The following is a 144,179-nucleotide window of genomic DNA, read 5'->3' as shown; positions in this document are numbered from 1 at the left end:
TGGCTGCATTTACAGGAGACCAATTTAATTTGGGGAGCTCATTACTCCAGGAGATTGCCAAGGTGAAGACCTTCTAAAGCAGTGGTTCTCAACCTTCCTAATGCTGCAACCCTTTAATAAAGTTTCTCATGTTGTGGTGACCCCAACCCTAACATTATTTTCATCTCGGCTCCTAAAACCATCAGAAATATGTGTTTTCCAATTGTTTTAGATGACCCCTGTGAAAGGGTCATTCAACCCCCCAAAGGGGTTGCAACCCACAGGTTGAGAACCACTGTTCTAAAGGTTTATAAACAACTACCTATTCAAATAAATAGTACCAATGATGCTTGCTGGGGATAACAGAATCAACCTGGGACCATGTCAGTGTTTAGAAGCTGGGAGAATTCAAGTCATACAAGTTAATCAGCATGGAAACATGGCAGATAGATTCTTACTGGAGATGTTTATATCTGTCAAATCTGCATCCATTGACTCCCTTTGCCTTCCTCCACATCTGATCCATATCTGAATTCATTTCTTTCTGTAATTGAACAAAATTCATCCCCTTTCATGTATATTTTTTGAATGTGTGTTCCTTTTTGCAAGTGTTTTTTCCCAAACCTTTCACTTTGTTTGCATTCATTCTCTTCATTAACTAAAGTCTATGGATGCTTTTGTACACATCTATAATGTGTGCATTTTTGTACATCCATGTTTCAAATGTGCATAATTTACTGGAAATTTATGTAACTATTCCGGGACACATGGATTATGGAACACGGAATTTATTCAGTCCACCCTCAGGCCAGGCAAAGTGAACTGAGGGAAGTCCAAATTTAAAATCCAAGGCACACAACAACAACAAAGAATGGATTCCTAACACTTTCCTAACCTTCACCAGTCTATGGCCAACAGCATGGAATTCTTTATACTTGTATTATTTTTTGCAAGACTTCCAAAAGACCTAAAGTAATTATTTATGGTTTCTAGTCTACCAACAGAGGCAATGGAGCTGATACATAGCAGCAAATACTGCTATAAATTTTGGGCTAGATGCTATGTGCTGATGATTCATAGATCAGGGGCAACCCAAGAAATTTTGCTGTCTAAGCAGCAAACAGAAATCCCATTCCAATTTAAGATGCAGACAGGTATTTGGGCAACTGAGGCAGAAAATCTCCCAGACATCTCTCCGTGATCTCTGGGAGATAAAATACAGCAATAATAATTAAAGAATAAACAATTAGCTATCCTTTCAGGATATCCAAAATGAGTTGCCTGAAGTCGCCATCTCACCCTGGCTACTTCAGGTCTCATAGTAGGGCCAGCCCTAGCAAGCAACCACAGTGATGCACTTAAAGTTTCATTTTGGTATGAATGAGTAATCATGTTGAAAACACGCATTGCCCCACATCCTTTAACATATCTCATTCCCAAGAGCAATAGTGCAGAGAGTGCATCTGCTGTATCTCAGTTTACCAGCTGGTGGAAGTGCTCTGATGCTGCATTCCATGGTGGTCAGACTATTTGAGACTCTAGTTTTAATGGACTCACTGGCTGCAATAGAGAACAGAACTCCTGGCCCATTAAATAATAGCACTGATGGCTTTGATGGCTGTAGAGCCACAAATTTGCTCTGGCATTTACTCCAAATTTTAAAGTGTTGTCCAAGGTACTGAATTTTTTTTTTAAATAAGTTCAGAACTTTGATAGTTCCTTTAAAATCCAGAGTAAATCTTTGAGTGTAGTCACTGCTCAACTGACACGCAGATCACCAGCCATCATTGTGTTTAACTGATAATTGTAATTGTGATCATTTAATCATTGGTGCAAAAGAAATAAAATGAGCAGGTACTGTTTCTATTAGAGTTAGTAACCTTGCATGCCTATACGAAACAATTGCTAGTTTGCATGCTGCTTTGTGGGAATTTAGGCACAACAATTATTTATGGTGATTTCACTCAGGGACGTAGCCAAGATTTTAGGAAGGGGGGTGTCCAGACTAAATGCTACCATTATAATGGGGCTTGGATGCGGTGGCGCAGCAGCACACACCATTCGTTTTTCTAATGGAAGGGGGGTCCTGACCCCAAGAACCCCTCCCCCTTGGCTACGTCCCTGTTTCACTGATTGTTTCCTTTTCTGCCCCTTCTCTCTTTTTGCACCATTCTAACCTGATGTCATTTTTCTCACTTTCTCTCTCTCCCCTCCAGTAGATCATCCATTTGATTATCAACACGTAAAGCTATATTTCTTACAAAGATGACTGAGCATGTTTATTTTTTTCTGGCTAGGCCATAGGTGGGTGGACAGGCACAGGACTGCTTGCTGTTCATCTTCAGCCTTGCCAATTCGATTACTCACCTTGAGAGATCTAGTACAATCTCTCACATTTCCCAATGATTTCAGCTGTTCTCACCTCTTGCAACACTATCAGAAAGAAAGTTACCTGACCAAAAATACCATTTTTCTACATAACTGTTAAAACAGAGGAAGTAAACAATTGCTTTTCAGCTTTCATTCAGTTTCAGCTCTCATCAGACCACAGCCACTGGAGTATTTCAACAGTCAAATAGAGGGCCACAAGTTGCCCACCTCTATTTGAAAAGTGCCAGAATGCCATTCTCTATCTGATGCAGCACTCAGTCCGCTGTAACTTCTTATTTTAATGATTTATTTCAACGTTCTTAATCTTGTGGGCAGACTTTACAATTAAGGATGCAAATCTTTGTGGATTTTATTCTTCTATGCAAGAATGAATAATTTCAAATGAGATTTACAAGAATTTTTGAACTTTTTAATGACTTTGGCACTTTGGGACTTAGGGGCAAAATCACTTGTGCAAGGGTAATGCATTTTATATGGGCATAAAGCAACATTTTGTGCTGAAGTGTTTGAGTTTTTTGTTTGTTCGTTGTTTGTTTTTTGATCATAATTTCGTCCTCACCACCCAAAAGTGCAAACTATTTTTTTTTCAGGAAATAGTACTGAAGTGCAAACAATCTTGTGGCTATTCTCCATTTATGTAACCAAGTGTCTCAGTGTGTTGAGCACCATTTCTCACCCAAGACATCCTTACTTTATATCCTTATTTAGAATGCAACTCATACTAGTCATATCAGAAGCCTTAGGAAGCACTCATTATTCTATAGCACAGCACATTCTCCACATGTCTTAACTGACTTTTGAACTATCACATCCTCTTCTAGTTGCTAGTTGCAGAGACTCAGAGGGGAAATGTATATGTCCGCTTTTCTTCTAATTAGTTTCTATTGTACATGTTATTAAAACCAGCTCTCCAAGGGGAAGATTAAATTTATATTCCTATAGTAATTGCCCTTAACACTCATTTTAATTGGAGACAGCAGGAGGTTCTATGGCTGGCCTTTTTCTTCTCACATATTTAGAAATCAGAACACACTCTCGGAGTCTCTACACAGAAGCACAAGGGAGGCAGGACATGCTATTGGCAATCTTACATTGGCTTTACTTTGTGAAACATAGTTTTAGAAGTCAGTAGTGTTTGGGCATAACTTCACAGGAAATTCTCATTGAGAACAAGGTGGGAAATGCTTCACGTCTGGTCACTGAAAAAGGTTTCATCTCATTCAGCCCAGTTTTCTCCAAAGGGGAAGCTGAGTATTTCTTACCTTTGGAGCTTGTCAAATGTTTCATTCTGTAATTGTTCAAAGGTGGCTTGCCTTTGCCATCCTCTGAGGCTGAGAGAGTGCAACTTGCCCAAAGTCACCCAGTGGGTTTTATGGCTGAGAGGGGATTGAAACACTGGTCTCCAGAGTACAGTATTCAAACAACTACAACAGTCTGGCTCTCTGGCATGTACAGAGGGGACATTTAATATGTTTTCATTATTTTTTTCAAAATGTAGATGCTGTTTTTGCTTTAGCCCAGGAGCGGTGGGAATGTATTCTATGGGTTTAACACACCCCAAATCAAATTGGCAATCCCAAGCCCACCCCAAAGTCCTGCCATTAAAACTCAGCAGCAAATTAATAAAATCCACTTAAATCAAGCAAAATATGTTAGGCCATATATTTCACTCTGTAAAAAATAGTTAGTGATGGTGTAAATACAGCTGAAATCTTGAGAACTTTCAGCTTTAAACAGGTATGCTATGTGGACTTTTGACGTGATGCCTCCAAAATAAAGGTGGCAAATCTAGCTTTATTGAATTAACAAGGAATGGTATGTAGCAGTGAAAGCTATGAGGGTCTTAAGCTTCTGAGGTTGCTTAACCTCATACCCCCTCAGGTAGGAAAAGAAGTGCTACTATTGCTTATGCCTCCCTATCACGACTACTACTACTACCACCATTGCTGCCACCCCCACCCCCATTGCATTCTGAGCTTGCAACATAATCTCATTAATATTTGGGTGGATGGAGGGCATTAATCAAATATGTGATATTCTACATGCAGCATGTTACAGTCTCATCAGTGATGTCCCCATGCTCCTTTAGCCGAATGCTGACACAGCCTCAAGTGCAGATGGTTCTCCGATATGCACAGCTAGATGTTAAGTTGTTCTCTAATCCCCAGAAAGGCCTTCATGCTTTTGATAAGGCACCAGCATTCCCCCTTCCCAAGCAAAGGACATAGGAAATATCTTTCAACTAGCAGTTATATACCCTGGCAAGGCTGGCTTTCCAGAGGTGTTGAGATAATACTCAAAGGTTCAGGACAGATTTAGTTCCCGCTTCCTCCTTCCTTCTTGAGACTGAGAGGAGAGGAAGACTCAAGCTCTCTTATCAGCGTTAGGACTAGTATAATCACCCTGGCCACATCTCTGTTTACCTTCACCTTCAAGGAGTCTTTACTGAGTATATGCATGTGTGTGTGTAATAACAAATATGAATGGACAGATGAGATGAGAAAACCACTAAAATCCTTGGCAGTCTTTCACTAACACAATTCAATCCAGGGAGCAGCATACCAAGAGTAGACAAAATCAAAGCCTACCACATAGTGCTATAATTTTTAAAACTTTCCCTTGTCTCACTGTCTCCTTCCTTATTCCCCTTTCTGCCCTTCACCTTAAGCAATAAAATGGCTTAGGCCAGCCTGAAAGTGAGGTATAGGTCCATTACCTGCAAAACCAGAGAGAAAGATAGAAGAAGAGAACTGCAGGAGACCATAAACACAGTTCTGTTTATCTAGCATAAGCATTCATAGAGTGGAGTCGATCTGATGAAATGGAATCTAGTCCACTGAAGGTTATTCTGCAATAGCACCAATGTCCCAAATTTAGTGGACCCATTGACTAAATGGAAACTTAGGCCCCATTCTCACTGGCACTTTTGTGCCAGAAGGAACTGGGGAGCTTCAGTTTCTCCCTCCCTGAATCCCTCTGGAAGCAAGTGCTGACTACCAATCAGGGGTACTTTAACCCAAATGCTCTCTTGGAAAAATCGGGTTTAAAATGAAGGCGCCTGGCTGTCAATCAAATTTCAGTTCCGCGATCGTCATAAGTGACGTTTCCAGTACTCACTGGGGCATCGGAAGTGTGCTTCCCCCCCTCCTTTTTTTTAAAGAACCTGGTGCCAGAATGTGCACATTTTGTCAAATTTTAAAACCTTGTGTGTGTGTGTGTGTGTGTGTGTGTGTGTGTGTGTGTGTGTTTGTGTGTGTGTGTGTGTGTGTGTGTGTGTTGTGGGCATTTGGATCAGTGCAGGTTATGATCTGCCCTTTGCCCCATTTTCAACCCCAAAATGCAAGCTAATACCATCTCTGCACCCTGTATCCCCCCTCCTTGCCACCCCAGAATGCCTCATACGCATGCAATAATAATAATAATTAATTTCTCACCTCGGATTGCCAGAAAAGGATGTGATGCCATGCATTCTTTGCTTTTCTCTTGCTACCCCTGAATTCCTTAGAGACAGTAGCAAAAGTATTCTGTGTGTATCAATTTGCCAATTTGCCAAATTGGAAAGCAAAACATTGTAACATTCGCATTGTAGCATTCATTCGCAAAGGGAAAAAAAGTATTGCAAAGTGCCCTTTGCAGCATTTCCCCTTTGCTTTCCCTAGGCTACCCCTGAATTCCTTAGAGACAGTAGCAAAAGTATTCTGTGTGTATCAATTTGCCAATTTGGCAAATTGGAAAGAGAAACATTGTAACATTCACACTGTAGCATTGGCAAAGGAAAAAAAGTCTTGCAAAGTGCCCTTTGCAGCATTTCCCCTTTGCTGGAAGCAAAGAAAGGAAAGGGAAAGTGAACAAGCAGCTAGCCACATTCTATCTAATATATATCTACCTGAAGCAAAAACCATGCGCATAGACTGCCAAAAATATATTTTTTAAAAAAATAAAAATAAAAAGGAAAATGTCCCTGCTGGAGGCTTTGCTTGCTCTGTCCCTCTGACCTGCCCTGAATTGACCCCGTCAGTCACCCGATTCTCCCCTTTTGCCTCCTGTCATTTGCCTCCTGTCAGATTCACCTTTTTTGCATCCTTCCTCTGGCTCCTTCCTCCTCCTCCTCCTCCTCCTCCTTTGCCCCAATGAAGGGAGGGAATGCCCTGCCCACTGCCCTCCCTCTGACCTAAATCCCTCCCCTGAACTTGACCCAATCATGATCGGTGGCAAGTTCATATTCAGCAGAACCCAGGTTTTTTCAAAAGAGGTGGCTTTTGCCCTGATTGCAAATGACCTGCGCTAAGGGGCATTTGACACAAAACGCTTGGGCATGCCTCGGATTCGCTTGTGGGAAATTTGGGACCAATATGAACTTCAGGTGAAGAATCGATTTCTGATCTGGGGTAAAGTGTAGTCTGAATGGCCCCCTGGTAAGACAGCACTTATATCCATTCTAGTTGGGACTAGCATGTAGCTGCAGGCCATCATATTTTAGGTGAATCTGGACTCTTAATGGAAAGGGATCTTGCAGCACCTTTGAAACTAGCTGTGTGAAAGAAATTGTAGCATTAGCTTTTCCAGACATGGTGTACTTTCTCTTGATTCTTTGTTGTTTTGCATTCCTTGCTTCTTATCAAAACACCCATCATTGAATTCTCCGGGGAAGTCGCCATCTCTTTCAATACCTCAATCCTGTTACAGTGTTTTTAAAAAACCCAAAAAAACCTGAAACATTTCTGCTTGCTTCCAAACATGTTCAAATTGAAATGCACTGCAATGATCCATGAAGCTACTGTACTTGGAGAATAAAGCTCATTTAAATGCTGTGCAAACGGCATTTATTCTTCATCTAACAGGGAAGCCATCACTCATGAGGAATGATCTAGAAAGAAATCCTTGCATTAAATTTGGAGGAGACAGAAAAAGCAAAAATACCCAAGTTCCTTAAATTCATTATCTCCCTCTCCCCCCTCCCCTTTCTCAGTCAAATGTTTCTTGGGACCAAGTGGGAGGCACCAACATATTTTAAATAATATATATTCTGCTGGCTGGGGGAGAAAAAAGGAAAGCATGAAAAGAAAAGAAGCCCTTTGCAGTAGTTTGAAAATAAAATTAATTAAAGGGAATTAGTGTTCCTTGTTCAAATGAAAAGGCAGTGATTATCTGATTTAACATATTCACCCGTTTTCCCTGGGTCTTTACAAGCAAGAAACGTAGATAATTTTAATAAAAAAGCAGTTGCTAGAGAGTTTTTTACAATCAATGATTTCACTGTAAGTTAATTAAGAACTAGTCCCCCTTCCTTTATATCTGCCAAGACTTTCATGCCAAAGGCACAGAGCTTGTAAATGTTGTTGTTGTTGTTGTTGTTGTTGTTGTTGTTGTTGGAGTATAATTCCCAGAGTCTCCCAGGCAGCATGGAGGAGATGTAGTCCAAAATGGACTTTTCCAAGCTTTGTGTAGGCAGATTCATAATAAATCTTATCTTGATCCTTTATCATTCGTGCTCTGTTCATCTTCAAGTTGGATTAACCAGTGAAGTAAGGGACCATATTTGTAGAGGAGGACAGATTTGCACACTCATTCCTGCAATCTTCTGTGGACTAGATGCTTCCCGGACATCACCAGGTCACCTTCTGAAGTACTGGATAGAGCTTCTCCACTTGGCACACTAGTTCACTGCACAGCTTTATCCCTCCTTCCTTGTCACCATACAGAGAATGATGGTCAAAGCCGTTTCTACTACTGTGAGATAAATGGGGTTTTCAAATCGCATTCCTGAACACCCTGCTTTTCCTCATACACTTCTTAACAGTTTCCCAAAGAGAAAAATGTTCTGATTTTTGGAGAGCATTTCTGGCCACTTTCTGTAAGGGAGAACTGCTGCTCTTCTGTCCTCTTAGAGGCTTTCAAAAGACATCTAGTTGGCCACTGTGAAAACGTCATGGGGAATTAATTAAGTCTTTGGTTTGGTCCGACACAGCTCTTCTGATGTAACTGAACCTTGAAATGCAGTCTAAAATCTTCTGCCAACCATAAGCTATTCAGCAGATAAATAGGTAATCCTCACCAAACCAATACATATGGTTAAATTTCAAGCCAACTTGAATCTTGTGCTGGGGGAAAGGCATGATAAATTGAATTAAATTAAATTGTTAAATTAAATTAAATTAAATTAAATTAATAAAATGACTGAAAACAAGTATTTAGAATGGGAGAGAAGCAATTTATATCCTTCCACCTTTTTTTCAAACAGCAAGTCCCATCGGTCCTAGTGAGCCAATGCAGTCCAATCAAAATCGGGAGGGTATGAAATACCTGCTCCCTTTTTAGAGTATCAGACAACACCCATCCCTTCTTCTTCCACATGCTGTCCCTGAACACCAAAATATGTATATCAAGATAGCTCTGCATTAAAAAAAAGAGATGCTTCAGTGGCCCTTGGTATTTAATGGGAATTGATTGTCATATTGAGGAAGGAGCAAATTTGTTATATGCTACTCCAGAGATTAGAACATGGAACAATGGATGCAAACTGCAGGAAAAGAGATTCCACCTCATCTTTAGGAGGAACTTCCTGACAGGAAGGGCTGTTCGACATTGGAACAAACTCCCTCAGATTGTGGTGGAGTCTCCTTCCTTGGAGGTCTTCAAACAGAGGCTGGATGGCCATCTGTCGGGGATGCTTTGATTTAGATTTCCTGCATGGCAGGGGGTTGGACTGGATGGCCCTTGTGGTCTCTTCCAACCCTATGATTCTATGATTCTATGATTCCAGGGCTCTCTGTGGATACCAAAATCTGTGGAAACTCAAGCCCCGATGGCATAGTAAAATGGTGTTCCTTATATAAAACAACAAAATCAAGGTTTGTTTGGGGGACTTTACATATTTTTTTAAAAATATTTTCAAGGCATGGATGGTTGAACCCATGGTTTAAAGAATCCATGGACGCTGAAGACTGACTGTAATACCTTCTACAAAAGCAAAAATGTAGAGCTGTATCAGAACACCTGTGGCTAGCCAAATCCATGTGAATTGCTTAGCATCCTTCATCATTGACCACGCTGGCAGAAACTGATGAGACTTAAAGAGTCTAGAAACATCTACAGGCCCACAGGATTCCCAACTAAATCTATAAAATTCTACTCTAGAGAGCTGCCTGGAGTTGCTTGAAGTAGTACCAGGCTCACAAAGCCAAGGAACAGATTGCTGAGGGTATCAACCAGGCTACAAAATTATGTGGATTATTTTAATGAGAGAATCTATTCACAGAAAGGTACCACTGATTCAGTACTGTTCCTCAGCTCAGAGAAATGCTATTAGATTTCTGATGAAATACCAATATCATTGTAGATCAACCAATAAAGACTCGTGCTTTTACAGTCACTTAAGAGGTCACTGGTTCAGTCTTATGCCCTAACCTGGTTATGAGATTTACACATAGACAGAAACACATTGATTTTCTCCAGTAGGGTAGCTGGTTCTCATTCAGTTTTTCTCACAACCAAAGTGTGTCTGTTGAGAAATGGCCACACACAAAACCATTTGACGGGCCTAATTCTGTGGCAGACCTCAGTGTAGGAACAGATGTACAATGAGAGTGCCAATCGGATACAGTGAAATATCAAGTGGAAAATCACCAAGGTGACTAATTAGCTTTAAAGTACTCAAGCTGATCTGCTACTCTGAAAAGGATGGCACCATTTTGAGGACACTGATAGGAAGGTAAAAGAGGGACATGGGCTTTAAGCTCACCCAAATTTGCTAAGCTTGGGATCTGAATATTTTCTACAGGAGAGAATATGCTGAAAGTGCTGAAATGTTTGCTGGAAACAGGACTCATCCCATCTGAGCAGAGAAGTTGACCTTTCAGAGTGAGATTTTCAGAAATTAAATTTCAAAACAGTAATAGATTTTTGTGGCAGGTTTCTGCCTAATATGTAAGCAAGTATTCACATAAATTAATTGGAAAAAGTCGGTTCTTATTCTCAATGCCATTTTCATGATCTGACTGCACAGTTAGGATCCTGGGACCTTTTCACACTCACAAATATAGTGCTATGATTTGTAGTTTGGTGAGGCACTAGAGCTGTCTGGCTGAGAATTCTATGTATGTCTGGCTGAGAATTCTATATATACAGGAGAAATATAAATAATAGAATTCTGCAGTAGGAGCATAAATATAATATCATATAAAGGAAGTTTAGTAATAGGGGAATATAACAATTTGGGGTTAGGAATCAGTAGTATTAGTATCATTTGTTTTTGGTTTGTTGTTCAGTTGGGTTTGTTGTTCTGTTGTTATGTATGTTGTTTTTTGATAAATGTTTAAAAAGCGTATTTGATTGTGCTTATGTTTAATTTAAAAAATTAAAATTCTGAATAACTCTCCTTCAACTATAAATCCTTGGATGCCACAGGATGAAACTGTGGCAGATAAAGTGGAATCATAGTGCTATAACTGTGCAATGTGAAAAGGGTACTAAGAATCATTAAGAACCTTACAGCACTATACCTTTATGCTGTGTTAATCCGCTCCAGACATTCATGGTATGGATACAAATTGTACTGCATCTTGCTTCATTTTCTGCAGTAATCTCACAATTGACACATGCCATACACAAATTTTGCTTACACAGTACAGGTGTCACAATCTCCACCCCTTAGCTTCATGATTGGTCCACTTTTTTCTTTATTTTTCTTTCCTCCTTGCCATCATGGCATCATGATGGAAATACATTATGATAGCACCTAACACAGCAGGGGGTGTTTCATCGCGAGAGGTTGGCCAGCAGAAGGAGGTGGCTGGCTGCACTGTGCCCACCATTTCTTTATTTCATGTGTGGATGAAAGAACTGCTCCTGACCCTTTCATTTGAATGCTTCTGTAAACTGCATCTTTGTTTTTTAAAAAAAATGTATTGCATACTTCAGCATTTCAGGAACTCCTTTGCTGTCACAACGTTATACTCTATTTGTCCTCCCCCATTACATTGTTACTCTATAGATGTTAGTGTGGCAAAACAGGAGGAGTTTTTAACATATTGATGTGATTTTACTGGAACAAGCACTGGCAGTAGTCTGTGGATCACCTGCTCAAATCCCCTGGGGAATTTCAAGGGAGGAATTAGCTGGCCACACACCCCAACCCACTCACCTCACATCCCACCCAGTCATTGAATTCACATGGAAGAAAGTGGGATCAGAGTTCTGCACCAGGAAAAAAAAACCTATTGTTAGGAACTGCGAGAAAGAGCCATTAACAGATAATTTTCAAAGGGCAAACATGCGGATTTGCAATGGCAGTAAAATGGTATGATGCCAGAGCACAAACACCGCCATGTAGTACGGTGGGCTTGCTGCCGATGCTGTTGTGTTGGTATGGCTTCATACTGTTGTAATGTGATAAGACTCTGAGTTGGAGGGAGGCAGCTGGTCCAACCCAAGAAAACCAGAACAAATCTATCCATAACAGATTACTTGAAGATCATCACTGAAGCAGAGCTCACCCCTATATGTGTCTTAAGTCCATTTGTTAGTTCTAGGCCTTGTTCCCACTATGGTTTAAATCGGATTGTGATTCCAAACGATTCAGTTTAAACCACCATGGCTCCCACTTAATTTGAATCACTGAAGCGAGTCGGAAAAGGAGGGCCATGATTTTTGCCCATTTAACCCGTGTCAAAAAGACACTGGTAAAATGGGGTGTTTGGGAGGCTGAATCGATTTATTTAGAAATAAAGAACCAGGCAGATTCAAATCTGCCCCCCCGGCTCAAGTGGCAACCAGGGAGGCAGATTCGATTCTGCTCCCTGTAATGCAGGGGCAGCTGCAATGGCCCTGGCCTACTGACCTCTAAATGTGTCCCTTGCTGCTCCATACCTGCTGGCCAGTCTGTCTCCTTGGCCTCCTTCCCAATGTCTCTGGCTTCTGTGCGATTCTTTACGGCCTCTTCTACCGAAACCAGCGCAAACATAGTGGGAACCATGCCGGGACCGGAACCGAATGAAGAATTTGGATCCAGAACCAGACTACAGGATAAGTGGAAATTAGGTCCTAGTGAAAACAAATACACTTAATTATCAGAAATGTGGTGAATCAACACTTACATAAGTTTCATTGATTCAATCAGTCTTCTCTGGCTGGGACTAGCAGTTGAGCTGAGAATACTGTCAAGAAGTGTCTCCTAATGGCCAGCTGAAATTTACTGTCCTTCAGCTTAAGCCCTTTAGATCTATTTTTGATTCTGTGATAGGGAGGAACATGTTTTTGTCATCCTTCATGGGACCCTTTAGGTACTGGAAGAGGGTTGCCATGTCTCCTCATAGCCTTCTCCTCTGCCATCCAAACATACCCAGCTCCTTCAGCCTTTCTTCACAGCAGAGCTTAGAAAGCAATTATTTCCCCATTATTCATTGTAGTGTTTACACAAGTAATTCAGTGTTACTAAGTTGCTACAATTTTTGTGAAAGTGACTTATTACTTTTCTGTTACTTTCCTTTTTATTTTATTTTTTTAAAAAAAAACTTTCAATTTAAAAGAGAATGGCACGAAAATTGACCAAGTCCTGTCAACATGTTTGTAAAATGCCTAAAATACCCTAGCAACTATTCAAGGTAACTAAAACCTGTTATACTGGTGAGGTAACTTCATCCCACTTGTTATGTTACTTTTGAAATGTGATTTCACATAATGAATGAATAATGAATCAGTGTCCCTAATAGACAGAAAGTGTTCATTCTTCCTGTTTTGGGAATTTGGAATGTCACCTTCAGAAACCAGCCCAAGAATATTTGCTTAATAATATTTAATCAATGCATGATTAACAATATTTATCCCATCACTGTCTACACTTTCTATGGCAGCTCCCTGACAGGAGTGCCACATTTGTAGTGCATTGCTGCAGTTATCCCCTTGCACCCCAACCAAATCATGTATTTAGAGTAGAAACTGAAATTTTAGAGTAGGAACTGAAATAGGATGTTGAATATTGGAAACGAGTGACATGCAAACAGAATGGGGGCAGGGAGGAGACAACATTGGACTCCCAATGCTGAATTATGATGGGGAGTTCAGTCTATCATATTAAATATTCAAGAGTTACTTTGAGGAAGATGAAAGAATGCTTATTTATTTAAGGGGTGATATTAATATTGCAATATTACTTCTTTTAAAGGTCTTCACTGAGTGAAATAGCTTTTGTTTGGTGCTACCTCAAAAATGTGGCAAGCAAAATCTGGATGATTCTACTTTGAAACTTTTTTTAAAAAAACATATCAACTATTAGACACACAACTTCTTTTAACATCTAACTAGCATCCCAATACTGTAATGATGGGCTAATCTGAATGTCCTTATGTCTATTCACACCTTAAACTTTAATGCTATCTTACATTCACTTTCAACAGCTATGGAATTTATTTCTGGGTAGATAAGAGAGCCAGCATGGCATAGTGGTTTGAGTGTTGGACTACAACTCTGGAGACCAGGGTTTGATTCCCAATTCAGCCATGAAACCCACTGGGTGACCTTAGGCAAATCACATGCTCTCAGCCTCAGAGGAAAGCAGTGGCAATCCTTCTCTGAACCAGTCTTGTCAAGAAAACCCTGTGATAGGGTCACCATACATTGAAAGCTGCTTGAAAGCACACAACAACAACAACAACAATGTATGTATTGCACTGTCAGTCTGCATGTATCATCAAACCATCAAAAGTTTTATATGTAGCATTTTTACGTGATGATTGTACCTGGCCCAAGTGGTAGCTACACTGGCATGCATCTGCACAGGCAAGATCCAGACTTTTCTTTGCAGAAAGGACCCATAACCACTGTAGGCTCCATGACAGATGAAAGAAGAAACCTGTGGTCCTTTTATCCTTCACAGTTATAGTACTGTGATTCCACTTTACTCCCATGGCTGCATCCTGTGCAAACCTGGGGTTTGTACTCTGAAGAGGCACTAAAAGTTACTTGGCAGAGAATTTTAAATACATGACAGAATTAAAATGGAATCATAGTGGTATAACTGTGTAGTATGAAAGGGCTTGTGATTTGGCCCAAAGTACCACCACCCTCCCAATATCAGAACTGTTATCCATAGGCCTGCAAGAAAAGGGGGGATTTAACAAAGATTGCCTTTACCCTTTCTCCAGTGGGAGAATTCTACCCCAGATTATCTGGATCCAAAACCAACACAATGCATGGACTAGGAAACTTTTGAACACAATACCAACCCATTGGAATGCTTGCATGGACAAATGCATATCATATTGCATTTGTCAGTGCAAGTAAAGCAGGGTCATTCATAGATATCAGTTAGAGAAGTGCTTGCTGACAGCAGTTGAGAGACTGATCCACAACAACTAGGAGGAACTGCATGTCTATCAGCTACAATGGACTGCAGGAATTCAGCCTTTGTATATAGAAGGAAGTCCAGAGATTCTCTGTGCTCACCAAAAGGAACTCTCCTCAGGTTCTATGGCACTTGTTTCCAAGTTACATTCATATAAGGCTGTATATGCATCTATATGGCAGCAGGTGGTTCCATGCCAATGGAGTAGGAAATCCATTCTGGGTTTAATCTAAACTTAGGACTTTATCACATGGGGAAAATCAGGGGTTTAAACAGTGAAAATGGCATGAAAATTGCACAATCTTGATGAACATTTTCACACACATTATGATTAAAGACCCATTATCCCAGGAATAAACAGGCAATAAATTTCCCCATGAATGATTTCTTGCTGTTTATTGCCTGTTTATTTCCAGGATACTGGCATTTTAATTGCAACATCATATGGAAATGTTAATTGTGATTGTGCAATTTTTGCTGTTTGAACCCCCAATTTTCCCTGTGTGATGAAGTCCTTAAATGGAACTACCCATGGTGATGGACACTACTCCACAAACAAGATTATCTCTTAAAGTCTGGACTAAAACCTGGACCCCACTGATATGGGAGCCATTAGCTGCCACTGTTTCCACATATAGAACACCGCAAGGTGTTTTTAAATTTGTATATACTCAGGATTTAATAAGGTGAGATTATTTCATGTCAACTGATGGAATGATATGATCTGCAACTGAGTCTGAAGCTTAGATCCTGTTGGTTAATTCCAAGTAGAAGAGACCCACTAAATCAAAAGGATTTCCCTATGTGTTGACTCACAATTGATTCAGAACACTCAACCCTCCATATTTGCAACTTTGATATTTGTGGATTTCATTATTCACAGATTTGATTAATACGTTCTCTCTGGGAATGTCTAGGTCCTCCAGTGCAACTCTATGGTTAACTTTAACTAAAAGTTGCACTGAAAGACCTAGAGATTCCTAGAGAGAATACTCTACTAGGCCTTTGTATCTCCTCCAGCACAGTTCTATGATCAGTGTCTGTCGGACGTTGACCAAAGAGTTGCACTGGAGGACCGAGGGATTCCTAAAGAGGTGTCCTCTCAGATAAAAACATGGTGTTTTTGTTAGTTTTGGTTCTTCCATATTCATGGGGGTCTTGTGCCCCTAACCCTAGCGAATATGGAGGGACAAGTGTATATCTATTTGAACTGGGACTAACCAGCAGGATTCTTGCCAAGATATCTTATTCCCTTTGCTCCATTTTTTGGTTCTGCTTGGTTCCTGTTACTGAGTTTGGTTTTATATAAATTTTGGGTGCCAAGCGATCAAAAATCATGACCCCTGACTGACCCCATCGCAATCCGCCATTACCCTAAAAGCGAGCTGACCACGTAGCTAGCCAGCCTTGCTGGACTTGGTCATAGAAAAAGGTAGATTTAAACCTTAAGAAACCAGTTCTGGGAGTTGCCCTACAAGTTTCGCAGGCAGCCCAGAGAGAAGAGGACAAAGAAGTAGCCTCTCTCCTAATGAGCGAGTGATTGTCTTAAACAACTCTGCCATCAAGATATTTGTCTTCCCCTGAAAAGTGTCAGACCTCTTCTTTGTATATCCGTTGTGTAAGTTTCAGCTTAGACAAAAGATAACCATCAAGACCTTTGTTCACCAGGTAGCCATCGCCTGAGGATACGTTTCGCAGTATAAATAGAACCTAGATTTCTGCCCTCATTGGGCTTGTTGAGCTGAAGTTCCAAACCTCATTCCTTGCTTGTAAGAGCGCCTCGCTTCGAGCTTGCAAACCTTGAGCCCTGGGCTCTGCTGAAATCACTTGAGCTGAGCCACTGCTCACTGTCTCCCTCAGGCCTCTAGTTAGCTTTGCCCGCTGGAACTCAGCTCCTAGCCACTGCGGTCACTGCTTGCTTTCCCCCTTCTCCGCGGCCGTGTCTCACCATCCCCCATCACTCACATCCGTCGCTTTGGAGAAGACTCCTAAGGTAAATATTTCAACAGTGCCTCTATCCTTTCTCCTTTACTCCCAAACTCTCCCCCTCCCTTGCTTTAGCACTGAATGTGTGTGTGCTTGTGTGATCCCATTTGTTGTGTGGCTTTAATAAATGTTTATATTTTAATTGCAACTCATTGGCATTGGAGTCTCTGTTTCTTGGGGTTGGACTAGATGACCTCTGGTATACACATAGGGACACGATCCGCTGTGTGCGTTGTTAGGACACGCCTCTCGTAAATTTGAGCTAATTAAATTCCCCTAATTCGATCCTTCCTAACATTCCTCACTGCATTTCATCTATTGTTTCATTTTGCTGTAAATTTGATTTAATTTTTTAAAAGATACGTAGGTGTAGCTGCTGCTTGAACAAAAATAAGGGTACTGTGTGACATCTTGAAGACTCAGGGCCAGAGCAAACAAGCAGGAAAAAGAGGCTTGACCCTGATGTTTATGAAAGTGGATCAAAACCCTGTTGTCCATACAGCCTGTTCCCAAGGTGGGCTGAACACCCACAGGTTATCAGTACTATGTGGCATTAAGCTGCACTGCACAATTATTTTTTGTCACCTACCCACCATGAATGGGCACCATTACACAAACACTCCTATGACATCCAATTACCTCCCTCTTCCCACTCAGATGCCATTCCCTTGGATGCCCGCCCATATGACCAGCCACACAGTTGCACATGCGATACACTGCTTCAGTGCATTGGGGTGCCCAAAGACACATTGGCAAAGCACAATCATGAAGAATGTCTGGTTTCTGTATGTTGTAATTACATCCATTGCGTTATTGGCAATCATGTTTTTGCTTTGCCGAACCCCCGGACTTGCATTAGGCTGTTTATATGCTGGTATAATGATACACATTTTCTGCACTGAGGCAGAAATCCCAGCTTCTTTTCCTTCCAGTTTTTAGCCCTGGAGCATGGCTTCATTTAGCATTCCATCTGGTTTTGCCTATTGTGTTGTTTAAACAGCCAGGCTTCAAAGCGGTTAGAAGCTGCTTTATTTGGCCAGTGTAGACTACCCCTCAGAGGAGTAAGATTTAAATTGGAAATTGGAGCAAAAGAAATGATAAAGCCTTCTGTGTTAATATAAGGGAGTGATGATTCTCCCACAATAATATGCCACATACAGTTTAGGCTGCCATGTGTAGTGGAATTTTTTAATGGATTAAAAACATTCATTATTAGTCTTTTTACACAATTTATTATGTCTTGTTTCAACCATTTGTTCAAAGCTGCTAATGGGGGGGGGGGGCATTAACATATAGTTACTGACATTCTACAGAAAATTGTCAATTGGATTTCAGATCCAATCCACAACGTGAGGGATCATCAGAACCAATAAATGAAGTAAGTGTTTAATATGAATTAAAAAAAAACCCAATGACTAGCATATGCCAAAATATTGATCCAATGATGTAGATTAAGATCAGAAAATAAAATCTACTATCATTAGCTGGAAGACTCATTCGTCTGAAGGAAATCTGTGGGTGTAAAGCATCTCAGATAAAGTTCCAAATGACATATAAAATTTTTGAACATGTTTACAAGATATATAGTTTAAAGTCCATAAATATAACAGGCATGGATGCATTGGTTGGCAAAACAAGAATATCTAATTCATCACTCTGTTCATTCCTAAAGAATTGCCGATAAATCATGTAATATCTGGCAGGGACTGAAGTTCCTGTTATTTGTTGCCTGGCAAAAAAATTAGTTTCTTGATTTTCAGGAGACCCAGTTGAAAAGAACAGAGAGGTGAGAATTGTTCACCTTTTCCATCCTGTTCTCACACATCCCAAATTGTTTTGGGAAATTATTCTTCAAAGGAACACACATCTTTTTCTAAAAAGTGGGAATTTGCATACATTTTTAGTGCAAAAAAAATGGCCCAAATCCTGTATCACACTTTGAATTATTCACTTATAACTGTCATATGTACATGATTCCTACATAGTGCCTAGTTTAGGGTCTACATAGGGACTGTAAAAGTCCCACAGTTACCATTTACCAGGAAGCAGCCACTGTGATTGATAGGGTTCCAATCTCCTGACTCTTAGGAAGCAAGTGACTGCTGTTGCCACCCATCACATCTTGGGAGTGATCTCCGGCACAAGGGAGAATTGCAACAAAGATCCCATTGCTGCCCATCACAATCAGGATTGCTCATGGAAGGGGTAGAAATGGCAGCCAGCCCCTGACTAACTGACAGGGAGCAGACCCCATTGATTGCAGCAACTCCTGTTCAGTAATGGGGAGTAAGGAGGGGGGGGTCTCATCAAGATTCAGTGCAAAGCGCTGTAACTATAGTGCTTACATATACATAAAGACCATACAGGATTCTCACCACTTCACTGTTCTCAGAAATACATGTACTTTTTATGCACAATGAAAAAGTGTATTCCTGGAAACAGCTTTTTTTTTTTTTTACTCTCACAACAAATGCAATTTTGTGCAAACCCCACCATTTTCATGAAAGGAAGGAAGGAAGGAAGGAAGGAAGGAAGGAAGGAAGGAAGTCCTACATGTATTTAGGTACAGAAAAAATCCCTGAAACATTTTGGAATGCATTGGGGTTGGGGGGCTGCACGATTTTTTTTCCATTTTTCCCATAAAAGAAAGAAAAATATGGTTATTTTTCATCCTCACACACAAAGATGAAATAGGTGAAAATATACATCCTTAGTATTCAAGGTATAGTGTTTGATTAATGTACATTAATTTTCTGCAAAGTGAACATTTACCTTATTATATGTTAGTATAAATACCCTAATGGCATCAGATCCTGATTCCAGATTCCATCTTGGAAACAAAGCAGGGTTAGCCATGGTTAGTACTTGGATGGGGGACCACCAATGAATACCAGGTGTTGTGGGCTATATTTAAGAAGACAGAAATTGAAAACTTTCCCCAATACCCCACCATTCCTTGCCTAAGAAAACACTATAAAATTCATAGGGTGCCATAAGTGGACAGGTGACCTGAAGGCATATACACACACAGTCGGGTTACTCAGATTTAAGACAATGAGAAACACTTTTGGTGATTAACATTACTCAATAAATAGTAGCATTTTGGCACCATTGTATTGCCAGTCAGTAGATATATTCCATGTTTGTAATCTCCTAACAACCTCAATACAGATTTTGGCTAGATAATCAAATACCCAGACAGTTCACCAAAAGCATTCCTCACCATAATTAAAAACAGAACACTGATTCTTGGAGCTAAACAATAGAAGAATGCCAGCATAAAGATTTATTCTAAATTGTAAGGAATCATGGACAAAGCCATGAATAACACAAAGTCATGAATAAATACAAATTGAGGTTTTGGATGCAATTTGCCAACATTTTTTGATTTCACACACCCACACTCTCCCAACAAACACTTTAGATTTCTATGTACTTTGTCATTGTTATTCTGAAATGCATAACTGTGAGCCAATTTTGGCCAAACATGATCTTTTTGAGTAACGTAGGCCCTGTGCAGACCGGCACCTTGAGCTGGCCTGGGGGTGGAGCCAGGTCATAACATCTACATGATGCACACCTCAGCTCTACCCCCAAAGCATCATGATGCTGCATGCCGCACTACACGGCACGCGGCATCACGACGCTCCTCCAGCACTGTCCATATGACAGAACCAAAAGAGCATCGTATAGCACTGCAGCTATCGTGCCCTTTCCAGGGCACAAAAAGGAGCTGCTTTTTGTGGCTCCTTTTTGTGCCCTGAAAAGGCCAGATTGGAGCCACAGCATCCAGTTGACATGGGCCTGATCTGGCTGAAGAAGGGATGGCTGAAGGCCACCCCTTCGGGGCTGTTTTGACAGCCCTATACCAAACATTCTAAGTTATTCAAAACTTTGTCTGGTTTTGGACAATTATGGGGGTTTGTCCATTTTGCATGGAACATGGTGTGAAATATATTTTAAATTATGCCTTCAACATCAACCTTGCAACACCAGCTATATTTACTAGTTGCCAAAGGCCCAATACACACGGGCATGAAGCACCATGCTGGCAGTGATTGTAGGGTTAGGGAACTGCATAAAAATAGGTGCCAGCAGGCCGCCATTTCTCAGCGGTCTTTACTGTGCCTATAATAATAAAAAGGATGTGTATGTTCTTGTCTGCTTGTCTGTCTGTCTGTCTGTCTGTCTGTCTGTCTGTCTGTCTGTCTGAATCATAACTCTTACATTGTGAACTCTGGGCATCTCAACTTGGCATTCATACAAATGGTTATGCAGCTGAAAGTTGTTTGTTTTTCAAATGATTTGATCTGATTTTAATTAATTCAAATGTGTTGGCCTGTTTCATCCCCAGCCACTAGCTGTAAACGTTCCTAACTAGTGCATTGGCAAGTATCTGGCACAGTCTGAAAACTATACAGAAATATTCCTAGAGATAGATCCCTTCTCCCTGCTCTGGAGCTGTCTCCCTCACAGCAATGGAGACTGTTGTTGCACATGCAAAGCTGGTTATATTTGTTACAGTGGCCTGTTACAGACAGCCAAAATAAAGCTGCTTCGAGTCACAGTGGAGGTATGGTGTTTCAATGATGCATGCGTCCTTAAGAGTCCAGAAGCCACACCAAAGCCACGCTCCAGTCCTTAGGGCTGGAGCATGGCTTTGGTGAGACTTCTGGACTCTTAGGACTCATGCATCATTGAAACACCATACCTCCACTGTGACTCGAAGCAGCTTTATTTTGGCTGTCTGTAACAGGCCTATGAAATGTTTAAGGAAAGAGGCCCTGGCTCAGTGGTAGAATGCATGATCTGAATGAACATGTTAATAATAGATAATTCTGGGTCAAAAGGAAATACAGCATGACTTGATGTAAGGCTTTTATATTCCTAAAAATATTTAAAACCTGTCACCAACACAAAGGAATAATGAAAAGCCTGCCTTAAAAGAATGATCTATATAGTGGTTCATAAAAGCCTGTGAGCCATACCATTGGTAGACCTCTCTTGGAAGAATATTTGACAGTCTTCCACATCTTGTTGTTGTATGCCTTCAAGTCATTTCTAACTTATGGTGACCCTAAGGTGAACATATAATGCTGTTTTCTTGACAGAATTCATTCAGAAGGTGTTTGTTTGCCCATCAAAATTTGCCTCCATGTAATACATACTGAGAAGAGGAGTTAAACTATTAACCTCTATAGCCTGAATAAAGCCAGCTATTCACATCTTTTGGAATGCCCACTAAAGAGGTTTCTCTGTTAGATGGGCCTGGTTAGAAATAGAAACAGGACCAGATGGGAATTACTTCAATCTTAAGAGAGTCAGAGGTAGACTTACAAACATATAAATGATTAGACCTGGGAATGGATAAAATCACAATAGGAACTTTTGTTTTATGGAAACAGAGTATGGAAGGAGTTCAGGGGGAATGTTACTTTAAATAATAAATAAATAAATAAAAAATTTATCCCGCTTTTTGGCAAGCAATCAAAGCAATGTACAACAGACTAAAATATATCCATATATACGTAGTATCACCCCCCCCAAATCAAGATTAAACAGTATAAAACTAATACTAACATTATAAAATCCAAACAATAACCATGGGTAGACTTCAATAAATAGGGAAGTAAAAATAAAAAAATTATTTTTATCCTGCTTTTTGACTAATTGGAGCCAACATAATGCTAAATGTTTAATCTCAACTAGAGTAGACCCATTCAGTCAATTACTGAGTCAACACATGGTGAGTCAAAACATAGGTAAATATAATTGATTTAGTGACTTTACTCAAGATGGGATTAATTAGATTTAATTAATTAATTAATTAATTAATTAACACCCCTTTCTTCCAACATAGGATTCAAGGCAGCTATTTAGACCAATAAATATTTACTGTTTTGTTTTCTGCATCTCTGCTTGAAAATATTTTCATTTCATTTAAGAATTAATGAGTGGAATTGGTCACACATTACTAAACTAAACACAAACAATCTTCTCGTCCAATATAATGGACAATAAAGACAGAAACTCACCACATGCACACCAAGCAAAAGATCCTTCTACATAACCAATTAATCATCACATTCCTGTTAAAATGAAAAAAGGTTGTTACCTTACAGCAAAAAGAGATCAGACAGAGTGGGAACCTAGCATTCCATAAAAGGGAACTGCAAAGCCTGGGAAGACATTTCCCATGTCCTCACCAAATGGGACTATGAAGGTAGTGAGAGTGAAAGAAAATCCTATTTTAAAGAACTTATGACTCAGGCAGGTGCATATAGGGAGATACAGTAATTCAAATCTGAAAGCTTATTGTTTCACCTCTGAGATTTATGCAATAAAATGTATCATTATGGGGCTTCACCTGAGCAAGGTCTTAGTTTCAGAATCCCTTTACAGTACCATGGTTCAGCTCTGGAATAATAAAAAAAGGAAAATGCATCTGAGTATGTACAGCATTTTTCTTCTCACCTTATATCCTTCATACATATTCAGGAGCCTGAGCTTCTGAATCAGTAAATGCAATTTGACCTTACCCTTGATGCTTGACATCTTTCTTGTTTTGCTTTGTTTCTTCCTGTCTCCCTCTTTTTAATTATTTTTAAAAAGCCCTGACCTTCCTTACACGGTATTTGTATATGGATAAATATTTTAGATTACATGCAAGGTCATAAGGTAATTGTAAACCAATAAAGGCAAGTGTGTTCCACTCTCTGCCCACTCTGTGCATTATGAATGTGCTCCAAATCCTATTTCAGGTTCTAATTTTAGAAGGCACCAGATATTGCTCAACCTAAATTCACTTTGTTTTTTTACTAAGAAATATGTAGTCCTATTTTAAGGCTCAAGCCCTGTTTTGGTGGCCAGCCATAATATGTCAACTAATCCCCTCCTTAATGCTCAGCTTCCTGCTCATAAATATGCGAGATTATTCTCTGTCTCCTCCAACTTTCAACGTAGGTCACCCATTTGAACTGACCACCTGCTTTTTTCACAGTTAACCCCTACTCACCACCATTTTAGAATGTTGATTAAAATTCTAAGGCATCATAGTAGTTTAGCCAATATGCAGAGGGCAGAGGTACTTGTAGGCAATAGGCTGGTGTTTTTAGTTGAGCCTAAGGGAGAAATGGATGGTGTGGAATGGAGGAACCCTGGTGGTGCATTCATTAAATGCCTGTACTGCAGCCACTCACTCAAAACCATAAGGTTGCATGTTCAGTACTAACCAGTGCTCAAGCTTGACTCAGGCTTGCATCCTTCCAAGGTTGCTAAAGGCCTCGTTTCCACTATGGTTTAAACCGGATTGTGATTCCAAATGATCCTGTTTAAACAACAATGGTTCCCACTTAATTAGAATCACTGAAGCGATTCGGAAAGGGGGAGCATGGTTTTTACCCATTTAACCCGCGTCAAAAAGACGCTGGTAAAATGGGCTTGGTTTTTTGGCTGAATCGATTTATTTGGAAATAAATCGATTCAGCCCAATTGGGAACCAGGCAGATTCGAACTGGATTCGAATCCACCCTGGTTCCCACTGGCAGCAGCTTCCCTGGCCTCCCACTCATACATGCCTGCTCCATCCTCCGTCCTCCCAGCCTGCCTCTCTCCTTCCACCCCAGCCTCTTCTCCGCCCATGGTATGGCCTGGAGGACGGAGGTAGGCATAGCGGGGAAGCTGCAGCTCTCACTTCCTGCACCAATTCTTGAAAGCGGCACAAACATAGTGGGAACTACTCTGTTTGCTGAACCAGTTTCAGGAACTGGTGCAGGAATTGAATCAAGAGATAAGTGAGAATTAGACCAAAATGAGTATCCCAGCTTGTTGGGGGCAATTAGCTTACAGTTGTAAACTGCTTAGACACTGCTAGTTCAGTATGAAGCCGTATATAAATGAAGCTGTTTTTATGTTTGTTTGTTTTTGAATGGGGTCACCTATAGGTAGCAGGGACCTTATGAAGAACCAGGAAAATCTTGCTTTAAAAGCAAACTGCCACCTGTGCCTCTGGTAATGCCTAGTGAGAAAACAGAGCTAGTCCTTACCATTAGACGGTGCTACCTTAAGGCATCAGCCCTAAGCAGATTTAGAGTGTCATAAAAAGACAGAAAATTCTTGGGTATTTACTTTGTTGTTATGGGACAGGTTCCCAGCATATTTTGCCAAAAGTTAAAATTACAAAAAAGAATCTATCTGAAAGAAATAGAACAGCAGGTGGAAGAATTAAAACAAGCATCAAGCAGCATACAAATTCAGGGAAGATTAAATAAATTAATAACTAGTGCAGTTTGTGAAGTGTATGTATAATCTAACGCAATGATGATGAACCTTTTGGGGACTGCATGCCAGGGGCAGAGCTTCTACCCTCTGGAGGTACGGCTGCTCCCCTCCACAGGCACAGCTTCCAGGATGGGACTTCTCAGGAGGAAAATCCTGTGTGCAGAGCTCCAGATTAGTTAATAGCGCATCAACCTGCTACAGTTTCCCTCTGAATCCTTGTTGCACTGGGGCTCACCCTATGCTCAGCTCTGCTTTTACCTTAGAAGCAGTAGGTTAGATTAAATGCTCCTTCTCCCTCTCTCTAAGCAAGTGAGAAGGTATAATTCCCTCATTTCACATTAATCTGGGAACAGCCCTTTTAGCTAAGATTTCTGTCTTAATTTCCAAACCAGGAAATACGTTCTCTCTCTCTCTCTCTCTCTCTCTGTGTGTGTGTGTGTGTGTGTGTGTGTGTCCTTCTTTGATAAGTTGTGATCCACTGTGGTTGGAATTTAATGCATAATGACATTAGCAGAGGCTGCCCTTAGGTTACAGACTTTAGGCCCCAAAACAATCCTGAACTGGCAACCCTATACCTGAGTATATTGACGGTGACCAGCCAAGTTAAATGAAATGTGACAGATGTAATAAGCCCATTACGTCTAGTTTACCAAACTGTCTCCACCAGGTAATAAACAAACACCCAGGCAAGGGCAAACCTGGTGATAACAATGGCCAGTCCATTGGTCTCTATGCCCTTTCTCCCAGTTAGAGGATGTACTCACCACCATTTCTGAGCCATATTTGCCAAGGGTGACGTATTTCCATAATCTAAATTTGGGATGACCAGAACATAGTTTACTGAGACCCGGCTGTCTCTGTCCAGGTATGGTGTCATCGTAGTGGTCGGAGTGAGAATACACCTGGTTCAAATCAACATTTTACAATGAAACTCACAAGATGACATTGGCCCAAGCTACTTTACAGTGTTATTGTGAAGATAAAATGCAGGGAAAATGGTGTACATCACCCAGATCTCACTGGAGGAAGGGTGAAATGTAAGTGTAATAAACAAATGGATCTCACTCATCACACAGCCAGAATCCTACAAATCATGCAGGAGATTGTCCCTTCATAGTCTGAATAAAAAGGGATGAGGAGCTGGGCCTCAGAGAAGAAAATAACATGAAACCAATCTCCACCCCCATTTATCTTCCCAATAAAAGGAAAATTCAAACTACATAATGAAATGTTTCTTGCTGGTATGGTAAATCAGACAGACACCTGCATCTAGTTACACTCTGTCTTCATGTTTTTCAATGCCATGCACATATTCCTATCCACGTCTTTCCCCTGTCACTTTTCTCTATATTCTCCTTTTTTTTTTTTACTTTCATGGATATAAGATTACAAGATTAAGTTGTTTGAAAATGAAGGCAGAGATAATATTACATTGCATTTATCTAATCTCTAGTATGCTGTCTTGTTATGCTTTTTTAGCTTATTACATTGCTTTCGAATAAAGAAGGGTGAATAGACCTTTGAAGACTGGAAGTCTTGAATCATCTTTCCTGGGATAACTGTCAAGCAATAGACAATTCAGTCAAAGCTGATAGATGAGTAATTGGAAGGATGGAAAGAGAGCAGCAGGTGCCAGTACTAATTTGACAATTATTATTTTTGAAGCCCAGAGAATTGTATGATCTAATCAGTAACACCCCTCCATGACGTGCTGTATTTTTTAACAAAGAAAAGAAATGAACTTATTTGGTAATATTAAAACCATTAATTGTTCAGTAGGCTCTGCAAACACATTCAGGAGTATTTTTACAGAGGTGCTTCTATTACACAGACAGGAAAAGGGACAGAGGGAGAGGAAGAAAGAAAGAGAGGGAGGAAGAATACCTATACAACAAGAGTGTGAAACCCAAGGCACTGTGGCCCTCGGGTGATACTGGGAGGTACCTTGCTGGCACTTCTCTTTCTTCTTTTCTTTTTATTCTGTTCCAGCCTACCCAAGTAGGTGACGTGAAGAAAACTTTTTGAAGTAAAAACAAACCTGAAACAAGATGCTAAAACAAGATGCCAAAGAGCTTCACTTTTGTCCCTGAGTCTTGCCCTTAGACAAGTGAACTTTGTCCCTCCCTTCAGCTCCCAAAAGTCCCAGTCAGCATTGCCAAGACAAACTATAGTCCAAAACATTTGAAGGGCCAACATTTCTCCCCACTAAACAGTTTCCAGACAACTTTAGTCAACATCAGTTTAAACTTGGAGAGATCTACTATACCATTGGAATCAGCTTTGAATCAAAAGATGAAGCAGCAGAGGTTTCTCCAGCTTGGGTTTACTCTAGTTCTTTTGTTAATAATGCCACATACCCATAGATCATGTAGTGAATAAATTTCCATCTGTTCTGCATAGCCACAAGAAAAGGAAAGCAGTTAAAGTACCTTGTGTAGGAAATGAACTGGGGAAAGAGTCACTGATTTATCTCGTGGTGTTTCCAGATGAAGATTTTATTCTGCAGTTGCCTTGACTCATTCACAAAGCTTAACAAGAAATCCAAGCACCACTGTCTTCCATTTTTAATGTTCCCGTGTTTCCTCACCATTTCTCCATTTCCTTTCATTCTATATTTTTTAAAAAACCATGTAGGGCTTTACAGGTTATTACCAACACCTTGTACTGTGCCTAGAAACTGATTGGCAGCCAATGTAAGGATTTTAAAACTGGAGTTATTTGGTCGCCTCTGGATGTTCTGGTGACCAACCTGGTGGCCATATTTTGAATTAACTGAAGTTTCCAAGTTGGGTGCAAGGGTAGCCCCATGTAGAGCACATTGCAGAAGTCCAATTGAGAGGTTACCAGAGCATGTACTCCAGGTAGAGTTGTAGTTGGCGTATCAGCCGAAGCTGATAACAAGTACTCCTGGCCATTGCAATCTATCCGAGCTGACAACTGAAGGGACGAATCCAGGAGCACTTCCAAACTACGAACACAGTCCTTTAGGGGAAGTGTGACCCCATCCAGGACCAGTGAACATATCTCCATACCCAGATTCAGGGTTCCCACAGCAAGTACCTCCTTCTTATCTGGATTCAGTTTTGGTAAGTTTTCCCTCATCCAGTCCATTACTGCCTTAAGACAATCGTTTAGAGGAGAGATGTCATCCTTAGTCACTGCAGCAATGAGGCTGTCTCCAGATGATCTCACCCAGCAGCTTCATGTAAATGTTAAATAGCATTGGGGACAGAACAGCACCTTGTGGGATGCCTGATTTAAGCTACCTTTTGTTGGAATAATTGTCCCCAAGCATCACCATCTGGAATTTGCCCGAGAGGTAGGACCTGAACCACTGGAGGGCAGTGCTCCCGATTCCTAACTCTCTCAGGCATTCTAGAAGCATACCATGGTCAATAGTATCGAAGTCCACTGAGAGGTCCAAGAGCACCAACAGAGTCACACTTCCCCTGTCAATACCCAGATGTAGATCATCGACTAAGGTGACCATGGCAGTCTTTGCTCCATATTCTGTCCTAAAACTGGTTTGAAATGGATTTAGATAATCTGCTTCCCCCAAGACTGATTGGAGTTTATTAGCGACTGCTCTCTCGATTACCTTGCTTAAAAATGGCAGAAGCGAGACCAGCCTGTAGTTATTTTTGTCCAGGGGATCAATGTAAGTTTTTTTCAGAAGCGGTTTGACCACCGCTTCTTTCAGACAAGATGGTAAACAACCTTCCCTAAAAGATGCACTAATTATATGGCATAAGAGCAACCTAGTTGTTCCTCCCCCCTGGATGGCCAACCACGAAGGGCAAGTGTTGAGAGAGCAGGTCGTTTTTCTCACACTGCCAAGGAGCTTGTCCATATCATCAGTACTTACCGACTCGAACTGATCCAGTTTAACATCATAGACAGGGTTACTGGATGCCTCTCTTGCAACTTCTGCAATAATACTTGTGTCTAAGTCGGCTCTTATCTGAGAGATTTTATCTGAGAAGTAGTTGTTTAAAGCATCACAACAGGCTACAGTAGGTTCTAACAATGGATTCCAGGTGGCAGGTACTTGAGTTAATTTCCTAATCACCCTGAACAGCTCTGCTGGACGAGACTTCGCAGATGCAATGGATGCAGAAGAGAAAGATTTCTTTGCTGCATCCATTGCCACTTTATAGGAACGAAAAAAGTTCTTTTAATGTATCTTGTCAGATCAAAGTTGAGTCTTCCACCAATGGTACTCTAGTCATTGTCCAGCCTGCTTCATTTTTCTGAATTCTTCCATATACCATGGTTTCCTGTTTGAAGCAGGCTGGAAAGGACACTTAGGAGTGATTATATCTATGGCCTTGGTGAGATCTCTATTCCATATGTTAACCAAAGCCTCAACAGAATCACTGGCATCACCATCCATTAAACCCTCTAGAGCTTCCTGGAATCTGACAGGTTCCATCTGCGTTCTAATAGGTCCTCCACCCCTGAGGGGTTGAATAGTGGCTTTTAGTCCAACCTTAACCAGGAAATTATCAGTCCATGACAATGCAGTGGTATCAACTACCTCTGCCCATGGATATGCCTAATCCATACTAAAAACCACATCAAGGGTATGACCTGCAATGTGTAGGCCTAGAGATTAGTTGGGACAGGCCCATGTTTGTCATGGAGGCCATGAACTGCTGAGCTACATCAGTTAGATTAGTTGAACTGGCCATGAGTGGGATGTTGAGATCACCCTGGACTAAGAGCCTAGGTCATTCCAGCACCAACTCTGAGACCAGGTGTGTGAGTTTGGCTAGGGAGTCTGTTAGACAACAAGGTGGACAGTATACCAACAGAATTCCCAGACTGTCCCTCATCTTCAGGCTTAGGTACATACACTTGATGTAACTTGTTTTCCAGACAGGTAGCCTGGCCAAAGTCAGATTGTTTTTATGGACCAAAGTGACATCACTGAATACTAAAATTAGGAGTGCCCATGCCATCATATTGCCAATTTCTATGTATGATTGTGAAAGCTGGACAATGAAGAAGGCTGAAAAGAAGGAAATAAACTCATTGGAAATGTGGTGCTGGAGAAGAGGTTTATGCATACTGTGGATTGCTACAAAGACAAATAAATGGACCATAGACCAAATCAAGCCTGAAATAAGGCTGAGAAGATGTCTTGCTAAATTGCATGTTTTCCATGAGACAGCCTTCCATCAGACAGCCTGTCATGAGCTCATTAATTTTCTCACCTCATTCTCACTCATTAAAATGAGTGCCTTTTCTCCTTTGAGGTTTCTGGTATTTCTACATGCCTCTGCACAAAACTGGTCTCTTTCCCCTTTGTGGTAGAAAGCATCCCATCATCATCCCATCAACCTTTATTAGGCATCTCAATAGACAATAGACAACAAACATGTCAGGAAAAAGCAATATGGGATATATAGTCACAAGAAATATAATATGTATTTCAATGTATTTGAAAGTAACATGACACAGCAAAAGCAATTGAAATGGCACATAGGTGTTGCATATAATGTAATTAGAAGTTCCTAAAAGCCAAGGACACATGTGGCAAGGACAAAGTGAAAAGGTGCAAATTGATATCACCTGAAAGTCATTGAGTGGACAGCAATGTATGATGCAATGTGAGGTAAAGATTGAGCCAAGTATGGTATGTCAATCATAATGTATGTACACGCCCAGGAGGTGGCAACTGTATAATGAATTGAGAGACAAATGTCTATAATAAGCAATAATGTATGGCAATATTTTTTGTGGGTATTGAAGAGTATAGTAGTGTGAGTTTTGTGAGTAGTGAATTGTTTTGTGCATAGTGTATATATTGGAATAAAAGTAGATCTTTTATAGAAGACTACTGTGTTGACTGGTGTCTTGAGAGCTGCACAAGAACCAGCAGACTCCAGAGAAGATTGGAAAACATCTTCAGCCAATTCTCAGAGCTACTGGTCAAATTGGTTGTTCTTCCGCTGACCAGGGGGGTGAGAGTGAAAGCCAGGAGAAGAGCTGCAACTCCCATCATCCCTAACAATACAATACAAATTAAACTAAAATAGTTTACATGAATACTTTAAAAATTTAAAAATTTATAAAAATTTTATCGTCCTTAAAATCATCTAACACTAAACTCTAACCATTAATTAATTTGTGCCAGATTTTTGTTGCCTCCATTAGAAAATTGGCCATCAATCGTGTAATCTGTACATTACAATCCTCCAATAAATGTACTAGAGTTATATCTGTTAAGCAATAATTCATTTCCAATAGTTTCTTTAACAATTTCGCTCTCAGTTTTTGATACAGCGGGCAAAGAAATATAATATGTTGGAGAGTATCTGGAGATAGTTCACATATACATATTCGATTTGCAAAAGTGATCCTCAAATATCTACCCCTGGTGACACAGGAAGGGTGAACGTTCAGCCTTGCGAAGAGAAAAGCTTTCCTCGAAGCCTGGAGGGACAATGAATGAAAGTACTTTGGCGTCTCGCCACAATAGGAGGGAATGCCAAATACAGAAGGGGAGCATACTCTGGGAGGAGTGGAATAAGTCATCCTGTAGTCCCAACTCAATAAACAATCCTTAATTGTCTTAAAACACTCCTCCTCAGTTAGGAGGAGTAGAGAGTCCAGACTTAGGCCTTTTAATTTTAATTTATCTTCATAGATTTTTGACCAGTTAGTATAATAATTATCAGATAAAAGAAAACAAATTAGACTAGATCTATTTGGTCTGTAATGGATTTTAAGCCAAAATTTGTACGCCATCAACCAAGCTGTGGTCTCGAGTGGTAGAAAGCATATATACATATCAAGCTCATAAGGAAATCCATGGCTTTTCATTCTCACATAGAAGAAAAAGACAAACATGGATATATTCCTACTATTGGCGGTCCCCCAGTTATTCTCTTATAGTTATTTCCAGTCAGTAGGCGAACAGTATATGAGAAGAGAAGCTATTTAAAGCCCAGGAAGGTGGAGCATGGAACAAAATTTAGTCTATAGACCAGGAAGTTGTGGCACAGAACTCAGTTCTGACTTTTTGCCCAGGAAGCTAATGTGCAGACTCTGTCTTGCTATATATTATATTATATTGCTCTTTCCAAACAAGGGAGATTCTAATACTTTAACAGGTGCTGTAGCATTGGGCACTTGACTGCTGCAACAAGTGAAGAAATGTAAACAAAGTTGCTTAATCCTCTAATGGGATTTCTGGAAGGCTGTGATAGCGTTAGCTGCAGCACAGAGCCGAATGTTGTTGTTGTATTGGAGGGAGGGCCGGTTGTGATTTCTTTCAGCTCTGCTCCACTTAACAATGAAATGTTTTTTCTTGAATTGCCAGATCTGATTATCAGAACAGGAGTTTAGGTATCATGCTGAGTTTTTCCTGCTTGCTGCTTCATTATAAACCCAAAGCTATTCTGCAGTCCAGTTCACATATCTTTCAAACAATGTACACAGCTGGACAAGCACCATTAACTGCAAGGTGACTATAGATTAAACTACATTAAAAATTCGGAGTGAAGAAGATGACCAGATTGAGAACAACATCCAAGGCTGTCTGTTTTTGATCTGTCTTGGAATGTAAAGAAGGTGAACTTCCTGGTGATAAGGCAGCTTTCTGTTTGATACATTTCTTTTACCCTTTTTGCATGTCTCCAAAAGAAGCAAATTGTGCTTTCAAAATCTGTTCCCTATATACCAGGTTTCAGAGAATAACCTATCATGGACAGAACCACTTCCCCATGTCACACACACATACTTGCATAGGGAAGGGAGGGGGTACCCAGCATGGCTTGAAGCGATGCCATGTGGGCATGACATGCACACTGCAACTGCCTGGGAGAAGGCGGTGCAGTTGGTGGGGTTTCAGTGTGGCTTCAGAAAAGGCAGGTTCAAGCCGCTTTTTCATACTGTCTGTTTTACCCCTTGGTCTGCTTCTTCAGCTGCACAGCACCGTTAGATTCAAAAGGTGCTACTGGATCCCTTTAGATACTGATATTCCAAACAAACATGGCTATGTGTCTGAATTCTACCAATCCAGGGGAAATGTGATCTATGCAGTTGTGTCCAGAACAAGGGAGTAATAAATGGAGTAGCCAAGCCTTTTGCTCTTCTCCCGGCTGCCATACAGCTATTGAAGTGTATAAGGATTCCTATCATTGTAAGATTATGGCATACCTGTTTTTTCCTGGGATATCGTACAACCCTTCCCCCAAGCAGTACTGAATGGCACACCTTCTTTGCTCCCCTCACACATGCATTCACCTAGGCAAATGCTAAAACTATTTAAAATGTTACTTTAAAATAAAGAATAAAAGCAGTGCATTACCATAAAATCCATTTTCTTATAAAAACAATCAGTTCCCAAAGACTTCCTGGAATTTAAAAAAAAACACCACTCTTTACCTGCCAACAAAAAGACAGTTTAAAAAGGAGCCATCCTAGCTTCCTTTGGACAGAAATTGTAGTCTGGGAGCAGCCACCAAGAACACCCTCTCCCACATTCCCATCAAACATAACTGTGAAGGTAGTGGGATCAAGAGAAGTGTCTCCCCAAAATATCTTAGAGCACAAGTGGGCCCATTTGTGAAGACTCAGTCCCTCAAACAGCTGGACCTGAGCTGTATATCAGTATTGGATATCAATATTGGTATATATAAATACTGGGCATATAAATTTAGTACATTTTAAATCTACAGTACTTGGCATTCCCAGGCAGTGTCCCCACAGAAGTACTAACCAGGCCTGACCTTGCTTAATCTCTAAGATCAGACAAGATCAGGTGTGTTCAGGGTGGTATGGCTGACCAGTGTGTGGTGTAGTCATTTGAAAGCTAGGCTAAGACTCCAGGAAATCAGGGTATGAATCCCCTCTTGGTCGTAGAAACCGACTCAGTGATCCACTCACATGTCACGCTCTCTCTCAGTCTTAGAGGAAGACAATGGCAAACCCCCTCTGAACAAATCTTAACAAGAAAATCCCATGATAGGTTTACCTTAGGCTCACCATGAGTCAGAAAGGACTTGAAGGAACACAATCAAACATCAAGACATTTTAAATCTCTACCACAGGTGCAATAAAGAGTTCTGCTGACTTACAATTCATAATGACATTCATCAAACAGATTCTAACCTGCACTGTTTAGTGTGAAATGGCAGACTTCGGGGCAAATTCAGTTCTACATTAGACAGAGTAAGGCAACTGGGAAATGACAGCAAGCTGTTGTAGCAGACAACTGTGTGCCATGCAGTCTTTCTTGCAGCTCCTAGATGATCTGTACCTGGAATGGGGGAGACATTCCTTTTGTTCTTGTTTTCACTCAGGAAAATATCTTGGCCCAGACCTGTCTCTGATTATCCCTTTCCCTCCTTACCAATGTCAGTAATGTCATCTGAAAGAAAGTAGGCAGAAACGGAGTTTGTATGTGTGTGCCTTCAAGTCTCCTGTCGACTTATGGTAACCCCATACATTTCATAGGGTTTTCTTAAGGAATACTCAGAGGTGGTTTTCCCAGTTCCTTCCTCTGAAATATAGCCAACAGCATCTGGAGAAATGGTACTGTACACTCTGTTGAAAATACATAAAGAGATAATGTTGGAACACATAGGATTGTGATCTGAGTCATTCTTCTAGTGGGGGCTTTTGAGTCTGATTCCTATGGGCTTTATTATTAATGACCATCTTCCCCTGTTCTTATGCCATGTTTCTGTACTAGAGCTATAAATACAGCCTAATCAATCAAACACATATCAATGAACAGTCCCTGAAGGAAGGAAGCTCTTCTCCAAATGATGAAAAACTCAGCAGCATGAAAAGGATAGATAGGTGTTCTCTTGGCAGAAAGTGAGCCTTATATAAAAATGTAATTGGTGTGGTGGTAAGGGACAGTCCAAAGTGTTCTGCTACTGAGATAGGTAGTGCTTCTCTTTGCAGATTCCATGCATAAAAGATAACCATGGCAGCTGAATTTTATTTCAGCACTGGGGGCAAGTCAGTGTCCTCCACTGTGCCAGACAGAGGTAGGTAAGGAGGTGCTGGGCAGATCATGTGACATGTTCAATGCTGTGCATTCTGCATCCCTTGTCATATACCACCTGAGGCAGCAGCTTCAATCTGCCTGAGAACTGTAAGAGCAGTTTTGATTGGGATAGCACCAAGGCTGCAAAAAGAACAAAGATAATATTCTAGAAGACCAGTCAAACCTTGGTATCAGTTGACTAAGCAGTTCAGCCAGTTCACTGGATCAATTCAGATCGCACATCTTAAATGAGAAAGGACTGAGTCAGAATTTTCATATTGGACAGAATACAAGGAGCATAGTCCACAAAGGTTAAGCCCCAGTGAAACGAGGCTTCAACATATTTCCTTATGCATGCACAATGTTTTTCATTTGGATTCACATTAACTGAACTATGAGTCAAGGTGGACTTTGGTTTATACATATGTAGGTAGGAGGTAGGTTTCACCCAAAGGGAACCCTGTCCTCACATATCCTTTCTGTGAGCTGGGTGATCTGTCTGAAAGTCTGATCACTGGGGGAGGGAGGAATAATGAAAGTGGAGTAAGACTGGGTGTCCACATGAAGAACTAACTCACCAGCAACATTTTCTGCATAGTGAAGGCAGCCCACATGGCTTCTGCACATATATATTAACACTTGTCTTGAAGACAGATAGATGACAGACAGACAGACAGACAGACAGACAGACAGACATCTATATCTATATCTATATCTATGTTTATGTATTACCAAAACAAGTGTGATTTACAGTTTTCCCTTTCTTTATGCGGGGATCCGTTCCGGACTCCCCTGCGTAAAGCAAATACTGCCTATGCTCAAGCCCCATTTAAATGAATGGGGCTCATGCACACGGCGGTGCGCCAGTGCAGCAGCATACACACGCCACAGGCACACACCCTATTCATCCCTATGAGACATGCCACCCCTTCTCCCCATGCAGCTTTCAGCATATGCTGAAAGCTGCATAAGGTGCACCTGCATATGATGCGGGCGTGCTGTAGATACAAATGAGCTAGTATAGCATAGTGGTTTGCATGTTGGACTAGGATTCTGGGAGACCAGGGTTTGATTTCCTGCTCAGTCATGGAAACCCACTGGATAACCATGGGCAAGTCACACTTTCTCAACCTCAAAGGAGGGTCATGGTACACACACACATACACCTCAAACAAATCTTGCCAAGAAAATATCCTTTGATGGGTTCATCTTAAGGTTGCTGTAAATCAGAAACAACTTGCAGGAACACAACAACAAATAGATACAAATATTAAGACCCCATGGGTACCAAAATCCATGGATGCTCATCCCATTATATTTGTACAATGGGATGTAAAATGGCATCCTTTATATAAAATGGCAAAATCAAGATTTGTTATCTGCATTTTTATGTGTGTGTGAATATTTCCTAACCATGGCTGGTTGAATCTGTGGATGCAGAATCCATGGATACAGAGAGCCAACGTATAGGTAAAGTGATCAAATGATATTCATACAATACATATTTTCCATACAGCTAGATTCCATAGTTTAAGAAAAGTGTGCTGTGATGATCATATTTGGACTAACACCTGGGGAGTCTTCATTTAGCTATGAAACTCACTGGGTGATCTTAGGCCAGTCATCCTCTTTCAGATTTTCCTACCTAATGTGGTTGTTGTGAGTATAAAGCAGGAAGTAATAAAGCTGTGAGCACTGGACATAAAGTAACTAGTAAATAAATTTTGGGTGCTGGAAGTGTAAATTTCGGTTGCATCTGCAGTTTGACACTGTTTTAACAGCCATGGCTCAATGTTATGGAATTCTGGGATTTGTAGTTTTGTGAGAAATTTAGCCTTTTGTATCAGAGAGCTTTAGTGTCACAACAAACTACAAATCCCAGGATTCCATATCATTGAGCCGTGACAGATAAAGCACTGTCAAGCTGCACTATTTCTGCAGTGCAGCCTTGGTGTGCTAGAAATGTAGACTGAATATATCCTAGCAGCCTCTGGGGACGATTACAGACCCACAACACAACCATTTACTGGTTGGCAGAGAGTTGGGAAGAGCAACAGAGGAGTGTCCAGCTATGTTCATATAACTGGATGCACAGCAATGACATCATCCTCTGAGACTGTCCAACTATAGAATTAACTTATACTGTAACTGGAAGCTTCACTGTTGCTACCTTCATTTTAAACCAATTATTAGATGGCCGTGTTTGGGTAGGGGGAATGCATTGCGGTTTGCAGGATAGTTCCACCTGTGTGGAACTTCACACGATACATCTCTCTATGCAGGATCTCGGCCACTGCTTTTTGGACTACAATACTTAGACTCTTCCAACCAGCATAGCTGGTGGGCATGGTGGTTGTGGGATTCTGAGAACAGCAGTGCCCCGAAAGTTAGATGTCCCAGCTCTGCTAGGAAGATGCCTTATTCCAAGTTAGACTATTTGTCCACCTAACTCAAGTTCATTTAGCCCAAAATAGTCTTCGCTAGCTGTCAATAACTCTTTGGAGGATCAGGCCAATGAAGTCTTTCTCTTCAATGTGAAGTTGTAGGCTTTCATGGCTGGCATCCATAGTGTTTTGTGTGTTTTCTGAGCTATGTGATCATGTTCTAAAAGATGCCAACCACAGGTGCTAGCGAAACGTCAGGAATAAACTCTTCTAGAAAATGGCCACATAGCCCAGAAAACCCACAAAAAAACCTCTTTCTCTTCACTTGCTGCCTGATCCTTTTTTACTTAAGGAGCCAGGAAACTGAACCTGGGAATATAAGACAGGAAGCACAAGTGTTTTTTCTACTGAGTTATGACCTTTAGCATTTGCCTTTTAGACAGAACAAGATGGCTGCCTCACAAAGTAGATGCTGGAAAACAACGGCAAAATATTTGAGAGACCTTCACTTCCCCAAGCTAGCTTTCTGCCTTCTGGTATGGTGGAGGATATTACCCCACTGTTGGTGTCCATGAAAGTATAATGCCCAGTTAACATTCATATATGGAATGGGCGGGATCACCATATTGACTTCAGGCAGCAAAATATCTTGGGCTGACCCTACTAATCTCCAAATGTTGGTGCGATTATTGTTGCTGTTTTAACTTGAGACATTATTGAGAGTAATTTCAGAGACTGGAGGACACTTTTTGAAGGGAACTTTCTAGGAGGATGAATGAGGGATATATGTTGAACGTACACAGAAGTATCCCTTTCGCTATGCAACCATGTCACCTGGAGTCCCATTTTGGGAGAAAGGTTGGATCTACATCCCCAAAATAACTAAAGAAAGAAAATATCCTATGCATGTTTGCTCAAAATCAAATCCTGGTAAAGATTTTGAATCAGTTACTACGCTAAGTTGAGTATACTTAACTAAAGTAAGGTTTCCCATGATATCATGATTAAAGTGGACTTATCCCTGGAAGAATCAGGAATGCACCAGCAATAAATCATTCACGGGGAATCGCGATGTGTGGGAAAATCTTTCCCGTAATCGTGCAAATGTCCCAGGAAAATGCCTTTTAAACTCCCAATTTTTCCCCGTGTGATAAAGCCCTAAATGCTTAAAGTGTTGAATTCATTACCTCTTATAACAGGGGTGGGCAACCACTTCAGTGGTCCAGGAGCCAATTTTGCTCCCTATTTTCCACAGGCTGTACTCCCTTATTGTATTGTTTATGTCTTTAAACCTGAAGTTCACCTTCAATTATGGAAAAACAAACACTGGAAGCATCACACTCACACTAAAGCAAGGCTCTGCACCCTGCCTTTGAGGACAATTGCTGCTCAGAATTAGGGGCAGTTCTGGCTGGTGGATCTAATATCAGTGGAGTGGCAAATCCACTCAAAGTTTCACTCCATGTTTTTAAAAGAAACTGTCCAGGGTGCTGAATCCTATCTCTCAGTAGATTCAGCACCTTGGGTAACTCTTTAAGGATTTGGACTAAATCCTAGAATGAATTCACTATCCTGATGACATCAGTACCACTAGTTACATGGCTTAGAGGCCTAAGGTTCACAAAAATGACCCAGAAGTCATATGTGAGCTATGTGATTTCCACTCTTTACAATACTGTAAGGATTCCAGAGGGTTGGGACTGAAAGTTAGTAGCCTAACGCTTGCTGGGACTTCTGAATTCTCAGGACTGTACTCCCTGTCATTTACAGTTAAGAATGAGAAGCACATGAACACTGAAGCTGTACGCTAGCATCACAACAGAAGTGACGTACAGTTGCAGCCTGAATCCTATTGGTAGTGCCAGCTAGAGCAGACCAGCTGAATCAATTATTGATTCAGGCAAACAACACCCACCCACATACCCGTTTGAGCATTGGAAAGCTTTCCCTTTTTATACTGACAGAACGGAGTGTCCCAATATCCCACATTTGGGGAATGTGGGAGTTTCATAAAGACAGCAGTGTGTTCATGGTGTCACTTATGAACATGCCCCATGTGTCCATTTTAGAGAGAACTCCAGGGTGACCAGCCAGGAAACATCCTCCATTTCAGCCTTGGGCCCAGGAGGAATTCCAAAAGGTCCTCCCTTTTGAGCAGGACTAAGGAGTGTGAATTTCTGTTTCTGTAAGTGTTTTGAGCTTTTATTGGGTCATGTCCTCCATTTTGCAGTGCCTTTTCCTCCTCGATGATGATGATGATGATGATGATGATGATGATGATGATGATGATGATGATGATGTAGAGAGATCTTGTAGCACCTTTGAGACTAAAAGACACTGGAGGTCAAAGGTGCTACAAAATCTCTCTGCATACTGATTCTACAAACTAACAGGGCTTTATCTTTAAATTATATTATTATTGTTCTTCTTATTATTAGTTTTCTGTGGGTTTTCTGGCCTATGTGGCCGTGTTCTGGAAGAGTTTATTCCTGAAGTTGTACTGTATCAGGAATAAACTTTTCCAGGATGTGGCCACATAGCCCGGAAAACCCACAGAAAACTATGGACACTGGCCATGAAAGCCGTCAATTTCACATTATTGTTATTAGTATTATTTATTGTATTTATATCCCACTCTTTTCAAACACTTTCAGAGAGAAATTTACAAAATTGGGACCCTGAGAGAACCCCGGGGAAAACCACGCCTTTCATTGGGAGTTCTTTGGGTGGGTCACAGCCACGTCTTGACAGGGAGCCCTGGTGGCACACTGCAGCCACAAAGTTGTGAGTTTGATCCTAGAGGAGGGCTCCAAGGTCCACTCAGCCTTCCATTCTTTCACTGGTTGGTAAAAGGAGTACCTAGCTTGTTGGGGGCAATTGGCTTACACATTGTAAACCACTTAGAGAGTGCTTAGTTCTGCTGTGAAGCAGTGGTGTCACTACGGGAGTGCAGGGGGTGTGGACTACACCAGGTGACACCCTAAAAGGGGGGGGGGTGATACCATTGCTCCTCAAACACTTACCTTTTGGCAGAAAAGGGCTGTGGCATTCATCTGCTTCCCCTTAAAATGCTTTAAGAGATGGTGGAGGTGGGCTGAAGCTCAGTGGGAGGAGAAAGGAGAGGCCCCATAGTTTTAAAAAATTAAAATTTCAAAATTCAAAATTTGAAAAAAAATTAATTTTTTGAAATTTTTAATTTTTTGATTTTTTAAAATTTTCCTTTAAAAACGTTACATTTTAACCCAGTCTTCACTATGTAGTGAAGGTTGTGCATGTGATATTGTAATCTGAAGGTACAGTTTTAATTTTGCTAGTTGTTTATGTTACAACTATTAGCATGTCATTCAGCGGCATAGGGAAATTTATTTATTTATTTATTTATTTATTTATTTTTATCCCACCTTTCTCCCAAAATGGGACCCAAGGCGGCGAACATATATAAACATAAGTTAAAATTGTACAATTAAAATCATAAAAATATAAAAATTACAAATATAAAAATTTTAAAACATACAGAGTTAAAATTAAAAAGTCCAAGTCCAACCCTCTCATCTCCCAATAAAACCAAGCCTGCCAGATCTCAAAAGGCCTGTTTAAACAAAAATGTCTTTGCCTGCCTACGATAGGCCAGCAGTGAGGGGGCCAGCCTAGTCTCCCATGGAAGGGAGTTCCACAGGGAAGGAGCAGCCACTGAGAAGGCTCTCTCTTGGGTCCTCACCAGGCAAGCCTGGGATGGTGGTGGGACCAAGAGAAAGCCTTCTCCTGAAGATCTTAGGGCTCTAGGTGGTTCATATGGGGAGATACGGTCTTTCAAATAGTCTGGACCTAAGCTGTGTAGGGCTTTATAGGTCATAACCAGCACTTTGAATTACAATGTATGAGTTAACATTAGTGCAAAAAAAAGCATTACTGTATGGTGTGAAATGAGATGGTGACACCATAAGTCTATGTACACGTAAATACATTTAAGTTTTTGCATTTGATACTGTAATTTGAAGGAATTGTTTTAATTTTGCCAGTTGTTTATGCCACAGCTCTTAGGATGACTTTCAGTGGTAGATGGGAATTACGAGTGACTAGTAACATGTGTGCAAAAAAGCATGACTAAAGATTCTGTATGGTGGGAAATGGGAGGAAGAGGTCAATTGGGGGGGGGGGTGACACCATGAGTGACTCCACCAGGTGACACCAACCCTAGTGACACCACTGCTGTGAAGGAGTAGAGAAATGTAACATGCTCTCAGCCTCTGGGGAAGTCTATTGTTTTGCCTATAATTTTAAGATACATTTTAAATTTTAAATTGTTTCATTGTATTTTAGGGTGGGTGGGATTGGGGGAAATGGGAATGTATGTTTTAATTTTGTAAACTGCCTCGGTTGTGTTGCACAGAGGGGCGGGATAAAAATAAATATTATTACTATTATTATGCAGGAAAATACATAATACAGTGGACCCTTGTTATCCGCTGGGGTTTGGTTCCAAGATCCCCCATGAATAACAAAATCTGTGGATGCTCAACCTCCAATAAATACAATGGCATAGCAAAATGGTGTCCTTTATATAAAATGGAAAAACCAAGGTTTGCTTCTTGAAACTGATACTTTTTTGGAATATTTTCAAGCTGTGGATGCTTGAATCCGTGTCTAAAAAACCCGCGTATAAGGAGGGCCAACTGTAAAAATACAAAATCCCCCTATCCTTCCGCCCGAAGCAAAAGCAATAACAATACAAAAATACAGATTAAAAAGAGTCAAAACGGGCGAACTGGAGTGAGTCAGCTTGGGGCGGAAGGGTAGTGTCCCTATTAATGTGCAAGTGGCTCCGAACCCCAGTTGTGGGGAAAGGGCGGGATACAAATAAATAAATATAATAATAATAATTTGAAATAAAATTTTGAAAATTCAAAAAAAAAATTCTTGAAATTTGACATTTTAATTGGGGGGGGAAATCCCAGGGCCTCCCCTTTCTCCTCACTCCCACCATCTCTTAAGGTGTTTTAAATGCAAGAGGTAGGAGTTTGAGGAGCAGTGGGGTCAGACCCTCTTTTAGGGTCTCCTCAGCCCCTTGCACTCCCCTAAGTGACGTCACAATGCCTGTGGGAACCTGTCCAGCAGGTGACTGAGGGCCAGAGGAGGCAAAAGCGCGGGCTCCAGGGAAGGCAAGCAATTAGTCAGCCAGGCATCCCCCTCAGCCTCCTTCCTCTCCTTTTAGAGCCTGAGTGACGAAAGCTCGCGTGGGGAGGGAGGGAGGGCTGGGCGGCCTCCCTTGCTCTGCCTGGAAAGAAGGAGCACATGCTCTCCAGCACCAGGCGCTGAGGAGACCCTGCAGGCTCCTCCCTTGGCTCTCCTTTTGGGGCGCCATGTGCTCAGCTGGGGGTCAGTGCCTCACCACAGGACCATCTCCTCCTCCTCTTCCTCCTCCTCTCCATCTTCTCCAGCTGAAAGAGGAAGGCGCCAAGGAAGCCCCCACAGCCACAGCCCCCAGCATTGTGGCCCCTATTATTATTATTATTATTATTATTATTATTATTATTATTATTATTAAACCACAGGAGCACTGGAGGGAGGAGGAAGAGGAAGGGCCAAGAGGGAGGAAGGCTGTGGGTTCACTATAGAGTGAGGAAATAAAAAGCTGAAGGGGGCTTCTTCCATCCTTGGCAGCCTCCTCCTCCTCTTCCTCTTGGTACCACCTTCCCCCCCCCTCTCTCTCTCTCTTCTTCACATTCAGAGAAGGCAAGAAGTGAGAGCAATCATCAAAGCTGAGAGGGGCTCTTCCCTTCTTCCTCCTTGGCACTGCCAGCCTCCTCTTTTTGGTACCACCTTCCCCCCCCTCTTTCTCTTGAGCTACACATATTCGACCCCGCCTCGGATGCCAACATGATCCCTCCAAGCAACGCGCCTGAACTCAGCCTGGAGAGCCCCCAGAAGGACCCCGAGAGCCCCGAGGAGCAGCCCCCTTCGCCTGCCTCCACCACCAGCCAGGAGTCCAAGGTAACCATCGCCACCCTCCTTGGAGCCATCCCTCTCTCCCATTTGAGGGTTTGCTTCCCAAACCTCCATTTCCACCCATACCCTCCCTCCCTTCCCTTGCTCCTTGGTCCATTTGTTGCACATGTTGGCTCCCTTCGTCCACACTCTTGGTCTGGCTCAAGGCTAGGGAATTCTGGGAGTTGGAGTTTGCTGTGGGCCCAGAGAGATGCCGTCTGGAAAGCATGCCCAGTGGGAATGCCTTAGGGGCTGGGGGTGTTTCGCCTGGAGAAGAGAAGGTTAAGAGGTGATACGATAGCCCTTTTTAAATACTTGAAGGGATGTCATATTGAGGAGGGAGCAAGCTTGTTTTCTGCTGCTCCAGAGACTAGGACCCGGAGCAATGGATGCAAGCTCCAGAAAAAGAGATTCCAGCTCAACATTAGGAGGAACTTCCTGACAGTCAGGGCTGCTCGACAGTGGAACAAACTCCCTCAGAGTGTAGTGGAATCTCCTTCTTTGGAGGTCTTTAAACAGAGGCTGGATGGCCATCTGTTGGGGATGCTTTGATTGGGATTTCCTGCATGGCAGAATGGGGTTGGACTGGATGGCCCTTGCGGTCTCTTCCAACCCTATGATTCTAATTACATAGCCTTGAGCCAGACAAGAGTTATTACTCCTGTTTAATGTCAGGAGGAGTTTGTAGAGATCAGGACTTAGGGCCTCCAAAGGAGGGTCTTCATTCCAGGGAAAGTTTGTGGGGGTCCATCTCCCCTCCTTTTTGGGGACGGCGGAAAGGTGGGAGAAGACAGACCCATAGGTAGAATCATATAGAATCATAGAATCCTAGGTTTGGAAGAGACCACAAGGGCCATCCAGTCCAACCCCATTCTGCCATGCAGGAACTCTCAATCAAAGCATCCCCAACAGATGTTTAAAGACCTCCAAGGAAGGAGACTCCACTACACTCCGAGGGAATGTGTTCCACTGTCAAACAGCCCTTACTGTCAGGAAGTTCCTCCTAATGTTGAGGTGGAATCTCTTTCCCTGTAGCTTGTATCCATTGTTCCAAGTCCTGTTCTCTGGAGCAGCAGAAAACAAACTTGACTCCTAGAGTTGGAAGAGACCACAAGGGCCATCTAGTCCAACCCCTCCCCTGCCATGCAGGAACTCTCAATCAAAGCATACCCAACACAACCAGCATCCATAGTTTTTTTTTTGGGGGGGGGCGGGCGGGCAACAAGGCCGTGTTCTAGAAGAGTTGACCCCTCTGGTCTTCTTTCTCTTCAGAAAGGCGACAGGCCAGGGATAAACTCTTCTAGGACATGGCCCCATAGCTCAACACACACACACACACACACACACACACACACAATCTTATAGTCTCATAGGTATTTAAAGGCATTCCTATATTTGGCCATTATCAAACAGCTGGCTGGGTGTTACATGTGTTGACAGCTATTAAATAGACGGTGGCAGATTTATGATAGGAAAGTATTTCTTTCCAGGCGTTTGGCCATTAAACTGATAGATAGGTCAGTAGCCGAAGCCTTGCTGTGGGCATGATTTGTGGGGAAGAATGGCCATCCTTTGACAAACAATATCCCTTGGCCCTTTTGTTTTGTTTTGTTTTTAAATTGGCCTGGTTTGCCTTCCCTGACATCCAAGGACAGTTCTGTTCTGCATCCTATGCTTCTGCAGTTAAAGTGGTCTAACAGGTGAAAAGTTTCTTACTTGGTTATTTTTGACTAGGAGCGTAGATATGTTAGCAGAGCAAAGCTGAGCAACAGGAGAATGATGCATCTCTGATTAATCAGCGCATGACGTCAAGGGCAGGAGATACCTAGAAGCCTCAACAGCTGGTTCACTATTAGTTGTGTTGCTAAGACTCTGGTCCCTGGAACGTGAACTTCTTTAGCCCATGTGTGCAAATGTGTTCCCTCGGTGCTCAACAGAAGCCTGACCTACATTGTAGCCGGTGCAGTCTTCACTGGTGTGTTACTGCATTGTAATTCTATGGCTCTTCTTGGGAAGCATCTTCTGAAAAGAGGACCATTACTGCCTTGGCATTGTTCTTCAGTAACCCAGTACTGTCCATATAGAATAGCTTTGGATGGTTCTTTTAGAATATTACTCCCATTAGCAGAATGGGAAAGATGATCAGTGCAGCCATGCAGCAAGGCCCTGAGAAACCTGTTTCCAATGAAACGTATATGATTCTAACAGGTAGTTAAAAGGTGGAATCCAACAGGGTAAAAGATCATGCGTTGAATGTGCGTGTTGTGTGCCTTCTAGTCATTTCTGACTTATGGTGCCCCAAAGGTGAACCTATCATGAGGTTTTCTGGGCAAGATTTGTTCAGAGGAGGTTTGCCATGGACTTCCCCAGAGGCTGAGAGCATGTGACTTGCCCACAGTTGGGTTTCATGGCCAAGCTGGGAATTGAACCCTGGTCTCCAGAGTCACAGTCCATAATTCAAACCACTGTGCCACACTGGCTCACTATGCTTTGAATTGGGTCTTGTTAAAAAACAAAAGCAGTTTGGCACTGTGCTGCCAAAGTTGGTTACCTGCAAGAGATATTGATTATTGTGCCTTTTATAAAGCTATATACAATCGTGATGGCTGCTTTTCCTAGATAAGTTCCTCTGCAGTCTATAAGAGAGACAAATGAGACTGCTATAATGAATAATAAGATTGTAGCCCAAACTCAGAAAACAAAACTTAAAAAAAACTTCTCCTTCAATTTGACACCAATTAATTTTATCTTGACTGAGCAATAATGTACATTGCTTGTGTGCCTTCAAGTCATTCCTAACCCAACCCTATTGTAATGTTTTTCAGGCAGAATTTGTTCAAATGGAGTTTCTCTTTGCCTTTGCCTTCCCCTGAGGCTGAGAGAGTGTGACTTGCCCAAAGTCACCCAGTGTGTTTCCATGGCTAAGTAGACATTCAAAGCCTGGTCTTCCTGTATCCTAAGTGAACACTCAAACCAGTACACCATGCTGGCTCTTGAGAATACAGTCGGCCCTTCTTATACATGGATTTTTTATACACGGATTCAAGCATACACGGTTTGAAAATGTTCCAAAAAAGTATAAATTTACCTTGATTTTCCATTTTTTATAAGGGACACCATTTTGCTATGTCATTATATGTAACGGGACTTGAGCATACACGGATTTTGTTATACACAGGGGATCTTGGAACCAAACCTCAGCGTATAACAAGGGTCCACTGTATAAATATTTGGCCTAAATCTAATTGCCAGTTCCAACTAGAGTAGACCTAGTGGAACAAGGGACTGTACATAAGTGTTAATTGGATTCACTAAGGGGCTGAACAGACCACCCCAAGGGATGGCCTGCAGCCGCCTCTTTTGTCGCTGGATCAGGGCTATGGCAACTACACGCCACGGCCCTGATCTGGCATTTCTGCAGTGCAATAAGCAGCCACAAAAAGCGGCTCTTTTTTCTGTCACACAAGGATGCCCTAGCTGCGGTGGCGGTGGTTTTTCACCACTTCTTTGGTGCAGCATGTGTAAGCGCTGCACTAAAGATGCAGTATGATGCCGCCTGCCGTCTGGTCAGGCGAGCGGTGTGGGGGTAATGTGGAGGCAGCTTATGGGTAGCTGGTGTGGGAACACCATGCCCCCACTCCACCCTGAGGCCAGCCTGTTGAAGCCCTAAGATCCCCTTGGTCCATTCAGAATGTAAATATTTTGGCCTATATGTAATTGTGGTTTCCAATTAGTGAATCAAGGAGATTTAAATATCTATCAACTTGCCATTCAGCAGTTGACAAAGTGGGTCTAATGTGGCTGAGACTAGCAATTGTATTTAGGCCTCTGTGTATACAGCTGAATATTGCAGGTGAAATACATTTTCTGTGAAAACATTTTTGATGTTATAAAATGTTGTGAGGAAAATTCTGTGTATGCAGGTGAGAATAGGTATAGCTTGAAATATAAACACAGGGTGTTTAACTTAAAATTTTATTGTCGATAAGTTACATATTGATGTAGTGAATACAAGCAGTTTAAAGTTTGTGAATATTTGCAATGAGGGAGATGGCTTTCAAGTTCCTCTCTCTCTCTCTTTCTCTCTCTCTCTTGCTCTCAAAGGTTGATGCTGGGAAACATAAAATGAAGTGTGCTTGCAAATGTTTGTGGTCCTTCTGTGGTTGTTTCAGCTCAGTGAATTCATAAGTGCTAATAGTTTTCAAGTGATATCCTAACTAAGCCACTATTCAAACTAAATATGCTAATATTCTAACTATAGTTGAAAGGAAAAATTATAAGAGATAATGAGTTCTCCTTTAGTGTCCCATTTGCATTTAGAAATCCACATTTTAAAAATGCTTTTAATCAGGCAGATTTTTAATTTAAACACAATTATATTTTGGCTTCACTAGTAATTAACTGTTTGATAATGACCAGTTTCATTATGTGATGGATTACCTCTTTCAGTCTTGCATCTGAAGCAGAAGCACTAGTGGCAGCTCCTAATTCCTTTCCATACACAGATAAAATTGACCTGGCTTGCCATACAAACCAATGAAACCCCAATGTGGTGTGAGTCCTCTAAACATCATTTTTAGGTGTAGCAACTAACAGAAACAAACACAAGAGCGGGGAGGAACTGTTAGTCCACATGTAAAATGATAGATGACACTGTTAGCATTTCCATTGGTAGTGGGTGGCTCCTGTATCAATGGACTCTGCTTTGAGTTTTAATCTGTATTTAAAAGAACTATGCAGAGTGCCAAACCTATTTGGAGGATATGTTTCAGAACCTTGGATAGCTACTTTAAATTTTGAATTAAAACCCAGCATAAATTCACTGTCCCACTGACCTGGAAGCCACCAGCCACTGTTGATATTTTCATTGCATTAAGAATATTAAACAGTGACAGATGGATCAAGTCCTTTAGTGCTCTATAGGATGGGGTAAAGAAGTCAGGAGAAATGGAGGTCTGTGTTCTTTTTCCTTCCTGAAATTTGACCCTCTGTTCCAAGAGTCTCGAACTATGTAAGAAAACTCTTGACCCAAATCTACTAGAGGCCTAAATAGGGCGACTCTTCTTATCATGTTGGATAGGGCACAGCAATATTTTGATCCCAGTTCCCACTTGTTACAGCTTCATGGGGAATGACTTTAATAGTCCAGCTTTGTAGTTAAATAAAGTGGGCGTGGAAGATGCATTTACCCCTCAGCTGCCTTGCTCTTACCTGCCGGTGGAGCAGATAGCTATTATAGCTGGATGTTGTGTTTTTAATAGCTTTTGTGAAAGTGTTTTAAATCTAGAAAAGGCAATGAGGGCAGTCTTAATGCTCTTACACCTTTTCAATATAGCACTAGGATGGCTGTTTTTGCAATTCTCTGCCAACCTTTTGGACTTTAATCCAAGTCCTGTGCTGCAGAAACATGCTTACTTCTAATGCACTGTTCCTGCAGGTCCTTTTCTCTCCCTCCTGGCCTTAAAATGAGAAAAGGAACCCAAAGGTTTAGTTGTCATGGTGCTGTTTCATTACAACTCGCTAAAGTTGCTCCTTTTTACAGTCCACCAACCACCTTCTCACCTTAGATAGCAGGGTGAGGCTAATTTTCTTCCTTTCTCAGACAGGCTTCTTGAAATCTGTAGAGCTCTTTACAGGTACATGTGAACTAAATAGAGATTAATGTGATCTGTAGCAATATTACCATTTTAATGCCTATACTTAAGACAATTTTGCATTGTTTCTTAATGGATAGTTGCAAAGGGACCTCTCATCCCTCGTTCAGCTTGTATAATTTATAGCTAAGTTTGCCAGGTGCCTTTCACTGGATCCAATCTGTGACAGAGTCTCTGGACTTTCATTGCTGTGGAGAAAGCAATATCAGGCCAAATGTGCATTCTCTAGGTCAAGCCAGCACAGCTGACAAGTTTATGAGCTCACTTAGACAAGTCATCACACAACTCCTTTGACTCTGACTGAAATCCTAAACACACTGGTTTGGAAAGAGGTTCACTGTAACTGAAGCACATTCTTCTCAGTATAAAGGATTGCAAAGAAGTAACTTTAGCAAAAGAGAGCTCAACTTTTTTGTATAGAGGCTACGATCCACAATTCACTGAAATAATAATTATATTTCTGTCTTAGATGCACTTATTTGGCATACCACTTTCAGCAGAATATCCTTCCCATCTGAGTACATATTTTTATTTCACAACTACTCCCAAAATGTTGCTGTCAGTATGGTCGAAGGATTATGGGAATTGCAGCAGCCATGCTGGCAACAAAATTTTTGGAATTGTATTCTCCAAAAGTAACTTTTATACATTCTATTTCCAGATATATAATAATAAATAATATAGTATTTTCTTTTGAATACATTGTATATCCCTATTCCACCTTTTCTCCAAGAGATTCAAGAGAGCATGCTTATTCTCCTCCCCAGTTGATCCCAAGAGCAACCCTGTGAAGTAGGTTAAACTGAAAGAGAGAAGGAATGAATAGTGCAGTAAGTTCTATGGCTGAACCTTTATTTATTTATTTATTTATTTATTTCACATCATGAATCATGATGCGAACCCTAGTGTCCCTGGTTCTTGTTTGATTTTCTGCTAAACCAGGGCTGGCAAAATTGTGTTGCACATGCTCCCCAAAGCTATTTGCCCCCACCCTCTGTCTTTTCAGTCACCTCAGCCTTCATTTCCCTGCCCAACTGCCACCTCCAGTGAATTGCCTCTCCTGAAGCTTCCAGCAAGCTGCTCCTGCACTGTGTAATATTTTTACACAGCTTTTTACAACCTGAGGTAAACCTCTGGATCTTTCCTGCAAGCAGAACATTGGTTCTCAAATCTGCTGCAGTTGCCCAGACTTGTAATACACCATAACTACTCACAAAATTCATATTGTAAAACGTTGCATGGCCAAACAATATCTGGCTGTAGATACATAGGAGATTACATGATAAGTGAATGTGTTAAAGCATTCGAACTTCGAGCCCACAGACATCCAGATAGAAACCTATGTGAAAACCTTTCTCCCTCACATGCCACTTTTCTGTGTACATGAGGTTTTTCCATTGGAGCTCATTCACCAGTGCTAGTTCTACTACAAAGTAACTGTGGTAGCCACTAGACAGCAGCTTTTGGGTGTCATGAAAGGGAAAGCCTATTAGCCATGCTGGCCGAAGGCCCCTGGGAGCTGTAGTCCAAAAAACTAACCTTGCTGAACTCTGCCTTACCTCACCTACTTTACTATTGTAGATATGACTGGCACACACTTACGATAATCTTAAAGCTAGATCCTAAAATCTAGAAAAATGAGCTGTGCTCACAGCTACCTGTATCCATTGATAGCTGCTACAGGAGAATGGGAGAGAGGGGAACCTAGCAGCCATGCAATGTCACCAGCTATGTTATAGTTGCAGTCAAGTGGAGGCACCCTAAAACATTATCTTATGGAAAGATGCTATGGCCAACTATTATAATGGGAGATGACTCTTTGATTCCATAGCTGGTACAGATGCTGGATTAGTGCTTCAAATTATTATAAATGTAGGGCCTTTAGTATCAGTATTGTGTTATGCAAGCATATGTAGACCAGGACTGATCAATTTGTTAGACTACCACTCTCATTATCCCCCACCACTGACTCTCCTCACTAGAACTGATGGGAGATGCAGTCCAGCAGCACTGCTGATGTATATTATGGCACTATATTACACAAATTCTTAACATGTACTTAATGTATACCTGTTGTGTCACCTACTAAAATATACTATTGATCTTGGATCATATTTGCTGGCACTCGATCACCATATTATTTTCTAATGTACTATTAACACATTTATAGCAATAGGTTTATTCTATGATGGTGCTTTCCTCCTATGGTTTTTTGTTCTATATCAAGTTTTAATGGTTTTGTTTTACATTATCCTAAGTGCCTGGAAAGCAGAGAGTGCAATTTATAAATTAATGGATGAATATTTATACAATTAATGATTTTCTTGGTTGTTTTTTGTGGAATTCATTTTTTTAATAGTGGTGTTATAGACATCCATACAGCCTTAGCAAGAAAATATTATCATCATCCACTAAAAGGAGGTGATAATTATATAAACCAAAGTGCAGATGTAAGTTCTAACTGAAGTAAACATATTGAATCACATTTAAATATGTGTTAACTTACGAAGTCCCCATTGAGTCAATGTGTGTTCTAGCAGATTACCAATTTAATTTAGGCCATACAATCCATAATTTTGTAGATTTTGATCAAACTGTATTAATTAAAATAAGGGTTTCAGTGGAAGGGTTCAATTTGTGTTTTGTTTCCTAGTCTTAAAGAGTCATGAAGTATTAAATGATGATTTGTGGAAGAGCTTTTACTTTCTTTTCTCAGCAAGAAATGAGCATCTAACACTTTCCTACAAAAGTGGAAGAAGTTGAACAAATTCTTATCTTTTATACTTCTTGTCCCTTAAGCTTTGATTTAACTTTATAACCTAAAAGAACATTCCAAAAATAACTTAATATTGTATTAACTGAAATTCTCCATCTGTTCACAGTATCAGGACCTTATATTAGAGCTTTAGAGTTGTTTCTGTTGAATCCTACAAGTTATGGTTCTGTTAAAATTAATAACTTTTTACGATAAGAAGAGACGTGGTATATTCTTCTATGAAGTCAGATTATGTTGCCTGTTTCTTACAAGTGTCAGGATTCAAAATGAATTTGAATTTGAAAAATTGTCATAGGCAATCTACCAGTAACCTTTTTTAAAAGTTCTCCCTTTGTTGTTGTTGTTATTATTATTATTATTATTATTAACCTTTATTTATGAAGCGCTGTAAATTTACACAGTGCTGTACATGCAATCTTTTTAGTTAGACGGTTCCCTGCCCTCGGGCTTTGCAGATTTAAACTTTTGACCAGGATTTATGCATCTAATATTTATTTATTTTACACCATACCTTTCTCCTAATTTGAGACCCAAGGCAGCTCATAATGTAAGTTAAAACAAAACACAGTTAAAGTAATAGTTAATTCAAACGTTTAAAAACAATTAAACAATCATGTTTAAACTTCATTTTGAAACTGTTTAAAAGGCAGTGAAAACATCTTAATGGAAATTACAATGCAGCACGCTCCTATTAATAAAGCTTCTGCAAAGGCCAGTTAACAATCAAAGTGTGGGTAAACAAAAATATCTTTGCCTGCCAATATATAGGGAGCAGATTGGGAGGGGGGGGGACAGCCTAGTTGCTGTGGGAGGGAACTCCACAGCCTAGGCACAGCCACCAAGAAGGGAGCATTTTTGTACACCATCTTCACAGTCCGTGCCTCTTGCCAATTCTTTTTTCAAAGTTGTACAGCTGATGGATGAGCATTTTTGAACCAGAATGTTTCCTGATAACTTTACTGTTTGCAGAAGACAAAAATGTCCTAATTTATTTCCTTACTAAATTATTGGGGAATGTCCAGATGTTGGCTCCCTGCACTATGCATCAAAAGATATTCTGCAACTATTCTTGTTTTACCTCTTTAACCGTTTTTCACTGGTAAGGAAAAAGACAGAAGATGTGGTCAGAAAGCATTGTAGGCTAACAACTGGATGACAGCAGTATTTGGGCCCTCCATTAAATGATGTAAATGAAGTAGGTCAGTGGCACACCAAAATCCTTTTGTGGAAATGTCCTTGGTTGTTTTTTCCTTTATGAAGATAATTTTGGTGTTAGGTGCTTGTGTCTTAAGTCTCTATTCAGAGAAGTGTTTGGAATGTGATCAGGTTCCCATGCATGTTTGCAAGGCCAGACTGTTACACTCAGAGACAACCCCTTATTGTGCAGGCTGTCTTTCCTCCTTCCTCCCGATCACCAGAGTGTCTGTCCCTTTGTGGCCAAGAAGAGAGCAGTAAGTTACAGTGCCATAAGTGTTCCCTAGTTGTCAACCATAATTCTGTTTTGTTCTACCAATGTATCTTTTAGGGAGATGCTCTGCTGCCAGAATGCTCTGCCAACGTATTTGAGGTATTCTGCCAGCCTGTCTCATACACTGGTAGAAAAATATGTTAAGAATAACTTCCTGTAAGCAAAAAAAGTCAAATTAGTAAAAAATCCAAACTGATTTCCCAAAGTCTGGAATAACACTGCATGTTGTAATATAAGTGTAGGATGTTCTCTCACTGGAAAAAACAACAACACCTGTGTTTCCTGGCCTGTCAAAGACACTTAATGGGAGAAATATGCCTTAGCTGAAATACACACTCAGCCTTTGGAAATAAGGATGCCAGAGGACTTTGCTATATGTGCTATAATTGTTGAGTATATTAAATACATATCTTTATGAATGAATAAGGAATAAATTTTCATTTTATAATAAAGTATCATTGAATTTTAACAATTACCACAGTGATGGTCTGGTCCTTTCTCACATAAGGTGCATCAACTGCAGCCTTATCAATTCAATTTCCTTAAGCCTTTGTGGAGAGCTAGATTTAACACACATTTGTCCTGGGGGGCTACTGAACTGTTAGAACTATTCCTGGGCTCAGTGAGAAAGCTACTGTAACCTATCAACTCTGTCAACATCTAATGAAAGTTTGAGGGAAAAGCCCTTTATAGCACTTGTAAGCTTTCCCATCAAATCATTTCCTTAAATAGCTATGCCTCTTATTCATGACCTACCCACCCCCCACCATCCTAACAGCTCATGGTTTGTAAATACATCCTAATTAAATTATGTTTCTAATATAAACACCGGGACCCAGTTTTGAGCTAGATTATCCAACTTGCAATCCTATTGAAGCTAATTGGTTTTAAGTCATGGTGTGTTTGGCTGATAGAGTTGCATGGAGATTTCCCCTTCATAATGGAATTAATACCATCTGAGTCTCTGGTGGTGGATAGGTTACTGGCTATTGAATATTTTAAAAGGAAAGGAAATGGCATACGGACAATGTTCAGCCCTTCAGTCTGCTGAATAAACGTTCAGCAGACAAAGCGCAGTTTCAAGGAAACGTGACAAGAACTCTTTAAAAGCCCCCAAGAGGATTTTAAAATAGTCTACTATACCACAGCTGTTTTCCATATTTCTGCCTAAAATGGTGAGTACTGTACATGTTTGTGAATAAACAAGATTTTCTATACTAGGAGAAATGGAGAGGTTAGCTACCAGGCTACACCCATGACATGAAATGTTCACATTTGTATCTGTTCATGAGGTGAGAAAGAGGTACTCTTTGTTTATGAATTGCCTGATTTTAAGTTTCACTGTTGATCAAATTATTAGTGGAGAGTCATCTCATGCATTTGTCCTCTTCCTCCTTTACTTGTACATTTTGGTTAGAATATTGTCTTGCTAACTATTATTTCATTTGTATTGGAACGGCAGCTCAGTTAACTGAAAGGGGTATGAGTATATCCTAGATGCTTACTTGGTTTGGAATGTATCTTTATTGGGGTCCAAAATAAGATGAAGGCACAGCTCCTTGTCTAGGAAACTCCTATGTTGGCAGTCCCAATAAGTGTAGCATTAGAGTTGGTGTAGTGATAAAGTACTAGACCTGGATTTGGGAAATCCAGGTTCAAATTCCTGCTGGGCTATTAAGTGGATGACATTGAGATAATAAGTGTCTCTTCTTAAACTAGTGTTATTGAAAAGATAATCATTCTAAGAATTGCACTAGGTTATTGTAAAGATAATATAGGCTAACAGCATGCCCTGAACTCCTTGGAGAAAGAAATGAGATGAAGACAAAATTAAACAGAGAAAATAAAGTACTCTTGATAATCTTTCTGGATTCATCAGCAATCAAATAGCAGTGAATTGCACTGAAATAAGTACAGTATTTCTGTGGTTGAATGTTACAGTCACTCCTGTAGGACATGAGAGTACACAGTTTGCATATCTGAAATCAGAAGTTTCATTACATATTTAAACAAACACTTGTAGAATATAGATTTCTCTTTTAACATTTCTGGTGATGAGCACTACTTTTAAACAACTTTAATTACAGAGCAATTCTTATGACCCCAAGAACAGCATCCCAGGGACTTAGGACAGATCAGAAATGCCTGTCCAAGGTCAGAGTCAAAGCTCCAAGTCTTGGATCATACCTTCTTTCCACTCCCACACCAGATAGGCGCCCTTGTCCTATATGATATGGAGAGGGGAGAATTGGGAGGGGGGCATGGGCTGGAATAGGAGAGGTAGTAGCATTCAGTGCCTTCACATCACTTGACTACATCTACTACACAGGAAAACATTTAGATCAGCCATAGAGCAATGATACCTTGCAATGAGATGGAAATGTTTAGAGGATAGTAGTGCAGGGAGAGAAATACTGTTCTGTCCTCCATAGCACCCAGCCAGCTGAGACCTGGAAGCGTTTTGGGGATGCCAGAGCACAATGTTTTAATTACACAACTATCCTGCCTGACATTTCATAGGGCATTGATCTGTCAATGATTCTCAGCTGGGATGGCTAAAAGTACCTTATGTATATCTTTCTGACTGTAAAATCCTGATTAAAAACAAACCAAGTCCATTAGCTTAATGGCCTGTTATGAGCCTCCCAGAAGGATCTGACAAGTTGCTGTCTGACTATAGTCTTGAATTAAGATAGCAAGGCAATTCTTAAGTATTTGTTATGGGTATTGGTCTCAAAGAAATGGGAGTGCCATGACATTTGACAGTCCGGAGGAGCATTCGGTACTGGGGATAAGAGGTCACTGTTAGAATAGAATACAGAGAACCAGAATAATTTCCAATTGGCAAAGGAGTAAGACTATTTATTCAACTTCTATGCAAAAAAATATCATACAAAGAGCAGATTTAGTCTCAGAAGATATAGGAGTAAAAATAGGAGGAAGAAACATCAAAAATCTAAGATATGCAGATGACACCATAATATTAGTGGAAAATATCAGAGACCTTTTTTAAAAACCTTTTTTTAACATATCAAAATCTAAAACAATCGCTTAATATATATATAACAATTGGATTATTGCATACAATAATCCCAACCAAGCAAATATATAATATAACTTCCTGATATCTTCTCAATAACTGGTCCTATTACATCATATTATCTAGATGTCTTATTTTTCACATATAACAAAAAAATAAATATATATTGATATATGTGTGCATGTATGTGTGTGTGTCTAAAAAAGAAAAAGAAAGGCGAAAAAGAAAATTTCTAGCCTATGAAAAGATCATCTGGAGCTTACAGGCTCATTTAAGCTTATCATCTTCTACACCATCAGAGACTTTTAAAAATTGTTAATAAAAGTTAAAGAAAAAGGTGCAAAAGCAGGCTTACTGCTTAACATAAAGAAAACCAAAAAAATGACCATGCAGGATATACATACTTTTAGCTTAGATAATAAGGAAATGGGAATAGTCAAAGTTTTCCCATACCTTGGATCAAATATTGACAAAAATGGAGACTGCTGTCAAGAAATCAGAAGAAGACAAGGGCAGTGATGAAGGAATTAGACACAATTCTTAAGTGTAATGATATACAACTGAGCACTAAAGTTAGAATCATCCAAGCCAAGTGCTGCAGCCTTTGCCAGTTTGAATGTGGTGCAGTTTAAATGTTACATGGCAGGCAAAAAAGCTCAAGATGACTTAACCTTTGCTGGTTTGAATCTTGTACAATTTCTTTTCACTGCTAAAAGCTGCACAATTTTCAGGCAAGGCTACACAGCTCTGAGAAAAAAACTGTGGTTTCTGGGAAACGATGTGGGTTTCTGATCAAGCGTTTCCCATCATGACAGGGGAACATATTCTCAGGTATCCTGAAGGTATGGGATGAAAAACTGCTTCTTTGATCTCAACATCTGTCAGGAATCAGAAAAATCAAGATTTACTATCCCTACAACACATCGTATAATGCATTTAAGAAATGTGCGACTGAGTAAGACACATTGCTTTCCATTTAGTCAATAAAATACTGTGCTGAAAATAGGGTAGATGTGGTGCTGTTGTGTTTAACTTATATGTATTAGCCAAGAGATTAGTGTTGACAGACATCTCCCAAGATCCAGCTGTTCTTTTATTCTTGCCTTGACGTGACAAATAGCTTTATATTGTTTTAATGGCAATGAGATCAATTGTAGAACAAGTTTTCATGACCTATTGCTCTTTTCATCAAATATATTAAAAGTTTCAGCCAGCATTTCAGATGTAATATATATACAGTATACCTGGTTGGAGGTGATGTTCTATAGATAGAGAGATCAGAGACAAATTAAAAGAAGAAAGTACTATCGATAACAATTTTACTATTAAAATAATTTTTTGGTCCAAGACACACTACAGAAATAATCCCGTTTGAGACCTCTTTAACTGCCTAGGCTCAGTGCTAGAGAATCATGGGAACTGTAGTGTATTGTGCCACCAGAGCTCTCTGACAGAGAAGGCTAAATGTCTCTCAAAATACAGTTCCCAGAATTCCCTAGCATTGAGCCAGGGCAGCTAAAGTGGTCTCAAACGGGATTATTTCTGAAGTGTGTTTTCAACCTTGGTTGATTTTGCTAGGACAGACTGACATGGTTCTGGGCACCACAATTCAAAAAGGACATTGAGAAACTGGAGCGTGTCCAAAGGAGGGCGACTAAAATGGTGAAAGGTCTGGAAACCATGCCCTACGAGGAACGACTTAGGGAGCTGGGATGTTTAGCCTGGAGAGGAGAAGATTAAGAGGTGATATGATAGCCCTGTTTAAATATTTGAAGGGATGTCATATTGAGGAGGGAACAAGCTTGTTTTCTGCTGCTCCACAGACTAGGACCTGAAGCAATGGATGCAAACTGCAGGAAAAGAGATTCCACCTCAACATTAGGAGGAACTTCCTGACAGTAAGGGCTGTTCGACAGTGAAACAAACTCCCCCGGAGTGTAGTGGAGTCTCCTTCCTTGGAGGTCTTCAAGCAGAGGCTGGATGGCCATCTGTCGAGGATGCTTTGATTGTGATTTCTTGCATGGCAGGAGGTTGGACTGGATGGCCCTTGCGGTCTCTTCCAACTCCATGATTCTATTTCAAGTTTTACTGTCATCACTCTGTTGAATCTGAATACAGTGTGTATGGAGGCTATGGCAGGGCAATTGTGAGTGTTAAATTCTAGCCTAGACGCTTTGCTAAATGTGAAAGGCTAGGTCAGCTGAAAAGTTTTGTTGTTGGTAGTGTGTACCAGAACAATCTGGAAAAACTGAAATGGAGGACAAAATTAATCCTATTCCTTTACAATGGATCCGTGGTTTGGAGCAACTAGAACAATATTCCTAAAGAAATGAATCTATCTCTTTGCTGGATATACTTGAAGTCATATCATACCTAGCTAGAACAAGAGAGAGAGAGAAACCAAGCACATGCAAGTAACCGAGAGTCCTCTGTCTCTGGAAAAAGTTTCCTTTTTTTTTTAAATAGGAACCAAAGTCCAATGGCCACATTCCAACCTAGCGATTCAAGCCCATTGATTGCATGCAATCATTTGCTCGGTTATAGCCAATAATTTTGGAAGGAAACTTCGGACCAGTTATAACCCTGGTGATTCTAATAGCACATATGACAAGATCAGAAATAATGCCACTGAGACTTAATAGATATAACTTGCTGGGAAGAAAATTGATAGCCTGGACTTGTAAGTCACTTCAAAAAGGCTACTAATCAGCAACAGGCAGAAAATAAATGACCAAAGACTGTTGGCATCTGTAGTTTAAACACTGTAATGCTTTTACAAAGCTGTTCTTAAATGCAAGGCTATTTATGACCAAATGCAGTCCCCTCTGTGCAAGGGCCAGCTTTTGTAAAACTGACAGGAGCTTGGAAAAGCTACTTTTTTGGAGTAAAACTTTTCAGGTTCTTGAAAAAGCTTGAATTCATGTGTATGAGCCATAAATAAAAATAACTTTAAAGATCTGCTTGTTGATAAATGCACAAAATGTACTGATGGGGCATGGGGAGTGCTGGCAAGAATGAAGGGCAAAGAGCTCCAACCCTCCTTCGGCAGACTTCTGTATTTCTGTGCAGGCCGTGCAGGAGGGATGGAACACTTTTATGACCAACCCACTTGTTCACCAGCTGTGACCGCACTTGCTCCCATTTAGTTTCTGTTCACTTAAGGTTGCTGTGCTAGTACCAATACAAGGCTGGTTGGCTGAGCTTGATCCCCTCTAGACTGTCAGTGGATCTTAACTTCTTGTCTTTGAGAGCTGGGGAAAGTTACTGTTTTATACTACAACTTCCAAAATCATATGACTTAGCCAAGTTGGCTTGGAGAATTAATGTGTCTACTGCTGAACAACACTAATGTTTCCTGTCTCAAGAAAGCTTAATACTGTAGATAAACAGTACGTTGTATGTGCTTAAAACATCCAGTAGGTGGTGCTAGATGGAACTGATAGCAAATGTATAGTAATTTGAAAACGATTTCATGTAGTTGGGGCAGTTTATTTTCCTGTAGCCTGGAATTCCCTGGGCATCTAAATAAACCCATGGCAGGGTTGTTTGATTCTGGATAATGACTTCAAATTAGCAATCTTTCAAGCAACCCTGTTATCGCCAGCCATGTAAACAAGCTCCAAGTAGTTATTTTATTAACTACAGCATCAGGTTGTTCCACCACCCTCAGGAGCTTTTGAGACACAGTTTGAATTCCTGGGTTGATCTTTTTAAAAAGAGCATAAGTGACAACTCAGGAGACATCTTTTGCTTGATGCAGATAAGTTTTAAATAGCATTGGGAAATGGAGCATTATTCAAACACAGCACGCACGCTGCTTTATTAATGAGCCTCGTTTCAGTAAAGTCAACTGTTCTGAATGGAAAGCAAAATACTGCTGACCTAGTGTACATGCCAATTAGGCACAGACTTCACAGCAATAAAATGCTCAACACTGGTTGATGCTGACGTATCCTTTGGCTAATTAAGAAAATAAAATTAAAAAACAATCTTTCTATTTTCCTGTCACGCTCAGACGTGGCTTGGGGTTGTGACGAAAAAAGACAGATATGCTGTTGAGAATGATTGCTAATTTTCCATCTAGCATTTTTTTAAAAAATGCTTCTTGGCCTTTGGGCTAAGATCATGTGCAGCATTTTTAAAATACATATTTGTGTATAATCCTTCTCTCCTCATAACATATTTCACATAGTCGGGCAGTATCACAGTGGAAATTTCACACTGGACATTGAACTGTGGAAGAATTCCCTTGCTATAAATATATATGTTGGGTCTTCTAACTTGTAATAAAACAAGCTAAGGATTTGGGGCTCAGTTCCTGGATCCAACAGTCTCCCTAAATGACTACATAGAGAGTGGCAGGTGTTGGTGGAAATGGAAAACTGGTCTAGCATTAATAGATGGACCCCATTAGCAGCCACTGGAGCTGACAAGTAGCCATAGCATATTTCTTTTTTCATAAACTATAGTCAGGTATGTATATTACAGATGCTCATTTCATTATTTTTTGTTTGAACATATTTTATTCCTTCCTATGACAAAATGGTGCTTATTTCCATGCAAACATGTTTAACATCAGGGAAGCAGAAGTGTGCTCTATTTTGTTCCTGTACTCAGTTGCAACTGGTAGCACTCAAGTCAGTAGCATGGTAAATCAGCTCTGGGTTTTACTGTCAACTATCTGGAGCTATCAGAGGTGCTGCACCTCATCTCCAAAACAGGTTCAAGAGCTTGGACAGCTCCTTTAAAATTTGGAATAAAACCTGGAATGGATTACCACCCTGCGAGCGAAACACCAGCTGGTACTGCCTATAGTTATGTGGCTTTGATCTGAGTGAGATTAAAATGGAAAATTGGAGCTCTGGTGGCACAGTAGATAAATGTTAGTACTGCAGTCATAATGTTGTGAGTTCGATCATTGCAGGGCTCCAGGTGACTCAGCCTTCCATCTTTTCATAGGCTGGTAAAATTAGTACCCAGCTTGTTGGGGGCAATTGGTTAACACTATGAAGCAGTATAGAAATGTAAAGTGCTATTGCTATTGCTAAAATTGTATATGCTCAGAGTATCTTCTCCCCCCCCCCTCTTTTTTTTTTCCCCTGAGGAGGCCTTTTGGAGGGAGAGATTGTACTAATATATTTGGAAATGTAGAAGCAGGCATAAAGCATTCCTTTGAGAAGAAAATGAATCTTTGTTGCTGCTTTAGAAATACAATGCACTTCAGTCACTGGTTCACACATGCATGTACAAATACATCATTTGATATCCTCACTCAATGAGTCTCAATTGAATAGATAAAGTGTCACCACTGGGGGGAAAATTGGGGTTTTGAGATTATGAAGATTTCCACACCTGGCTCCACCACTGCTAAAACGTCTGTCAAGTCCTGAAACGGTGGAGGGAGCATGCATGTCTGGAAGCCAGACACACTTCCTCAATCCTCAGGGAAACGTTGCTCCATCTGGCATCCTTGAATTGTTGCAAGGGGAGCGGATTTCCTATGAATGCAAAGTTTGTATTCCTAGGAAATCTGCTATTCAAGGATACAAAAGAGGGAACGATGTTTCCCTGACGATTGAGGAAGCGCACCTAACTTCCAGACATATGCTCTCCTTCCACTTTTTCAGGACGTTTGATGGATGTTTTAGCAGCAATGGAGCCAGGTGTGGAAATCTTCTATGTGTCCCAAGGTGCCCATCTATCTACAATCAAACTATGATGTCTCATTCACACAAATGAACCACATATGAATGACTATTTAAAGATGCTACAGTCAACACCTGTCATCTTGTTATAGGCAGGCATAAGTCTACTTTATGCCTGCATATGCCCCTGTCACCGCTTCCTCCTCCTCCTACTTTGTCATTGTGGAGATTGGTATCCCTTTCCACTCTCCTAAATCACCAGGGTCTGAATATAGTTTTATTTTTTGTTGTTTTGATGTGGTTTAGTATTCATAACTGCTATAATAAGTACTGTTTTAAAGCACTTTTACCTTTTAAATTGCATTTTGTTCTTTTAATGAGTTATGCATTTTAATACTACACTCGTTCAATTCCATTTTAATGCCTATTTTAATGTATGTTTTTAATTGTATTGTTTTTTTCATTTGTAAGCCACATTGTGTCTCAATTTGGGGGAGAAAGCAGGATATAAATAAATATGATGATGATGATGATGAAGATGATGATGATGATGATGATGATTATCATTATGGTCATGATGGTCATGATGATGATGATGCTACCCTGAACTTATCACTGAGCCACTACAACAGCTGTTGAGGGGGTGTCACAGACTAGGTCCCTGTGGCATGCTAAAGGATGTGATTATTTCATGTCTGGCAGTGGAGCATAGCCCGATGCTTCTCTGATTACACACACACTCACACTCACAAACACATACACTGCACCAGCTGCAGAATGGCCATAGAGAAGGGCATTACAGCACCTCAGTGATAAATCTAGGGGTTGTTGAAGGCCAGCTCTACAGTAGTTTCACATCCAGTGAATGCTGTGCCATACAGGATTGCAGTCCTGTGTGGTGTGACAATACTGAAAATGCACATCCAAATGCAGTGTATCTATTTTTTTTCTGTGAGTCAGCATTACAGAGTTCTCATACGCAAGAGATTAGTTATAAACATATAGTTCGGTCTACACAGTGCTTCCTCTTGTATGAGTTTACCGATCAGTTGCCTTAAGTTCAGTTGTTTGTGTTGTCATCTCATTTTTTAAAAATAAAAAGCTTAATTGAAAATAATAATACCATCAATGGAGACAAGTGTGGTTGCATTAAAAGTTGGTGGGAGGGAAGCTTTGAAGGTAGCCAGAATTTAAACTGAGCAGGCTACTGTTTGGATCCATTTAAATCAATGGAACTTTGATCATGAGTAACTTAAATTTCATTGATTTCACTAGCTGACTCCAAGTCTGACTGTGTCTGGCTCCAAACCATAGGCCAGATCCCTTTCAACCTGTTGGGTGAGGAGCTAATCAATCATTCTGCAGTGGCTGAGCTCAAGGCCATGTTGCCAACATGTTCATATTACAAGCTTCTGGGCTTCCTCTCTCTTTTGTCTATTTTTCATTCAGCAGCTTGGATACAGGAGGTGAATTCTTTGCAGAAGCAAAACATCCACTTTTGTGTCTAGTCAAGTGTCAATGCCTCTATAGAAGATGGATGGCCAGTTTTAAAATAGAGGGATGTTTTATAAGTGCTTCTAGGACGGTAGAAAACTGTTGGACATAGCATGCTCCCAAGGCTTGGCATTTCTAAATGAGTCTCATATCCAAGAAAAATGAACTGATGCTCCTATATTGCTATGGGCAAGGAAAAGTCAAGCTCAACTAAAGGGTTGCATTTCAACTGTCCAGTATATTGTACAAATGGGTTTTTTTCTCTTCAGTAACAACTTTTCTTTGATCCTTGGGCATTCATAACAAAGCAGACAGGGAAATACGTATTGCTGATGTTTTAATAGGTCATAAAAAAAACCTACCACCAAATAATGAACAGATGATAAAGGGTCATCCTTTTTCTTTAAGAAGTGGGATTTTTGAACCAGTACAATTTTTGTGTTGCATCCAGATTTGGTAATACTAAGAGCAGACTTAGTGAAATCCACGTTAGTAATGATCCACACTGCAGAATTAATGTGTATCCCCCAATCAAGAGTGATCTAATAAATAATAAATAATAAAGTTTTTATTTGTATACCGCCCTTCCTTCAGATCAGGGCGGTTTACAGCAATTTGAATAGGATAGGACTTTGCTGGCCTCTGGAGAGAAGAGACTAGAAAGTAAAAGAAGTGTGGCATGCCTGCACCACGTTTGGGGAGACATGGGGGTGGGGCTCGGGTTATTTAAGGCCTGTCTGCCTTTGTTGTTGGCTGACCCTCCCACCTCTACATCAGTGTGAGATTTTTCTGGTTATTTCATGGCCAGGTAGGAATTTTCTCCCCTTTTCAAGGGTTTTTGCCTACCCCACACTGTTGTTTGGGGACATTGACGATTGTCTAGGGTGTGGTCATAAATAGGTTTCCTGGCATATATTTAGCCCAGTGAACACCTATGGCACCCTCTTGGGTGAATGTTAGGTCTCTGGAACTGCCTCTTTAGTTCTTGAGGCTAAAGGAGTAGGGAAAGACAGTTGCCTTGGGCTGGCCTAAGATATAAACCCTCACTTAAGTCTTGTGAGTAACATGAGGGGATCTTGGGTTGACGTTCCAGATACGGGCCAGCCAGGGTGCAACCCAATCTTGGGTTGCCCTTGGGGCTCAGGTGTTTTGCCCAGGGGAGGCTGGGGAGGTGGTTGAGGAGCTCATCACCTGCCCCAGCTGTTCCCACACTAGGTAGTACACCAAAAAGGTTATCTCACAAAAGGGATTTTGATAGATCAATTGCCTGCACATTTATTCAGTATGTTCCACTGGGTTTAGTAGAACTTACCCCTGGGTGGACACATGCTTGGGAAAAAGCCTTAAAATTAATTGGTCTTATTTTTAAGTAAGTATACTATCACATCTCACTATATTTGTGTTAATTATCTTTAAAAATAAAGAAGATCCTAAGAAAGGCAAGCATGATAGGTAATTGGTTATTAGCTATCATAGATGTACACTTATAAACACAAAACATTGTAAAGCTCACAATCCAGGCAAAATTACACTCATAGAAATCCTAGTGGTTTTAGCTGATGAACTGAGTATATGACTTTATCTCTGCTATGTAAACCAATAAAACTAAAAGTTCATCAGTTCAGCTGCATCATGTTTCAGATGATAAATAATCATGCATTTAGGAAAGAACAAAGGATTTCCCAAGAAGAACAACAAACCAGGACCTTTAGCATTCCCTCTTCCCTAATGCATCTGGTTCATTTTCTCTCAGAGAAAAAAAGTAAAGTGCAAGCTATACAGAGAGTGCAAGCTAACCTAGGACAACAATAAATATGACTCATAAAGGTGTTTGTGTACTGAGTGTCTTTTAGTCAAGCAGCAATAAAAGAAATGCTGCAAGTATCAGCTTCATTAAAGCAGGCATTCAGCAGCATGGAATATTAATATGCTGCTTCCCTAATCTTGAAGTAGTAACTCTCTTCCTTTGTACTATATGAAACAGTCAAAATGGATGAAGCACTCATAAAGCCTGTGGTAAATAATAAGTGAAATCCACAAGTCTGTGTGCTTTTTTTCTCTAAGTGTGCTGATTTTACTCATGGGCTGTAATATGCTTTGATTTTTGGAAGAGGTTGCAAAGAACAATGAACTGACAGTCACTGGATAGAAAAGCTATTTACACTCACATTTCATAACTTGGATTGTATGCCAGAGATTTTTTAAAAAAAATCAGGAAGATCTCAAAATCTTTCAAGAAGAAGATGTTTTAGACATTATTAGGTTAGGACAGCATGCATCTCACAGGAGAACTCTTTGGTTTGAACATTCAGTAGGGATGAACATTAAGCAACACTGGGTAGTTTTAGTCTGGTATGATTTACATGTTAGTGAGATTTGAAAAACCTTTACATGTAGAGGATATGAAGGGGTATAGTGCATAGAACGGACCTATGGTGTCAAACATGCTGGCCAGCATGTGAGACTGTGGCAGTAAGCAGAGAGAAGGGAAAGCTGGCTCACCTGGGATTTCCCAAACTGTGGGGAAAATGTGCTGACCAAACCACCAAATCCCACAACACACTAACAATCTCTCTCTCCCAGATTTGTGTCCCATGTTTCCACCATGTTGTACTATGAGGAAACAAAAACAAGAATGTGTTAAAAAAGAAAAAGAAAAAAGAACAGTTGTTGGAGAGAAAGGCCCTAGCTGAGGTTTTCACATAACATACTAGATTTTTTAAAAATGTCTGTCTGTTTGTTTGTTATTTTGGGAACTGTGGGTGGTGCATTCAGTTCTGTGAATGCCTATGCTTACAATTTTACCACCTCAGTGAGATCTAGGTCTTTTTATTCTACGTAGTACTGGATTTCTTATTAAAGAAATATTAAGACTACAACAACCCCAAAATGCAGTGCAATCAGGTTGTGGAGAATCTTTTGAATGGGAGCCAGGAGAGATTTAGATGTCCCAGTTTGGTGATTTCACTTGTCCTTTTGTATCTCTGAATTGCACAAAACTAAAATGTTTCATGTTTACTTAATAAAAACCTTCACAGTAGATGAAATCTAGGAAAGTTTAACTAGATTCAAAGTTTCATGGTTAATGCAGGCTGGGAATTGGTTGCAACTTGCAATGAGCTCAGTTCATCTAAAGTCAGGTTTACTTACTCTCATCGAAATCAGTGAGCCAATTTATCATGATGAATTTAATTCTCCCTGATTTAAATCAAAGAGTGCGATCCTAGGCATGTCTAATCAGAAATAACCCCCACTGTTTTAAATTAGACTTACACCTAGATGAGTACAGTACTGTATATGTGTGATTGCAGCCTTAAGCACAGCTTACCGTACATACTCGACTATAAGTCGACTTCGTGCATAAGTTGACGACAGGTTTGGGGGGCAAAATTATGGATTTTGATATGACCCTTGTATAAGTCGAAGGTAAAACTTAGGGGCATGTAACAAAGGATCTGAATGGTGAAGCAAAGGAAAACAATGCCAAAGAACATGTAAAATTATGGCAGGCATAACTGTTTTAGCTCACACTAAGGGCTGGGTGGAAGAGAGAGAGTAGAGGGAGGTCAGTGCTTCTAGGACAGACTGCATTCTTACCTATCACCAGGGGATGGTTCCCTTTTAAATAAGAGTTAAAGCATAATATTTACATTTGACCCATGGATAAATTGACCTAAGTTTTTGGGGTCAAAATTTCTAGACTTATACATGAGTATATACAGTAGTTGAAACAAATCACTATATATTTTATTGCATATATTCCTGTTCAATATTTTTACTAATATCTGGAAATGCGTTCTGTGAGTAACTGGTTATGGTGGAGTAGGAGTGGTGGCTGATCCTTTCTTTGTGCAGTCATATGCCTTACATTACAGAGGTCATTTTTATATTGGAGGAAATCCTCTTTCCAGAAAAAGTACATTGAAAATCCAGTTTAAAGATAAAGAGCCATGAGATGGAAATTTGCTTGTCCACAGCTATCCCCTGAACAGTGGAGTGAACAGGCAGACAAGTGATCTGGGCACAGCCTTCCTCACTGTGGTGAAAAGGCCTGTATTTCCACTAAATTATGATGAGGATTTCTAAATATGCATCTAGGATTAAATCAGAGGAACATTACCAATCTAGATGTTGTTGTTTTGTTTTACTAAGCAATGTCAAGATCTTTTCTGTGATGTTGATATTGCTGTCTGTGCATTCAAGTCATTTACAGCTTATGGCAACCCTAAGCCAAACCTATCACAGGTTTTTTCCAGCAAGGTTTATTCAGAAGAGATTTGCCATGCTGGAAAAAAGGGACTGAGTCTGGGAGAGTGTCTCTTGCCCATAGTCACTTGATAAGTTGTCATGGTCCAGCAATGATTAGAGTCCTGGTTTCCCAGAGTCCTAGTCCAATATTCAAATGATTACATCACACTGACTCTCTTCTGTGATGTGTGTATGTGTACATGCCTTCCACCTGCATGTAGAGTTATGGCACACCCATGAGTATCATAGTGTTTTATTAGGCAAGGAATACTCAGAGATGGTTTGCCAGTTCCTTCCTATGAAATGTAGCATGTGATTTAAATTTTAGCCTATTTTTCATTTTTACTTCCTATTTCCTGTTTAATTCTCAGTTCTGTAAAATGAAGCTTACAATTTCCACTTTTATAAGTTACTTCAAGTCAACACACATAATACTTCCTACCCGTGTTTTCCCTACAGTGCAATCCTTGGCACATTTCCTCAAAGGAAGCCCCACATAGTTCAATGCAGTTTGTGTTTTGTGGAGTATACTTGGGATTGCAATCCAAGATTTTGTTTGAAGAAGCTTTGGCTTAAGATAATCCAGAATGTCATCTTTGCATTGAGACACCCAGTGAAATCATTTACAAGCAGGTTTTCCTGTTTGTTTCCCTGGAGGGAGGCTCTCTGAGCATGCTTGCCTTTGTGCATGTAAAGGCATTTCTTCGATAGAACTGTGAATGTGCAACAGATGGGGCGGATTCAAAATACTGGGCTTGTGAAGGACAAGTGGCTGGTGGCTATGACTCCCTCATTCAGAAAAATGACCAGACTGCCAGTTGAATCTTCCTTCAGTATGGGTGATGGGTTAGCAACGGCCACTACATTTGAGGGCAACAGGCAGGTTGTGTGATATACACAATGATGTCTCATAGAGAAGGAGGCTATAGTGGCCACCATTGGCATCCATATCAGTCAGGCAATGATTCCATTTCAAATTTTATTCTGAACTTTGAAGGAGCTAGCCAAGGTACTGATCAATATCCCCAAAGAGATTTCAATGTTTTGAATAGTTCCTTAAAGTCTGGAATAATAGTAGGATGGATTCACTGCACTCATAACATGAAAGCCAGGTACAGTAACTTGCTTGAGAAGGATATCTGAAGTTTCTCCCTCAGTATCATCCTAGCAGTTGCCTCCCTATACCTGATAGGTACCTAATAATCCAAAACACACTGCAGAAATAATCCAATTTGAGACTGCTTTAACTGCCCTGGCTCTCTGCTAGGGAATCCTGGGAATTATAGTTTATTGTGACACCAGAGCTCTTTGACAGAGAAAGCTAAATGTCTAACAAAACTATAGTTTCCAGAATTCCCTAGCATTGAACCAGGGCATTTAAAGTGGTCTCAAACTGGATTATTTCTGCAGTGTCTTTTGGACCTTTATGTTAGACATGATTTTGATGCCATAGTGATAATAGTTTACCTGAAACAGTCTAGGGACAAATGAGAAATGTTGGTGAGTAACTTTGGGAGAGATTTTTTTTCCCTGCAGTCCAAGATTCCACTTATGCTGAACCCAACTTGGAAAAGCTTAAAAGGAAAAATGATGTCAGGTAGAGAAGGGTAGACATTTAATTGGCAGTGGTTTTAGAAATTTCCCAGTGCAGTGTTGTTGTTCTGTTACACAATCAAATTCCAGCGAGTGGAATTTGTTTATGTTTGCAAGAAAAAAAGGAAAAGTAACAAATGGGTAATGGAATCCAACTCCCTTAACACTTTTCATTATTCGTAATGCATGAAATGTTGTATCAATCTCTTCTAACTAGAGGAAATAAATAAAATGCAGGCGGGGAAAACTGACATCAAATGTTTGTAATGTGGAGAAACAGCAGGGGAGAACTGTAGAAAGTCTATGGTTCCCATCCCTTATTGCAGTTGCAGATTCATAATCTAGAGTTACAGATCCTTAACTGCTCTGTATAATGTTATACTGTGTATTCACATTAGCCAAGAATGTAAGTATCTCTCAAACGCACCTTAAACTCCAAGGAGCCACTCCGGTGATGGAAGCCTGTTCTATTGACAGTTAGGTCACAGCAGAAGACCTTTTCAGTCCTGACTTAGCAGTGAGTGAGACTGCAACAGAGAGACACAGGGTCCCTGCTGCAGTTCCTTGTCATACCACAGATCTTTGAAGAGAAGAGGCTAGAAGCATCATCCTGCTGTGCCCTGATCACCAGCAGGAGACCTCCATCACTTGGTGAGACTTCTAGCTGTTAAGGTAGTTTTTGGTGGTCAGGCCAGGAGACAATAATTATGCATTCATAACTGAATTGGTGATGCAGGATCTTGGCTTTAGTTTTAAAAATGGTTCAAGAAGGTGTGTGAAAAGGTTCATTCTGATATGTCTGGTTCATATGACTACTTTCTCCCATTACTGCTGCTTAGAATCTTGGTCTTAGATCAACCGTTCCTTGCATAGGACCTTGTCAGATGTGTAAAATTCCCATCATCCCTATTCATACTGACAGGGGATGACTGAGGCTGTAGTTCAGCACATCAAAAGGCTGCAAGATAGTGAGATATTATCTTAGGTTCTTTGTGTGCACACAAAATGTGCCTGCTGAACTTCACAAGAAATGTAATGGTATGATTATAATACATCCATATTACGTTATTATTTTATATTTATTATTGGGCTTAGTTTAATTTTTAAAACCCCTGTTTTGGATATTTTGTCTGGGGAAGGAGAGGTTTGAGATCAGACTCTCAAACGACATGAATGCTAGGGACGGAAAGAAGATGTGCAATTATTTGTTCCCAAGTCTCAAAGTGGCATGCAAGAAGATCCAGTAGATTGTTTGGGTGAGTTGGACCTTATACAATCATTCATCAAATGCCTGCCAAAATAGAAAAATCTTTATTTGTCTGCAAAAAGTGGGGAAAGTGGGGTAGATGTCTAACTTGGCGGGGAATGGTGTTGCAGAACGTGGGGGAAGCCACTGAGAAAACCATCTCCTGTGTTTCTATCAGACGTACCTGTGTGGGTGGTGGGACAGTATATAGTACAGGAATTACTTTGACAAGAAAAACCTGTCGATCTTTTCCACCACAAATATCAGTTTTATGCACAACCCAGTTCTCCAGTGCATCACTTTTTCATTGCCACTGTGCCCACAATCTTCATTGTTATGCCATCATTGGTTACATCAAGATAGTTATGCAGTGGTGGCTATTGAGTTCCATGTTGGAAGTGCAGTGAATTCATTATTATTATTATTATTATTATTATTAGTGGGTTGTTTTAATACCTATTTGTCTTGTTTGCTCTTTTAAATTGATGGGTGTTTTTAACAGATCTTGTGTTTTTAATTGAGGTTGTATATTTGTTGATCTGTTGTTCCCACTCCAATCCATAGAGAGAGGCAGGTAAGAAATAATAATAATAATAATAATAATAATAATTATTATTATTATTATTATTATTATTATTATTCTAGACTAAAGTCAATTCTATTTTGGTAATAGGGTTCAGCACCTTGGATACCTTCTTTAAAGTTTGCAGTTAAACCAAGACAGATTCACTGCACCTTTGACATGAAGCTCACTAGCTATCACCATAGACTGGCATTGTTTGTTTGTTTGTTTGTTTCATTTATATGCCACCTTTCTCCCAAAGTGGGACCCAAGGTGGCTTCCACAAATAGTCAATTTTTAAAAGGTTACAATAAAATTTAAAAACAAAAAAAATTAAACCACTTCATAAAACACATTAAAATTATTTTTAAAACAACCAGAGTTTTAAAAGATGAAGAAACTATCCCTTAAGAAAAGCCTTCTATTTATACCTTAAAAGCCTGCTTAAACAATAATGGCTTTGCCTAACGGCAAATGGAAACTGGCTGGCAAGGGAGGCGGGATGAAGCAAAAGGATTCCAGCTGCTGTGTGGAATCTGCACTTTATTGCGGACATGCATCAAAGGCAAATAAAATATGTATCAGGCTGATGTGATGACTGGTGTAGTCATGCTACATTGCTCTCTGAATTTAATCCTAAATTATATTGGAAGTAGAGCCCTTTCTTGTTCTTGTTTCCATGGAGGGCATTTTGTATCCTAAGGTGTTGTTGAAGCAGAAGCAACAGGAGTTTCAGCCACATCTGTATTCATTTGCTGCCAATAATTCTGCTTGATCATGGTATGTTCTGATACATACTTAGTCCAGGTTTGTGAATAAGTAATTAGAACGCTACCATTTATTTCAATAATAATTACAAAGGAACCTTTCTCTGCCCTGAAGAAGATAACTTCAAAATGTAACCTATGAATGCTGGGGAGGAAAATTAACCAGAATTAAGAACAATATGGGAATATTCTCATCTTTTAAAAGTCATACTTTTCTAAGATCAAAATTCATAGTTTTCTCTTTAAACAAAAACCTCTGTAGCCCTAGCTGTATTCATTGTAGTGTGTGTGTGTGTGTGTGTGTGTGTGTGTATAACATAATCATCATAATTTTTATTTATATTCTAGTCTCTTCCCAAAACCAGGACTCAAGGTAACTTAGACATTACAACAAGTACACTATAATTAAGAAACACAGTATTACAATGAGAACTATTAAGTACACTAACAGTAATTTAAAATGTTTAAAGTAACTGTACAAAAAATTGTACACCCCCCCCCCCCCAGATTCAGAAACAGAGATAAATATGGTGCCCTACCAACCTATCCCAACTAAGGTCAGCTCCCAAATGTTGCAACCAAACCCCTAAGAAAAATATTTTGGGTGGCTTTCCATAGCAAAAATAAAATGGGGTGCAGTAACGGATGACCACAAGTAGTGATGGGATATGAAGCAAAGGCATAGAGTGTATGTCTAATTGGTTCAGCGAGGCATTTGAGGAGAGACTACCTTGAAAGCATGCAGTTCCTTGACTAGGAAGGATATTACAAATTACAACCAGCACTTTGAGTGGAAGTCAATGGCTAGCAATGCAGCCATTGCAGAATGGGTTGCTTATCAGAGCCTCCAGAAGGTGGGCAGCAATATTTTTCACCAGCTGAAAACCCCTAGTTGACCCATAGAGCAAATTGCAGCAGTCATTCTGAAAACATATGTAGACACAGCTGGGGATCGCAAAAGCCTTCTACCTCATGATGGCTTATAGCAGAACTGAGTGACAGAAGGTGTCCCTGGCCACCTTCCGTCATCATGAACTTTTGAATAATGGCAAGATGGCAAAAGAGGAAATTGCTATGTGTAAGCGATGAAAGAAGAGTTTAACCAGGTCTACGTGCAGGATAGGTCTGTGAAATCACAAATTGTTTCCCTGGAATTATAGAATGTTTTTCACGAGGATTTTTTGGTGCGTGTCTGTCCAACTGCATTCCCTCCTCTGTGATTACGTCACCATGAACATGAATGCTAAATGTCCATACTATATGTGTCTCTGCTTGGTTGCTGCCATTGGCAACAGCAGAGAACTACCAAGAGAATCATTTCTTGTACCTAATACCCAAGAACATCCTATATCTGAAACTGAGTTAAGGTTAGCTTGAAAGAAAATATGACATTTCAGAGAAGCATGCCTTGTGGAAAGATGGTAAAATCAGATGAAAGTTACAGTAAACTTATAGATTTGATTTGAATTCCCTTGGCATCATTAAAAATCATGCTAACTAAACTGCCAGGAAAGCAACTGCTAGCTGGTGTAAGGCAATTCTAAGTAGTTAAGTCTTGCAAGAAAAGTACCATACCAATTCCATAATGTCACTGCACTCACCTTATGAATTTGTTCTCAAGAAGCATTTCCTTAATCAGACAATACCTAGGCTCCAAGATGGTGGTTGACAGGAGCCTGAGAGAACTCGGAAGAATATTGGACACTGCCTTATACTCAGACTATACTGGGGAAACACAGTTGTATATAAATACTATTAGTATAGTATTATCTACGTAAGAAGTGGCAGCAGCTCTGCAGATAGAGGAAGCTTTGTGGTAGAGCACATACTGGAAGAACCAGATTCAGTCTCTGGCATTTCAAATTAATATAGGCCCCTTCTTGACAGTGATGTAAAACATCTCCCTGACTGCAGGAGACCTTGAACAGCTCCTGACAGTAATACTGGGCAAGGTGTACAAGCACTGTGTGTCTCTTCAACTGCACTTTTTATCTCAAACCCAGCTGCTCAGTCATCACTGCACAACAGGCAGACTGAAACATTATCTGCTTTCACACAAGCATGAGGCTTGCATATGGAAATGCAAGCACTAATGCTTTCTGAATCTATGGTTTTGCATCGTGGGTTAATTAAAGCCTGAAAACAATGTATGGAATGGGAAGTCTTTCCATAGCCAATGGACTCCAAAAGGGGAAACGTATGCTTCTTTTGTATGTGCTGTTTATGTGATCTCTACCGGAAGAGTGATCTCACAAATTAAGTACTATATTGAAAATGGCATTCTAATAAAAAGAAAAACTAACTAGCAATAAGACTTTTGTAGAATGTAATTATTTGGTGCATTCTGTGGGCATAGTTAAATGCTTGCTTTAGGCTAGGGCAGAAATGAGCAGCATGTGGCCCTTCAATTGTTACTGGATAACAGCTTCCATCATTCTTCATCACTGAGTTACAGACTCAAACATTCACCTTACGGAATGCCTTCTAATATGTGCTATATAGAAGTGTATATTCCACATATGTGCTAAGTCTATGGATTGTGTGTTATGTGCCTTCAAGTTTCCTGTTGACCCCATGAATTTCATAGGGGTTTTTAGGCAATGAAAACTCAGAGGTGGTTTACCAGTTTCTTCCACTGAAATATAGCCTACAGCACCTGGTATTTTTGGCAGTCTCCCATCCAGGTCCTAATCATTATTATTATTATTATTATTATTATTATTATTATTATTATTATTATTAACCTTTATTTATAAAGTGCTGTAAATTTACACAGCGCTGTACATACAATCTTTTTAATTGGACGGTTCCCTGCCCTCAGGCTTACAATCTAAAAAGACACGACACAAAAGGAGAAGGGAGTGGTGGAGGGGAAGAGCATGAGGGCCAGAAGTTCTTCTCTACCTCCGAGGCCTGGACCAAGGCAGATGGACTGGAGGGAGGGCTTGGCTTCTTAATAGATGGGTAAACTTCTTCCAGGGAGGCCTGTTTGAGTTAGCCTGCCTCTCTGGTAGGATAATACATATAAAATACATAGCAATACAGGAAATGATTCAATAAAACAGGCAACAAAAGAACATCAAATAGTAAGCGACAATTATGCAATGCCTGAGAACACTTCTCTGAACAGGATGGTCTTCAACTCCGTTTTGAAGCTGGTTAAAGAAGTGATGGCTCTTGCTTGCGGGGGAAGAAGGTTCCAGGAGTGAGGGGCAGCGAGTGAAAAGGGGCGAATTTGAGATGGGGCAGAGGAAATCCTGGACTGGGACAGCAGACCTTGCTGACCCTGCTTAGCATTAAAGATGAGATGGGATCTGGTGCCTTTAGTATCCTCACTTCTAGAGTCCTGCTGCATCAGGCTTAGCCAGGAAATTCACAAAATAATAATAATAATAATAATAATAATAATAATAATAATAATGTAGTATTTATATTCCACTTTTTCACAGAGGAATCAAAGTGGATTACAACAGTATAAGAATAAAACATAGTACAGTTAAAAATTACAATTAAAAAGACTTTGAGCCAGTCACTCTCTCTAGACAAACTTACCTCACATAGCTGACCCTGCCTACCTTCTAAGAATGCAGTATCTTGTGCCTTTAGGGTATTAGCCTACGTCTATTGATTAGTGAGTAATTGAGTTCTGATTTTCACTAACAAATTTCTTGAGAAATCTGAGAATCTGTCAATAATCTGAAGAGTAAATGTTCTTCTCCACCCCAGTCAATATAGCTCTGGGCATAACTATGTTGAGGAAGGAAGAAGCAAGCAATACCTTGGACTGTTTGTTCACGCACCATTCCATGTTCCCTGAAACAGAATTTTTTATTGCCTCACCAAGGTGGGTTGGCCATTTATATGTCATCAAAAAGAGGAAATGCATCTTCAAGAAAGAGATTAACACATTTATGTATTAATATGGTTGCAGGCTTAACAATTATCACTGTGATTTAAACAGAAATATGACTACTAAGGGACTTACTGATTCTGCTGTCTAAGTACTAACTGTTGATGGCCAGTTGTATGGCCCTTGCACTCCTTTTAAGCTTTAAACCAGGCTTGGGCAGCCCTTCAACTAGAGGATACATACAAATTGTGCTCTCATGACTGTTCAGAAGAGGACTTTCATTTGTAAAGGAAGAAATAAGGCTACACTACACACAGGAGATGTACAAAACTGTCCCTTTCTTGGCAACTTTTGCATGACTAGGATGAGGAAAATGCAAAACCTTGATTTCAGACAAGATGGGAATAGAGAGTAACAGGAAGCATATGGCACCTGTGCTTCCTGTTCTGTCTGAAACATCACTGGGTCTTAATCAATGACTGACATAGCTGCTGGTGAAGGGAAGGGTTTCTATTCCCTCAGTGAAAGTTATTGCCAGTTTTAATCTATAGTCATTTTGTCCTGGGCCTCTTTCATGCATAGGCAAAGGCTATCCCTCCTATATAATTGGGCAAATTATTCCTCTGGAAACCATTAACAAATCATGTTATGTCTAAAACTGAATTTATGATATGAAATTAGCTTCTTGGGGCCTATTACTGAGCTAGCAAGAGGGCTGTTATTTGGTGAAAAACAGAACTTGGTTTTACTATTTGGTCTCATTCCAGAGACTAAGGAGAATAATGTTTACCATTTAATTAACCTCATGTGGCTCAGTGGGAATGGATGGCAAATCAATAACAAATGTCATTACAGTCACCTTGTGCAACTGTGGTCCTATTTTTTATTTTTTGTGGTGAGGAGAAGAGATAATGAGTCTTGGTTTCTGAAAGAACAATTTCAGTGGTAGGCAAGTAATTAGTTACCAAGCTCAGGGCTTCCATGGGGCTAGAAGGATCCAGGCTGCAAATCTCTTTGAGCAGGGAAGCCAGGGACTGGAGATACACAAGATGGAGGACTCTGTTTATTATCTTGTTGTGCATTTATCTTCAACAACAACAAAAAATCCTGGAATTAAGTTTCATCAGCAATGAATCAGGAAATCAGCAGGTATTCCTTGCTTATTACTTAATTTTCTGGCTTCTGATTTCTTCTGCCTAAACAGATGATGTTAAGAGTGTTTTTTTAGGATGGGGGAACAGGTTGATGTATTTAGGATCACATCTCTGGTTACAGGGATCATGCAATTCCCCTGTTGAAACAGCATCACTGGTAGTGATCCATATCCAGGTTGAATTCAAAGTGCTGGTTATGACCTCTAAAGCCCTACATGGCCTGTGTCCAGACTATCTAAGGCTGCTGCCACACTTGAGAATTAATGCAGTTTGACACAGCTTTATCTGTCACAATACCATCCTATGGAATCCTGGGATTGGTAGTTTTATGAAATATTTAGCCTTCTCTGTCAGTGAGCTCTGGTGCCAAAACTATAAATCCCAGGATTCCATAGCATTGGACCATGGCAGCTAAAGTGATGCCAAACTGCATTATTTCTGCAGTGCAGATGCAGCCTGAAAGACTGTATATCCTTATATGAATCAACCCAAGTTCTAAGGGCTGTGGGGAAGGGTTTTTCTTATACAGGTCTTTCATTGATTTTTTTAATGGCATGGTGTTGATAGGAGTACTGTATGCTTTTATCCTGTATGTTTTTAATTATGTTTTCAGCATATCTTAAACTGTTTTAACTATGTGCTTTTAATAGTATTTTTTAAATATTTTAATAATTGTATGTAACATTTTGGCAAACTTCTGTTTTAAATTTTACAAACTGTCTTGGGTCCCTTGGTGAGAAAAGGGCAGGATATACATATAATAAAAATACAATATTTGGATTTGGCACAGGGCATGTCCTTATGCCCTTTGGGTCCTCAGAACCATAATCACTATTCACTATTGTGGAACAGGCTAGATTTCATGGCCTATGTTTACAACTTCTCTAAAACTATTCTCTTCATTTAAGAGCAATATTTGCAAAGGAAAGATTCAGTTGGGTTGAGCTCCCAAACATTAAACTGAGAGCATAAAAAGGAGGGATTTGTGGGGCAACATTGAGCAGACCTGTGGAAATGTAAGTGCCATATTGACTCTTGCAAAAGTGGTTTGAGTGTGAAAGAAAAGATTTAAGATCTCATACAAGGATTTCTAGTCAGCAGTTGTGAGGTTGTTATGGGTAGCTTCAAGCATATGAGATGTCTCAGGCACTTTTATTAAACTACAGATCTTTGACTGTTTCCACTGTTGTCATCAACAAGCCAAGAAAGGACTGAAGACATCCAGTTATCATGTGTTCTTTTAAATGTTTTTAAAAAGAAGGATTAGTGCTCATTCAAGGACTGCAGGAGGTTGCCTATTTTATATCCTTTAACTGCAGCACATCTACAAAGGAAATAAAATATTGCCAAGCACAAAGGCTCCTCTCACCTCTGAAAGCATTCCTATCCTGGCTGGGCAGTTCTGGGGGTTGTGGAATAAATATAACTTTTCCAAGGATTTTTCCAGCAAAGACTAAATTTAAAGCTGATTTAAAAGCTATGATTGATTGAAACAATCTAAAAAACAAAGCATGTTCTTGTCTTGCCAATCCTGGTTTGTTTCAATAAATTGAACAAACTGCAATTTGCAATTTAGGCATAATGACAATGAGACTTGTTTAAATAAGGATGGGAATTGTGCAGCCCTCCGGCTGTTATTGGACTGCAACTCCTAGTGTTGCATCTCTATTCCAACTATCTTGTTAAGGGCTGATAGGAGTCATAGGGCCTTATCACATGGGGGAAATGGGACAAAATCAGGGGTTTAAACAGTGACTATCCCATGCAAAACATGGCATCACAATTAAAATTTTCACACAATATCACTATTAAACAGGCAATAAACAGCAACAAATCATTCACGAGGAAATCCCGAAAATTATTTTTTGCTGTTTATTACCTGTTTATCACCTGTTTTTGCCTGTTTAATAGTGATGTGCTTGAAAATCTTAATTGCACAGGATAATTGCTGTTTAAACCCCCAATTTCCCACATGTGATAAGATCCATAGTTCAAGATTATCTGTAGAGCTGCATGATTCCTCCCTCCAGTTTAAGGCTGCAAGTGGATGCTTCCAATCTCCTCCTCGTGTTTTTTTCAGAGGAAAAGACAGTCAGAGCCCATTATTTCCAAACTAGGCCATCCCCTAATTATATTTTAGATATTAGTACATGCTGCTCATGAGGGCCTGACAGCAGTAATTGTCTGAATAAGATAAGAGATAAAGATAAAACCAAGAGCAGGTAAATGAAAAAAAAATCACAATTACAATAAAATGCTAGGAAAATAGTATATAGGATCATTTTTTAAAAAAAATAAAAAGCCAAGGGACATAATTCTACAGCATTAAATAAATGAAACATACAGAAAAGTTTTTAAAAATGTACAGGTGTACATTAAAAGTACCAGCATGGTGTAGTGGTTTGAGCATTGGACTATGACTCTGGGAACCAGAGTTAAAATCAACCCACTGAGTGACAAATCACAAACTCTCAGCCTCAGAAAACCCCATGATAGGTTCACTTTAGTGTCAACGTAAATTGGAAATGACTTGAAGGCAGACAGCAACAAAACAACAATTTGGAATTTCATTTCTTTCAGTTAATATCTGCAGGAATTGCTTATTGTTAAGCATATGATCAGTCACACACTGTGAATACTTTCATTGACATTTTGTTGCATTACAGCTCCAGAAACTGAAGCGATCACTTTCTTTCAAAACGAAAAGTTTGCGAAGTAAGAGTGCAGACAACTTTTTCCAGAGGACAAACAGTGACATGAAGTTGCAAGTGGATTTACTATCAGAAATCAGTTCCAGAACAGGCCAGCTCCCAGATTCTGAAAGTCAGTCCTCTACTCCAACCAAAGTCCAACCCCAACAAGAAAACAACAAGAGTCATATTTTCCAGGAACACATCTTCAAAAAACCCACTTTCTGTGACATCTGCAACCACATGATTGTTGGTAAGAATGGTTTTTGCTTCTTTCTGTGCAACCTTTTCTGATGGTAGGATAAAGTTCTAGCCCAACGGAACTCATACTGATTATTTGCATCTTTTGGAATGTGCACATAAAACTTCCAGGTAAAATTTATCTAAGCAATCACTGTCTTCAGATATATTGTACACTGTAATGCACAGTCTTACAGTGTCAGGCCCGACTGAGATAAAATATTAACGAAACAAATTTCCATTTTAAAGACACACTGTATTCTTAGAATCTCGAAAGCATACTGAATAATACCAGCAAGACCTACGCCAATAAATATATTAACAAAATATATCATACCATCAACCAGCAAGTATTACTAGTCTGAAATTATGACCGATTACAGCTATTTGATCTGATCAGCTTGATCTGCATCAACACAAAGTCATGTGAAAGTCCATGCTTCTAGATCAGGGACCCTTTCATACTACCTGGTTACAGTACGAATGATATCACTAGGGGGGTGCTGTGGTGTAGCCCACACCAGGTAACACCCCAGAAGAGGGATAACGCCTAGTTGGACCCTCCCCAAACTGGAGATGTGCACTGCTACAGTGGGTGCCTACTCTGCCCGCCTCCTGGTTCCACTGTCATGGTGCCACTCTCCTCCTGAGAATGATACCATGGCAGTGAAGGAAAGGGTCGAGCACAGCCCTCTCAACCTCGCTGCTGTACTGCCACTCTCCTCATGAGGAGAATGGCCTGCTGCATCAGCAGTAGCAGCAGCAGTGAAGAATGGGCAAATGTGCAGCTGCACCCAGAAAGTCACACCCCCTGCTTGGAAGGCCCGCCTCCACACCAGGTTACACTGGGGGTGGGGATGCCACTGTATAGTACTAGAATTCCACTTTTAACTGCTATGGCTGTGTCTAATGGAATCTTGGGTTTGTAGTTTGGTGAAGCACAAAAGCTCTCTGGCTGAGCATCTGTGGAGATTATCAGGCCCCTGAAAGTGATGAGAGCAAAGTGGGATAAGAAGATTGCACTACAGGCAGATTTACTCAGTCGAAGAAGCCATATTTACAAGACTTTAGCACAGCTATTAATAATAAGGTGTCTTGGTCTTCTGTCAATCATAGAGTCACTATATCAAGACCAGTACACCTTATTATTAACAGCTGTGCTAAGGTCCTGTAAATATGGCTTCTTCGGTTGGGTATGTCTGCCTGTGGTGCAATCTTCTTATCCTACTACTTTCCACATTACTGAGCATTATTGTATTTTCTGATGAGTCATGTCATCTCATGTCCAAAGTACAATAACCTCAGTTCAGTCATTGTAGATTCCACAGAGTTCAGTCTTGACTTGCTATTAGACCTGTAATTGTGTGGTGTAAAAGGGCCCCTGGTTTGGGCTGCTGTGCTGGCAGACAGTTTTCATTCTTGTGTCCCATGGCAGGTCATACTGCTTCATTTTCAGGTGAAAATGTTTTTGAAACTGAAAAATTGGATTTAAAATCTTGTATATCCATTTGCAACATTAAAAAAGCTAGGCCAGTGAGAACTCTACCCAGAGTGGTTGTGATATCTTTGCTTGCCAAACCCCATTGTGATATCTCTGCTTAACAATTCTATTCACCACAGGGTAACACTGAGAGCTCCATAGCCTATGAATATATGAATGTTTAGTGCTTTGCTATGTACTGCAGCAAACATATTTTATTAGATCCAGTGACAGAAGATTATTTTCCATGCTCATGGAATTCTATTAGATTAGTTATGTGTTTGGTTGCTCAAAGACTAGTATCTGTACACTGATCAGTTGGCCGAATGAGCTGAATGATGAGCTGGATACAAGGTGGACACAAGTGCACAATTGCACTGAATCTTGTAATTGTACTGATTTTATTATATCTTTTGTATTTCATATTGAGCTTCTGTAAAGCAGAGGTAAACCAACATGTATCCTTCTAAAGATAATTGTCTGCAGCTTCTAAGAATGTACCACTAATATTCTAGCACCTCAAGATGGCTTGTCTGGCTTCAGTGTGTAAGACACAATATACCACAGAGAATTGTCCCATGACATCATTCTAATAGGATAGCCCTGTTTAAATATTTGAAGGGATGTCATATTGAGGAGGGAGCAAGCTTGCTTTCTGCTGCTCCAGAGACTAGAACACGGAACAAGGGATGCAAGCGACAGGAAAAGAGATTCCACCTAACATTAGGAGGAACTTCCTAACAGTAAGGGCTGTTCAACAGTGGAACACAGTCCCTCGGAGTGTAGTGGAGTCTTCTTCCTTAGCGGTCTTTAAACAGAGGCTGGATGGCCATCTGACAGGGATACTTTGACTGTGATTTCCTGCATGGCAGGGGGTTGGACTGGATGGCCCTTGTGGTCTCTTCCAACTCTATGATTCTGTGTTTCTATGATGATAGAGATATGGAGAGAGTATTATGCATTAATGTAGAAGAGAAGCAAAAATATATTTTTACAGATTATTAACACCACGTTTTATAAACTGATGTTTTCTTCTGCTGCTGGAAGGCTTCCTAATGGTGATGTGGGCATAAACAAATGACATTTTTTTCTCCATCACTAAAGGTGCAGTCCTGTGATCCATAATGTTATGTCCCATATTGACACACAAACCCCCCATAGGCAAAGAGGGTGATGTTCCCTCAGAAGCCGCTTTGTTGTGGTAATGGTAACTTCTCTTATCTTCCCTGTTTCTTGTCGGTGTTGTTATGGTGGTATAAAAAGAAAGGATGTGTCAAGAAGAGGTGGATAAACGCAGGCTTTGAATCTGCAGGATCAACAGCCCACCCATTTGCCAAATGTGCCTCCTATAAGAGAGAGCATCCATATTTGCCCTCCAACCAGTAGCAGTGCAATGGAACCAGGGATTGCAGGATTGATGTTCCAAGATAATGTAATAGATAATGTCTATTACATTATCTTCTTACTCCTGACCCCACTGTTCCCTCTGAGTTTTGCTGCAAGACCTATAGAGGTGAGGGGGGGGGATTTCTCTACCCACAATGTATTGTTATGAGCTATCCCTGTTATATGTCTTGGGGCAGCTTGGTCTTCGGGGGTATGACCTTTATAAAAGAGCTAGTGATGAATGCTGCTAGAAATGGGGTGGGAGGGAGGGAGAGAGAGAACACAGTTCTCAGCATTATTTTTGGATGCCCCCATATCATTTCACAAAAGTAAACTGGAACATGTGTTTAAGCAACACAAACATGTGTCATGATGACAAAAAATATTAAACAGGAAGAAGAAACAAATCAAGAGAGGATGTCAAAGTTTGGTTTTGTTAAAGCCACCTGCTGGGAAGGGCAAGATTCCTCCCCCATCCTCTCCTCTCCCCAATGCTGAGTCAAATGAGTGCAAACAACTTTTGCACTTTGAACTCAGTTTGCAGAAATTAAAATAATCTGTGGCTAAAGGGGAGCAGTTGGAAGAGAAGAGAAACACTGGGACATTTTTAAAACACCTGAGAAAGTGTTTTAAAACTGCCAAACTAGAACAGTTGAAGGTTATAATATTTCCTGTGGGTGTTACTATAAAGCAAGGATGGGCAAAGTGTGGCAGAGGTGGCAAAGTGTGGTAGTTTGCGTGTGGTGGCCCCAGGACCATATTTGTAACTCCCAAAGCCACCCAGGTGTAAACAATTGGTTCCAAAATGCCAAATATAATATCTAAGGTGTGTGTGTGGGGGGGGGGGGGGTAGTTCCACCACATATGGGGGGGGGGCTTGGATGCCCCAAGACCTCAAAATTCAATTTTGAGTGGCGCAGTGGTTAAATGCCTGTACTGCAGCCATTCTCTCAAGACCACAAGGTTGCGAGTTCAAGACCAGCAAAAGGGCCCAAGTTCGACTCAGGCTTGCATCCTTCTGAGGTCGCTAAAATGAGTACCCAGACTGTTGGGGGCAAATTAGCTTACTTGCTAATTAGCTTACTTGCTGTTCACCGCTATGATCTTTGGAATAGCGGTATATAAATAAAACAAATTATTATTATTATTATGAGTGGGGGAAGTACCTCAAAATGTCCTCAAGGGGCCCTGGAATTCCCATGTCCTCTAGAGCATGTTTGAGGGCAAAATATTACTGTTTATGCTTGGGTTTTTTTTCTGAGCCAAGCACAGCCTTCCAAAGATATAGAACAACAATGAAAATTGTGCACATTGTTATTGGACTGCAAGATCCATCTTCCCACAGCATTGCCAGTAGTGAGGCATCCTGGGCATTCAAGTTATACACCATGGCTCCAGATCGACTAGACGGCAGTTAAAAACAATAACAAATATTAATCCTGCTTAGAAAGGTCCTTTAAAAAGCAGCCCCAATGCTCCACTCTCTGTGCCTCAGCAGTGATTTCTGAAAGAGCTGCCAAGACAGGAGTGAGTGTGTGTGTGCGTGTGCATGTAGTGATTCCCTTCTCAATCCAATAACCTTCCCATCCTCCTCCTCCAGATCTCTCTGATCACCAAACACCCCTTTTCCTTCCACTTCCCAATCTGATGTTAAAACCTTTTTTTCTCATCCTCCTCTGGATTCCCTCTGAATATTAAAAACCACATTTCCTTCCACTTCCCAATTCAGTGTTAAAACCTTCTCTCTCCATCCTTCTACTCTTTCTCCTCTGGATCTCTCTTTCTACCAAACAACCCCATTTCCTTCCACTTCCTTGCTTCTCAAACCAATGTTAAAACCTTCTCATCCCCTAAGTTTTACCATTGATTTATTTACAGGCCATATCAAAAATCATGATTTTGGCCTTCTAACCCTCCCTCAACTTATACATGAGGTCAGCTTGTACATGAGTACAATATATACAGTATATCTGGTATAACTGCAATGATGATGGGCTGCATTTCTAAATTATCCTTATCCTGCTGCCAACCACTCCCATCTTCTGCCCTCATTTAGGTTTGAAAACTGTGGTTTCACCGTCATGGGTTCTCTTTCCCATACCCACAGAGGACTGCAACTTAATCATTTTTTACATAGAGGAGGATTTTACATAGGCTAGCCATTTTACAGTTTCCTAGTAGTAATGAAGAAATTCAAAAACCCAATAATGTTTATGGTGCAAGAGTAATAATACTTACCACATACAAATGTAATCATCAATGTGTAATTTTAATTTCATTTCAGATCTTGTAGTTTTTTAGTAATAATAAGTCCATTGTCATATTATTGATATTGTGAAATTGTTACTTTTTTCCAGTATATTTGGGCAAATGTTGATATGAAGTAATACAGATCTAAGAAAACAAATTGAAATCTCCAGACATCAGGAAATTCTCTTTGCCTTCTCCTCACAATATAGGAAGGAAGAAAATCTATCTTGGGCTTATTATTCAATACTATATAAAAGCTTTGAAAAATTTATAATCTTATAGTCAAGTATCTTTCCCTTACTACTCTTCAAGCTAGGATTCAATTAATACACCCCATACTTTTCCCATTCCTAATAGTGAATAGATTCAGCTGGGTTAATTTAATTTAATTGTGAATAAATCGAAGGCTGATCTTGAGGCCAACAGTAATGGCATCATGGCATGCTTCCTAAAAATAATAATAATAATTCAGCCTGTAGTCCTTTGTATATGTGTATCTTCAGGTGCATATGCCCAAATACTTATGGAAAGTACTCTGTTAAGGCACATGAATAAATACATGTGGACATGAGGAGAGACATGCTGAAACAACAGTGTTCTAAAAGTGCTGGAAGCAAGCAGAAAGGTGACAAAGCTGCACCAGTGAAAGTTTGAAACTAGAATTCTAGTTTGGAACTAGAATTCTTAGAGCATTCCCGTTATTAACTTAAACAGTGATAAAGGTGCGGGACAGACCACCCAAAAAGGGCGGACTCCCAGCACCTATTTTTCCGCCGGAGGGAAGCCACTATTGTTATGCCCTCATCACATGCTAGGGTTGCGGGGTGTGTGGGCGCTCCGCCCCCAGGCAACCCTAGCATGTGACGAGGGAGTCGCAAATGGCCCAAGATAAAGATGCATAAGATTTTTCAGACTATTGTTCTGAAAAGCCATATTGGTTGGTTTTGGAAGGAGAAGTTCTAGGTCTTGACAGTGCTAGATTCTCCATGCAGAATGGCTACTTACAATTATGGAGATGGATGGCAACTTGTTTCATGCCTTTCTTTATTACCTTAGTTTTATATCATTATATGTCTATCAATGTAATCCTGTGAATGACTGCATATATTGTAAATCTGCTCTTTGTTTCAAATCAAAACTAAGAATTTGCTTGGGCTTTACTGTATAATGTAATCAGAGACAATTGCAGAGAAAATGCTGTATTTAAAATTTCCTTCTGCGTTAGATTTTTAGACTGTCATGATGATCATTTGAACAGATTTAAGGAATCCATAAGGCTTACAAATTACATGATCATAAATAATTCCCAAAGCAGTGCCATACTCATATTTTACTGCTTCATAGAACATACTCTCATAATTCAGCTTGTTGCCCAAGGCAGTTCCACAGAACTGAAGCAGTTGAATTAAATATAAATAAGGGGACCCCCAAAAAAACAAATTCATGATATTTGGAAATGTAAGACAGATTCCAAAACAGTAAATCTGTGGAACTATTCAAGACTTAAGAGTGATTTATTTAGAGTGTGGAAGGTATGCAAAAACAGAGAAAGGAATTATGCTAGTGATCATTCCCAGTCACCCACCTGATGCCCTCCCACCCGATCCAAATATGCCTCCTGCTTTGCTTTAGTCGTGTTTTTCCTTTCTCCCTTGAAAGAACACATTAGCTTGTTTAGGGGTGGTGTGGCAGGCAGGAGACAAAATTCTGCTAGATACTATTTAAGAGCCAACCTGGATCAACACCAAGGTGACCTCAAGATACTCCAGCTCCTCTCTCCCCCTTTCTCCTCTGGTCCAAAGCATCTTTCCTCAGTACAGTTTTGCACTGGACAAAATGCCAGTGCTGCACACTTAAAAGAAAAGCACATTGTCTATTTTTTAAAAAGTTGTATTTCCTGTACTAACTCAAGTGGGGTGGGGGGAAATCTTCATTTTCCACACATTCTTTCCATGCTATGTCATTGTTTCTGATTCAAATGACAGAATCCCTAAAAATATTAACTCACATTAATTCTTAAAAATACCCAGGGGTAGCCATGTAGGCCATATAGCAAATTCAGTAACAGCAAAAATCCACCAAACAGTTATACCTCTACTGGGCCAACCAAAATGAACAATATATATGTTGCAAGCTTTCAAAGCTCCACTGGCTTCTTCATCAAGCAAGGTGTTAAAAACCATACAGGAGGGGGAAATTGAAGATGTTAGTCATAGGCCTGCATTTTACTGTTTTTGCACTTAGTTCAGAATGATATGGAGGGGTATTGCACCTCTTCCTTCTGGCCATGTGGCTACTGGGATAGTCTCAAAGTCCAGGAAATTTAACACCATTTGCAACACAAAAAGATACTTCCTTTGCAATCCAGTATGTCTCCATCCATTGTTACACTCAGGATCTTTTCTTCACTGTACCTTTATTCATCACATACTTTATTCATCATATACTTACCCCAAGTAACCTGCATACTTGAAGGAAGAACTGTTCCACAATTTGCTAGTTAAAGAATTACAGGCAAATCCTCTTTGGTTATTCATAATACTGTATCCTGCAGCAAACTGTATTTGACCTCACTGCTGGTTAGCAAAATGCCCAAGTGTTGTCTACTGCTGTCATCTTTTCACAGGGGAAAATTGCCACTTTTGAGTTCAGCATTAATGAGGACTGCCTGTGTCCTTGCTGCCAAATTATTACTTTCTTCTATACACACCTGTGACTTGAGTTGGCATACGCAAATGCCAGCAACGCCCCCAAGGACAACATTTGGCGTCCTCTTAGAAATATAGCCAGTGCAATGCTATGCTGAGCATTAACTATACAGTTGCAGTTGTCATCCAGGATCGTTAGCAGCAAGTAAGCAAGAAGGAGGCAATTTTTGTCTCAGGAATAAGTGACTAATTTGGTTTTTATTTTATTTTAAAGAAGAGAAGAGGTTGTATATTATTGGGTGTTTTCATGATTAGGTGTCATGGTGGTACAGTGGGTGTGGCATTATGTGATAGAGGGAAGGGATCCAGTCTTCTGACATGCAACGGGAATGTACCTTACTTAGCAAACTGATAAATGTCTGAACTAGGCTGACCTAGTATGTGAGGGGGTAAAAGTAATTAAAATGTTTTTAAAATGCTATATTTTGAGATGGTGGTTACCACAAAAGATTATATGGAGTTACAGAATGAGACTGGTAAGAACAGAGAAACTATCCACTAGATTTAAAAAGTAAAGGTAGAGGTTTCCCTTCACACAAATGTCTTGTAGTAATCCACTGTAGAGAGTGGTGCTCATCTCCATTACTAAGCCAAAGAGCCAGTGTTGTCTGAATATGACTGGTTGTCATGCACCTAGCATGACTACACAGAACACTGTTACGTTCGCACCAGAGTGGTACCTATTTATCTACTTGCATTTGCATGCCTTCACACTTCTAGGTTGGCAGAAGCTGGGATTAGTGATGGGAGATCACTCCATCACACAGCACTTGGGCCTTCACAGTTCTTATGATATCCATGTTGGTTACCAAACTTGTACATCTATGCATTTTAATATGCTGGGGTTAGTTTGTGAAGCTGAATAATTGGCTTTCTCTTTTTCTTTCTGTTTTCTGCTCACTCAGGGATTCTGGGGACCATTTCTGTTTACCTTCTTGGTTATGGTCAGGCACATGCAGGATTGACTACTATAGAATCCCATTCCTTTCCAGTTTAAGCTCATGTCTGTTTGTTGAAGACATGCTGCTGCAACCTAGAACCAAAGTCTGTTTTTTCTCTAGCCCTCTTCCTCAAAATTCAATGCTTCTAAAAACTCTTCCAGCTAGACACAGGACAAGAAGGAAAGGGGCATAAGGTGGAAGAAAGGAGGGAAAGAGTGGGCACAAAAAGACTTTGTTAAAAGGAGCTTTTCTGTCAATGGTTTTTAAATTATTATTATTATTATTATTATTATTATTATTATTATTATTATTATTATGTCCCAGGTGCGTACGATTAAGCATCTATGTGAATTATTGAACTGAATGATTTATCTCACTTCACATATTTTATTTTATTTTGTAGTTGTACACACTTATGTTTGTTACTCATGGATGGAGCCCATGAGCTACACAAGTGACTGAAGCTCTGGATAAATTACTGGATCCTAAGACTTTACTAGCTGAAGGCAACACATATTTTCATACATACAAACACACACACACACACACACACACTTGACCATAAAGAGTAGACAAGAAAAAAAACCCAGAAAGCTGAGATTTGCATGCAGCTGAGTTCTACATCCATTGTCTCTTTTCTCAGAGTATGGAATGTACACATATAGCCCTAGCAATATACATTCCTGCTTCCTTTAGTATATGGAAGAGAGGAAATTATACTTGTACAGTTTCAAATGGACAAGCTGGAAGAATGGTTCTTTTTTAAATACTTTATTCATAATACAAAATACAAAATCTTGCAATCATAAAACAATGGTATAAAAAAGTTTCATGTCATTAAAAACTTTCCTTATTAAAATTTTACACAATTCAATTCGTTTAAAATAAATCTGACCATAAAGAACAGTGGCTAGATGGAGGAGAAACGGATGTAAAATTTGTATTAATGTAATTTATAACAGGAAACCATTTTTCCTGAATGGTTCTGTATATTCTCAAGCTTCCTGAAAAATGCAAGTATAGATTAATTGTGAGAAATTATTTTCTTACTTGTATTTTAAAAACACAGTCTCTGGAGAAAAATGTTCACCACTAATGCTTCATTTGTTATTTTGTTGGCAAAGAATGCTGTGTCCCTGGGAAATAAATTCTAATTTTAACCTTGTTTCTAACATGCCTACATATAATAACATATTCAGCTGATTCTACTGAGGAATTTCCATCAGGACTGAGAAGAAACATTCTGGATGGCAGCTAAGGATAATAGAATAGGGGGCAAAGGTCTTACTAAGGAGTTTATCACACGGGAGGAATTTTTCTTAATTTTGAATGAAAAGAAAGTGGGGCCAGAACACATTCACGTGAATTCGCTAGTTCGGTATAAATGCTTTGTATCCAACTAAGATATCTACCACCAACTCCTAGATTCCTCAAAGTTCGTAACATATAATCCCAGTTAAGGCTATTGAATGCCTTATATGCATCTATAAAGAACATTCCAAACTTCTTATGGTTGTTTTTCCCCCAAAATATTCAATGAGATTTAACATAACTCTTATATTCTGTTTTAAATGTCTTGCAGGTAGGAAACCTGTTTGATCTTGCTTGATTTGTGGAATTAGAACAGGTTCTTCCTGTGATAGGGTCACCATAAGTAAAAATGACTTGAAGGCATACAACTACAACTATTTTTGTTGCTGTTGTAGTTGGTGTTGTTCTGTGACTTCAAGTCATTTCTTACTTATGGGGACCATAAAGTGAACCTATCATAGGATTTTCTTGGTAGAATTTTATTAGAGGGGGTTTGCTCTTGCCTTCCACTGAGGCTGAGAGAGTGTGATTTGGCCCAAGTTCACTCAGTGGGTTCTATGCCCAAGCTGGGATTTGAACCCTGGTCTCCCAGTGTTCTAGACCAACACTCAAACCATTATACCATGCTGATTCTCTTTAATTGTTGAGAGGACCCAAATCTCGACATCTGAATTCCCACAAACCTCCTGACCTATTATTTCACTTATTCTGCTCCACTATACACTTCTCTTAGGTGTGCTGAATTATGCTCTTTCTAATAAAAGTTTACACCTAATAACAGTATAAATATCTGTTCATTTGGTAGTCTTCAGTTGCACTGTGGCACAGGTAATGCGTGGGAATGATAAGATATCTTGAGACATCCTATCATAATTGCTTACAGTTATCAACATATCTCAGGGATGTGTACACAATGAGAAAAAGCACAACTGCTTGAGAACACTTGCACAATCATTTATGCAAACATGTTCTGGATGCCACCATTTCACAAGACTAAGAAAATTCAACTGCTGCTACAGTCAGAGATTAATCCAAAGCAAGATTCTAACCTTGGTCTTTTAACATGCCTTAAGTCATGCCATTCACTACAGCAGTCTAATATCTGTCCTTATCCCATGCCTAGTGTTTCCCTTACTTCTAGCAGCTATACAAACTTCCTTATTGTTGCTAACATCTTCTTGAAAGAGTCCAGTTGCTCTTCTAAAAGGAACTCAATTTGGGGGGGGGGGGAGTTGGGGGGGCATTGTGGAAAGAACATTGACTTCATTGATTTTTGCCACACCATTAGCCTGGGCTGTTTCTCTTGGAAACTGCTTTTACAGCACAATAGACATCATCTTCTTTATGTTTTGTTCAGCTTGCTTGAAAATCTCTGTTAACAGCCACATTGATGCTTTAGAATGCTTCCTATCTTCCTTCCACACTTGATTAACTAAAGCACAGAACATGGGCTTCATGCCATATTGCAGTTTAGAGTAACTTCTCTGATACCCATTGCCTGAATTCTTCCTTTCTTCATTCAGAATTCAAAAAAGGTTCACCTTCAACTGTTTTGTCCACTGTGATGGACATGGAGCTCCACATGGTATTTTGAAAGTTCTGCCAATAGTCTTCTAAAACAAGTGTGCTATCTTTCCACACTAAGTAAAGTAGACACTATCAGATAGATCTGAAGGACAATGACAGGCCAAAACATCCCATATGTAGTATCATACAGTGGCTTAAAAATAATCTCCACTGTACTAGTTTGATCAAAAAAAAATCTTGAATAGAAAGAAAATCACTATTAGTGCTGTTGTATAAATTAAAAGCACACCACTTAGTTAATTTACTGAATATACTGCCAAAAGGTGTATTGATGGATATGATCTTAGATGGCTTTAAAAGGAGATTAGATCAAATGATGACCCATACAGTCATCCTTGAATCCTATTCCCTTGAGGTTCAGGGACCTATGGTGGTGAACATGAACCAGAGGGCTTTATTGCTATGGTGAGTTACTTGTGAGGTTTCAAGTATTTCAAGTATATTGTATCAGTAATCTTTAAAACAATGCATTAAGACAGTGGTTCTTAACCTGTGGCCCGCAGACCCCCATGGGGCAGTAGTATCCTCACAGGGAATCCACAAAGGCTTGACGGTTGCTTAAGCCACCTTCTTCGCACAGCAGAGTAGCCATGTGACAGAAGCAAAGGCAAAGACTAGCTGGGCGGCTTGGCTTGCACACTGCTGTTCAATCTGTTCTAGCTGCAAACTGATGGGAAGAAGCAGGAGAAAAGCATTTGCTCTTCCTTTGATACCTCTGAAGAAATGTTTAAAGGCTGATGTAACAATTGATGGTTCAGTGTTCGGGTGTTGTTGTTGTTGTTTAAATTTTGAGTTAGTTCTTGGAGGTCCATGACAACAAAAGATAAAGAAAGTTCCTGGTAAAGAAAAGGTTAGGAACCACTACTTTAAGCAATTCCAGTTTTATTCTCAGTCTCATATTACAGATGAGTTACTGATGCTGACTGAGGTCACTGAGTGAGTGCAGAGATGAGAACTGAATTGGGAGTTTGAATTCCTATATTTTGTGGCAAAGGGTTAGAGATTTGTGCTCCCCACACAAGCACTGATAAGCCACCACTCCACCATCCCTCACCATAGTCCAGGCTGGCTCAGAATAGAATGTTTATTGTTGTTAACTGCCCCCAAGCTGACCCTGATTCAGAGTGACCCCATGGATGTGATATTTCCAAGGTGTCCTGTCCTCAACTGCTCTGTTTAGGTCCTGCAAATTTAGGCCTGTGACCTCCATGATTGACTGTAACCATCCGGTATGCAGTCTTTGTCTCTTTCTGCTGCCCCTCTACCTGTCCCAGTATTATTGTCTTTTCTAATGAACTGTGCCTTCTCGTGATGTGGCCAAAGTACGACAGCCTCAGTTTCATCATCTTGGCTTCCAGAGAGAGTTCTGGATTGGTCATTTCTAGGACCCATTTGTTTGTCTTTTTAGCTATCCATAGTGTCCACAGTACTCTTTCCCAGCACCACATCTCAGATGAGTTTATTTTCTTATCTGCTTTCTTCGCTGCCCATCCCTAACATACATTGTGATGAGAATACAATGGCTTGGACAATTTTAACTTTACACTTTAGGATCTTGTCTAGTTCTTTCATAGCTGCCCTTCCCATTCTTAATATTTTTCTGATTTCTTGACTGCCAATGTGTGATCCAAAGTATGGGAACTCTTTAACTATTTCAATTTCCTCAATGCCTAGTTTGGAAGTATGTAGTTCTTCCGTGGTCATTATTTATATTTTTATTATGTTCAGCAGAGAGCCAGCCTTTGCACATTTTTCTTTAACTTTCCTTAGCAATTGTTCTGTTTTGTGCTAGTAGCATAGCATCATACAGATATTTTGGATAGTTAATATCCCTTCCTCCTATCTTCACTTGTCCTTCTTATGAGTCTGAACTTGCTCTTTGTATTATATTTTCTGCATACAAGTTGAACCAATAAGATGATAAAATGCAGCCTTGCCTGACTCGTTTGCCAGTTGGGAACTATTGTGTTTCTCCATATTCTGTTCTACCAGTAGCCTCATGTCCTGTGTACTGATTCCTCTTCAGGACTATCAGATGCAATGGCGCTCTCATGTCTTTAAGAGCATTCCATAGGTTTTTGTGATCTATGCTGTCAAATGCTTTTTTGTAGTCAATAAACTACATGCTGATTTTTTTTCTGGAATTCCTTGCTATTTGTCATTAACCAGCATATATGCACAGTGTTGTCCTTAGTGCTTCTTCCTTTCCTAAATCCCGCTTGCACCTCTGAGATTTCACTCTCCATGTATGATTGGAGTCTATGTTGCAGAATTTTGACCATAATTCTGCTTGTGTGGGAAATTAATGCTATGGTCCTGTAATTGCTGCAGTTTTTTTGTGTCTATTTCTTGTGGATGGTGAGGCATAGTGATTGTTTCCAGTCTTCTGGTCACCATTTCTTTTCAAAGGTAGCAAGGAAAAATTTCAGCAGTTTTCTTCCCACTGGGAGAAAGTCTTTGAAAACCACACAGTTTTTAATATCTATTTACAATTCAGGACTTATTCTGCTTAAAACGCGTGCATGGTTATCTTGCAGTGCAAACAGTTTTATGCACAGGAAACACCATTTTCTGTGTGGAAAAAAAATTCAAAATATAAATATTAATTCCTCTAAGAAAATGCTTTCTTCTGTGGAAAAAATGCTGTTTTCTGTACAACCATGTGCAAATTATATCCTGAACAAAACCCCAATAGCAGCTTTTTTTTTCTGTAAAGAAAATATTTTTTTCTGTACAGGGATTAATATTTCCACATTCAAATATTATTTTCCATTAAGAAAATGCTGTTTCCTGTTCAGAAAATGCTGTTTCCTGTGCAGAAAATGCTGTTTCCTGTGCCAAACAACCTTCTGCAGATTTTTTGCAGCATATGTCCCGAACTGTAAAGATTTACATAAATCCAGGATCAGGATTTTTTTGGACCATTTTAAAAATATTTTCAAATATTATTTTCAGTCCTAGCTCAGAATTGCAATCTAACATCTGGAAGACTGTTCTACAGTACACCATACCAGCATATTCAGGCATATTCAAAGGCACTTAGGAAATGTCATATTTGACTTTAATCAGAACACTGGGGTGGAATGAAACTATATATAGCAGTTTTCTCCAGTGCTCTGCTTTCTCTCAGTGAAACTACACTAAAACATGGCAGTCTTTTGAACACAGAGAGCCAGTGGGAACCAATTATTAATAGGGGAAAATTGACCATTCCCTTTTTTAATGTCTGCATCTATGCTATTAAAGGCATAATAAAATACCAAATTATCATGATTGCCTTATATCAATTCTTGGATATTAGTTGGACTACCTAAAATGCAATCATTCATGCTGCCTCTCTAGAGGAAGTCAAGTATCAACTAAACCACCTAACAATTCCTTCATACTGGATCATTTTGGTTCTAGATCTATAGATCTTATGGACTGTTGAATTCTTGTGATTTTTTATTCTGTCTGGTAAGGACTTTATTTGCTTGAATCATTGCACTGGCCCTTGCACTTCTACATTTTAGAAGGCTTCCCCTGAAGGGGCTACACAGCAGGCTGCAAAATGTCGGTCACTTTATTTTGAGGTGAAAGTAGAAATTAGCTGAAATGCTGCCAGATTCCTTCTTGTTAAACATGATAATTCATGCTATTGTCATGGGAGGAAACAATGTGATGTCCTGTCTTCTTCATCTGTTGCCCAAAGCAAAAACACCTGTTTTCAAGCAAGATTTGGGGTCTTTCTACAGAGCTGCAAGAACACTGCATTCTGTTGCATCAGTGATAATACCTTACCTTACCATTTCACAAATGAAAGCAGGAACGCTTGGTGTCCAAGCAACATCAGAGCAGAGCTGTCATCTGCATACTGATGGTTCCCCACAGAAAAATTCCTAATGACCTCTCCCAGTGGCTTCACGTAGATATTGTATCCATTATAAGCTATCCAATAATAAACCCTTCATCTTCCAAACATCAATTGATCTAAACCAGGGGTGGAAATTGCACAGTCTTCCAAATGTGGATGAATGACAACTCCCATGACACCTCTACATTGCCTAGGGAGCACAGCCAATTGCTGTTCAAGAGCATGGGGGGGGGCATAATTGCTACTCTGAAATGCTGTATTTGTATCTATTTGCTTTCCCCAAATCTTTGCCATCCAGATTTGTTGATTATAACTTCCATCATCCTCAGATAGCACTAATAGTCTCAGAAGTCAGTTAAAATTGATCCTTTGTGTGAAGGCTTGAGGCACACTAAAAAAAGCCTGACCTGCTCTCTTCTGACATCAGACCCAAGAGTCTCATGCCAAGAGCAGAATGTCAGCATGAAGAAAATCATATCCAGGAACAAACAAGTTGTCATGCTTATTAATGAGTCACTGATTTGCTGTGGCCTCTCAAACAATTTTAGGAACACCTCCAAAATATCCAGCCTCCAGCTGGGTTTTTCAGCCTCCTGTAACAAGCTTTTTAAAGCCATTATTTTTTTAAAAAATCCTTGGCACAGCAGGTCCAAAACCAAAACCTACTAACCCTGATCATGCCAAGCCCCATATCAGTGAAAAAATAAAGCTGGTAAGTGTTAGCTGAATATTTGACTTCACTGAAAATCATTTTGTTTAAGATGAGGTGAGATTTTTTTAAAAGTTGCTTTGTGGTGTTATATCTTACACACACCATTTGCACATATACAAACAATATCATTTCATGTTAAAGTTAACATCATTATAATCATCACCACACCCATCATCACCATCATCATCGTCATGAAACTCAGAGGGATGGATTAGGACCCCAGGAGGGTCTGATTCATCTCCAGGGCCTAAAGTTGCCTGTCTCTGTAATACAGTTCATCCGTTTGAATAAAGCATATTCTACAAATAATTCAGTTCTCATTGTTCAATACCTTGTAAAATGAAGGTATTTATCTGGGTTACCCAACTCAGAGGTCTCCATTCATCTGTGGGTAAATGTTTAGTGCAAGCTGTAGCTGGAGTGCTAAAGACTAAGGGCCTGTACAGATTAGAAGAATGGGGTGGCCAGAGGCCATCTCTTTCTCCTCTGGTTCATTGCCGCAGCAACTGCACGGCCATGACAACAATCCACTGCTAAAAGGAGATGCATTGCAATGCTGCCAAGGTGCTATTAGTGCCCTGGAGCGTCGCGTTGACGTGTCTTGTGTGCCGTGCTGTTTGGACACATCGCACAAGACATGTCATTGGTACACTGTGCAACCACACATTGCAGCCCCAATCCAGCATTTTTCCTCCCTAAAAAGAAGCAGCAAAATGACACCCCTTTTGGGGGCAGAAAAAAGTTTTTCTGCATTTCTGCGGCACAACACGTGTAAACGCTGCACTACAGAAACACGGTGATGCCTCCCATGGTGTGGTCAGCAGGGCAGTGTGACACCAGCTGGGGGCAGTGTTGGGGTGTGTGGTGTGCATATGCCACACCCCAAAGCCAGCATTTTTTTCCAGTCTGCTTTGCCCCTTGGTCTACTTCCTCAGAAACACAGAGTGAACAGGTGCCCAGGAAGAACCTTTATAATCAGACTGTATGAATAGCCATAAAAATGCAAAACTTGTGGGTTTGGTGATAAAGAGACAGGTTCAGTTTTAGCATTGGTCATTGAGGACAAAGGCAGGAGGAAAGATGTTGCCTAAGGAAGGGCTGGGTGGACGACTAGTCATATGAATAGTCAAGGGTTACATGATTTCTGAAATATAACTTTGTTGCACCTCACTAACCCACCTGAAAATGTAACACACAGATAATTATGTTACTTCAAGTCTTTCTTTAGAAACTCTGATACATAAAGACACACTTGCACACTTTCCCCTCCCTGTCCACATTTTGCTTGGGGAGAAGAAGGAGAACTTTCCACCCTCTTATTGCTTCTGAGATTGCTGAGGTGGAGAGGCATTTGCAGGAAGCTGGGACAGAGGGAAGGAAGAGACTTTAGCAGATGAAGCAGCAGATCTGTTTCAGGATTATACAACTTCAGATTACAAGCGAGGTGGTTATGTGTCTGAATGCTTACACACACACACACACACACACACACACACACACACATCCTGCAGTTGGACCATGGGTTGGTGAGGCGGAAAGGTAAGGTTTTCTCCATTGCACTAGTAACTAGCTATCCTTGAAATCTTACATCTTAAGCCACCCACAGTACCCTAGCCAAAGGGTTTCTGATGTTTTGCACGTCAAGGAAATTGCATTAGGTAGAGTATACCTGTGTCTTCCAATGTTACAAAATTATAAGTCTGGCTTCGTCTTGTTGTTGTTGTGTGCCTTCAAGTTGTTTTTGACTTATGGTGACCCTAAGGTGACCATAAGGTGACAATATTTGTCCTGAGGAGGTTTGACATTTGCCCACGGTCACCCAGTGGTTTTCACAGCCATGCTGGGAATTGAACCCTGGTCTCCAGAGTCATAATTAGGCTGAAATAAAGAGTGAAGAAGATTCCAGCCACAGTGTAGTCATCCAAATAAAAAATGGGCAGGCACTGTTACCAAGGGAGTGTGGATACAGCAAACATAAGCATCCAATGGCTCATTCTTTGAGATGCTAGAAATTTGAGAACTGAATGAAGACTGTGGGGATGGGGGATAGGCAGAATTCCTATATGAGAGCAACACTCTCATTTTGCCCCACCCTTTTGGTCCACCCCTGAATATTGATCTCAAGAATCAAAGTATACAGTTTAAAGAGATTGCATAGATTTGGTACAGTGGTGAGGGTAGTTTTGAGAGCCACATCATGTATGGAAAAGGGCTTATATCCTCCCACTCTGAGTGGAATTGGAGTGAATCTACCCACCCCTAGTGATGCAGCTAGAATCCTTGGGGAATGGATTTCTTCTGATTGTCTATGGCTATGTCTCCTTGTCATCTGGAGGTGATGGGGTGAATCGGTAGTTTGCATTCTCATCTAGAGAAAAAGAAAGGAAGCCTCCCCTCCACACATGGGGTAGTTCCACCTCCCCCATGGCTTTAATGGTGGAGGGGGGGAGATAGGAATGTTGCTGAATGCTGTGCATTAAGGATAATAGATAGATTGGCCCTAAACTACCTAGCAATTAAGGATGTCTTTTTAGTAATTAATCCCCCATTCTCCCTTAAATAATCTCTCCTTGTGTTGTATAACATTACTGTGTCACATGATGAAATCAACAGCTGGCTGCTCTGAGCTATCATGAACTCTTGGAATGCCTGGACATTTGGAAGGTGGGTGGAAGGAGGCTGTTTTAAAAAGCCGCCTCTCCTGCTGTTAAGAGCAGTGCATAGGCTCAGAAGCAAATGCTGGAGGAGTCTAAATTGTTTTCTCTTTGTGAAAAAAATAATTAAGATGCAATATTTCAACTGATGAATTATCTTTTCACTATAGAAGAAGGTATCTTGTTAATCATCTCTAAGGGCTTCACACACTACAAGGACCACTGTATTTGAGAGGTGCAACAGGAAAAGCTTTCCCAGATGTAAAGTTGTTTGGCATCACCTAGTGGATTGCTTGTGCAGACCCTGGGTAATAAGGGTCTAAATACAATTATTAGTACCCAAACTACAGTAGTCCTATTAAATTGATGAAATGTTCATAGGTTTTGACTTAGCAATTCAGATTGATTCAACAGGTCTGCACTATCTGGGAGTAACAACTGGATTTAAATCAGAATTCCCCTATGCATATTTCAATATGTAAGAAGGGATCTGCTGGATTAGACCATCTGCAGCTGTAACTCCACACTCCCACTCCCACCACCACAACCATTAAATGCATGTCTGCATACAATATCCAGGTTATTGACATTGGCTGTTTCCTGCTCATTGAAGCAAAATGTATCAGTCTGTAGGAGAAGTTGTAATTCTCGACCAAATATCTGTATGCAGATATTATTAATTACATAAACCTTTATACCCATTTACAATTGCCCATAAGATTATTGAATGTCATCTGTAGCAACATGTTCTGAGACTGATGAATGAAAAGGGAGATTTAAAAAAAAAAGTGTTTGAAATACATGCTTTGATTGTATTTGAAACTTCTATTGCAGTTAGGAATCATATTATAAAGTAAACCATAATTACAACATTTCAGAAATGTTTCAATAAAGCATATGGTCCTGTACTTTGAAATGCAATCACAGTCAGTCCTCCATATACACTGATTTTTTTATCCATGGATTCAACCATCCACAGCTTGAAAATATATAAAGATAGATAGATAGATAGATAGATAGATAGATAGATAGATAGATAGATAGATAGATTCCAAAAACAAAACCTGATTTTGCCATTTTATATAAGGGAAACTGTTTTACTATGCCATTGCATTTAATGGGACTTGAACATCCATGGATTTTGGTATCGACAAGGGGTCCTGGAACCAAAGCTCAGTGGATACCAAAGGGCACTGTATTATATGCAAATAAACAGATTTTATTCCCTCAACAAAGCTACATTATTTTCTTTTGGGAAATAAAGTGAGGTCTGAAAGAAAATCACCTAATTGGGTTGGGGGTGGGGGAAAAAGTTAAATGGTTCTTCTACATTTGCAATAAGATTGGAACTTTTGTACTCTGTTATAAAGTTGAAAATCTGTTTTAGTTTGTAGACCAGGTCACTTGGTAAGTGTATGGAAACTATTGATATTCTCTAATTAAATTCTCTCTGTGCCCCTGACAGGGACAAACGCTAAACATGGACTACGCTGTAAGGCATGTAAGCTGAGCATTCACCACAAATGTGCAGAAAGCATTGGACAGCAACGCTGCATGGGAAAATTGGTAAGCCTATGTAATGGGGACAGATTATAGCTGCAAACCAGGTGTGAGCAAAAGATGCAACCCAGCAGGTCATTCCAATCAAACTTATTTGTTTTCTTCTGAGCTGAAGAAATAAACTTACATTGTTAAGAGATTGTGATGAATGATAAATGAATTGATTCTAGATGAAAATACTTGTATCATACCCAAACTGGTTCTGTTAGGCACATTAAAGGATGACTGGTTCTTTTCACACAATGCTAAAGTATATCACCCAGCATCCCATAGATGAAAATTGTATACATGTGGTCAAGCAATATCAGAGTGTGGTCAAGATGGCAAAAGTTATTAATGAAGAACAGAGAAGCTAGGAAATGTTGCAGCAGTTTTCTTTAACCTGAGTACTGGGAATGGCAGAATTGTGCACTTCATCTCCTCTCTCCTGCCTCCTGAGCTAACGGAATGCAAGTTACTTTTGTACTTTGAACTCAGTTTGCAACAATTGAAGTAAACTGAGGACAAAAGGAGAAAGTGAAGGATGAAATGTTGGACCATTTTAAAAGCAGCTGAACAGTGGGATGACAGAAAATTAATTGGGACTGTTCCACTTGGAGAATATGCTAAAGCAGAGCTGACATCAGGAAGTTAACTTTGTTGATCACTTGCCAAAGTCCACATTTCAGCAGAGGTCCCACTGCTCACCATGAGTCTCCTCCTTTCTGTTCTAACTGTATTGCTGCTATACCCCAGTGCTTTCTGAGTATCTGCTGAGGAATAACAAGACTGAGGAGCTGAGGCAGCGTCCTCCACCAGCCTTTCATACCATCTGGGCAGTAGTGGACATTGTGGTTTTATACTGTGCATTGTGTGTTACAGTTTCACATTGCTTATTGTGCATTGAACATTACACAATGACACCCAGTGATAGAAATGTGTTGCACAATGTTGCTGTTCGCAATGAAGGTTGCACAGTGCTGGCATAGTGTATCTCAGCATGTAGATATTTATGTTACACTGAGAGGATGTTGGATTGCAACCATTGTGTGTGTGTGTGTGTGTGTACATACTTTGTGTTACAAAAGGATAACTCTTAACAATATATTTTTGTTGGGAAAATGCATATTCCTATCCTGCAAGGATGTCAGCATTTCAGCCATGCAAATCCTGGTTCCAAAACAGGACTGGCCACCTGTTCATTCTTTCTTTTACTTTCTCTCTTTCGCTCTCCAGCCCAAAGGTTTTCGCCGTTATTACAGCTCTCCACTCCTCATTCATGAGCAGTTTGGCTGCATCAAAGAAGTTATGCCTATAGGTAAGTTCAGGTGTGGTTTTCTCTGGTTTTTGAATTCTGCAGGCTGTGTCCTTCAACAGCACCATGCAGACTTTTCTTTGCTTTTGTCACCCATGCTAGCTCACATCAAGATCTTGACTGCTTTCCTTCTAAGAAAGGGTTTGGGAAACTGCAACATTCCCAATGTTATTACGACTACATCTTCCATCAGTCCCAGCTAAGAAGTGAAGTAACCGGGACGATAAGAGTCCAGCAGCATATATTTTGAAATATATTTTATTTTTCACATGGAAAACTATCTATAATCTTATCTATATATATTTCCATGTTTATCTATGTTTCACTTCTTTTGCAGCATGTGGCAATAAAGTTGACCCTGTCTATGAAACACTACGCTTTGGAACTTCCTTGGCCCAGAAAACCAAGAAAGGCAGCACAGGAAGTAGCTCGGATTCACCAAAGAGGAATTCTGTAACTATGCTGTTTTTGTTTTCATTTTAGTATTAACTGAACTTCACCATTCAAGGGTCACAGTTTACATCTTTCTAGATCCTATTACATTCCATCCCACTCTAACTCCCACAACTATATTAAAAATGCTTTATTATCCTGAGATCTGGATATCACTCTGTACTGAATCTGAAGAAGTGGGTTTATACCCATAAAGTCATGCTGAAAATAAAAGCCAGCTTTAAAGATTCTGGTACATTCCTTCTTTTTCCCCTCCCCCCTTTCTATTTTTAAAATACTTTTTATTAAAGTTTTCTGATGCAAACACAGAAAGAAACATAAAACATACAGCATAAAACAAATTTACAAACATACTAATTTGGTACTTCCTCACACCCATACCCCATTTCTCCCCACTCCTTTTATTAAAAACAAAAGAACTTCCCACTTTTTTTATTATGTATGTTCATTTAATACACATAAGTACCCTTAACACTTTTTGGTATGAAGTGTGAACCAGTTTTCTGCTTTTTATAATACAGATTAAATATCAATATAAGACAAACACCATTATGAAACTTAATTGCCTTCGTTTATTGACATTACTTTCTACACTGGTTTCAGTGTCAATTTAAATCCTAAAATCTTTTGTGCCCATTGACTTAATTTGAACCAAAACCTCTTAGTTTTCTTACAGCTCTGCCATATATGAAAAAATGAACCAATTTGTTTGCCACACTTTCAGGACACATTACTAACCCCTGCATATGTTTTCACCAATTTATCTGGAGTAATATACCACTTATACATCATTTTGTACTCATTTGCTTTAAGATTATATGACCTTGTAAATTGTAGTCCCTTTATCCAAATATTTCCCCATTAACCCATTTGAATATTATGGCTCAAATGGTTTGCCCAGCTAATCATACATTCTTTAACCTGTTCTTCTTCAGTGTCAAACCACTATCAGTTTATGGCCTTCTAGATCAAAATCCCTTCTGTTTTTCATCCTAATCCATTGCTTTAATCCTTTTAAATTGGCCTCTTCAATATAAACTTTTAAATTTGGTACTCCTAGTCCTATCCTCTTTTGTATCTTCTAAAGCCTTCCATTTATTTCTAATAAAACTGTGGTTTGTATCCATAAAAGTTCATGTTAAAATAAAAACTGGTTGTTTTAAATGTGCTGATACATTTCTTCTTTCTCCCCTTCCCTCCCCTTCCTACTTTTTATGTTTCAAGAGACTAACACAGCTTTGTTGTTGTGTACATTTCCAGTTCATGGGGACCATAAAATGAACATATCATGGGGCTTTCTTGGCAAGATTTGTTCAGAGGGGATTTGCCTTAGCCATCCTCTGAGCCTGAGAAAATATGACTTGCCCATGGTTTTCCATGGATGAGTGGGGATTCTAGTGAGTTGGTCTCCAGAATTGTAGTCCAACACTCAAACCACTTCACCACCCTCTATTAGCACACCTACTTCTTTGAAATCCCCATTCATAGTCATCCTAGATTATTTGATTGTGGGGCTGGTGCTAGTTTTTCTCCATGGCACCATTCATATGTATTATGAATGTATTATGTATTAAATATACAGAATATATTATGTATTTAATCATACACCTTTTAAAATTAATGCTGTTTTAATATAATAGCTTTAATTGTGCTTTAACTTTTTAATTATCAGTTTTATCAGATTTAGCTTTATCTTGCTTTAGCCTTGTAATCCACCTTGGGTCCTATGTTAGGAGAAAAGCAGAATATAAATAATAGGTAGGTAGGTAGGTAGGTAGGTAGGTCAGGTCCATGTCCCATCTCCATTTTGGTTTGAAAAACACTGGGAAAGAGAAATAGCAGAAGGAAGGGAGAACCAAAGATAATAAATTACATTGGGGGGGGGGGGGGGGGTAAGAGAATCAAGTATATACAAGGTTGTATATGGACAATGCAATCAACAAAACAGGCACTTTGGAGCTATAGGGTTTTTAGCAAAGGCTTTCTAATAAGAAAAAGCTATCCAACGAAGAAAAAGAGAGTTGGTGAGAAGTTGTTTTCCATGCTTAAGGAGATGAGGTGAGAAATTACAAAATAATTTAAGACAGTATGAATCCTTTGGCTGGCTAAGAGCATGTCTGAATGGGCCAAATAAAGCCCATTCCTCCTGTCCTCATGGTGACCTGTTTTCATGACACAGGGCCAAATCCCCAATCAAGTGTGGACTGTCTTCACATCATAAGATCAGTTCTTCCCCAAATCCACCCTATCCCTCCCTTAAACCATTTTTTAAAACCTACTTTTTGCTCTGGATTTTGCAGGAAAACCTGGAGCACTCCATAGTCATGCCAGGCAGCTGTGTACACACATGTACCCACTGTATTGCCTGGTGCTGCCACCGGTGGTGCAAGTCGCTCCCTCTGAGGTCACAGTGAAGCACCCAGCCATATGATCAATGCTACGTGCCTCATTTCTAACCCCAGAGTGGGCAATTCACACCAGCAGCAGTGGTGACGGGTGACACTGCAGGAACACATGTGTAGATGGCTGCCCAGCATCACTATTGAGTGTGGAGGTAATGGGAGGAATTGGGGCAGCTCTGGGGCAGAATATTCTGGCAGCAGTGTACATGAGCCCTTTGAAGGGCAGAGATGGTAGAATGGTGCTTATCATCAGAAAGCTTTGGAACAAAGCCATCCACAGTCAAATCTGGCTAGCATAACAAGCAAAACAAAAAAGGCAATCTTTTCAATGACTGTAAGAAAGAGAAACAGAACAGATGGGGGATCCTGTTTTATGGGTTTGATTTTAGAACACTGAAATTCCACCAGAAAAACAGGGGCAGAATTGTGGGGAAATGAATAGCTTTAAAATACATTCAATGTTATGCCAGATGGCTACACTTGGGAAAGATAACCAGCACTTCCTAAAAAAAAAATAACTAGAGGTCACTATAAGATTGTGATCATTGCCAGAAGGCTGAAAGATCTGGTCCAAAACACACTGCAGAAATAATCCAGTTTGAGATCGCTTTAATTGCCATGGCTCAATGCTAGGGAATTCTGGGAACTGTAGTTTTGCAAGACATTTAGCCTTCTCGGTAAGAGAGTTCTGGTGCCACAATAAACTAGAATTCCCAGGATTCCCTATCACTATTAGTGTGTTTTGGACCTCAGATTTAAGTCCCCAATCAGTCGGTGTTCAATGTATCCTCATTTTTGTACTATTTTTTTTACTCCATGTTTGCATGTCCTATATACATAGATACACTTCTTATTCACTGATGAAGAAGCAATTGGTGTGAGCAGCTGACCCATGCTTTCTTTCGAGTTTCAGCATAATACAAGAAGCAAGGATGGATTAATCCTCAAATTAAATATGGTACAGAGAAGTGTCTAGATCAGGATGGAAATGCTGCAGGTTGGATCTGTCTCTGTGTAAAGTGTATCTGTCCAGTTCCTTCTACTGGACTGCTTTAAAATACCTTACAGTTCTCCACGTGAGGAGGCAGCCTGCTGGTGTGGGCTATGTAGGTCAAACAGAGGGTTTTGAATCTTTATTCCAAAGAATTCATACTTTTTAATCTGCTTTAGTGAGAAGGTATAAAAATATGTAAGATAAGCAGCAGAATAACAAAGCAGCCTGAATCCTATGGTTAGTCCTATGGTTACTAGGATAGACCATTGAATCAATTTTACTACGTGTTGCATCACCTTTCAACAACTCAGTCAATAGGCCTATTTTGATGGCAGCATATATCTGTGACTCCCAAGAAAATCTCAAGTATACATCTGAGTTCACATTTGAGCTTGGCCTCTGGCTACTATCACTGCAGTTAAGATTGTGGATTATAAACAAGACTCTTTGGTGTCCTGATACATTCTGGAATAGTTGGCCTAGGAGGACTCAGATTTCTGTGCTACTCTGACAGCTGCTAATGCTTGGGTTGTTACAAAGACTTCATTGCAGGAGAAAGAGTTTGGTGCTGCTTGAAAGTTTTCCAGTGCAGTAATGGCCTATTTTAACTGACTCTTTAAAAAATTTCAACACATGGGTAGCTTTGTTCAGATATTTTAATCTCTCCTTTTTGTATCTTTGCCTCCTCCACAGACTACAACTTCCACAAACATAATTATTTCTTCTTAGATGTGCTAAGTGTTTTGCTTAACAAATAAATGGTTACTCAATCATACACAATATGAACATATTGTCAGCTTGCCTTGAAATTTTGATCAGATGGAGAGTAGGAGTAAGTGCTGAGTGCCAGTTCATCATAGGATTTACTCCTTGTAGAGTCAGGCTGTCAAATAGAGATTACGCATAAGCACGCAGTTCTCCAGACCAGTCATTTTGAGAGAATTCACCATAATATCAGTTGATTAGCATGGAAGGCTTTTTTATTTATAATGATTTTGTCTATAGAAATCGATTGACCATGTAGATCCATATGAATAAATTATTCGCCAAATCTAGAAGGGCAACTATCATATAATCTCCTTGCAGTTATTTTGATAGTAGATAATCAATTATTTTTGTATTTCTAAATCCTTCCAGAAACACAGTTCAAAGTTTTATCCTTAACATTTGTATGTACTCATGCATTTATATGATATGCTTGAATATAATGTTTATATAATATGCTGGAATATAAATGTTTCTAACTGGATGTAAGGTTAATTTTTCTAAACATTTTATTATTTTATGCTGGCTGTATGCCATGATAAAAATTCATTCAGAAGGCTTCAGGATTCTTGAGAGTTTAGGATTCTTGAGAGTTTAGAAGTACATCTTTAAAAATTATTTATTTATTTTTTACATTTATGTCCCAACTTTTACTCCAAGGAGCCCAAGGTAGCATACATTATACCTTCTCTCCTATCCATTTGATTCTCACAGTAACCATGTGATAGATGTTTGACTAAAAGAGAGTGACTGGCTCAAAGTCACTTGGTGAATTTTCCTGGCTAAGTCTAATGCAGAACTGGTGGCTTAAATATCCTAAAGACACCAGTCCCCATCTGATCATGGAGCTAAGCAGAGTCAGCTCTGTTTAGTACTTGGATGGGTGACCACTAACAAATACCAGGTGCTGTAGGCTATATTTCAGGGGAAGGAACTGGCAAAACTAGCTCTGACTATTCTGGGACTTACAGTTCAATTACATCTAGGTGGTAACATAATTCCCACACTTACAGGGATATCTGACTCCCCTAATTGTTTAATAATAACAAGGCCTCTTCACCTACATTATGGCCCAAGACAGACAGGCAGACGGGGGAGACTTCCATGGGCATGATGTTTACACAATGGCAACCCCAGAGAGCCCAGAAGCAGCCTTGAGACTGTACCAGGGCCTTCTAAGGTGGCCCAAAACCTGCCCCAGAAGGAGCAGATCTTTTCCACTCCTTTTGGGACCATGACAGGAGGCACTCTTTGGGGCTACAGCATTTTTTTGCCATGGCCCCAGGGTGATCAGGCTGGGAGTGGCTTCTGGCCACTCATTCCTGCCCATCTGCTTCACCCCTATATTGCTGAAACCAACTGATCTTTTATTTGGAAGGACTGTGACCAATCCAGTGCTGGTACTCAGAATAAATCCTTAAGGATTTTTTGAAATATGAATGTATGCCTTTTGGAAATAGATTCCACTTGCGGATTACAGGATTCTAGCTTAATATCTTTATATTTTTATTTATTTCATTTATATGCCATTGTTCTCTGGCAAAGGGACCCAAGGCGGCTCACAGAGAAAATCAGCTAAAAACTTGACAATAAAAAAATAAAATAATTAAAATAATATTTCTAAAACAATATAAAATTGCATTAGACATACAAAAGTTTTAAAACACAAACAGAACACACACCCCTTATAAAAGCCTCATTGACAAAGTGCTTGAATAAAACCATCTTTGCTTGCCAGTGAAAAGAAAGCAGGGAGGGGATCAAGCTAGCTTCCCACAGAAGGACATTCAAGAGGGTGAAAGCAGCCACTGAGAAGGCTCTCTCTCATGTCCTCACCAAGCAAGCCTGTGGCGGTGATGGGACTGAGAGAAAGCCTTCCGCTGAAGATCTTAGCATTCTTGCAGGCTTGCATAAGGAGATACAATCCTTCAGATAGTCTGGATCCAAGCCATATAGGGCTTTATAAGTCATGACGTATAAACTCTTTAAAGATTTTATCATATCAAGCAGCATATAAATAAAAACAAAGAGTTTAAATATATATACTCTGCAAGACTCTAGCCCTGTGCTAGTGTGAACATGAAATGAAACTGGCTCCAGGAAGAGCTGAAATGAAGCAAATGAAAGGATGAGCTTCATTATCAGTTAATTTTATCCAGGTTCAATCATATGTAGAGACTAAATTAATTATGATTTATGTAAGTCTCTTTAGGGGATTATAACATGGAGCCTTACCATCCCTGAAATGTGGCTAAATCGTCCTTAAAGCGTGGGAGTGTGATAGCCAATCATGCTTGCCTCCCATGATTTAATCATCATTTAGGCATCCCAATCCTCTCCCATCATCAAAGCATTCACAGAGCAGCCATTTTTCAACAACGGAAACTTCTGTTATTGGAGAAATGGCTGCTCCATGAATTCTTTGATGACGGGAGAGGAGCGGGACACCTCAGTGACAATTAATTCACATGAGACAAGCGTGATTAGCTATCACACCCATGTGCTTTATGGACGATTTAGCCACGTTTCAGGGACGGTAAGGCTCCGTGTGATAATCACCATAGATATCAGGTAATTAACTCTGACTAAAACTTGGACCACCCTATTATCTTTAATCAGGATAGCACCGGGAACAGGTTTTATTCTACACAAGAGTGGGCAACTGCTTGAAGTCTGGAACCAATTTTCCCCTGTGGAACCACTCAGTGGGCTGCACCCAACACACACAAACAGCAAGCGCAAATAGACTACAATTTTCCTCTGATGTCCCTCTCAAAATGGTGTTAGGAAGTTATATTACATCACTTTCTGTTGACATTTTGAGAAGGACTACAGAAAACAGAGATATTTGGGGGTAATATCCCAAGCACTGGAGTGCTTTGGTTATTTTCATGTGTTTTCATACATTTGGGAGCCTTTCTGCATGACTTGGGACCAAAATGTCCTGGAAATCAAACTGATTTTTTTTTTCATGAAACCATTGAGAGCTTAGGGGTTTGGGGAGACTAGTGGGATTTCAGGAACCACAAAAGAAGGAATTCAGTATGCCTACCCCTTCTTTAGCTTCATGAGCCCACCTTTTCAATTAACCTGCTAAAGGGAATGGGAGGAAATAAAGCACTGAATATAAGAGGGACAAACACTGTAAGTAAGTGCAAAATCTGTGCGGAGAATATTGGTTTGTGGAAGATTTCCTTTCATTGATTTTCTTGTCATAATGACAGATATGTTATTAACTGCAGAGTAATGTATGTTCTCCTGGCTAGTAATTGCTTAAGTTCTGAATTATGACCTATCTTATTCCATAGAAGTTCAAACTATTTGTATGGTATGTTATTTTAAAATTGTTTACATTAGTTTTAATTGTATGCCAGCCAGAGGTCTGGTAATCAAAAGCTAAAATAAATAAATACACTCCAGAAATTGATTTTTTCCATATTTGCTTCACTTTCAGCTCCCGTGCAGAGCTATAAAAGTTATTTTTAAAATGAAAGGTTATAGTGACATACTGAAACAGTTGAGAGAGACCAAAATATTTCATGCTAACAAAACAATTGATTAATTAGCAATTATAGGACTGAAACTCTGGGACCCAGACTTTAGAAGTAACCTTCCACACTGTGATCTTATGCCAATAAGAAGCCTTTTTGCCTTTGATTAAACATCTGTATACATTTTTGATTAAACATCTGTATACATTTCAGATGTTCTGCAATTCTTTCAAGTATTTGAAATCTGTCTCCGATTTCCATGGTATCACTGACATTGACATGTCAGCCTGCTTTCCTCTCACCCACTACCATTGCCAAGCTGTTGCCTTGTGCCTAGATCTGTGATGTGTTTATTTCACTGCATTGCTCACTTTTCCTTCCTTCTGTCTTCTCCTCCTCTCTTACAGACATCAGATCTGGCAGAAGTTCCCGAGGAAGGTGACAGTCCAGGAAGCATGCTTGACATAAACAGGAAACGCAGCAATAGTGGTGAGTATCAGACAAAGATTTTCTGTGCTCCCCAGATTTCAGACCAATGAGCTTAGTTTCAAATTACAAGTTCTTCAGACACAGAATGCCCCCCCCCAAAAAAAATAATGTACCATTCCTATGAATACATTCAAATATACATGTTTGTGTTAGGGCTGTAACTGGAGGGGTGTGTGTGGGAGTTGACTTTCCCCCCAAAAAATAAAATTCTGCACTTCTAAATGAAATTTCCTATCAGTCCCCATATTTCTAGCATTGCAATAACTTCAAACTTCCATTGTGGAGCAGTATACCATTGCCTCCTTCTGTATACTATTAACAACCGTTAGCCATGGTGCCACTGCTGTTATCTCTGATAGATCTTCTGCCCATGTCACACACACACACACACACACACACACACACACACACACACAGCTGCTGCTGCTGCTCAGTAGTTGTTTGCCTCATTTAGTGTGGCTTCTCAGCAAAAGCCTGTCTGACATGGGAGACCATATCAACAGGGCTTCTACTATCATCATAGCCTTTTTTTTCACAGCAGCATGCAGTCTCACCTTCATGAAAAAGTAGTGCCAAGGTGGATTAAATGTGTTAGATCTGTTGTTTGTAGACTGCTTATGCATGAGTCTTCGGTTGCCAAATGAAATAAGGGACAGACCTCCTGTACCCATAATGGTTCTGTAGAAGAGGGAACTTTAACTGGTATTGCTTGCTTGACAAGCAACAGCTGCTGAAATTCACTCTTATACACAAAGGTACAGAAGATTTCACCTGTCAATCCTAGTGGATCTTTTTGCCTTAACTAGTCTTACCCACCTTGTCAAGCCATTTTTATTTCTTCTTTTTATAGAATACTCAGATCAGGCATATAAGCTTTACTTTCTAGCAAATAAGTCCTGTGCAATATGACAAGCAATGCACAAATTATAAGGAGGCAAAATGGGCATGCTCTGGCAGGTAGGATGGAGCAGCACCAGTTCTGACCCTCTATTACACTTACATTTTAAACATGAGGATAAGACTCTTATTTCTTATATCTCTTCTTCTTAAGTACTTCTTCAGATCCAATATTTATGTTGTTGTTGTTTTCAACCTTGAGATTAATAGGGGAAAGGCCAGTAACCACTGAAAGTGAATTTCTTGTCTTTCCATCACATTCATGAAAATCTGGAACATTGCTGTAGTACAGGGGTTCCCAATCTGTGCTCCAAGGAGCCCTTATGGCTCCATGTACACTTCCCAAGTGCTCCACAGCCATTCCAGGAAAATGAAAGAAATAAAAATGGAAGAGTAAGAATATATCCTTATGTATACTACTAAACACAATTAACTTGTGAGACATAGGGTAGGCCTCTTAGGGGTTCTGCCATAGAAATAAGGGCTCCACAGGTCAAAAAGGTTGGGAATCCCTGACATAGTAAATCACGTCACATAAGAAAATTAGCTGTTATGTACAAATGAAAGCCCAGGATCAAGATGGCAAGAATATTCAAAAATATGTCTAAAAATGCTCAGTGAACATGGTTCTTCAGTGCCGCAAAATCCTGTGCATCTTTTCCATATGCATCTTTTGCATTGATATGATCCTCCTCATAGGCCCAGTTTATTCTCTCAAAGTCTTCCACTGAAGAAGTGTATATCACAGTAAATAATTGGGCTCATATTGCCAAATATGAATGAAAGTCAGAAATATGTGAAAAAATAATGGCATTAAGGTAAAGAAACACATATACTCACGTGTTTCAACAGTTGGAGTCCTTTGTCCTAAGATTTCTTATCTCTTTGATTGCAGTGTTTACATACTCAGTAAATGGTACAGCAGACTTCAGAGATGAACAGAAGAAAATAAATTCAATACTACAGGTGACATTTTACTGAGATATTCTATTGCAAATTATAACTAACACATGATTTAATTTTATTCAATAGTATATGAGCAGAAATATAAAGAATCACCAATATCTTACATTGCCTACTTAGTTAAACTTTTGCAACTAAGTATTGTCTCCTGGTCTGAACCCACAAACCTACCTTAAGAGCCAGAAGCTTCATTGAGCAATAGCTGTTCAGCTGGCAATAGAGGTGCAGAGGATGATGTTTCAGGCCCCTCCTGACAGTGAGCAAGGCTGTGATGAGGACTTGCAACAGAGGTCCTGCTTCTGATTGTCATAGCCTTGCTTGCTTGTAGAAAGGGGATAGAAACCTCATGCTCCTATACCTGGATCATCAGCAGAACAGACCACCATTGCTTGATGCAGCTGCTGGCTGTTAAGATACATTTTGGGGGTATTTTTATGTTCATGACAATACTACCATGCTCATAAGTACATAATCTTACTCAGTATAGAGAAGTTGCAGATCTGTAATTTAGTTATAAATCTGTAATTTCAGTACAGAGTGCCAGTCAATATTTTCAAACTTTCTCATTCAAGAAAGGGCATCTTGACACATTAAAAACACTTCATCCTCTCTCTCTCTCTCTCTCTCTCTCTCTGTCTATCTATCTGTCTATCTATCTATCTATCTATCTATCTATGATCCTTGAGTGTTGGAAAACCCTGACATTAAAAAGTCTGGCATTGCTAAAATATAATCAAAAAATTTAGAAAGGTTCATCATCTCATCCAGCCAGTAGAACACATTTGAAAAGTTTCATGCTTGTTTGTAAGAATAATATAAATGAAGATTTCATCCCTATATATGAGCAGGGGCTTTTTCTCCTGGGCTATTCAGTATTGTATTATGCATCAGTGATTGCCAAGTATAACCTCAGTTTATATATGTGGATTTTCCCCATAGGCAGCTTTTACTTTTAAATAAATAGAAAAGGTGGCAGAGTCTTTTATAACTGCTTCTTCTATGCTGAGTATAATTTTGTATTCATGTACAAACCTGTGCAAACAAGTTTAAAACATTAAATATTAAAAACATTAAAATGTATTAAAAGACAACATAGCAAACCTTAAAAACAACAGACACAGCAGTAAAAACACACGTCAGTCAGTTTCTATGGCATAAGGGCATAAAAATATTTTAACTTACTGGCAAAAGGAGAGCAGGGATGGGAGTCATACAGTTCCAAAGTCTGGGAACAGTCACCAAGAAGTCCCTCTCCCTTGTTTCCACCAAACAAGCTTGAGAAAGTGGCAGGACAAAGAGATGGGCTTCTTGAGATGATCTTAGAGCACTCATGGGCTCATAAAGGGAGATACTGTCCATCAAATAACCTGGACCAAAGCCATTATGGGCCCAAACAGACAGGCCAAAATAGAGCTACTTTGGGTCACTTTGGGGGAATGCTGTTTAAATGATGCATGCATCCTAAGAGGACAGAAGCTGTGCCAAATCCATGCTCCAGGCCTAAGGACTGGAGTGCAGCTTTGGCACAGCTTCAGGCCTCTTAAGATGCATGTGTCATTTAAACAGCATACCTCCAAAGTGATCCAAAGCAGCTTTATTTTGCCCTGTCTGTTCAGGCCCATAGTTCTTTTAGCTCTATTTAAAAACCTCAAATGTCAAAAGAGCTCCGCATCTTCAGAGTGCCCACGTTTAGAATTGTAAGCAACTGTACTCTCACTCAAGACACTCCTTTACAAAATAAACACTAACATCTCTTCTTCTTTTTCTTACCATGCTGAAGGGATCTCTTAATAAAGACACAGTACAGATGAATACCTATGTTGCCTTGTACAAATTTGTACCACAAGAGAATGAAGACTTGGAAATGAGGTAAAGTTACCATATTTTTTGGATGTTTGAGTTGCAGAAATGGCAGCTAAGTGAAGCAGCTAAAGCTGGACAGCATATGTTCCACTCTCTGTAAGACTCCACTGCTTCAAAACCTATCAATTCACATGATATAAAAATAGAGACCTAAATCCACCTAGACTAGACCTGTTTCAATCAGTGGAGTGTCAGTTATCATTACAAAGTCCCTTTTGTTTCATTTAGTCTGCTTTAGATAGAGAGAACTAATGCTGGATTTAGCCCAGAGTCTATGAGAGACATTATTATGTAGCATGTAAAGACTGCTCAACATTTAAATAAACATAAATGCATTATTTATTTATTTATTTTAAAGATAAAATGCAGAAGCAACTTAACCACCTCCATCATTCAACTGTCAATGTGTTTCTCCCTAATGGAATGTAGGCAACAGGACAGGGTCAAGGAAGCCACATTTTATGACATGGTTTCATGCACAAAAATCCAAATAGAGTACATTCAGAAGCTCACCACTCCTCTTTTAAAACAAGAAAAGCCTTTTTAAGAGAAGATGGCATGGGACAGGAAAGCTGTAGGGGACTAGGGTGCTTAACATCTTCCCCCCACCAGATTGCACCCCACTACTTTGGGGATCTGCATGCATGTTTATCCACTCACCAATTCATTCACCACGACTTCTGAATTTGCTGTTTCCTCCTCCCAAAGAGCCATCTGGTTGCCATTACATGTTTGGATACAATGTGTACTTCGGGCCACAACCTGAGCCAGTAGGTGAATCACCCTGGCAACTATTCAGCCTCATGTTGCTGATCTACAATTGCCACCTCCCACCTTGTCCTGCCATTTCATCACCCCTACCATTGCAGATGCCACCTCCTGACCAGCTGGAGAAGGAAAATTGGGGTTGAAGGTTGCCTAGTAACCCTGTACATATATTCTACTGTCTTTTAAGCGCTCCCCCACAAACCAGGCCCCATGTCAGAAGTGAGATCTCTACTCTTAGCTGGCCATGACACAAAGTGAATTCAAATGATAGGAAGGGACAGGAGATAATCAAAAACAAGTCCCATCTTTCTCTGTTCTGTTTTGCAAGACTGGCTTCCTATGGAAAAATCTCCCCATTTAAATCCATTTGCTTCTATCTCTGCTCCATTTTGCAAGACCTGGCTTCCTATGGAAAAATCTTCCCATTTAAATCCAGTTGCTTCTTTCTCTGCTCTATTTTGCAAGACCTGGCTTCCTATCAAAAAAACCTCTCCATTTAAAAACATCTTTCCAGTCCCTTTTGCAAGACCTTGCTTCCTATGGAAAGAGCTCTCCATTTAAATCCACTTTCTTCCTTTCTCATTCCGAAAACCTCTCCTCCATCACCTGGGAATCAGTTGGGAGAGGTCCAGAGAAGTAGAAGGAGGGACGGAAGTGGTATTTTCCCCCTTTCCATCCTTCCTTATAGCCCCCTAAGTTTTACCCTTGACTTATCCATGGGTCATATCAAAATCCAGGATTTTGACCCTGAAACCTTCCCTCGACTTATACATGAGGTTGACTTGTACACAAGTGTATTCTGTGTATGTGGGCAGCATCTGAAATAAAAGGGGAAAAAACAGAAAAAATGTTCATTGAACAGTGCAAGAAACTTGATCCCAATCTAGGTAAAGCAATGACTTAAATCCAGAAAAAAACAGATGTGAGGAAATCCCATTGCACATTAACAAACCCATCTAAACTCAGTCTTATTGATGTTTCTGTTTTCTAATTCCAGGCCAGGAGATAGGATCACACTTCTGGAGGACTCAAACGAAGACTGGTGGAAGGTACTATCAAAATAGTCAAAACTCACATTTAATAAAATGAATAAATAATGTTCAAAGAACATAAATTAGGGCATTACAGTAATCAAGTGAATATGGGTGTATCAGTGTAAACTCTTATGCAGCACAATCCTATGTTACATTGCACTAGATTAGCAGTGTTAACTTGAGATCTCTGCTCTGGCTTTAAAAAGCCACCGTGTCTATAGAGGTAATGCACTGCTTTGACAGGGAAGGGATCAGGTTGTAGAGCAGGCAGGATTGTCAGTAGCAGCACCTAGCATCATCTCCTGAAGACGTTTGGACAGGGCCTATCCAGCTAGCGTCACTACAGTCTTGACAGAAATTATCACTATACCTTAAGGACCCCTCCTCTCTCAGGATAAGATGCCATTGAAGAGCATAGGCTTCACAATTAGAACACTAAATGTAAAAGAGTATATCCAATATCCTGAATCCTGGCAACTTTAAAATTCAGGTGAAAACCTGAAACAGATTCACTGCTCCACTAACATGGGAGACCCCAGCCATCATTGGTATATTATAAATACAGAACTGCTCTTTTGCGAAGCTCACTATGTGAGCTTAAACTAGTTGTTATCTTTTTGCCATAGCTATCTCCCAGGGCATTTATGAGGATAAAATAGTGGGGAGAACCTCCAAATGTAATAATATAATACATTGGAAACAAAATATATTGCTGTGTAATTAAATAATAGTAAATTCACTCTCCTGTCCTTTCTATGTCTTCTTTGCAGGGGAAAATAGAAGATCGAGTTGGGTTTTTTCCTGCTAACTTTGTTCAAAGATTGCAAGATGAAAAGGTTTTCAGATGTATAAGAACATTCATTGGGTGCAAGGAACAGGGACAAATAACACTGAAAGAGAACCAAGTAAGTAAAGTTGATACTACTTCCTGGTGTATTAACATTTTAATGGCATATTTCTCCATTTCTTATTCAGTTACATCCATTGTAACGCACAGAAAGTATGTCCACAATCCATATTAAGAACTGATTCAGTTCAAGGTTGTGTTCCTAGGCCAGTGATGGCGAACCTATGCCATACATGCCGGATGTGGCACTTGACGCCACTTCCTTGGGCACGGGGTGAGGGAGAAGGTGGAAGAGGCCCCTCCCTGCCTTTTCCTGGCCTCCAGCTGTCTCTCCGAGAGAGCTGGAAGACAGAAAAGGGCGCTGGGGAGAAGAAACCAGAGGAACGCACCTCTGGCTCCTCCTCGCAGCCTTCTCCCGGCCTTCAGCTGCCTCTTCAAGAGAGCTAGAAGCCAGGAAAAGGGCGAGGAGAGGCGGAGCAACCAGCGTGTGCCAGTGGCTCCTCCCCAGGGACCTTTGCCAGCCTCCAACTGTCTCGGGAGAGACAGCTGGAGGAAGGAAAAGGTCCGTGGGGAAGGAGGCAGGGGGCATGCTCAGCTCCCTTCCTCCCCACTTACCCTTTCTGCCCTCCAAGTGTCCCCAAACGGGGCACTTGGAGGGCAGGGAAAAGTCCGTGGGGATGGAGGCAGGGGGTGCACCCCCATCCACACAGCCCTAGTGATGTCACAAGTGCGTGCCCCAATCCACAAAGCGGGCCGCATAGCTTTGCAGAAGCCTGTCAGGAGTAGCAGCATCATAGGGCTGCATCACAACCCTTATGATGGTGCAAAAAAGGAGCTATGTGTACCGGGCCTACGTGACCAATCTTGCACAATAAAAATCTTATAGGAAAAGCAACAGTCTTGCACACATACAAAAAAAATAACCATATGGTGCAGGATTGCTATTTTCTCTACAAGATTTTTGTTGGGGATACAGAAAAGAGCTGTCTTGAAGGGGTAAAGACATTTTTTTTTTTTTTTTTTGCACAAGAACCTACAATTCTCTCACCCACACAAAATTACATGCAGAATAATTTCTTAAAATGCTTTGAAATATGTGAATGGCAGGGAAAACTGTAGTAATTATCCTCATCTTCAAGAATAAAATAATCAAATATTATCATCCTTATTTAGATTAAGGACTGAAATCAAAATAATTGCCATTATAAATATGACCTAGTATTTGCTTGCTTATTTCCCACCAGCAATTAGGCTGTAGCTAGACAGTTCACTGAATTCATACAAAGCTAGTCCATACTAGGACAAGGGTTGCTCATTATCTCTGCTGATTAAAAGAGATAATTAAGAAAGTGAGCATCCATTCTGAGAGTGTATCTGAGTTTGAGCAAATGTAAAAAAGACACCCGAATGAGGTCCTATAGGCCTCCCCCCGCCGCACTGACAATGGGATTGGCTAACCTGGGGCCTTTTGTTTTATGTTTTTGTAATGATGTACGATTTTAAAGTGTATGTTTTATTGTTTTTTAACCGCTGTGAACCGCCCTGATCCGATGGAAGGGCGGTATACAAATAATTTTTTTATTTATTATTTATTATTTCTCCATATATGAATGGGGAAATGTTATATTGAAAGTAATGTGTGTGATTATGTTGTTATTGGATTTGATAGCTACAGAGAAAACAAGTGAGAATGAAGTAGCAGGGGAGGAAACTGCCTGGAACTACAGGCATGTGTTCTTCAGACCCTTTCATACAATCAGTTGAATGAGGGTACATATGTTCACTGATTGCTAAAAAATCACCATGTGGTGAGATCGAGTTGGGATAGAGGAAATAAAGATAGAAAATGACCTCATACCACATTGCCCCACTGGTCCATCCAGCTTGGTATTGTGTATAGTGGGGCAGAAAAACTACAACCCATGAGCCTCATGCAGCCCCAACTGCCTTGTCTGCACACCGTTCAAATTTACATCCCCAGCACCTGTACGTAAATGATACATTTCCATTCCTGGAAACCTTCAGGAGTATCAGATTACTTCATTTACCCTCACACCACCCCCAAACCCAAAAACCAAAAGCTATACACATCCAGAGCAAAATTCAGATATTTAAACCCGAAGCAACTTCCAAGCATTTGAAGTAATCAGCTAATTGTGTGCAATTTCAGTGCGTTGTGGCCCACCAGAGGTATGAGGAGGGATTTGCTCTCCAGCCTCAGGGGATGGGTGTTTGCTGGCCCCTGGGCTGGCCAGGAGTTTAAGTCATCACAGTGCACCTGCGCACCTGCGCTATGATGGAAAATGGGAGAGGCAGAGTCATGGCTATTTAAGGCAGGTGGTTCCTCCCTTCTCCCTCTTTGCCATTTTTGTTGACCCACCCTCCCATGTCTACAGCAATCAGAAATGGATACAACAAATGGATGGTTTTAAGGGGGGGGGGGTATGAGATTTGGTGACACCTATGGCACCCTCTTGCTGTGAAGATTTGGTTTCTGAAACTGCCTTTTTAGGTCTTGCAGCTAAAGAGGTAAGGAAAGAGACTTGCCTTGAGGCTGGCCTGAGATATAAACCCGTGCTTAAGTCATGAGAGTTCAGTGAGAAAATCCTAGGTTGGTATCCCAGATGCGGACCAGGGGGAGCAATCCAATTTTTGGGTTATCCTCGGAGCTCAGGTGTTTCACCCAAGGGAAGCTGGGAAGGTGGTCTGGTGAAGAATCACCTGCCCCGGCTGCTCCCACACCAGGTTGCTCTCTCCATGTTGCAGATTTCAAGAAATAAAGATAATTCTTTATCTCCAAGTCTCTTTATTTCCCAGATAGGTCAACACATTCACAGTATGAACCTATGTTCTATTTCTTTGATATAAACTATGTACACACATACACACACACATCAGCAGTCAATCATCTGTTGAATGGAAACATCCAAATGAAGGTTTAATTTGTTAAGCAGGAACTAGCTTCTTCCTTGGTGTTTTAAAATGTGCTAGAATATGTCCTGCTAATTCTTACAGTCTCTTAGGTACATTAATAGAAGTTATGTATGCACAGCAAGATGTGAATATACAAACCATAAAGTGCTCATTGCAGGAAATGAGGAAGTTTTTATGCATAGTGTTATATCAACAGCAGCAACACATAACATTATTCAGACAAGCAAAGATATTTTTAGTGCCCTTATGCATGCTAGGTTGCTTTGCCCAGACAGTGAGGCAATTTTGTGTTTATATGTGTTTGTACCCTTCAACTATCAAGTTGATTTAAACCTTTATAACAAAGTTTGGGACTGAGAGATGGAAAAACAGCATGTTAAGCATGTCAGCTTTAAAGAGAGATGTAGGAGCAAGTGTACAAAAAGCTCTTGAAAATGGTGTCACAAATAACATGACTGTTGAGTATACACAAACAGTGCAGCAACAAATAGAGGGCTGATTCATGATGAAATCTCAATGATGTAGTGCTGAACAAATAATAATAATAATAATAATAATAATAATAATAATAATAATAGGATTTCTTTATATACCACCCAATCACTGGGAATCCAAGCAGTTTACAACAGAGGGGATAACAGACAGTTCCCTGCCCTCAGGCTTACAATCTAAAAGACACGACACAAAAGGAGAAGGGAATGGTGAGGGGGGGAGGGGGTCAGGTCCAGCATTCTTCTCACCCTCTGAGGCCTAGACCAAGGCAGATGGACTGGAGGGAGGGCTCTTCTTCTTCTTCAGGCTAGCCCTGATGGAGCTGGGCCTGCCTGGTCAACTCCCTCAAAGGCCAGAAGATGACAGTTATGGAGGGAGGAGTCTCTTCTTCCAGGCTTACCCTGATGGAGCTGAGCCAGCCTATTCTCTCCCTCACATGCCAAAAGATGACAGTTATGGAGGGAGGGCGCTCTATCTTCAGGGTGGCCCTGATGGAGCTGAGCCAGCCTAGTCTCTCCCTCACAGGCCAGAAGATGACAGTTATGGAGGGAGGGCGCTCTAAGTTCAGGGTGGCCTTGATGGAGCTGAGCCAGCCTATTCTCTCCCTCACAGGCCAAGAGGATATGGGAAGAGAGGAAAACTGGCCAGGAAATATTATTCTGTGATTCTTTATGGTTAGATGCAAAGAAAACCTGATTAGTTTAGAAAAAATCTTCCTAAAGCAGATTATTTATTTATTTATAGCTCAACATTCTCCTAATATGGATCCTAGGCAGCTCACATTATAAGTGAAAACAAAACACAGTTGAAACAATGGATCATACAAAAATTATAAAACATTAAATAAACAATCATATTAAAAATATTAGGCTGAGATCCTGCATGGCAGATATAGCTATGATCCATCTTCTGATCCAACTTTAAAAACTTATCTTAATGGTCTGAAATCAACCAGTTACGATACCTCAGAAAAGAAATGACAGGTAATCCTCTTGTAGATGTGAAAAATATCAAGAAGATGATCTGAAGTATTTTAATAAAAAATAATGTGAGCATTTATTTGTATAAAACTTATAAAACCCTATTATTTGAATTTATCTAGTGGATGCACAGTTTACAATTTTACATTTCTTGTCCTCTTTTTAATGAGTAATGCAGAAGAAATACTAAAACATTTACTGGTTTATTTATATCCCAATGAAAACTAGGGAATAATTTTGATTTATGTTCAGCAATGATATTTTCATATACTCATAAAAAAAGATGATTGTACTAAAGAAATTGAAGCAAATACATTAATTCACACAAATTGAAATTATGATGGAGATATAAAGTGCTAGTAGGAGACACAATATTTTAAATGCAGGCAATCTCTTGGATTGCCCTTACTGCACATTTTTCATACAGACAAGAAATGGTGTTGCATAACTTCTCTCACTTTGTCTTATGGCAGACCTGTACAGAGCGTGTCCCACTTAGGATGACCCATCACTCATGTATAATGTGATACTCTATCACACTTTTATTTTCGCAACCCCAAGCAGGCAAAAATAAGAGGTTTTGCTTTTGTTTCTACTGTTTGCAATTGATTTATTCATTTACCTCATTGTAGAATGTAGATACAAAACCAAGTTAATACTGTATATACAGTCGTCCCTCCATTTTCGCAAGGGATCCATTCCGGACCCACCCCCCCACAAAAATGTAAATTCGCATATATTCAAAGCCTATTAATTATAATGGGTGTGTGCACCATTTTAATCTCGCCCCGCCTTGCCATTGCAAATAGCGAAACCGCGGACTCCAAGTTCGCAAATTAGAAGGAACTGCTGTATTTGTCATTTTCTTTACTACATATTTCATTTTATTTTAGCTGGGCTTTATTTAGGCTGTCTAGTTCTTTAGGTTCTTGGAATTCCACAGTAGGGATCTGTCACAACGTAAGATATCCTTTTTGGCATACCGAAAACTGCAAAATAATTTGTGGACTATTCCTAGTTTCTTCAAATAATTGTTAAAATTATTCAAATAATTATTAATATTATTATAAATAATATGGGCTGGCATTCAGCTTGAGATTTATGTCTTTATTAATGCTCTTACTTGTGCACAAAACTGAATTAAGTAATTTCACAATGTCTGTATTCACCTGTCTGTATTGCTGTGACATTACAATGTAAAGGCATCTGTTGCACACTGATAGTCAGTGGAGTGACTGATACATCATGGCCTGATGCATAATGGACAATTCACCCTGGAGTGATCCCCAGTGTGCATCCAGATACCATCTAGGAAGTGTCAGTGTATAATGGGAGCATCTGATCTATATCAGAAGTGCCCAGTGTGCATCAGCGCACTGTTATTGGTGCCCAGCTGCCCATCTTCATAGTTCAGTGATAGGATTTTGTTGCATTTCTGAAGAGTAGCAATTGTTGCACCTTCAAATTGTTTCTGATTTATGGTGACCCTAGAGGAAACCTGTTGCATGGTTTTCTTGGCAAGTGAGAGAGTGTGACTTGCTCAGGTTTACCCTGCAGGTTTGCAAGGCTAAAAGAGGACGCAAACCCTGTTCTCTTGAAATCCTAGTTCAACACTCATACCACTGCACTGCACTGGCTCATGCATTCATAAAATTATGAAACATAACTGTTATGTAGGATCTCAGCCATTATTTTTTGTCAGATTTTGTGCCATCATTCGTGATACTATTACTTCTTCTTTTCTTCTTCTTGTTATTGTGTGCCTCCCAGTCATTTCCAATTTATGCCAACCCTAAGGTAAACCTATCATGGGGTTTTCTTGGCAGAACTTGTTTAGAGGTTTGTCATTGCCTTCCCATGAGGCTGAGAGAGTGTAACTTGCCCAAGGTCACTCATTGAGTTTCATGGCCAAGCAGGGAATTGAACCCTGTAGTCCAACACTCAAACCACTACACCATGCTGACTCTTGATACTACTATAGTCAGTTGTTAATTATCAATATCCTCCTACAACTTTTTATAATATTTCCTCCTTACAGTGTTCTCAGCAATTTATAGGGTTGCACTTTCTCCTGTAATTTATAGCCTAACCTCCTGTCAAAAAAAACCCAGATCGTTTTCCAATAAAATGATGGTTTCCCTACATACCCTCTCTATAGCTAATGACATTTGTGAGTTTCAGCATGAATATCAGTCCCCAGACCTTTCTCAGGCCTTCTTTTATTGATGGGATGTCTCTGTGCATCCATTTATAACTAATTGCAGTTCTAGCAGCTATGTATTCTGGCCTGACAAGTGCTTAATTCTGACCTGCCATTCCTTTGCAACCCCAAGCTGGGCTACAATTAAGCATAGTTGATGGATGGCATTTGGCTTGGTGGATCACAAAATGTACAGACATACTGCACAATTGACAGAAGTTCTGAGGAAAGGACATTCACGAAACATGCAGGACCACAACAGTTTATTTTTAGGCAAAAGAAGCGGAAAACAGAAAAAGGATGCTTAATATTAGATCATGTTTCCTGTCTGTCAAGATCAACAGGCCAGTTTAGAAATAGTTTTAGGAACTGTATGGTCCCACAGAAAATTTCTGAATTCTTGAACTATAACGAGTGTTTCTTGTGAATTTCTGTGATGATGAACCATTGAAAAGGGTATGTTTTCTATTGACCTTTTCATCTCCAGAAAATTTGATATTTTTTTCTTTTGCATGAATCTACCACCCTGAGTGTTTGCTGCTATTATTCCGTGGATTGCAGTTTGAGATAGCCAGCTGCAAACAGCAGATAGCAGCTTTCTGTCAATTCTTTGTCCTTCATGCACATTGCATTTTCATCTGTAAAGCTAATAGTGCAAGACTGAACCCAAATGTAAAGGCCTAAATATAATTCTCTCTCTCTCTTTCTTGCTCTCACTCACTCACTGTCTTTCAAAAAGCTTTGCATTACAAAAATTATGAAAGAACAGGTCTTAGTTATTCTCACACTTACATCACCCTTAGATTAAGGAAAGTATATATTTGTACAATTAGAGAGTTAGCTAAAGTGTGCCATAATCTCAGTTTTCCCTTACTTTCCCCTCAGCAGTGGGGCAATATTATTTCCTAGATATGTGGTTCTCAGCCTGAGCTAAACATACCATTGGTAGAACACAGAAAAGAATTCACTTTCCCTCAAACTGATGTTCTCCAACAAGTATGACAAGCCATCTCCTACCAGTACCACCTAACCAACATGGGGAGGGGGAGGCAGTTTGCAGCTTTTTCTCCAGCAACTTTTTGAATCCCCCAAAGTTTATGTTCTGTTTTCCACATTACTTCAGTAATGTGTTAAAAGGAATGGGGTTAGACTGTTAATCTCATTTGTAGATCTGAAAATGAGTCCCCATGATTTTTGTGCTATCATTTATTTGTTTGTTCATTTAATTTCTGTGGAATCACTCCTAGCATAGGCTACTCAAGTACACCGAGAAGCCCTATTTTTTTTTTTCAGTTGCTCCAGAGTACTGTTGTTGTTATCTGCCTTCAAGTCAACTTCGACTCATGGCAACCCCGTGGATGAGACACCTCCAAGAGCCCCTATCTTCCATTTCTCTACCTACCTTATGGCCAAAGTGCATCAGCTTCAGTTTAAACATCTTGGCTTCTAAGGAGATCTCTAGCTTGATCTGTTCCAAGACCCATCTTTTTTCTTTTTGGCTGTCCTAAGCACTCTTCTCCAGCACTACATCTCAGATGAGTTATTTTCCTTCTATCTACTTCCTTTACTGTCCAACTCACGTTCATACATGGTGATGGAGAATACGGTGGCTTGGACGATTCTAACTTTTGTGCTCAGTTGTATACCTTTACTCTTCATGAGCTTTTCTCGTTCTTTCATACCTGCACTTCCCATTCCTTATCTTCTTATTTCTTGACTGCATTCACCATTTCGGTCAATAATTGATCCTAAGTATGGGAATTCTTTAACTATGTTGATTTCCTCATTGTCTAAATTGAAGTTATGTATCTCTTCTGTGGTCATTTTTGTTTCCTTTATGTTCAGTATTATTCCTGCCTTTGCACTTTCATGTTTGACCTTCTTTAGTAACTGTTGCAAGTCTGTGATGTCTTCCACCATTATTATGATATCATCCACTTACCTTAGGTTGTTGGCGTCCCTACCTCCTATCTTCACTTCTCCTTCTTCTGGTTCTGACTCCTCTTTTCTTATGATGTATTCAGCATATACACTCATCCCTCCACATTTGCAGCTTTGACTTTTGCAGATTTGATTAATATGCTTTCTCCCTCGGAATCTCTAGGTCCTCCAGCAAAAATTCTGCTGGAAGTTCACCATAGAGTTGCACTGGAGGACCTAAAGATTCCTAGAGAAAACACTTTTCTAGGCATTTGTAGGTCTTGCAACATGTTTCTATGGTCAAACTAAGGCAGATGTTGACCGCAGAGTACGACTGGAGGACCTAGAATTTCCTAGAGAGGTGTTCTCTCAGGTTAAAAAGGTACTGCTTATTTGCGTGTTGTTGTTTTTTCACTTTCATTGGGGTCCTGTCCTCCTAACCCAAGCAAATGTGAGGGAGAAGTGTAAATTGAACAAGTAGGGTGATAGAATGCAGCCTTGCCTGACCCCCTTTGCCTGTTGAGAACCACTCTGTTTCTCCAAATTCAGTTCTGACAGTGGCCTCTTGTCCTTGGTACAGTTTTCTCAAATTGTCTAGTGGTAGTGGTAACAGTGTGTTCCATAGCTTTTTGTGAGCTATATAGTCAAATGTTTTGCTGTAGACAATAAAACACATGCTGATTTTTTTCCTGGAATTATCTGGTGTGTTCCATTAGCCATTGTACTGTATGTTTGCAATGTGGTCCCTTGTTCCTTTTCCTTTCCTGAATCCCACTTGTTCCTCTGGGATTTCCCTCTCTATGTATGGTTGGATTTTGTGTTGCAGAATTTTAAACATAATTTACCTTGTGTGTGAAATTAAAGGTCCTATAATTGCTGCATTCTTTTGTATTTTCTTTCTTGTGAATTGGGAAATATATTGATCATTTCCAGTCCATTGGTCTGTTGTTTTCCATATTTGTTGGCATATTTTAGTTAACACTAGAGTTGCTTCTGTCTGTCTGCATTGTACACGTCAACTGGGATATCATCTGTTCCTAGTGATTCCCTCCCTACTTTTCTTATTACATCTTCACTTTTTTTTAAAAAAATGTGGTTCATCTTCATATGGCTCTTCATTCTATGTTTCATGCATTTTCTCATCTCTTTTATATAACTCTTCTATGTACAGTGTACCAGAATATTATCCACCTTTAATTAGGCTTTGCTGCCATAGTTTTATTCTTCTATAACTTATAGTCATTTCTCTTAATCTTCTGCCCAACAGTTTACTGTTGAGAATCACTGGCTTAGACAATAGTACAATTCTCACCATAGAATTGCCCTATAAGTACTCCTGTTGTCCTCCTGGCATCCTCTTGATGGAGTACAACATTGTAAATTGGATTTACACTATCACAATTCACTGTTTTAGCTATTGCAGTGATCACCTCCACAACTTCATCTTTTCTCAATCCTCTAAACTTGGCCATTTCCTGGTCAACTGAGAGCAAGGGAGCAGCAGACAAGCATCCTGCTATTTTCCTGTAGCTGGATGCAGAGCAGTGACATCACCTGCAGAGACCTCCAGAGGTCCTTGCAGATACCTGTTGCTGCCACTGTGCATCTGCATGAAAACAGCTGCTCTCTCTACTCTTCATTGACCATGAAATTGCCAGGTTTGGGGGGCTGCAGCTGAGAAAAGATGAGTCGGGGACTGGATGGTAGACTGTAACTAAGGGGCAAAACAGGCCACCCTGATATTGTGGTGTCCTGCCATCCCTTTCAACACCAGATCAGGGCTGTGGCAACTGCATGCCCTGGGCTCGATCTGGCACTTTGTCAACTCTAAAAGAAATGGCAAAATGCCATTCCTTTTAGAGCTGGCAAAAAGGTGCCTTTGTCACCACCGTGGCACTTTCTGGTGCACCTTTTGACATGCATCACCTGAAAGGAGTGCCATGGTGCCACCTGCTGTGCATCGGAGCATGCATTGTGCAGTCACCACGCCCCCATTCCACCTCAATGCTGATGTTTCTAGCTCAGTGGTTCCCAACCTTCCTAATGCCGTGACCCCTTAATGCAGTTCCTCATGTTGTGGTGACCCAAACCCATGAAATTATTTTCATTGCTACTTCATAACTGTAATTAAATAGTTGCTTTCCAATGGTCTTAGGCGACCCCCATGAAAGGGTCATTCGACCCCCAAAGGGGTCCCGACCCACAGGTTGGGAACCACTGTTCTAGCTGGTCTGTTTTGCCCCTAGGTTTCCCATCCAGTCCCTGACTCATCTTTTCTCTTTTGTAGCTATGTCTCCCAATGCAAGATTATAGCCCATACTGTCCATCTTCATAGCACAAAGAGATACACTGCAATGCTATAAAAGCAATACATACCTGGACCTGTGCAGCAACTGTGGTGGAGGGTATTCTTTTGATGGCCTCTGTGCCTAGACGGCAGAGAGTTGTGTTTGATGTGTAATGCCAGGATGCTGCATGTCATGGGGCAGAGCCACAGGCTTGGCTACCCCCTCACATGCCATTTTTGATCATCACAGTGTGGTGTGAACTTTACAGGTTGCTTTGGGGCCAGGTAGCAGTTTTCTCCCCTTTACAGTTTTTTGTTTACCTCATATGAGGGATCTTGACAATTGGCTCAGGATGCTGTCTGTAAATAGGCTGTCTCTGGCAGGTAGAAGGAGGAGAATTTAAGAATTTGATGTACATTTTGGCACCCCTTTGGTGAAGGGTAGGGCTCTGAAACTCCATCTTTGGGTCCTGGGAATGGAGAAGGAACCTACCCTTGAGGCTGATCTGGGGATTTACTCTCCATCAAGTTCCATAAAGTCCTTGGTCTTGAGTTTACCTTCCAGTAAATGTTCAGCCGGAGAGCCCTCGGGGGCTCATATGTTTCAACCAAGGGAAGGCTGAGGAACTGCTCTCACATCAGGTTGCTTCATCTTCTTGCTCCTTTACAGGCTCAATTTCAACTTAAATAGGTTCTAGGTCAAATAAAGTGACCCTTATTTAACCCAAATTTCTGTGTCTGGTCTAATTATTCCATGGTTAGATATCAAAGGCTATGAGGTCAGTTGGCCTGTTGCAACTTTGCCTGTTTCCAACCAGGAGCCTTTTTCCATGTAATGGTTATTAATGTCCCATATGAACCTTTTTCCCTTTCTCTTCTTTTGTTTAGATCTGTATGACTTCAGAAGAGGAACATGATGGCTTTATCAAAGTATGCAGTGGGAAGAAAAAGGGATTTGTTCCCATCGACGTCTTAGAGAACATCTGATTTTCACCTGTGCAATCACTGCAGTAGTGATGCTTTGCTGAAATAAGGCCTGTCTGCCTCATCTTGCACTGTGTCAACCCAAACAAGCTGTCTCTCCAGTGACTTGGAAAATCCTGACACAACCACAAGGATCAGTGATATCAGACATTTACCCTCCTCACAGACAACAGAAGATGAGTGATCTACAACACCTTGCTCTCACTGGAAAAGAACTAAGCAAGGGTAGTATGATTCTTAGGGGAGGGATGGATTCCTTTTGTTTTTACAAGACAGGCAGAACATTAAACTGGATGATTTTTCTGAGTCAGGCTGCTAACTGTTATCCTGACAAAAACAAACAGCTAATCCGGAAATTTGTATCATTTTCACATGTCTTAAGAAAACTGTTTGGGACTTCTTTCTCATTTGAAGTGTGATTGAAAAGGCAAGGATTCCGACCTTTTCCTTGTACTTCTGCTGCTTGATGCTTGAAATATATAGTGTGAGTCTGGTCTTTAAAATGTTGTCAACAGTATTAGCGAATCAGCATAATGTTTGGTTCTGATTTTTAAAGTTTTGTGACAAAGCAGTTTGGGTGAACTGTACTGAGATCACTTTGAGAAAAATACTACAGCCCCTGGACTAATTTCTCTGTGATGTTTGATATATGTTACCATGGCGAGCTTGTACGTCCTTTGGATTCCTTGTACACAAGCAAAGATTTTAGCACATATTGGATGTAAATGCTGTTAAAACAGCTGATGAACAAGCACTGTTTCTCTAGTACAGGTGCAGTTGGAAGTCACTGCCTGATCCCTACCAAAAGAAGAAAACTACCAGAAGCAAGGAGCTGGATTGCAGACATGCTAAAAAAATTTTCTATTTTTCTGATATTGTTTGAGCATATTTTATATGTGTGTGTATGTGTAGCATGGTCCTGTTTATATGACAACCCAGTTCTTTTTCATACTGGGGTTGGGTGGGGTGGGGTGGGGCATCCTACTGATGAAAAACATTGACTGGAAGCAAAACATATTGAGCTAGCATGTTTATGAATGAATGCAACGACATTCAAATGTTTGGCAGGTTTAGTTATTTGTGGAAAAACCAGCCACACAGCTAAGCACGCTAAAGACTATTGCCTTCAGTAGTCTGAAGCCTCCCTGGGTTATGTTAATTGCTACTGGTAGAAACTGCAGCTGTAACACAAGAATGTCATCCCCACTGTGATAGTCTATTTGAAACCCAAGATAATAGACACTCCAAGATCCAGTTAGGCTTAAGTGACAGTTCTTGTTTCATTTTCTCCATCAGGAGGACAGTGAGGACAATATGGAATGTGAGGCCTTCCAGGTGTTGAACTACATCTCCCATCAGTTCCCACCAGTGGATATGGTTTTACACACTGGTGGAACTTGCAGTCCAACAATAACTGGAGACCCATATATTCTGCTATAAATGCTTATTAGGAGCACTCCATTGTAGGGACAGAAACAGCAACAAGCAATTCACCGATTGCCAGATGCTCTCTATTTTAAGAAGGTTTAAGATCCTATCTCTTTAATTGTCCAACTGTTTCTTTTATGTAATAGGACAAAATGAGTGGAAATGAGTGGAATAAAGTTATATTTGTTTGCAAGTCTTGGGTCCCATCTCAAGAGAAAAGCAGGACATAAATTAAATAAATCAACAATGCCCCTTTTCTGCAGATTGACAGAATCAGTCTCCTACATGTAACAGCTCAGGAGAAAATAAAGTGGGACCCCTAACACACTGCAATTCTTTGGCATGCCCCCAAGCCAAAAGCAGTTTTGTTGTATTAAGTAGATAAATAATCAGGAGGAGAAAGATAGCACATGGCCGTACCCTAGTCCCTCCTCTGTCTTCACCTCTTGCCTTGCACTCCAATCTGTGGCTGAATCCCAGTGTGCTTTTGCTACCAGAAATGGTGCAGTTGGGAAGTTTCAAGCCCATAATTTCTATTAGCAAAGGGCTGTTCTGTCTACCACATATTCACTTCTTTAGCTTTTAAACCTGCAGCTACTTTTGCAGACACAGAAAATGCTGGCTGTCTGCCTACCTGCCTGACCAGAACCAACAGGGACTGTTTGTAGGGTGACAGGTCTGGTTTGATTAGCCTGAAGAACTTTGCTTCTCTTTAGTTACTATATGAGGTGACATTGGATAATGCAAACCACCGTTCCATTCCTTTACTAACTCTTGGACATATAAATAAAGCTACACCTGAAAGAAAGAAAAATAAGTTTCATATCTTAGAAGTTTTTGTTGTATACCTTTTTTAGTAGAAAACAGGTTTTAGAAATATTTTTGCAGTTTAGTTCATTTTGCAAGGGATAGCCAAGCAACATGGCATAGAAAATCAGATTCATTACGACAAAGCAGAAGAACAGCAACATCAGCCCAGCATGCATTATGCCATTGCTATATTGGTAATACAATGATTTAAGATGAGGGATCCTGAAATGTCTTTTGGGAAATGAAAACAGTGCTATGGTTAGCATTTTTTGTTCTTCAAAGACTAGATAAAAGCATCCATCCATCCATCCGTGCTACTGTTTACTTGAATGCAACATACTGTGATTCTGTCCTATTTCAGTTGCTTCTGTTAATTTAGTTTATCCTTCAGTCCTGCCTCTTAGGATCAAGATGGATATTAATTTCAATTCACAATGGCCTTTAATCAATGTCTCATTTCTTTTGATACTAAGCAATAAAACAATAAAGTGATTTTTAAAAGACTCCCTGAGTTAGTCATGTGGTACTGTTATAAAACAATTCGTGCCTCTGTTATAAAACTAAACTTTGATCTTTGCTACTGTCACCTTTGTTGATGAAAATAAGAAGACAAACACACTTCACCATAATTTATCAAAGAGTTTACATTGGTACTTGTCTTTAATGTTAGGCCCTATCTTAAGCAATTCCCTAAAATGACAGCACCATTTCTTCTCTTAAATTCTAGTTGCCTGGAGCCAAATCACACATCATAGCAGTCCCCATTCAGTCATCTCTTAAATGTGCTTTCTGCTTATCCTCAGACAGGAACACAGGGGAGAAATACTGTTAAAAGTCTATAGTGCTACAAGCAGGCTTGCAGACTCCTGTAGAGGTACATTGTTCTGACTCAAAATCTCCATATAGGCAGCTTCCACCAAACCCAGTAAAGCATTGGCATGTTGGATGCCATTACAAACATTTTGACAAGTATGTGTAAACAAGAGCCTGTGTATTGTTAGCCTATGTGTCTGGGGCTTGTAGAGCCTGCACTGACAGTTGCAAACCATCTTTAATTTGGGGAGTGTTTAGCTTGACTTGTGAGAGGGGGTAACACATGCAGGAACAGAGCACCGGCCATACCAGTAATAACTGATAGAGGCTCCAGAGATGGAGAACTACATGAATTTTTATTACAAGAAATGTAAAAGAATACACATACTAGAGTAAATTCACTCTCCCATGCAATATACAGAGCTAACCAAATCTAGGAAAATGAAAAGGGAGAGTGGGGTTTTAGGGTTGCATAAGGGCATAAATCTACCAGTCCTGAAGATATGGTTCATGGAAGGCAGAAAAGCACGAGCATCTTAAACTTAGTGCATGGAGCTTGGGGAAAAGGAACGAGGTGGAATGGAAGGGAATGAAAATGGGGCAGAACGGGGGGAAACACATATCACAAGAGAATGCTGCCAATGCCGCCGGGAGTACCCAATCCATTCCCCATCCGTCCCACATCAGCCGATTTTCACAAACTATTCTGAACAGTTCTTGAAAATTCTGTACTGTTCCCCAAGCCCCATGTGATAAACTTACATGAGACTTAAGTAAGCAAGCAACAGACCAAGGAATGGCAACTCAGACTGAAGCCTGAAGGCAACAGTCACTGTGAAAGTGGGGGGGGGTGTCAAATGGCAGAAAAAAGATTAAGTTTTGGGGTGCTATTTAAGACATTAAAAGCCAACTCCAATTCATAGAGGTTCTGTGGGAACTAAATGCTTAGTGGAAATTTTGTTTTAATATTTGGAAGATGAGCGGGGTTGATTTTGATCAATAATGTTTCATGGATTTTACAAAACCTATACAAGATCTGGAGTCCCCAGGAATGAGAGAGCAAGAAGGGTGTTTATGAATACACAAGAGATGAAAATGAGATTCAGGTCTTGTTTGATCTGGATGCACTCATATTTTGGCTTTCAGTTTCCATCAGAAATGCAGAGTGGGGCTCCTCCATCCAGCAGCTCCTCCATCCCAAACCTTTCCACATCCTCACACCTTTCCACATGGCTGGGTCTAAGTGTCATGCACACTACTTATTCTGGTGCTATGTATGCTATCACAACCATGTCCACTCATGCTGGCACCTAATGTCATATCAAACTACATCTGAATTAATAAATGTATGAGGGGATGTCCAGATGCTTACAGTATGTCTACTCAGAAGTAAAATTCATTTCTGCAAGACTTTATCTGGTGAGTGTTTATAGGTAGAGCCTAAACTGGTAAGTGCCTGTTCATGCAATCAATACTTTTACAGAAGCACAAATAGAGCTAAGCGATAATTTCACAGACAACTTTTTCTATCTCTGTTTCTGGGATGGGGGTTCAACAAAGTTTCACTTTCACTCTGCATACTTGCCAACATTTTCTTTCTTTTCTACCTATCTCTCTCTCTCTCTCTCTCTCTCTCTCTCTCTCTCTCTCTCTCTCTCTCTCCTTTATCTGTGATGACAGCCACCGATTTTCCAACAATACTAGATCCAGGACATTATGCGAAATACCAACTTTTACTCAGTTACTTTCACAATTTTTTTGAATGGCACTTTCATCAAAAAATTGATTTCGGTAGTATACAGTGGGCTCTTGGTATCTGCTGAGGTTTGGTTCCAAGACCACCAACACTACCATGGATACCAGCATCTCTGGATGCTCAAGGCCTATTAAATATAATGGCATAGTAAAATGGTGTTCCTTATATAAAATGGCTTAATCAAGTATAGCCCAAGATTCAGCAATCAGTCACCCCTCTGTGACCTTTGATACTGATTCTATATCAAAAAGGTGTTAGACAAGTAGCCTAAGCACAGGAAAGCAGCTATACCACATTGATATGGATGGCTCAGCATGGGAGAAGCCCATGGCACTTAGTTATGATTGGATATCTCAAGATTGGAGGCAGCATAATTGCTTGACTATGGGAAGGTTAGTAGTGAGGTGGACTGGGAGATTGGGAAAGTCTTTCTGTCTGGGAACATTCATGTCAATTGTCCTGTCATTGTGGCACATCACAACTCATTCTTCTCCCCTAAGAATGCTGCTTAAGTCTTTCAGCTCCTGAAATACTGCCTTTAGGACCCATTTCTGGATATAAATACATATACAATAGCAATTTGGTCCAGTTTGTAATAATGCAGAAACTCTGTCAGAGTCAAACTTGGCCCCTCAGTACTGCTGTCTGTGCTACACAATAAGCAGACTGAGTCACATTCAACTCCCAGCATTCTCCCAGATTGGAGCCTAGATTCCAGAACTGGCAAGCATTGCAATTCTTTAATGTGATCTCCAATACCACCTTTTATATATCTTAGTTCATATACATATGTGTGTGTAAATGCTATCACGTGCATGGTGATTTTCCCCTATGCTGTTAATAAAACTGAGTTGTACTTAACCCTCTGGAGTTCTAGATTCTTGAAACCTATATGCAAAGGCTTGTGTCCCCGCCAATATTACCCTAGCCCTCTTGCTGCTATTAATTTGAGCTGTTAAAATTCCTCTATTATATATTACTTGTGGATGCCATCTTGGTAACATAGCAATTTGGTTAACACAAGGATTGCTTAATGGAATTTATATATTTTTAAATATTTTCAAATCATGGATGGTTGAATCTATGGATAAAAAAAATCAGTGGATACAGTGAGAAAGTGAGAGGCTGAGCAGACTGTCCCTAAGGGGCTGTCTGCAGCCATCCCTTTCTGTGCTGGATCAGAGCTGTGACAACTACATGCCGCAGCCCCAATCTGGCCTTTCCATAACACAAAAAAGACCTGCAAAAAGCAGCTCCTTTTTGCGCTATGGAAAGGGCACCATAGCCGCCAGTACTGCAGCTTTTTGGCACTCCTTTGACACTGCGTCATCTGGACACAGTGCCAGAGGAGTGCCGCGATGCCACCCGCACAGCATCATGCCAGCATGGGGGTGGAATAAGGGCATGCGTCATGCAGACACTGTGCCCCCACTCTGCCCCGATGCCGTCCTTTGATACCAGTCTGTCAAGGCTCTGAGTGAGAGAAAGCGATTTCAAAAAAGATCAGAACACTAATAAAATGATAGCCAACTGGCTGTTGCCCCCTCTCAGCATTATTATCAAAAGAACAGATGGGGTAGAGGAGAGTAAGTATGGTACATGGAAACTTACTGGTTGACCTTGAGTAAATCACACTCAGCCTTAGAGGAAGGCAATAGCAAACATCTTCTGAACAATTTTTACCAAAAAAATTCCTATGAGAGAGTTGCCATCAGTCAGAATCAACCTGAAGCCATATAACAACACCAAATATTAAGTCCAACCTCTGCAAAACTTATAAATTTTTGAATGCAATAATTTAATGAGAAACAGAGTAAACTGAATTTATCTGCTCACACAGTAGAGAACTGGGAGAGGCCATTCCACTACAACTCTGAGGGATACCATGCCCTCAGTTGTAATCCCCTACACCCTGAAGCAACCCTAGAGCAGCCACTATGATCTATAAATTGGTCCCTAACAGCATTGTAAATTAGTGTTCCATGGGCTGCTGTTTTTAAATTCAGCTCTGACATGTGCCCCTCAAAATAAATGCAGCACTAACAAACTGATTAACTTTGGATGGATAAACTGATTAACTCCGGATGGACTAGCTTTTATCTGACACAAGCTCTTGGGCCAATTTAATTTTAGGAGCTAAATGTTCACTTCTAATTTAATATTCTCTTTAATGAAGAGCATACAGTCATTAGAATGAGAGCTGAAGAACAGGCATCTTGCCCTCTTTGTTAGATGTCTTCCTGACAGCAAAATTGTATCTCGTAGAGCAGAATAGAGAGAGAATATATAGAAAAGTAGAGCTAGTTTGGTGTAGTAGTTTGAGCATTGGACTACAACTCTGGAGACCAGGGTTCAAATCCTCACACAGTCCTGAAAACCCACTGGGGCTGCATTTGCACCACAGAAATAATCCAGTTTACCACTTTAACTGCCATGACTCAGTGCAATGAATTCTGGTAATTGTAGTTTGTTGTGGTACCAGATAGAGAAGGCTAAATGTCTCACAAAACTACATCACCAAATTCCATAGCATTGAGCCATGGCAGTTAAAGTGGTGTCAAAGTAGATTATTTTTGCAAAGCAGATGCAGCCTAGATGACCGTAGCAAATGACACTCTCACTTTCAGAAGAAGTCAAAAGCAAACCCCCTCTGAACAAATCTTGCCAAGAAAACAATGTGATCGGGTAAAACCTCTCATGCTAAATAAATACTCTCTTTGCATCCAACTGGGGAAAGAAACTGTGCATGTTTAGCAACGAACCCTTTATCACTCTTGTCCTGGCTTAATTATTCAAATAAATGTCCATTTCCTTACTACCCAGTGCACAAACCATTTAGCACATTTAACACCTACTATATTTACAGTCATAAATTGTTGAAACAGGGCAAAATATGAAACACCAGGCAAATAATCATTTTTCTGCATGGAATGTATTGTCAGCAAATCTTTCCTGCTTAAGTGCAAAATATGAATCATCTGGTAGGATGCAGCCCATTGTTCACTGAAAGCAATTTATAAACATTGATAAGCAGCAGTGCTTGAAGTCATCATCATTTGAGCAATGTTTGCTCCGGAGTGCTGTAAAAATGGGAGAAGATTCGGTCAGAAATATGTGTGCCATATGACTTTCAACTAGAATTTGTAAAGTGCATCCCTGGGGCTGCATGTGTCCAGCAAGGTTGCTTTCATTACTCTTAGCCCTTCCTGGCCCTTTGGTTCCCCAAAAGGGGTCAGATTGTCCTCTCCTGGAAGCCTTTATTTTAAATTAGTTGCTTCTGCCATGCACTTAAAAATATCTGGTCACTATCTTACATTGTCATCATAACTATGGTGATAAATCCCACTATTGTAGGTACAATTGTCGAAGTGCCCTGACCAAAATGTTTCTAAGGTGCTAGAGATCAGAGTGCTGGGAAATGACATCCACAGTGCTCTCATGGTCAAGGGATTTGTTGAGAACAGGCAGCTGAGGAGAATCCTCAGCATTCTGCCACAACTGCTTGTCCCAAGGGCCATAGTACTAAGAGTGCTTAAGTTTTGTAACCACTAATAGGTCCCACTGAGCCCTTTACCACTTTGCTAGGAGCAACCTCTACTGTATTTTTTAACTTCTGAATAGATCTATAAAGTATTGTTTTGCAATCAGCTTTAAAACACAGCAACTTTTAACACCTTGTCAGAGTGCCAACACATCAGATACCCCTGATGAGGAATCTGTACTCAGGACAAGAGGCTACTGTCAGAACAGAACATAGAGAAACAGAATGGTTCCCAACTGGCAAATGGGTCAGACAAGAGTGCATCTTATAACCCTACCTATTCAACCTGGGCCCAAAAGATGGACCCGAAAGAGTGGTGCATGGCTGCACTAGTGCTGATTGCACTGGGCAGGAGGCAATGACACACACCTAGCTCCATTCTGGGTCACCACCAAAGTCCTGAAAATCTCCCTGGAAGCCAAGATGACAACAATGAGGCTGTGGGACTTCGGACACATCATTAGAAGGCACAACTCATTGGAAAAGACAATAATGATAGAAAAAGTGAGTGAAGTTGAAAGAGAGGAAGGCCACATGGTAGATGGGTGGACTCTATTAGGGAGGGCATGGATATGAGTTTGCAGGAACTAAGGAATATAGTGGAGGACAGGGAGTCTTGGAGATGTCTTGTCCATAGGGTCACAATGGATCAAGATCGACTCTAGGGCAGTTAACTGCAAAACACTCCTGATCATAAGCTGGGCTGGCTGGAGATGATGGAACCCAGCAAGATCTACGAGGGCCCAGATTTTCCATCAGTGTTTCATGAATAGAAACCATCTCTGTAGTTCTGTGCTAATCCAGGAGCTCTGTGCTGAAAAGCAGCCCAATCATTATATAATAAACTGCATTGTAAACATGTTACAGTGATTGTTTGCCCCAAATCTATCACATTGCTGCATCAAAATAATGTATTATATGGCTTACAGTAATATATTAAATGCACAACTAGCCCTACCAATAGCAGAATGCAGAGTCTCAGGCAGAAGTCGGCAGGAAAACAACAGCAAGCAGTCTAAACCCACCCACCAATGCATGCACACACAATTGTTAATTGTTAAAGTACAGAGTTGTGTATGTTACACAGTCTCTCACGGTGTGGTCTACTGCTTAGGTGCAGTGAAAGACCCTATCCCTCAACAGTACTGGTAAAGTAAGACTCCACATGGAATGGGCAGAACCATCTATACATGGAACTCACTATCCTGTCTTTCACCTCAGATGGCAAAATCTCAGACATTGCAGTTGGATTCTTGGGTACCCATGTATGGATGGTGAGCAACTAGTGACCATCCTGACACTGATAGGCTGCAGTTTCCAATATAACCCTTGGCTATGCTAACTAGGGCTGAAGGGAATTGCATTCCAAACTCTACAGAGACACATACCAGCCATTCCAATGTAATGAAATAAATCCCATTGTAAACATGTTTAAGATGATTATTTACCCAATAATTTATACTTTCTCTGAAGATGCCAGCCACAGATGCTGGCGAAACGTCAGAAAGAAACTCTGCTAGAACATGGCCACATAGCCCGAAAAACCCACAAAAAACTATAGATGCCGGCCATGAAAGCCTTCGACTTCACAATTTATACTTTGTTGTGCTACAATAATCTGTTCTTGTCAGAATAGGAGGTGTTCAATGTGCTGCCTGTTTTTTATTTAAAACATTTTAAATTGAGCATGCACCATTACTGACCATCAAGGTTTCTCTTTCCAATAGTACCTTGATAGGTAGCCCAGGCCCTTTAATGCTTTTGGACAGAAGAACGAGCGGGAATAGGCCTGCCTCAGGGCCTTTCTGCAAATTGAAAGCTGAAAACAAAATGACAGGAGCAGAGATCGAAAGGATTCACTAAAGACCAGTGCATTATGCTATTTGCTTCCACAACATTGGTCAAGAAACCAAAAGGAAAAACAACCTCTAAACCTTTCAGTCACACAATTCCATATTATTTAATTACACACCACAGTAAGAGAGTCCCCGTTTCCCATCCACTTGCTGCCAAGGCTAGCCTCATGAAGAATATTTATCTAGGTCACAGTACTAGGGACACTACTAGTGTTGCTTTTCCAGGTTAATACAGATTTGTGTGTCTGGAATAACCACACTCAATAGTAAGATGCCCTAGAAAAGTGCATCTCGAGGAAATGGATCCTCTTTTTTTCCCAGTGTGCTAAGCACTAGTGCCATATTTGTATTCATTGACTATCATTCTTTCTTTCCTAGTAAAACTGAGAATAGGTTATAATAAGGACAAACAGAACCTGTAAAGAATATTGCAGGGGTGGGATGCTTCTGTTCATGCTGTCAGCCAACATACTATCACAGTGATGGTGAACCTTTTAGAGGCCGAGTGCCCAAACTGCAACCCAAAACCAACTTATTTATTCCAAAGTGCCGTTTCCCTCTGGCTTTCTAGTAACAATCTCTGACATACTCTGTGTTGGGGCAATGGCACATGTGCCCACAGAGAGGGCTCTGAGTGCCACCTCTGGCACGCATGCCATAGGTTCACCATCACTGTTATCAGATCAACATGAGACTGTTGATCACTCAGGAGAAGAAGAATTGTGGGCCATTTGCCTTTGTCTTCATTCATATGAGAAAGGGAAGGTGTCATTGGCTTCTCAACCTCTTCAAATAACAAGGGTGGTAGTTAAAACATAGTAGATGATCACAGAAGAACAGGAATTCAAACTGATGTCTGTTTGAAAATATTGAGCCTGAATATATGATGCACATGAGTTGTGCATCTTTTTCAGATCAGTAGCACAAGACCAAAAAAAAGATAGAATTCCTTCCTGGGAGGATGATAGAGATTTTGGCTGGAAATCTCAGTTCAAAACCCATCTGAACCATGATGCCCAGCCACTTTATCTCAGTCTAATGAAACTCACAAATGTGCTGTGAGAATAAACAGAGGGTAATCCACTGCCTTATATGTTATTCTGAATTCATTGGAGGAAGGAAGACATTATAACAATAAATTTGATTAATAACAATGAGTGATTGTACTATATAGCATTAGATTTTGTAAAAAGAAATAATCCTATTTCCTTCCTGTTAGTTTTTGTTTCTTCTTCCTGTCATCATTAATTATAAGGTAGTCATTTTGTGTTTATTGGGGAGGTGGATTCTAGACTAGATTCTGTAAAGGAGATCAATTTTCAGCGCAGTAAAATAAAAAGAATGTGTTTTTTGTGTGTATCATCTTCCTATCAGAGGAGGAGATAGGGTCCATCCGATTCTCAAAGGGCCCCATGACCCAAAAAGAACCACTACTATACAGACTTTTGTGGGCATTTTGCATATACTGTCTCTGTAATCCCCCAAGACATACTGTAAATATGGTAGTACTTTTCTCTCTGTACAGCTGCGGTGGTGGCACAAGGGACTGAAGCTGAAATAATAGCAATTGAGGAAGGGATCCTTGAGATAAATGCTGCACTTTCCAGGAAGATAACATTTCCATGTTGATAGACAGGCAGAAGGACAAATCACAGCTTAGCCCATCGCTGCTTCATGGGAGGGTCTTTCATTGTGTGAGCCAGAGGGAACCCAAAACATTTTGACTGAAGTACAGCAGCAAATGTTCCACCATGATCTAATCAAGGTGCACAGCACTGACAAAACCACCTCTGACTATTCCTTGACTAAGAAAACCCTATGATATTCATGGTCACCATAAGTCAACAGGCAACTGGAAGGCACACAAACACATAGTATTACAATATTTAAAAATAACTTAATAATAATAATAATAATAATAATAATAATAATACTGTTTATTTATAGCCCGCTTTTCCAAGCTGGTTACAACAAGGGTATAAAACATAATACAATTTGAACAAACAGTATATACACATCATAAAAACACTCTAGAGTTAAAAACACCATAAGATTACAGAGAATAAAAACCAAAGCAAAACTAGCTGGAAGACAACTTATATGATAGGGAGAGAGCAGATATCACGACACATGGGGGAAAGCCTGTTAGAAGAGATAGGTCTTGAGCTTCTTCCTAAACAGGTCAAGGGAGGCAACAGAGCGGAGCTCGCCGGGAAGGGAGTTCCAGAGCTGCGGGGCCGAGTTAGAAAACGCCCTCTGTGCAGTCAAGGTGTACTTCGACTTAGGAACCTTCAACAATTGCTTCCCGGCTGATCTGAGAGTGCGGGAATTATATGGGGAGAGGCGGTCCTCCAAGTACCCTGGGCCCAAGCCATTTAGGGCTTTATAGGTAATAACCAACACCTTGTATTGTGCCTGGAAGCGAATAGGCAGCCAATGAAGATCTTGCAAAATAGGTGTTATGTGGCTAGTCCTGGGACATCCAGTGACTAACCTTGCTGCCATGTTCTGTACTAATTGAGGCTTCCGGGTTTGGTACAAGGGTTGCCCCATGTAGAGCGCGTTACAGAAATCCAACCGAGAAGTTACCAGAGCATGCACCACCGTTTCAAGGTCCCCCCAGCCCAGGTAGGGTCGCAGCTGGTGTATCAGCCGAAGCTGATAACAGGTGCTCCTGACTGTCGCATCCACCTGAGATGTGAGGTGGAGCGACGAGTCCAGAAGCACCCCCAGACTGTAAATTGAGTCCTTCAGGGGGAGCGTGACCCCATTCAGGACAGGTGGAGAACTTGCCGTCTTACATTGCTTTGCCACTGTTATGTTTTTACTTTGCATTGGTGGGTGGCATGACAGAAATGAGAAAAAACTGTCATAAAGCTTGAAAAAAATCCTGTCAAAATGCTTCAAAGATGGTTTTGAATGTAATTATATCAATAAAGTAATATCATTTCTTCTGGCTGTGTTACTTTTGATATGTAACTTTGTCTCATCCTCACTGCAAAAAAGGAATTGATAATCCATGCTTCATGTGACCAAAAGTTAATTTTTCAATACTTCTGTGAAAAGCTAAAAGGACCCAAGAGTATAGACCTTGCTGGTGCATTCAAGGGAGCCCTGTGAGACAGAAAAGACCAGTAGAGAAAAGAATATCAAAGAAGACAGTTGCTCGGCAAGGAAAGAGCTTAATTGTGCCATCCCACAAGGCGCCATCCTGTCCCCGATGCTTTTCAACATTTACATGAAGCCGCTGGGAGAGATCATCCAGAAGCATGGGGCAGGATGTTATCAGTACACTGATGACACCCAGATATACTTCTCCATGTCTCGGTCTTCAGCTTTGACTTCAGATGGTGTCTCGCCTCTCAATGACTGTCTTAAGGCAGTAATGGATTGAATGAGGGAAAACAAATTGAAGCTGAATCCAGACAAAACGGAAGTACTTACGGTATTGGCTCCAAACCCAGGTATTGGGATACAACTTCCAGTCCTAGAAGGGGTCACACTCTCCTCAAAGGACTGTATTCGCAGTCTGGGGGTGCTCCTAGACTCGTTGCTTCACATGACAAATCAGGTGAATGCGACGGTAAGGAGTGCTTGTTATCAGCTTCAGCTGATACGCCAGCTGCGCCCTTTCCTGAAAGTCAGGGACCTTGAGACTGTAGTACATGCACTGGTAACCTAACGCCTTGATTTCTGCAATGCACTCTACATGGGGCTACCCTCGTGCTTGGTCCGGAAACTTCAGTTACTTTAGAACATGGCAGCCAGATTGGTCTCTGGTACATCCAGAAGAGACCATACAACACCAGTCTTAAGATCACTCCACTGGTTGCCCATCAGTTTCTGGGGCCAGTACAAGGTTCTGGTTATCACCTTTAAAGCCCTAAATGGCTTGGGTCCAACCTATCTTCAGGACCGCCTCCTTCCATATACTCCTCCCCACACACTTAGATCCTCAGGGGAAAATTTGTTACAGCCTTGTAAAACAAAGCTGTCTATGACCTCCCAGAGGACCTTCTCAGCTGTTGCTCCCAGATTGTGGGATGGCCTGCTGGACGAGATCCATCACATTACCACTCTAAATAGCTTTTAAAAAGCTATAAAGATGGATCTCTTCCAAGCAGGCCTTTCCTGAATATCAGGAAAAAAATCTAATTGCTGACCTCTGACTTCACCACAGTTATTGTATTGTTTTTAAGCATGTTTTATGTTTTAAATTCTACATTGTTTAATTGTATTTTAAGGGGTGAGTGGGTTGAGGGTTCGGACTGTATATTTTAATCTTGTAAGCCACCCCAATTGCATTTTGTAGAGAGGCGGGATATAAATAAATTTTATTATTTATTATTATTATTAAGACACAAGGTAAGTCACCTGCCTCTTGGCCTCAGCAGAGTGTACTCCAACAGCTGGGAAAGGTGTAATCTGGCTGTATTAGGCTACCTTGGAAGCGCTGGACAGGAGGCTGAGTTAAAGAGGCTGACTCCATCTAGCCTGGCAGGGAGTGAAAAGACAGTCCCAATGCCATTGGGCCTATCCTTAAGAAACTGAGCCCTCCCTCCAGTCCATCCAGTCCATCTGCCATGGTCCAGGCCTCAGAGGGAGAAAAGAACTGCTGGACCTAATCCCCTTCCCCACCATCTTTCTCTTCTCCTTTTGTGTCGTGTCTTTTTAGATTGTAAACATGAGGACAGGGAACCATTTTATTAAAAATAATAATTGTAAGCCACTCTGATAGCCTTTAGGGCTGAAGGGTGGGGTATAAATACCATAATCAATAAAATAAAATAATAAAAAGCATGGGAGAAGCAAACAGGAGACACAGAAGGAGCCAACCTGTCTTTATAAGCAAACTGGCCTGGCTGTGTGAGCCCATGTCCAGCATCTCTTCCTATGACCACCATGCCAAGAGCAGCTGCAAGCAGCCTGACAGCAGGGTCCCCAGCAGTTTTCCTTTTCCAGGTGAGTCTATAGGTGACAGGTTTGATCATCAGTTGAAGGGAGGTGGATCTAAAGGACCTGGGATTTCAGAACCTCCAAGGGTTTGTTGTCTTGAAGGAGAGGGTACAGACATGCAAAAGGCTTTTGGGGAGACCTTACTTGGTCAAAACCCAGAGCTGTAAGCCCTAGAGATTACTAATGCTACCAATAAAACCATTTTTGCTAAAGAACATAGGGTAATGGACTTCAAGAAACAAGGGTTCTATGCTCACTAATGAGAGGAGTACACCAGAACGTGTAACTGATTACTTCCACGATCTATTAAAAGGTTACACCATTTGCAGCACTTTCATGACATCCAAAGTCAACTGCTGGAGATAACCACCTCACTCTACTACATGGCAGGTCCAGCTGTGAGCTGTATGTCAAAGTGTGAGGTGGGAGAGAGTCCGTAGCTGAGTTCTTGCTCTGACAAAACCTCAACAGCTCATCATTAGGTTTCAAAAGACTGTGAAATGGTGCTTTGTATTCAGCAGCTACCTGGGTGATCTTCGAACTTCACATGGAGCAAAGGAGCCAGCTGCCTCTGTGCACAATCGGCAGGGTGCAAATTTAATTAACAGACCTCTGAGCTCTGAGGATGTCACAAGGAAGGGAGGTTGGCATTTTCCTGATCAAAGAGATATGAGCATCTGTGATGAATGGTCATGACTCCAAATGTGGTGAGAAATGTATGAGGCAACCTGGGACACATAAA

At 40.3% G+C, this 144,179-nt stretch overlaps 1 protein-coding gene across 3 annotated transcripts; it reads left to right on the top strand.

Moving 5' to 3' along the window:
* The first annotated feature begins 42,894 nt into the window (after nt 1–42,894).
* STAC (SH3 and cysteine rich domain) lies at nt 42,895–130,991 on the top strand. 3 transcript variants are annotated; one of them, XM_089532665.1, is made up of 11 exons: nt 42,895–43,357; nt 79,515–79,791; nt 100,126–100,226; nt 101,436–101,517; nt 101,852–101,967; nt 110,027–110,108; nt 111,901–111,971; nt 113,749–113,837; nt 115,597–115,648; nt 116,404–116,538; nt 128,182–130,991. In XM_089532665.1, exons 1-11 carry the CDS (start codon nt 43,244–43,246, stop codon nt 128,278–128,280), a joined length of 1,218 nt encoding a protein of 405 aa, XP_089388791.1. In that variant the 5' UTR covers nt 42,895–43,243; the 3' UTR covers nt 128,281–130,991. The 3 variants fall into 3 exon arrangements, with proteins under 3 accessions (XP_089388791.1, XP_089388793.1, XP_089388792.1); XM_089532667.1 differs by lacking the exon at nt 42,895–43,357 and adding an exon at nt 52,895–52,980; XM_089532666.1 differs by lacking the exon at nt 42,895–43,357 and adding an exon at nt 54,258–54,424.
* The last annotated feature ends 13,188 nt before the right edge of the window (nt 130,992–144,179 follow it).

The sequence above is a fragment of the Sceloporus occidentalis genome, unplaced genomic scaffold, assembly GCF_023333645.1.
Source record: "Sceloporus occidentalis isolate IW3139 unplaced genomic scaffold, rSceOcc1.0.p SCAF_7, whole genome shotgun sequence".
NCBI lineage: Eukaryota > Metazoa > Chordata > Lepidosauria > Squamata > Phrynosomatidae > Sceloporus > Sceloporus occidentalis.
This window is presented reverse-complemented; position numbering and strand designations above follow the sequence as displayed.

Bases quoted from the DNA above. Each gene is read 5' to 3' on its own strand.
- STAC (XM_089532665.1), top strand. From the start codon at position 43,244: ATGATCCCTCCAAGCAACGCGCCTGAACTCAGCCTGGAGAGCCCCCAG. The intron at 101,968-110,026 runs GTAACTATGCTG...CCTCTCTTACAG, and splicing joins ATTCACCAAAGAGGAATTCT to ACATCAGATCTGGCAGAAGT. The intron at 116,539-128,181 runs GTAAGTAAAGTT...TCTTTTGTTTAG, and splicing joins TAACACTGAAAGAGAACCAA to ATCTGTATGACTTCAGAAGA.